This window comes from Rhinatrema bivittatum, chromosome 3 (assembly GCF_901001135.1).
Source record: "Rhinatrema bivittatum chromosome 3, aRhiBiv1.1, whole genome shotgun sequence".
In the NCBI taxonomy this organism is placed as follows: Eukaryota; Metazoa; Chordata; class Amphibia; order Gymnophiona; family Rhinatrematidae; genus Rhinatrema; species Rhinatrema bivittatum.
In genome coordinates, this window is record NC_042617.1 from 401,291,799 (window position 1) to 401,435,977 (window position 144,179).

Sequence of the window (144,179 nt, forward strand, 5' to 3'; positions counted from 1 at the left end):
ACTGCAGTAAATGACACAATTGTTGTAATTCCTACCTATAACCATTGGGAAGAGAGAGAGAGAGAGAGCAAGACTAGCTACAAGGCCATCATAGTAGTTAAGTATTTATACCTCTATATGAGGCCGACCTAGTAAGTGAGATGTACGAACAGAATAGCACACTTTTGTGACGATTTGATGTCCTTCAGAGTGAGGAAACTGAATCAAAGATGAGATTTGTACAATGTTCTCACAACCTAGCTTGATGGACTCTCTACCTGGGTAAGTACTGCTTGGAAATTTTAGAACTTAAATGTTTTGGTGAGAAGTAAACTATTGGGTAGGGGTGTGCATACAATTTTTTTTCGGCCCCGTTTCATTTTCTGGTCTGGGGAGGGCCATTTCGGTCCATTCCCCGGATCTGAAAACCTTTATCATGCTATTTCATGAAAATAAAACAAAAAAACCCCCACCCAACCTTCAGATCTAATTAACTGCAATCCCCCACGCTCCCGACCCCCCCAAATCTTGCCTAAAGTCCCTGGTGGTCCAGCAGGGGTCCCAGGAGCGATCTTACGCTCTTGGGCCGTTGGCTACCAGTAAACAAAATGGTGCCGATGGCCCTTAGCCCTTACCATGTGACAGGGGCTATCGGTGCCATTGGCCGACCTCTGTCACATTGTAGAAGCAATGGACAGCCGGCGCCATCTTTAAAATGTCCCCGCCCCTCCCAGACTGCCCCACCCATGCCCCTCCCCTGAACCGCCCATTTTTTTCAAGCCCCAGGACTTACACATGTCCCAGGGCTTTACACGTGCCGCTGGGCCTTTTGAAAATAGGCCTGCTGTGAGTAAACCCCCCCCCCCCCATGCGCGTAAATCCACCTGGATTTACTTGTGTAGGCTTTTAAAATCTGCCCCTCAGTTTCTTCCAAGATTTTTCTCGTTTTGGACTCTATGCAATGCCAGAAATAAAAAGCCAACCTGCCACCAAGTTGCTCCTCTCTATCATCGCAATATAATTTGTACCTGAAGTAACACTCTCCCATTGGTTATCCTCTTTCTACCATGTTTCTGAGATGCCAATTAAGTTTATGTCACCATTCACTAACTCTCTCATCTTACTTCTTAGACTTCTGGCATTAGCATACAAACCTTTCAAAGTGTGTTTTTTTATTTGTATTAGCATTCTGCTTTTCAGTTAAAAGGGATAAATTGGAATCTTTTAGCTCAGGTAAGTCTTTAATTATAGGCACATGGCTTTCTTTTCTTATTATTGGAACCTCTCTGTTGGTATGCCCTAACTCTAATTAGTATCCTTTGAAAATACCTCCCTCTGAACCATGCACTGATGAGCAACTGTTAACTTTCCCCTTTGATTTAGTTTAAAAAACTGCTCTATCTCCTTTAAAAATAGTGCCAGCAGCCTGGTTCTACTCTAGTTAAGGTGGAGCCCATCCCTTTGTAAAACACTTCTCCTTCCCCAAAAGGTTCCCAAGTTCCTTAAGAAACTGAATCCCTCTTCCTTGCACCATTGTCTCATAGTCTCATTGAGACTCTGGAGCTCTGCCTATCTCTGGGGACCTGCATGTGGAACTGAGAGTTTTTCAGAGAATGCTACCCTGGAGGTTCTATCTATGAGCCTAAATTTGGCTTTCAGAACCTCCCTCCCACATTTTCTTATGTTGTTGGTGAACACATGTAGCAAAACAGCCGGCTCCTCCCAAGTACTGCCTAAAATACTCCCAAGTACTGTCTAAAATACTATTGTCGTAATACATGAAGCCCACCATCTTCACACCAGGCAGGCATGTTACCAGGTTATCCTCGCACAAAGCAGCCACCAGCTGTCTATATTCCTAATAAATCACCAACTATGATGTTTGACCTAACCCTTCCTATTGAGGCAGTAGCCCTGGGAGACACATCTTTGGTGCGAGAAGACAATACATCACCTGGAGAGCAGGTCCTTGCTTCAGGATCATTTCCTGTTGTACCAGTTGATTCTCTCTGACCAAGAGAACTTCCTCCCCCAAGGCAGCACCAGGGCTTCCAGACTGAATTTCGGTCTTGGTTCTTGGCCACTATGAAGGTCTCATCTATATCCCTCTGAGTCCAGGTCTACCACTATAGCCTCTAGATATTGGACTTGTTCTCTGAGAGACAGGGGCTCTTTGCTGTTGAGGGTATTTCAGTGGATCCTTGGGCTGGCCTGACGGAGAGAATGGGTGGAAAAAATGGACGTCTCTGTGAATGGAATTCAGGCCGGGAGGCGGATACTGGACTAGGCAATGTGAAGGATTTTCACCCTTGAAGCCCGCACTCCCCCAGGAGGAGTCTGTAGGAGTCGGGCCGCTGGGCCTTAGGAGATCAGAGAAGACGACTTCACCCTGGAAGCCTGAGGCTCCCCCGGGAGGAGTCCGTAGGAGCCCGGGCCGCTGGGGCTTAGGCGAACAGCGCAGTCCATAGAGACGATCCAGGGTCAAGGCAGGCAGCAGGCAGGAGGCGTCAGGAGCAGGCAGTAGTCAGAACCAAAGGAGCGATCCCAGGACAGGCAGGGAAGATCCGAATTGGAACAAAAGCAGGAACCGGAGTCAGGAATCCAAAGAACCAGGGCTGGAACTGAAGCAGGAACTGGAAGAGAGACCAGCAGTGAAGCAAGCGAGTATCCAGAGCACACAGCAACTAAGCACCCAGAGGAAACCTTGTTGCAAGGCATCTAACAGGAGCAGACGCCGGCCTTAAATATCTGCTGGCGTCTGATGTCATGGAAAGGGGCGGACCGCCGAGAGGCGGGAAAGACCCTTTAAATTCAGCCTCCTTGCGCGTGCGTGTGCCTAAGAAGGGAGGGGCTGACTTCAGCAACTCGGCGGCGTCTCCCTTGTGGGGACGCCGCCGCAGAACAGGCCTTGCCAACTGCCCGGACACCGAGACTGCCGCGGGAAACCAGGCCCGAGGCCCGGTGAGGTATCGTGGAGCTCCCAACCCCGGAACCCGGGAGGACAAGGTAAGGTCCCGGTTGTGAGTGCCGCGACCGGGACCACAACCCTTTGCACTGGGTGCGCACATACAACCTCTAACCAGTGGGTAAAAAATCATGCATGTGATATTCGATGAAAAAGACTGGAAAGCCCCATATTGCTGCTGGACTGCTATCTTCATCTTAATTTTGTTCAGTTCCTAGTTTTTAGGTTGCTATGGGAGTAGGAATGCATACAATTAGGGTCATTTTAATTTATTAGCATTTCACTATTTATCTGGTAGTGACCTACAAGGGGATGATTAAACTCGTTATAAGACGGGAATTTCTGAATTTAAGTTAAAAGGCTGGTTATTATTATTTTTTTAGTGTGAAAGTGTCACTTGCCTATAAATCAAAAAATGATCTAAGGGTGGGTGGGAGATAAAGAGAAGCACACAAACTCCTTTCTTTTTGCCTGCCCTGTGACTAGCTATTTAATACAAAACACACAAACTCCTGGTTTTTGTCTGCCCTCTGACTAGCTATTTAATTCAAAAGACACAAACTCCTGGATTTTGCCTACCCTGTGACTAGCTATTGTGATGGTTATTATATACCTTGGGAGAGGTTGGATGAGGAGGCCAATGGGGGAATCCGCAGGCTTGTCCATGGGACATATTTTTCTGTCCCATCCCATCCCATGTCAATTTATGCCTGTCCCATCCCATCCCATCCCATGGGATTCCCATTACAATATTAATATGGAATACAGTTCAAATAAAATTATTAAATTTATGAAAGTTTACGTTTAGTGTCTACTAAATAGGACTACATGTACAAAGAGACATGCAAAATGACAAAATTTATTAACTTTATTAACTTTAACACTCAAAAGTATAATCTAAGTATGACAATTTATTTTACAATATCAAGTATCGACTACCATGGGAAATACAAATGTGTGCCGTCCCATCCCATCCCATCCCATGGGAAGTGTCCCATGGGATTCCCATGGGAATAACATTCCTATGGACAACACTGGGAATCCGTGCAAGAGAGGAAGCGTGGGTGAAACGTTCAAAACCCTAGAACCCCCAGCTTAGAGGAAAAGCTCTTTATCTGAGAGGCACTGGGGAAGTGGGACGGTTGGAGGAAAAATAAGGAGGAGCTGCACAGTCTTCAGCACAGTCAGGGGGAGGGGCCACTCAGGTGGACTGGAAGGAGAAAGAGAGGTGGCCTGCAGAGAGGGCTGAAAAGGAAGTGGAAAAAGGACTACTAAAGGCAGAGGGAGACATGGAGGAGATAGAGGTGAAGGTTTCAGAGAATCCAGAGCCAGAGCTGGGACCAATACCAATGGAGGTGGGAGATGAATGGTGGAAAACCTGGCAAGCGTAACTTCTGGGATAAAGGTACAGGGGTATTTTTTTTCAGGCTGGGGGGTGGGACAGGTAGGGGAAGGGAGGGTAAGGTGGAGAGAGTGCTGAAAAAAGTTCCCTCTGAGGCTGCTCCAATTTTGGAGCGGCCTTTAAGGGAACTGGGAAAGCCATTGGGGCTCCCCTAGGGCTTGGCGCACGTAAGATGCACTAGTGTGCACCCCCTTGCATGCGCCGATCCCAGATTTTATAACATGCACGTGGCTGCGTGCGCATGTTATAAAACTGGGTGTACATTTGTGCACACTGGGTAGCACGCACAAATGTACCCCACGCGTGTAGGTTTAAAAATCCGGCCCTGAATGCACAACGGAATCATTATGAGTAGAAATCCCTTGTTTTTTGGGAAGGAGTATCACAATAGGAGCATAGTACCATCCACCTGTCCAAAATGATGAGACAGACAGTGAAATGCTAAGAGAAATTAGGGAAAATAACCAAATGGGTAGTGCAGTAACAATGGAAGATTTCATTTACCCCAATATTGACTGGGTAAATGTGACATCAGGACATGCAAGACAGATAATGTTCCTGGATGGAAAAAATAAAGGTTTTATGGAACAATTGGTTAAGGAACAGACAAGAGAGAAATTTTATATCTAATTCTCAGTAGAGCACAGGATTTGTTGAGAGAGGTAACAGTGGTGGGGCTTCTTGGCAATAATGATCATAATATGATCAAATTTGAATTAATGATTGGAAGGGGGACAATAACTAAATCCACAGGTCTAGCACAAACTTTCAAAAAGGAAACTTACATAAAATGAGAAAAATAGTTAAATAGAACTGACAGGTGCAGCTACAAAGGTTGAGAGTGTGCAACAATAAGGCCATCACAGAAAGGCTATTCAGATGAACTGAACCAAATCATGGTGAATCTGGAAGATGTGGTAGGCCAGATTGACAAACTGAAGAGTAGTAAATGACCTAGACCAGATGGTATACATCCATGGGTTCTGAAAGAACTCAAAAATGAAATTTCAGACCTATTACAATTAAAGCTAGATTTTAAAAGACCCATGTGCTCATCCACATGTGCACAGTTCCCAGTGCATACACATGGCTGCAAGTAGTGTATAACATGCGATTCCTACGCCCACATGCATGTCAGATTTTAAAGTCCGTGCGCGCATGTGCGGGCAGATGCCTTCCTGCACTCACAGGGTGGGGGGGGAGGGAGTGGATTTTAAATGAACTGTGAGGTGACTGGATCATGCCTTTGCCCAGTTTCCTCCCAGTCCGCTCCAATAAAGTTAGGAAACTTCTCTAACCCTAACCCTATCCTTCCTCCCTCTTCCCCTCTCCTCCCCATCCCTAGACAGGGCCTAATGGATGCTGTCCCAGCCAGCCTCTGTCCTGCCCCTCCCCACCCTGCCCCTGTTCCCCGGCCCACTCTTTTCTTCAGGTCCAGCACTTCTGCACGTATTGGGAGATACGCGCGTGACTGGGCCTTTTTTAATATGCGCTTCCTGTGCGCAAGGCTCAGCTACACATGCATCTCCCTGATTTTACACGAGCGGGCCTTTTAAATTCTACTTGTTAAATTGTAATCTATGATTGAAATCATCTGTTGTATCTGAAGACTGGAGAGTGTCCAATGGAACCCTAATATTTAAAAACAGCTCCAGGAGTGATCCAGGAAACTATAGACTGGTGAGTCTGACCTCAGAGTCAGGAAACATCATGGAAACTGTTATAAAAAATAAAATCACAAAAAATGTATCTAGACATGGTTTAATGGGACAAAACCACATGGATTTACACAAGGAAAGTCTTGCCTTAAAAATCTCCTACATTTTTTGAAGGGGTGAATAAACATGTAGACAAAGGTCAACCAGTAGATGTGGTCTATTTGGATTTTCAGAAGGCATTTGACAGTCCCTCATGAGAGGATTTTAAGAAAACGAAAAAGTCATGGGATAGGAGGCAATGTCCTTTTGTGGATTACAAACTGGTTAAAATACAGGAAACAGATTTAATGGTCTGTTTTCACAGTGGAAAAAGGTAAACAGTGGAGTACCTCAGGGATCTGTACTTGGACTGGTACTTTTAATATATTTGTAAATGATCTGGAAAGGGATACAGCAAGTGAGGTAATTAAATTTGTGGATGACACAAAATTATGCAGAGCAGTTAAATCTGAAGTGGATTGCGATAAATTGCAGGAGGACCTTGTGAGACTGGAAGATTGGGCTTCTAAAGTGCAGATGAAATTTAATATGGACAAGTGCATGATGATGCATATAGGGAAAAATAACCCTTGCTGTTAGTTTCTATCTTAGGAGTTACAACCCAGGAAAGAAATCTAGGCATCATAGTGGATAATACATTGAAATTGTTGTTTCAGTGTTCTATGGCAGACAAAAAAGCTAATAGAATGTTAGGAAGTATTAGTAAGGGAATGGCAAAAAAAATGGTGGATGTCATAGTGCCTCTGTATTACTCGATGGTGAGACTGCATCTTGAATACTGTGTGCAATTCTGGTCAACACATCTATAAGAATATAATTGCGCAGGAGAAAATGCAGAGAAGGCCAACCAAAATGATAAGGGGCATGGAACGGCTCCCCTTTGAGGAAAGGCTAAAGAGGCTAGTGCTATTCAGTTTAGAGAAGATATGACTGAGGTGGGATATGTTAGAGGTCTACAAAATCATGAAAGGACTTGAACAGGTTAATGTAAATTGGTTATTTACTCTCTCAGATAATAGAAGGACTAGGGGGCACTCCATGAAGTTAGCAAGTAGCTCATTTATAACAAATCAAAGAAAATTATTTTTCACTCAGTGCACAGTTAAGCTCTGGAATTCATTGCCAGATGATATGGTTATGGCATTTAGTGTAAATGGGTTTAAAAAAGGTTTGGATAAGTTTCTGGAGGAAAAATCCACAAACTGCTATTAATCAGTAAGGAATAGTAGCTTGAGATCTATTTAATGTTTGGGTACATGCCAGGTGACTTGGATTGGCTACTGGAAACAGGATGCTGGGCTTGATGGACCCTTGATCTGACCCAGTATGTCATGTTCTTATGTTCTTATCTGTCACAATATTTCTTACAAAAAATAATCAAATAAATGTCATTGCAACTTGAAAGAATCCATGTAGTTTTTTATTATGAAATTATATAAAATTAACACATTATGTGCTATCAGAGATAATTAAATGCAAGAATAGCATTCTTTTTCAATGTATACCTCATATTAACTTTTACAATTAAAAACAAATATATTCAGGCTTTCTTTACATATGAATGTAGATGCTCCCAGTATAGCACTTTACACAGTATATTTTAAAAAATGGTGGTATATTTAACTACTCTTGTCCAAAACATCATCCACTTGCAAATTACAGACCTGACCTAGATTTACGGATGCCTAATTTCAGTCTAATTTTAAATGTCTGTACAGATATTTTCCCAAACCAATAAGAGATACAATTTGCATTCTTCACACTTGCTTGAATTTTATCTGAATGTCTTAAAATAGCTTTTACCAGCCATTATTAAAGTGCAGTAAACAGTCTCAAAATTTCAGAGTAATCATAAAAGCAGAAAATTAAAAATTAAGGTACATAGCAACCTGAAAGCACACTCCAAATGACCTTAGAATATGCATAGACTTATTAGATGCCTATAGTAGTTCAATTCATCAAAATAAAAAGGTGAAAACAGAAATACATTTGAAATATACCTCTGATGCTTAGGACTAACTTTTCAAAATCTTGAGATATGTGTCTGCAGAAATGTATGAATAGTGTTCTTTTTAATAAATGCATAATCAAGGCCAGATTTTAATATTTTATTGATTTCTAGTTCTAATATATTTTATTTTGACTCATTAGTAGTGTGTATACAATATTGTAGATGGCAAGTATAGATATCAGTACAGGGATGCAATGAAAAACCTGTGATTGCATGATGTAATTGGTTATTGCCTACTGTTCATTTTTAATGGGGAATTTTATTGTAATATGTTTATTAGGAGTGTGCATTCATTTGCAACGCATTGGCAATCCGCAATGCATAGTTCCATATTTTTTGTATTTGTGGGTTTGCGAAATGTATTGCAATACCCACGAATACAAACATATCATTAGTTTTATTATTTTGGCTTGCTCACAGTGATTTCTTAGCGGCTGTTTGAAATAGGTGAATGCCATGTGGGTGTATCCATAGCAAAAAACCAGCCCTTTCCTGTGAGTCATAAGTGACCTCACAGCCCTGTCATAGAGTGGATCAGACAGGTTGGCAAGGAGACCAGAATGCAAGCTATCAGCGCTAAGCATTTTTCTAATGCAGCAAATCACCATTCTCACTCAGTGCTCTATGACACTGTTCCTGATGACCCAGAACTATATATACATTAAGCACACAGCATGCCATACACTTTCTTTGCAGGGGTGGTCTGGGGAGGTGGTCTGTGGAAGGTAGTTTCACTCAGAGCTAGTCTGAGTGTTTCAAATCTGTATTCAATTGCTATGTCAATAGAAAAATATATTTGTTCGATTGGGCTGCAGTGCCAGGCACTACTAGCCCTGTTCTTTTTTACTGTACATTTTTTTATTGATCTGAGACGGTCTCTCTGTGCCACTGAGAGAAGCTGCTAGCACTAGCTGTGGCATTTTGCTGCTTATTTTACCCCCTGGGGTAGGTTGCAAGCAGCATTTCGGTGTTGTGGGTGGGAAATATATTCAATTTCTAGCTAGTTTGATAGAATTCCCATTGAAACAGATATTTCATCGATTTTGCTGCTGTGCCAAGCCAGGCTTTTTTGTTAACTGGCATAACTGCAGTTTTTTTTTTAATTAAACTCACTGTCTCTCTGTGCTCTTTAAATCCAAGAAGGCAGATTTTCTATGTCTGGGGCTACAGTGGCACCCATAGCCACTCCTTTTACTTGAAGGTAGAACTTCTCATCAAAGCTAAAGAAATTCTTGAAAAGCACAAGTTCAAGGAGGGATTGCAAAAAACCTGTCGGAACCCTATGGGGACATTCACGAGATTTCAAGATCTGTAACATCAAGTCAAATGCTTCTTGTTGAGCTATATTCGTGTACAAAGATTCAACATGAAGAGTCACTAAGGGCCTCATTTTCCAAGCCGCTCGCACGCGATAAGGGACATTTCACACGCGAAAAGTCCCTTATCGTGTGCGATACCAGGATGGGGGTGGAGTCGGGGCGGAGTTGGGGCAGAGTCGGCCCCAGAAGAGGAGGAGTCGTGGCGTCACCGGGGCCGACTCTGTGCCGATGCCGTGGACAGCAAAAAGGTAAGTGCCTTTTTGCTGCCTATTTCACTCCCAAAAGCTACACCTCCTATGGTGGCGCTATTGGGTGCGAAACCAGCAGCGATCACACCGCAACAGTGCGATCGCTGCCAGCTAGTGCAGGCCCACCCCCGTTTCGGCCCCCCGCCCCTCATCTTCTAAAGTATCGCAGGCCTGCGATACTTTAGAAAATGAGGCCCTAAGATGCAGTCCTGAGGTAACGATATCACCTCTTCAATAAGGGCAAGCATTTGGGTGGTATCCTGAACAAAAGATTTAGTCTGTAAAACAAACAGCTTTAGAAAAAAATCTAAAAAATTTGATAGCGGTTCTAAAATGGAGCCACGGCTTGCCACAATAGGCCATCCAGGTGGATCTTGTAAATTCTTATGTATTTTAGGCAGGGTATACATAACGGGACAAACTGGATTTTCCACTTTCAGAGCCCGCACTTCATGGTTAGATAAAAAACTTTTATCAGCAGCTTGATTAGTGATCCCTTCTATACACTTTTTTATATCATTCATGAGGTCACTGATTAAAGACTTCTTTTTGGATACAAATCTACCAGGGATTTTGAAGGTACAGTGTGTGTTCTTCAGTTCAGCAATAGGGTGCAGGACGTTGTAAACATTATACGTAAACATTGGGCAATAGTAGCCTTACATCAAGGGTTACAGTCTGTTCCCCACATCTCATTTTCTAGACATCGGAATCTACGTGATAAAGTAATTCGAGCATTGATGCCACCTCTAATAAATGACACACCCCAGGAACACCATTTAGGATCTTCACCCTGTGGTGCATGCGATATGTGTGCTTTGTGTTTGAGAGGATCAGTATGGCGGGTCCCTGGTTTGAATCATGAGATTTTTTTGCACCACACTACAAACTGTAATTCATCAAGCGTGATTTATGCTATACAATGTCCTTGTGACAAAATATATGTGGGCCGGATGAAGCGAAAAATTCGAACAAGATTAATGGAACATAAAGCTGTATTAAAACCCAAAAATTGACTGCTCCTTTGGCGGCTCATTGTATCAAAGAAAATCATCAATTTAGTGATTTGCGATGGCTTATTTTGGAACAAGTGAAGTTGTCCCCCCAGGGAGGTGATACATCTGCATTCCTGAATAAGAAAGAACAATTTTGGATTTTTAAGTTGGATGTGATCGCACCTAGAGGCCTTAATGAAATCATTAACTGGTATTCCCTGATTTGAAGACTCTGACATCAATTTGACGTCATAAATGAGAGTGAGACTGACGCCATTTTGTAAGTTTTTCTATATAACTGCTTAAGTTATTCAGGTTAAAACACCGGGGATTGATGGAGATGTCGAAAGTTTGAAAGCATTAACAGGAGCAAGTGGAAATCGGATGAAAAGACCCCCTGATGCAGAATGTGATTGAAACATGGTCATGTGACGTCAGGGTGATGTACAGTGTTTGACATTAAAGTTAAGTACCGGTTACTTGGTTAGCTCCTGGACAGGGGCAAAAAATTGCTTTATAAGATCTCCCAGCCCCATGGACTTTTCATGACTTTTTAGGAAAAATATAAAATAATATTTAAAAAAGTATGTTTGACTCCGAGAAAGCACAATAATAAAATTAAAATAAGTTGGACCAGAGGTCAATACAGCTTGTTGTTATTGGCAAGCTGAAGTCATGAAGGTCTTACAAATTACCTGTTAAAAATCAAAAAGAGTACACTACTGGAGTTGTTTGGTATATATATGTGATTGATTGATATTTCCTCAGATTTCTGAGGTTTGTTGGGCTTACTTTTTGATTTTACCCCTATGAAAACCACAGGAACCTGACTACCTCCTCTCTGCCAGCCTGTTTTGCCCCTATCAACTTTCTGCCACTCTGCCTTACTGCCATACACCAGATGACTCACTCCACTCCTTGTGGTGTTCTTGCCACTATCATGGTTCCTCAGTGTGTTGGTGTTAGTCTTTCTGCTTGCTATGTTCCCCCTTCATTGTGCTGTAGGATGTTGATGCCACTAGTCTTGCCACTTTGCCTGTCATGCTGCCTTTGAGGGTTCATGCATCTGTTATCAGTGCTCTCTTTTGAAGCTGTGGTGTGTTTTTGACACTGTTGCTGCTTTGCGCCTCTGTTAAAGCACTCTTGCTACTCCTGGTACCCCTTTGCCTCTTTAAAGTGCCTTAAGCTATTCATGCCACTTTGGTGCCACTTTGCCACAGTCTAAGTATCTTGGAGCTCTTTTCTCATTCTGATAATAGCTCCCCAGAAGTTTCATCAGAATTGATATGAAAACTCCAATTCTGCAGCAAGAAATAGGCTGCAAATACTTCCCTGATTGACTTTAATGGGAAATCAGAAAACGAATAAAACACATCAACAAATTGGTTTCCTCCCCCTATGAAACAAATGCAATGAATTTATTTCCCAGCAAAATGAATACCGAATAGCAACTAATTTTTTTCTTTCTGCACATCTCTAATGTTTATGTTTTGCTATTTTTGGTTCATCATGTACTTAGATCCATGTATAACCCAGTAAGGGATTGGTACTACCTGAGGAGACAGCTCCTTGGGTTCCTTCGTTGGGTGGCAAGGCTGGATCAAGCAGGAAGCGGCCGAGTCCGCCACTGGAAGTCCATGGTCCCCCCGGGAGGAGCCCATAGAGACACAGCCCGCTGGGACTTAGGTGGACCTTTGGGAGGTCAAAGGTTTGTGGAGACGGAGCAAGGGCCAACTGGATCTCGCCACTGGAAGCCCACAGCCCCCCTGGAGGAGCCTGTAGGGACCTGGACCACTGACTTAGGTGGGCCCTTGGATGGAACATTTGTCGAAGTCTGGTCCGAGGTCGAGTACCTGAGATTCACCGCTTGCCAGTCCAAAGTCGAGTGCCAGAAGTCCATCAAGATCCAAGGCAGGAGGAAGGCTCGAAGAAGAACCAGAAGACTCACACGAGGGAGCAGACTTGTTGCCAAGTCAAGGGTCAGGAAGAAGAAGCCTCCCTAAATACTCCCCAGATAAATAAGGCAGCTGCAGGAAATTAGTGATCAGGCCCCTTTAAGAGTAGGGAGGAGGCTTGGCCATGCGCCTAGGGGAGGGCTGTCCTGCCTGTATCTGGAAGAGAGCTGCATGGTCTGACGGCCGAGAGAGGAGGTCAGCACGTGCGCCTCTGGCGCCGACCTACCCGGGAGGACCCGTTCAGCTCGGCAAGGTCTGGGCTTCACTCCGGGGACATTTTCCCGCCGCTGCCATGGCTCCATCAGCGGTCCTGTCGTGACGCCGAAGGTGAGCTGAGGCCAGCCGCGGGCAACTGTGGCTGGAAATACTAACAATATATCTTCAGCTTACTAAGGACTATATTCATTAAATTGGTAGAAATATAGCAGAAATAGGGCTCATGATAAAAAAATAGGTGTGGTTAGACTAATTTCCTATCTACCACATTTCACAGGCAATTTTTGCGAAGCACGACACGTTATCATGTCACATGTTTCATCAGCGTGTCATGCGTATGTCAGCGCATCCTGTGCTGTTTTATATTTCACACGTTAATTTATGTGTGGTGCATTATTTTTTTGCTTTATATATACCAGCTTCCTGCAGCAGCCTCTTTGAGGGTATGTCAGGCATTGGAGAGAGGAGAGGAGAGTTGGATAGTGAGTGTAGGAGACTTTACAGAATCAGTTACCTGATAGGCAGATTTTTAAATCATTGTTTGCACAAAAATTGCCCTATGCACTCGTTTGTGGGCCATGCATGACTTTTTAGAAGCTAGGAAGTATGTGCATCAAGAGTAAGGAAGCAGAGAATGGGCTTTCCAGGTTGGGGCCAAGACTTATGCGCATAACCCCTGAATTTTGCAAGGATGATGATGGTGGACATTGCCCTGTTACCTACTTAACTTTATTACTGGTCCTGAAAATGAAATAAAGAGAGAGAGAGAGAAGAATCTATTTTAAAGAGACAATCAAGCACTCTATATATCTCTCACTGTGGAAGGGGCACTTTCACATCAGGATGTGATTTGGAGGGGGTGGTGTTACATTGCTCTGCCTAGGGTGGAAGGGGTGTAGACCCTTGCAACACTTCCTCCACCCCCCAAAACCTACCCTGAGTTGAAAGTGCTTCTCTTACAGTGGGAGATATATAGAGTGTCAGATTCTCTCTCTCTCTCTATCTCTCTCTCTCCCTCATCCATTAATTGTGAGTACATGCATAAAGGCTCCAACACATTCACATATGGGACGTGGGTACTTGCACACAATTTTAAAATTGAGCATATTTTTGCTCACATGCCCAACACTTACATTTATAAGTGCACACATGCACCTTTTAAAATATAATTGAGAATGTGTTGTTTGGTATTTTGATGTCATCTGTTTCTTTTTCCTTGGCCTTTTGTCTTCTTTGTTAGAGTGAAAGTTTTTGTTAGTTTGTCCAGATTTGTTGTTGTCTTTTTGTGCATAGGAGTGAGGAAGAGTGGTGGTAGTGGTGTGAAGAAGGAGTGTTGGTGGTGAGGAGGACTGGTGGTGGTTGTGGTGTGGAGGAGTGGTGTTGGTGGTAAGGAGGAGTGGTGGTGTGGAGGAGATGGTGGTGTGGTGCTGGTGTGGAGGGCTGAGGAGTGGAGAGGATGGAGTGTGGGAGGTGAGGGAAGAGAGGAGAGGTATGAGAAGAGAAGAGGGAAGAGCAAAGAGAGGAACATAAGAACATGAGAAATTGACATGCTGGGTCAGACCAAGGGTTCATCAAGCCCAGCATCCTGTATCAACAAAGGCCAAAACAGGCCACAAGAACCTGGTAATTACCCAAACACTAAGAAGATCCCATGCTACTGATGCAATTAATTGCAGTGGCTATTCCCTAAGTAAACTTGATTAATAGCAGTTAATGGACTTCTCCAAGAACTTATCCAAACCTTTTTTTGAACCCAGCTACACTAACCAGGTGGGAGGTTGAGGGCAAGAGTGCAAGGAGGAGGAGGATTTGGAGTAGGTGCAGGGACAAGAGATAGGCAGGAGGGAAGGGATAGGAGGAGGCAGAAGGGGGAAGAAAATAAGCAGGTGAGTATGGAGGGAAGAGGTCAGCAGGCATGGGATAGACAGAGGGCAGAGGGGATGGGAATTGGTAGGGCAGGCTCAGGGGGGGGAGAAGGGAGAGGACAGGGTAGTGGAAAGTGAGAGTGAGAGTGAGAAAAGTGAGTAGAGTTCTCTGGAAGTGGAAGTGGCACCCCTTTCTGGCAGCCAGGCAGCAGGGTACACTAGTCTAAGGGCTTTGAAGTTCAGCATGGAGGGCAATGAAATGTATATATGTGGTGCTAGAGAATTATACAATGCTGATCAGCAACCAAGCAGCCAAAACATCGAGGGAAGCCAAGGGCCAGATCTGGCACATGATTGACCAGGTCATAGCCAGGCACAGCAATATGAAACAACATGCAGAGCAAGTGGGCTACAGATAACGCAACATCATGGCACAACTGAAAAGCAAGGTGGTTAACCACAATAAATGATTACGTCAGACCAGAGGAGGAGCCCCATGTCCCATCATACTAACATCAATGAAGGAACGCCTTGTTCAATGACTGGGACCGGATGTCTTCAAGGGCATGGATGAACGGCTGGACACTTAGCGAGACAGAGTCTTTAAGTTCATGTCACCTGTAATTGCAAGGCTACTACAGTTGTCCACAGAATTTGGCATAAGATACTCACATTGATTAATTGATGCACATCTGATGCCGAATGCTACATGTGTATTTCTTAGCATTGGTACTTGTGTCTTCTTTGTTTCCACAGCTCTCATCCAGGACTCTGCCAGTCCCAGCCATCAAGCCCCAGGAACCAGCAGTCAAGCCGTAGGGACCAGCAGCATTGCAACAGTTTTCTGTGGCCCCTTACTGATGGATGCATAGAATCAATTCAGAGAGGAGGAGCAGCAACACCAGCCTCCTCAATATATGCAGATGCTGGCACCGCTTGGCTCAGCAAGCCCGCTCAATATATAAGTCTCAACATTTCTGGCTTCATGGATGACCAAACAGTAGGAGGCAGTTGATTCAGCAGAACTCACCTTCCGTACACCACGTTACCAGCAGGAGTTAGCAGAACTCAACTCCAGCGCACCATGTCACCAGCAGAATGTAGTAGGCACAAAGCTGGAGCGGTCCACCAGCCCCATTGTGCCACATTTGGAGGCCCAAACAACAGCTCCCACCACACCAATCATAGCATGAGTGCCAACACAAACAGAGCCCTCTATGCACGAGCAGCTGGATCGCCTGGAAAGGAGGCATGGTGTATACCTCCACTACATAAGGCAGAACTAGTGCATCTGAGTAGGGCTGTCAATAGTCAGACCTAGGCCCTGCTTAACTAGATGGCAGCCAACATGCAAGCTCTCACCACAGTGGCAACATTGATTAACAATCTGACCAGTATCTTTACTCTCATTTCTAAAGCATGCCAAATCCTCCACCTGAGCCTTCCCCATCATCCCAGGAATCCACACCCTGCAGCAGTTCCCAGCCTGACAAGCACACCAGGGGAGACTCCCCAAAGATATGTCTCCCCAAAGTGTAAGCAATGGTGTGGCAAAGGATCATGATGCTGCAAAAGTGGTTGCATATACCAGCAAGTAACAAGACTTGTGGAAAGAAGTCTGGCCTGGCCTCACTACAGACTTCCTGTGCAGTTAGATAGAAGAAGCTTTCTGGACACTTCCTCACTACAGAGATTTTGTGCTGGCTAGATGGAGGAAGCCTCCTTGGCCCATCCTCACTACAGTGCTCCTGTGCCGACTTGCTGATGGGATGGTCTACTGGCTGGCAGTGTTTTCCCTGTTGCCTTCTTCTAATACCTACCTCAATACTCTGCCTGTACTCCATCCTCCTTGCTGCAGTCTCCAGTCATGGTCCTGCTGCTGTCTCTTCTCATCAGGTCTTATCTTCTTCTCCTGATTCTGGTGTTTCATCTCATCTCAACTCATTTCATCTCATCCTGATGCTGCCTGCATGCTGGTGTCTCATCTCATCTCATCCTGCGCTGCCTCCATGCTGGTATATAATCTTGTCTCATCCTGCTTCTGCTTCTATGCTGGGGACATGGTCATGTATGTGAGATGGGCAATACTAGCTAGTGTTCATCTTCATTTGGGGGTAGATTTTAAAAGAAGCGCGATCAGCCTACTTTTGCTTGCGCATCAGACTCAAGCAAAAGTACGCTGGATTTTAGTAGATACGCGCGGAGCCGCGCGTATCCACTAAAATCCTGGATCGGCGCGCGCAAGGCTATCGATTTTGTATAGCCTGCGCGCGCCGAGCCGCGCTGCCTCCCCCCGTTCCCTCCAAGGCCGCTCCGAAATCGGAGCGGCCTCGGAGGGAACTTTCCTTTGCCCTCCCCTCACCTTACCCTCCCTTCCCCTACCTAACCCACCCCCCCGGCCCTGTCTACACCCCCTCCTTACCTTTGTCGGGGGATTTTCGCCTCCCGGAGGGAGACGTAAATCCCCGCGCGCCAGCGGGCCTGCTGCGCGCCGGGCCGCGACCTGGGGGCGGGTACGGAGGGTGCGGCCACGCCCCCGGGCCGTAGCCACGCCCCGTACCCGCCCCCAAAACGCTGCCGACACGCCCCCGCAACGCCGCGCGCTCCGGCCCCGCCCCCCGACACGCCCCCCTCCGAGAACCCCGGGACGTACGCGAGTCCCGGGGCTCTGCGCGCGCCGGGAGGCCTATGTAAAATAGGCTTCCCGGCGCGCAGGGCCCTGCTCGCGTAAATCCGCCCGGTTTTGGGCGGATTTACGCGAGCAGGGCTCTGAAAATCCGCCCCTTGCTGTCTGGTTAAATGGGGTAGAGGTGCTGTAGCTATGTCTTCCCTCTGTTGGGGGACCAATAGGCTATATAGCAATGTAAAGCTCATAGTGCTGCTATAACAATCCATTGACCTCTTCCTTTGTACAAATATATCACCTCTGACCAAACAATGGGCCTTCTCTGTGGCTCTAGTAACAAATTTTATCTTGACATGACAGAGCATACTTGATAAGTACATAAAGCCCAAGGTTTGGATCATCTCTAGGGAGCATAAATAGCAGCTGCAGGGTCCAGAGCCAGAGAGTACATAGTGTGCATGTAAATATTGTATGGTGTTAAGCTGAGGTTGCACTAAGCACCTCATAAAACTTTACATTGTGCCCTTTACTTGTGTCCTAACTCAATTTAAAATGCAATCTCTCCAGCACTTAGGGGACCCTAAATGCTAGTATTGCTACATAACCACACTAAAAGTGAACAAGCTGTAATGCCATTGCCTACCACATGATACCTCAGGAAGTAATTAGCCTATACATTTTGCACAGTGCCAAGCTTTGGATAGAGACTGGTTGTGGGTTCATGAGGGCATGGCCTGAAATCCCCTTCCCTAGCCTTAATGCTATGCAGTATGCACAGAGTTGATGATTGAGAGTCTATCATACCCTTGATCTGGGTATGCAAAATGTACAAAATGCTCAAACATTATAGGAGATATATCCCATAGCACATCTACTCTGCTGTAATGGCTACAAGTCATGCCAACCAAGTTGACAAGCAAGGGCCTCAAATCAGAATTTACCTGAAAGATGAAAGACTCTGCTTAGAATATTCACATTCTGAAAGTTTACCTCTCTGGGAGCCTGCAGCCTAGGTGCTTTAAGGTTGGCCATAGATATGATAAGGAGTATAATAGCTACTGCTAATTATAACAAACCAACTGCCTATTTTTTATGTACCAAGAAAGCAGAACAGCATGACTAGCCTTGAGATGCACAGAGTCAGACTAAGCAGACTAAGGCACAGACTACATTTCCCAATGGTGACCTGTGATATGTCAGGTTAGGTCCAGAGCTTAAAACATGGCTTTGCCTTGAGTTGAAGGAGGGAACCTTTTGTTCAGTGACATGAGGATGCTGTTATATTCATCACCCAACTTACTTTGACCTATCCATTTCAGAGATGACTTTGTAAAACATGTGAAAGCATGATAGCATCCTATTCCCAAGGCAGCTTTCAGATACTCAGCCCAGAATCCTTGTCTTGCCTCCACAAGCAGCTAACAGGCCCAACATATCAGCCAAAGGGCAAAGGCCCTCACCATCTGTACATGACAGTTGACATGTTGCTTATCTACTTATAGCTAGGCCCAACAGTGTATGGTTCTGTCCAATCCCAATGACCTTGCTAGCTTGCAATGACCTGTAAGAAGTTAGGCATTGCTATTATCTTTGACATGTGCTTTCCAAAAGGCTTTATGTGAAGGGCTGCTAGGTCAGCACTCTGATGTCAGCACTGACTCTGAAACAGCTGAAGCAGTGCTGCCATCAGTGTGTTTGCTGGCTCATGTGACACAGTGTATATGATGTACAGGTACATATCATCAGATGCACATGGATGTCAGCTGAGGAATAATGGCAAGTCTGTGACTGAAAGCTTAAACCTTGAACCTATAGCTTTAGGCTGTGCTTTCAAGCAGTTCAACTACTTGTGATTTAAATGATTTCTAGGTCAGTTGGGCTCCATGTTCAAGGCTCTGCTAGAGTTCTCTCATACCTATGCCACTATTTTGCCCACAAGTGAGGTCTTGGATATGGTCCAAATTGTGGGGCCACCAAGCAAGACAACACAAGTTAGGACAAGTTATTTACATTGTGTTGCAAGTCCTACATGAAAACTATTGTAAGACATGGCAGTTTTAGACTCATTATCAGTCAGAAAGCATTAGGAATGCCACATGTCTTTGGTGTAATCTTTACTTTCAGTTTACTTTTTGTACTACAGTCTTTTGCTCCTTTGTCAAGATGTAGCCTATCTAGGTCCTATGTGGTTTCTGTGACACAGTGAGCCAAACAAAGAAGCAGTGAGTAAAAGAAGGAGAAAGAGGAGACCAGCCAGAAGCACTCTGCTGGGCTTACTTCCATGGAAGGGGAAGGGGTAGTTGAGGCTTAACCAGCAAAATAGCATTGTATGATGCTTTGGCGAAGCTGGCTGCCAGTCAGCATGGTATCCTTAGCTTTTGCGGGTAGGCATGGGGGATCCTCGAGTAGATCTGGATGCATGTCTATTGGGATACCATGGCGCTGAGTGAGATTATGGAATATACAGCAGAGCAGCACTATCTCAGCTACTCTTGGTGAGGCAAATAGTAAAGTTCCCCCCATTTTGTGCAAACAGCAAAATCTACCTTTGAGTACCCTGAAGGTATATTCTATGATACCATGGGTAGAACTTAAGACCTCATTGTACCTCATCTCCACTGGCATGTTGGGAGTATGTATGGGAATGAGAAGCCAGATCCTGCAACCATATCCTGAATCTCCTACAGCAAATAAAGAAGGGCTGAATCAATCACACCACTTTGAATTTCTGAAATCACTACCAACCCACAGTATTCTATAAGACAATAGAAGCTAAGCTCTAGCTTAGCATGAGCCTTAAAAGCCTTTTTCGCAAACCAATCTATGGCACCTTTTTCTGTGTCACTATATGAAGATTATTGCTCTTGCTAATGCTGTTTAAGATCTTCCAGAATGGGAAACTGCATCTGGGGTTCCTACCAAATGTGTGCATGTCACACTTGGTAGGAATGGGTACCAAGTTATTGCTACCCATTGGAAGCATTCTTCTTACACTGGAGTACCAAGTTATTGCTACCCATTGGAGTACCAAGTTATTGCTACCCATTGGAAGCACTCTTCTTACACTGGAGCTGTATATGACAGCTACCACACATATCACAGCAGAGAAACATCCATCCGGTGGTCTTCTTGTGCAAGTCCCTAGCTGTTCTGCAGTATGTCCTCCAGAGATACACATTTGTCTGACCCGGCACAGTAAATATGCCTGCCCCTAAATGCCCAGGCCACAGCTTCTGTTTTACCAGTGTGATGATCAAGACAAACTATGGCTGACATCCTGGCTGACCGATCACTAACAAGGCACACCTGATCAGGAAGACTCTGCGGTGTAGACACTAAAAGGTTGTGATTAACAAGTGAGATTTCAACTGTGCCAAAATAAAGGATTAGAAAAGCCTATTGTTTAAAGTGAACCTATAAAAAATGTGGCTTGTGGCTGGCCAACCACAAAGCTTTGTGGCAAGTGCATTGTTTGGGCAAGCAACATTGACGGGCCTCTCCAGCATGGAAAGAGAAAGCCTGGCCCTGGCATGCCTGCTTGTAGATTAACTGTACAAGCCGTCATGTACCCAATGCTGTCACATCCCCCACAACCTCCCAGTGTCCATGCAGTTGGCTGGAAAGACATAACTGGAGAGGGAAGAGAGAAAATAGCATGTCTTACCTACAAACCATCCTTCACCATAGAGGCTGTCCTCAAAATTTTCAAGCAGGGCTGATTGCCTAAGTAAAAAGGAATCATGCACAACTCCCGGGTACCTGGCTGGCCACCCTGTCAAGGATGTGCAGTCAAGCATCACAGACCATTTGCACGCTGATGGAGTGGAAAAGCGTTCTTTGCGGTAGATCTCCTCCCTGCGATAGGGTGGGATGATGGCTTCCTGAGTGCAGTTGATAGTTCCCAGAACATTCAGAAAGTTGGCAATGGCATAAAAACCTCTCTTCAATTCCATCAAGTCCTGCCTGTCATGAGGGAATGCTATAGCAATTAATGTTTTCACTTACAGCTGTTATGACCTTGCCCAATCAGTGGGGAAAAAGTGGTTTGGGACATTCCCCTGCCAGCCCATATTATCATTTGGAAGGAGCCAGTTGCTATGAAATGCAGGGTGGATGATAGTTTGATGAGGCCTGTTATAGCATGGGAAATTTGCATGACCAGATCCATTGGCTTCTGATTTTTTTCATTTAATTCCAGGATAGCCTGAGACCTGAAGCGATATCTGCCAATCACATATTTTTCTGGCATGCCAAGCAATGTGGTTCTTGGAGGAAAGATGCATTCCCTTCATCTGTGACATGCCCGCCTGTGAGGCAAGTGCTGCTGTGAGCCCTGACACTCCCCCTGTGAGCCCAGTGGCTGTGGCTCTAGTGCAGGGACTTTCCTAGGAGGGGTTGGAACCTCCCTTGCCTGTTGTTGTGATTGTTGTTGTTCTTGTTGTTGACTGCACCGAATATCCTGAAGCAGCTAATATCCCACTGCAATTAAACTTGCCCCAAACAGACTAGTTTTAGAAAGACAGGACAGGTAAGAAAAGTGGTTTTTAATTGCCCAGGAGAGCTTGGAAGGTATGTCTGATAGGCCTCATTTTATCTCGCACGATAATAGTCGTGAACTACTTTGGATGTTATGATAGATACCTGGCATAATGCCATTTAAGGGGTAATGAGCTAATGAGCTATCAATTTTAAAATTAAAGCAAATTAAGGGAAGAGTTTATGCCCCCTGGTTCATTCATACTCTAATAATCTCTTTGCAGATCAGAGCCTCTTTGACAGAGATCTCCTACTTATGAAAATCTTGCTGCATACGGCCTTAATTTATCTCAATACAGATATGCAGTTAATTCAGCTAAAAAATCATATTATTATAATCGCATTAACATTTCTGGAAACAATACTCGAGAGTTATGCTACCTTATAAAAAAAAATTGTTAGCCTTCGTGTTAGCTCTAGCAATTATCCGACTGCTGGGACTCTGCCAGAACTATGTGAAACCTTTGCTAATTTTTCAACATCCAGAATTGCTAATTGTGTTCAGCTTTTCCTGTTAACAACCCGGTTTCAGGAAATGATGATAATATAGTCAGGTTGGGCTGAATTTGAATATGTGTTTGAGACTAATATACTACAAAAACTAGCCTAAACTCCATCTCCTGTCCCGTTAATCAATGTTCCATCCTCTTCTAAAAATAGTTTGAAATGATATTGCAAAGGCTACTGCAAGAATGGTTAACTTGTCACTCTACTGGCTACCTCCCTCCTTCAATAAACAGTGCCTCTAAGGGCCTCATTTTCCAAAGCTATCGCAGGCTTGCGCTGTTAGCAGGCTTGCGATCGCTGCCGGCTAGCGAAGAAACGCCCCCCCCCCCCCCGCCTGACCCCCCTCCCCAGAGTAGCGCAATTTTCTAAAGTATCGCAGGCCTGCGCGCCGCCGAGCCTATGCAAAATAGGCTCGGCGACACGCAGGGGGGCTTTAAAAGGGTTACGCACGTACCTTATGCTCGAAACCCTTTTAAAATCTGGCCCTTCAAGTATTGCACGATATTTTTTAGCATACAAAATTTCTTTTACAAAATTTCCATTAAATTCATTACATGTAATCACTGTTTATTGCGATCTCTTGCTTATGAATGTTCTTCACGCATATCACTAAATGCATATTTCCTTCATCAGTATAGTATTCATCTACGGTACCAAGTCCAACAAAGATATCTTCATTTCACCCTCTTTCGTAAGGGCTTCCTCAGGGACTGTGCATAAATTCTATCACTGCACCCTTTCTTCAAATTATATCCTACAATCAAAACAATTAGTTTACTCCTATACCGCAAAGAATATAATGACGATTTTCAAAAACTTTTAATCTATAACTCATATTTTACCTAGTAATATCACAATGTGGCTCTCTTAACTCCAGTCAACAATATGGCTTGTTCAATTCCAATCCGTTACACCACATCTTCATACATAACCACTTGCTTACAATAACAAACTTCAAATATCACAGTAATTCATGTTCTTTAATTCAATTGATTGTATCTATAAATGAAATGGATAAATATATCGCATTAAACCTAAACTAAAACAACCAGCCTTTACCTCCACACCATATCCAATTCCAGCTGCCAGATTCCAGCTGCCAGATACTTCCGTACTCACTTCAGGAATGAGGATGCAGGATCGAGTCAGGAATGGAACTGGAACAGAAGGATCTTGGAACGAGACTAGGAACAGACAAGCAGGAACAAACGCAGAGGCAATCTTGCATACAAGCCGACCCGATTGCCAAGGCAAGGAAGTGAAGTCAGGGACTTCCTTATAGTGTAGATCAATCAGGGCGCACCGCGGAACACAGGCCCACCCTCGGCCCTATAAGTATTGGGGCAGGCCGCGTGCACACACATATGGGCGTGGCTACCATGGAGGAAGACGCCGAACCTTGGCATGAGGCCTGGCACACAGTGGAAGGCCCAGCGACCGCCGCTGCGGGACGCCGGGGCCTAGCTGGGCTGGCAACCACCGCGAGGGAGGTCTTCCTGGGCTCGCTGAGGAACTATGCAGGTGAGCAGTCCAGTGCGCGGGACGGCCGCAGGTGGGGAGCGTAACAATTTATTGGCAAAAGATTATTTATGTTAAAATTGTATATCAGCAGAAGATGTTTAATTTTGTTCACTGTTCTTTTTTTGTTTAAGTTTTGTAGTGGGGAAACAGTGTTGGGTTTCTTACTGGTTTTGAGTAGAGAACACTGTTTATACATGGCAATCCAATATGATCAGTCTACAGGCTATATACATGGGTTAGTATAGATTCTCTGAGATTGTTAAATAAAATAAATATTAGAACAATTCTTATCTTTATATACTATTTTCAAAGCCTTGTTCATTCAAAAACATCTATAATGCCATAACAGTGCAGTTTAAAGTTTACTAGTATAAATAGTTCAGTCTGATTTTAGAAATAATGTGTTACTTGTTTACCAGTGCAGAAATTAATAGCAAGTGCACCATTTTTTTCAGGATGTTACATAGCCTAGTTACTGTATTGAAGTATTTCCCTCTTATTTCTTATTCACGGATAGTAAAGTTTGCCCTATGCTACTCTAAAATGGATTTTGTGAAGTATTAATTAACTGCAAAACCTTGAGACTTATTTTGTATTCCTTATCCATGTGTGATTATTATTATTATTATTATTATTATTATTATTTGCTATGGATATTCTGCCATAATGCTCATCTCCCAATCTTATAAGATTCTTTCATGAGAGGTTTTGTACTCTGTCAATAAACAATGCATACCAGTGACCGTCTGTTTATGGTACTACTTTTATAACTGTGGAAATTACTTCCTGCATGTGGGTGTACAGAGGTACTGCTTTCATCAATATTAAGGATAGTATTGACAAAGTAATTGTTTCTGGTGGCCCTTTTTAACTATGAGTTTAAAAGATGCTTTTGTTATGCAGTTATGGTTTTATTGCACTGTTGGTTTATTGACCATAAAATTGTACTGTGTTATAGAAATTGTGGGATGTCTTATTACATTTTATGTTACTAAATTGTTTGATTTACAGTATTTTAATATTTTTGTTGAAGTCCTTGTGTTGACCTCTGATCTGGGAGTAGCAGCCTGTGGCATGAGTAACATATCATAAAACATTATAAGATAGATGAATAGCTTGCTTGCTAAAGGTCTGATTTACTAAGAGTGTTGACCATAAAATTGCACTGTGTTTCAGAAGTGGTGGGATGTCTTTAGTACATTTTATATTCATAATTTATTTAATTTACAGTGTTTTAATACTGTTGTTGAAGTACTAGTGTTATCTTTTGAGTCTTTTCATTTGCACGCTCCAATAACTATCCCAAATCTTTCACTTGTGTAAAGGGGCCTATGGCCCCTTTACCTGGTCTGTGCCCCTCTCAGTAGAGGACATATAGAGGCCAATGTAATAAACTGCAGTAAACCTTCCATGCTGATCTTAAGTGTGCATGTAATAACGCATTCAGTGCAGAAAAAATGTGCGCACAAAACCCTGGCAAGAAACCAGCAGCAGGCTTTGCGTGAGTGCATGCAAATGGCATGTAAAGGAGCCAGTTATCCATTCTTGGGCTCTGCAGGATGCCACACTAGCAGCCTGTCTGGAGACCCCCAGGGCTTGCTGATCGTGATTGCTCCTACCACTTTAGCAACTTTCGGTCCTAGGATTGGTCCCAATGATGCTGTATCTCCGGGCGATGTCAGTGTTTGTCCGTGGTCCTCAGATATCACCAGTCCATCCATCCCAGCTCCTGCTGTCTCCTGACAGGACTGATCCATGCTGAAAGGCCCTGAGCACCTGGCAAGAAAAAGTCTGCACAGATACACAACTGCAGTAATGCCTGCCATAAAGTAAAAGGACCAAAGTGGTAGGAGCTGAAACAATTTATTTTCAAAATAATGGCAACTTGCAATAGCAAAATTCTGCAACATTTTCCATTAGCACCTATTTAATGCTTGTTTTTTTCCCACAGCTTTCTGCATTGGGGCTTATGCAGATATTGGTGCGTGTATTAGGTATTCCACAGGTTTGTTTGTTCATATCTCCATTGCATGGTTCCCTTATTATATCCCATGGAGGCGCCTGCTTTTGCCGCGCACGCTAAAAAAAAATACATGCAGATAAATAGCACAAATTTCAGCGCCGGTCTTATTATATCGATACTGTTGAGAGTAGAAGAATAATTTTTGTACTAAACCATTTGCTACTTTGATCCTGTGTGGCAGGTCAAAGTAGTGTAGGACATCAGCCAGCAGAAGCTCCTTCAAGGGAGCACCTAGGGTGGGCCGGATAGCTGACATCATATGATAGTTTGGCCCACCTCATAGGGTCAAAGTAGCATATGATGTCAGCTGGTGGCATTTTGAAAAGTGGCATGGGCACAGTGGGCATGATGGTAGTGAATAGGGATTGCTGTTGCACACACTAGAAGCAAGGATAATATGGTCAGCCTCAGGGGGTTGGGATTCAGAGATAGGAGCACTAGATCCCAGGGATTTTAATACCAGGCTGGTGGGGGAAGGAGCACTAAACCTCTGATTCTTTTTGTACTAGAGTTGTGGTGGTGTGGTTAGGAGGACATTAGACCTCAGGGACAGTTTTTTTAAGCAGAGATTTGGACTGGGGGCGGGGGGAGGGGGTGTGCTCAGGCCATATAGCCCCCTTTTAAAAATTGTAAACAGTGTACCTATTTGCTAATAGGGTGCACTATTAATAAACAGGTGCACAATTTACCAAAAGCAAATGAACAGAAATAACCAAGACCCCTCAAAGGAAACAAAACAAAATGAATTGGCCTCCCTGAAAATGAACAGAATGAGATTAACCAAACATTTTGAGCTTGTATATCCCTATTTTTTTTCTCTGAATTTGAGTACCTATATCAATACTTCAGTCCCATGCTTTCTCATTGCCCATCATCTCCCTCTCCTGCCCTTCCCTCGTGTTCCCTTCTATCTCAGGGAAAAATGAGAACAGAATCTGTTTTAAAAAGTCTGTTTAACTACTAATAAAGCTAGTCTTTCATTGTCAGAGCCTTCTGAGTTTTGTACACAGTGGGCTAGATGTTAAAAGCCCTGTGTGTGTAAATCTGGGAGGCTGCCGGTGTGCACAAAGCCCCGGGATGTGCGTAAGTCCCGGGGCTTCGTAAAAGGGGTAGGAGGGGTGTGTCCAGGGGCATGTCCAGGGTCTGGGGGTGGGTCCGGGGGCATGGCAATGGTTTGGGGGCGTGTCAACGGTTTGGGGGCGGGCCGGGAGGGCGGTCCCGAGTCCCCTGGCACTGCGGATTGTGCTGGGGGAGGCAAGGCAGCGCACGCAAGTTACGCCTGCTTCAAGTAGGCGTAACTTGCCCAACAAAGGTAGGGAGGGGGATTTAGGTAGGGCCAGGGGGTGGGTTAGCTAGGGGAAAGGAGGGGAAGGTGGGGGGACACGGAAGGAAAGTTCCCTCTAAGGCCGCTCCGATTTTGAAGCAGCCTCTGAGGGAATGGAGGCAGGCTGCGCGGCTCGGCGCACGCAGGCTGCCAATTTTGCGCAGCCTTGCGCATGCCGACCCCGGATTTTATAAGATATGCGTGGCTACGTGCATATCTTATAAAATCCAGCGTACTTTTTAAAGATCTACCTCAGCATGATCTTGTGTCCTAGATGTAGTAGGTGATGCAAGAGAAAAACAAAATTGCCCAAGTAGCATATCAGCATCTGCTACCACTCTTCTTACTTTTCTAGTGCTGATGTTATAGAGGATGATGATATTTCTGCTATCAAAACTAATCCATTAGTGATCTGCATTTTCATTATGGTGATTTTTGTTTGGTTTTTATTATTTGCTATTTTGAAATAGTGTATTAAAGCAAAACAGTGTGAACTAAATTTTGAAATGGCATGTTTTAAAAAGAAATAGCATGCAGTAAAAGTTTAGTGCATGCTATTTCAAAATAGTGTGCACTTAAATGAAACAAAAATCAACAATCATAATAAAAATAAGACCTGAACATTTTCACCTTGCGCATCCAAATATTAGAGATGTGCTTTAGTTTGAAATAAAATAGACAGTTACGTTGGGCCTGGGTCTGGGTCAAGACTCCTGTTTTGGGACCTGGCCTCTGGATCAAGCCGCAGTATATAGCCTGGCCTGGCCCTTGAACTAGGCCAAGGCCCTGCTATCAGGACCCGGCCTCCGGGATGGGCCTTAGCTTCTATCCTGGGTTTGGACTGAGGGTTTGGCATCAGGACCCAGCTTCCAAACTGGGCCCCAGCATCAGGCCTGTGCTTGGGCCATGAGATAAGATCTACAATTGATCATATAAGAGGGGGATTGGAAGTTTTCCAGTCCTGGCAAAATTTTTGGGGTCTTCACTGAGGCTCCAGCATTAAGCCAGGGCCTAGGCTGAGAACTGGCATCACACTTGGACCTAAGATGCAGCCTCTGTATTGTGCCACTGCCTATGTCTCGGGGAGGCCTCAGGCCTAGGCACAGGTCCCGTTGTTGTGTTCAGGAGTAGGACCTTGCTTTGGGCCTCAGTTTCTTCCCTAGGTGAGGCCCTGGCCTTGGGCCTGGGCCAAGCAGATGACTTTTCTGTTTTCAAAACAAAACATGAAAATCAATGACATTTCATTGGATTTTCAATCATTTCATTTTAAAAACAAAATGAAATGAAATAGGAAATTGTGTTGTTATTTCCTATTTTGTTTCTCCCGAATGCATATCTCTAATGATTTTATGGGTAAAGAAAAATAGGCGAAAGGCATGAATGCATTTTGTTTCCTAAAGGATAATATGCTGCATATTGTATTGGAATCTCATGCTCTTTTGTCTATTGAATTACTTTTTTTCTTATTGTATAATCTATTCTTGTGAGATCTGTTCAAAGTAAGAGATGAGCAGGCTAGTTTATGCTGCTCTGGAAAGATAGAATATAATCAAAGTTCTAACTCATTTTGTTTGTGAAAATGTATAATATTTATTGCATTATGTCAGAGTGAGTTCATTACAGTTAATGGAACAAAGATATTAGGTTACAGAGCATGGTTTGTACAAGAGATGCTTCCTCATGGAAATCTAAATGGCCTTAAGGGGTATGACAGATTTCATCACCATAGTAGTGAAAGGAAAGGTGAGGTTTTCATGTCTTCTGATGGAACTAAGTAAGTTATGCAACACATGGGTTAAACAAGAATGATACTAGAAATGTCTGAAAAATATTTCAAAATCAGTTTTGCTCAAAGGTTTGGTGTATTAGAAATAAATAATGCAGTTCCACCTAGTTTCTCACAGGCAATTGGATTTTGTTTTGCATTTTTATAATCTGAAATTAAAATGCAATCCTAGAATATTGACTGTTTCTAGAATCCTTTTCATGTTGACTTGTACCTTTGGATGACATCTCTCTTAAATATATTAAATAGTTTTAATCTTTATGACCTGTAATTTTCATGATGATTGGCCTCATTAATCAAAACAAGTCTTTGCTTACTATTAAAAATAAATACAGCGAGAGAAAGAATGAGTGAGAGATGGAAAAATAATATGCCTATTGCTCTTTATATCATTACTCTTTGTTATTACAAAACTTAAACACAGGGAGGATAACTTTCAAACCTATTTGTGTTACTGGATTTGTGTGCATAAGTGGACGCACAGAGATTTATCCGACTATTTAATAAACTGCAGTGGGTTGCTGCACAGTTTATATAATACAGCATAATTCAGCTCTGAAATTGTGTGCATATGTTTCAGTATACACAAATATTTGTAATGCTTTGACAATTAGTATTATGCCCAGTTTATAAACATGTGCACATATATTTTATGCTTGAAAAAATATAGCATGTACATGTAAAACCCTGATTTATATGCAGTAGAATATTTTAAAATATGCATGCTTACTTGAAATCACCAGTTTGCCAATACCTCCATCTCCAGTTCACCAAGACCCTCCTAGTACTTCATCCTGAACTCCCCCATTTAACTCAGAACACCACCCCAAAATAGTAACAGACAAGTCTGATATCACTTGTTCAAATTAATTGCAAGATAAATGTATGCATGAAATCTAAAATATGTGCATACTTTGATGTTTGTAAAATAGCATTTACATAAATACTTACTAGGGATGTGCATTGGGTGCCCGATTGTTTGCGCTTTCGGGTTCGTGTGGTCATGGGAAAATCTCGTTTTCCCACGGATCGTCATTTTTTTTTTTTTAGTAAAAAATTGTTTTTCGGCTTAGTGCGCGCACAAAAAATAACAAAAAGTAACAAAAAATAACAAAAATAAACATTTTTTGTTAGCACACGCTAACTCCTGTTAGCGCGCACTAAGTCAAAAAATGATTTTTCACGAAAAGTGTTTCACGATTTAACTGATTTATAACTAATTTAACAAATATCGACGATATTTCAATTCATTATAAAAATGATTCACATCCCTAATACTTACATATATTGAAATTTTCCATGTGCAGCTCTTGTAGGTTCACTCCGAGGGTATAGCGAGACACAAAACTAGTATACTCCAGGCAGCTCCCTTGCCAAGACAGACTACCCCAGACATAAGACCAGTGTCCTGCAGGCACCTCCCTGAAAGGATCTGCTATCCAAAACACAAATGAAACCTGTATCCTGCAGCTCCCTTTCTGACAGGATCTGCCACACAAAGTATTTCACATCACACTGAAACTCTGAGTCAGTGCAATTGTAGATGTAGGAATAAACTGTGTTTCATTACTAATGCCAGATTATATTCTAGAAAATACTGCAGCAAGAGTAATATACAAATGTATCAAAGACAGTAGCTGCAAAACTGTATTACAAATACTTTTCTTTAAATTAGTAGGAGGATGGCTGAAGGTTCAGGATTCTCTCTACGTCTGTTCCTCTTCCTTCTGCCTCCCATGCCTCCATTGGTTATACTATATTTGTCTACACATCTGAAAGCATGTTTTGAGAAACACATGCAAATTTCTAAAAATGGTCCTGGGAGCATACTAACGCCCTTGTAATAGAGTCTGTGACTCTGTTGTTTACTTCTTGTAGTAAACATAACAATAGACATGCTGTTATTATTTACATTGTTTTTCACATTGATAGGTCAAATGTAAGTAAAGTGTAACACCATTTATCTATGATCTAGTAACCGTAAACTTACATTATCCAGAACCAGTCCCTGGACTATCATCTATTATTTAGAAAAACCTCAATTATCTGTAAATTGTTTTGCTTCATGAGTTCCATTATCTGGAAAAAAAATAATAACCCTCTCTTATCTGAAAATTGGACAATTTTACATGATGCATTTTCCAGAAAGTATCCTATTATATGAAATTATTATATCAGAAAACTCCCATTATATAGAAAAATTCCTTTATCTGGAATAGTGCTTTATATTTCGTAAAAATGATATATATCATAGTTTGCAATGAAGTAATCATTAATAATAATTAATTTACTTAAGCTTTTCCCCCAGTTTGTTGCAAACAAGCTTATTAAATAAAACCCCTATTGATTTTACTAAATCTGAATTGTATGTAAGGAGGAGGTTGGTAATTATGGGCAGTTAGTCTGACCTCTGTGGAGAGCAAACTAATGGAATCACTGCTAAAACAGAGGATAGTACAATTTTTGGAAATGGATTGCAAGATCCAAAGCAGCATGGTTTTACCAGAGGTAAATCATATCAGAAGAATCTGGACAATTTGTTTCTTTGATTGGGTATCCAGAGAGTTGAATCAAAGGAAAGTGTTAGACGAAGTATATTTGAATATTAACAAGGCCTTTGACACAGTTCTGCACAGAAGAATTATAAATAAATTGTGCACTTTTGTTATGGATCCTGGAGTGACTGAATGGGTTAGAAACTTTCTGAGAGGGAGGCCTCCAAGGGTAGTAGTAAATGGAGTCCTTTGACCAATTATTTTCAACATTTTAGTGAGTGACATAACAGAATGGTTGTTGGGAGAGTTTTGTCTTTTGCCGATGATATCAAAATCTTTTGTCTCTAGTAGCCGTGATGCCTCTCGGGCTCCTTTTGACATCCTGCCGCCTTTCCATCCCCGAAATAATTGCACGTTACACATTAATCTTGGTATGAATTGGCCGCAGCTTTTATTGACATAACAGTTAATATGAACTCAACATTATGACTGTTCACCCACCCGGGCCAATCTTCAGTCTCACCGCTACTGGGACCACGCCCCCCTTTTTGCCACCCACCATGATTCTAGCAAGGCGACCTCACTTCCGGCCCCCCGCCGCGTTTAAAAGCAAGGGGGCCTGACTCTGGGCATGATCCCCACCCCTTTTACAACCCGGCTTTTGTCAGCCCCGCCACTGACCTATGTCTAATAATTCTCTATTGGCCCGGGTACCCGCTCCCAAGCTTTGACATTACCTATGAGCACGTAGGCACCCTGCTATCCCCACACTGACACTTGACACCTTTAATCCCTTCCCTGGGGTGGGTGGGTGGGTTATTGGTTCCTGGGGAGAGGAGAAAGAGGCCGGCTGCGGCGCGGCTCGCACCTTAAGTACGCAGGCCGACGTCATCAGGGCCGGCCGCGGCTGTCCTCGATGATGCCGGCCCGTAGGAACGCCCCCCCCGATAGCATGGCAACATTGCTGATGATATCAGGATGCGCTGGAGCGCTGGCGCGTCCCACTGACGCCGGCCCATGCCTCCCTCAGAGCGCAGGAGCGCTCTGAGGCCATTTAGCCAGCGCCGCTCCATGGCAAGTCGACACCCGACTTTGGCCCATGGCCCCAGGTGAGCCGTGTGCCCTTTGCATGCGCCGCAGGCCCACCTATTGACTCTGGGAGCTGTGATGCCTCTCGGGCTCCTTTCGACATCCTGCCCCCTTTCCATTCCTGAAATAATTGCACGTTACACATTAATCTTGGTATGAATCGGCCGCAGCTTTTATTGACATAACAGTTAATATGAACTCAACATTATAATAGTTCACCCACCCGGGCCAATCTTAGATCTCACCGCTACTGGGACCATGCCCCCCTTTTAGCCACTTGCCATGATTCTAGCAAGGCTACCTCACTTCCGGCTCCCTGCCGCGTTTACAAGTAAGGGGGCCCTGACTCCGGGCGTGGTCCCACCTCTTTTACAACCCGGCTTTTGTCAGCCCCGCGGTTGACCTATGTCTAATAATTCTGTATTGGCACGGGTACCCACAACCATCGCCAGGTAGTGTTTATACTTGCCTGGTGCCACCCCAAACCAAACCTTAGCTGTGGCCCCTTAACACCCATGTGTATTTCCTTTCAAGTGCCTCCTGTATTTCGTTATTGAAAAGGTGTACTATTCTGGTCGCCGCATCTCAAAAAAGATATAGTTGCGATGGAGAAGGTACAGAGAAGGGCAACCAAAATGATAAAGGGGATGGAACAGCTTCCCTATGAGGAAAGGCTGAAAAGGTTAGGGCTGTTCAGCTTGGAGAAGAGACGGCTGAGGGGGGATATGATAGAGGTCTTTAAGATCATGAGAGGTCTTGAACGAGTAGATGTGACTCGGTTATTTACACTTTCGAATAATAGAAGGACTAGGGGGCATTCCATGAAGTTAGCAAGTAACACATTTAAGACTAATCGGAGAAAATTCTTTTTCACTCAACGCACAATAAAGCTCTGGAATTTGTTGCCAGAGAAGGTGGTTAGTGCAGTTGGTGTGGCTGGGTTCAAAAAGGGTTTGGATGGGTTCTTGGAGGAGAAGTTCATTAATGGATATTAATCAATTGTACTTAGGGAATAGCCACTGCTATTGATTGCAGCAGTGGCAAGGGTTCTTCTTGGTGTTTGGGTAATTGCCAGGTTCTTGTGGCCTGGTTTTTGGCCTCTGTTGGAAACAGGATGCTGGGCTTGATGGACCCTTGGTCTGTCCCAGCATGGCAATTTCTTATGTTCTTATGTTCTTATGTCATGCCCTATATCAGATAGGTGTACCCTGTCCTGCCAGTAAAAATCTTTGCACTGTTCATCGGCCCATGTGTGCCATATCTGACAGCCCCCTATGCGCACCAACCATCCTCTGACGTGTCTGTTTAACTTCTTCCGGGCTCTCCCCCATAACTTTTGTTTTGCAAATTTAATGCATGATATTATGTCGGACCAGCAAATAAGCACTCCCGGGAACCCTGATTATACTTCCTTTAGGTCTCTCTTTACCTGCCGTAACAGCTGGCTGCATGACATTGCCCCTAAATTTTTACCACTCAGGTGTATTATTATGATGTCCGGTCTGGCCAACGAATCCCTCTTGACCCATAGTACGGGAAGTCACTGCTCCCCGCGCATTTCACTCTTTCCCATCTAAGTGATGAGCACCCCCGACGTGCCAAGCCCAGATGTTGGCCGTATTTGCGCTGCTGTGCCCTCTGTTCTTCCCAATGCACGAATGAGTGCCCCACGATCCACACCTGTACCGACCTAGGACGCGATTCTGCAATGAAATAAGCAAATTAGTCGACCTGTTGGAATGTGCCAACTCGATCCAGCCTGACATATGAATTTACCGCAGCAGAGCGGCATCTCCCTATCTGTTGTATGGCCTCCGTTGTGAACTCTGGCTGCGCCGCGCTAGTGGCCGCTCCTATTCTGAAAGAGTGTGTCCCAAGATTATCTGCATTCTCTCCTATCTTATTTAAGGTTCGCTTGAGTATCGTTGAAAACTGGTATCATGTTAAGGAGACCCCTTCCTCATGTATAAGTAAATGATCCCCTTTTGTAGGTCTCACGGCTTGATATTTCTCTAAGTTGGCCAATGGGCAAGTGACCTGACTGAGCAATTGTCTTAGTGTCAAGGTAGCTCCTATCCCCAATTGATCTGTTTTGGACCTTGGTATAAACATCCTCATCATGTCCCCCTGCTTTGTGACATTCCGCATCAGCATTTCAGTGTTACCAACATCCTTCTTAGATGTTGCCACCAGCTTGCCAATGCGTAGCACGCCGAAGAAGGCTAGTGTAAAAGCTAATCTAAATACAAGTGTCTCGAATGTTGAATGGCAAATGTCACCCAACCTATGCCATGTTAATATTAATAAATCATGGGTTATGGGATGCTGCCTATCCTTTAGGGCCCCTAATCTCCTTCCCAAACCCTTCAACATTTTTCGAGTCAGAAATCTTTTGGTAGGGTCCCCCCCAACCTTGGGCTTCTATAAAAAATGCCAGCCCAGCTAACTGCTTCACTACCATGCCCCTGGAGAGACCCGCATCCTTGGCCCATGATATATATGCCACAATCTGTTCCTCTGACACTGGTCCTTTTTTCCAACCATGTTGTCTCAGGAAGGAGCACACTCTCCTCTATCCCCTGCAGTAAGCATTCCACGTGGTGGGAGCCACAGATCACCGCAACAGTTCTAACGTGGATGGCGACCAATTGCCCAAACATGCTCCGGTACTGGAGTTGCCTGTTCGTCGGTGTCGGGTACCTGATTGCGGAACAAAAACCATTTAGCATGAGATAGCATATCTGCCACACCATTACAAGCCCCTGGAACATGTCGCACCTTTACAGTGGTATTAATGCGCAAACTACTTAGGACTACCTGCCGAAACAAGTCCGCTACCCGTGGACATTTGGCTGACTGTTAATGACTGAAACTACAGCTTGGTTGTCACACCAGAATATGATGTGTTTGTTCCGCAAGCACTCCCCCCAGATTATCAACCCTACCCATATGGGAAAAAGCTCCAGGAATGTTATATTTGCTGTTATTCCTTCATTCACCCATGTGGCTGGCCATTGCGCGGCGGCCCACACACCCTGACAGTACACGCCGAATCCCCATCCCCCAGAAGCATCTGAATAAATATCCAAGTCACGGCTTGAGACCGGGGGCTCCTGCCAGACAGATATACCGTTGTAACTGCTCAGGAACAAGGCCTATATCACCATGTCCTCACATATAAGTTGTGATATCCTGATGAAATGGTGTGGATGTCGCACTCCAGCTGTCGCCGCGGCTAGTATGCTCAGGAAGGCCCTGCCCATAGGGATTACTCGGCAGATGAAGTTAAATGCTCCCAACATTGCCTGCACCTCCCGGAGTGTCATCTTCTTCACCTTGGATGCATTGTCCAGTAGGTCATGCAATTTTTGGAGTTTGTCCTTTGGCAGTCTGGATATCATCCTCTTAGAATCCAATTCAATGCCGAGGAAGCACTTGGTGGTAGTTGGCCCCTCCATTTTCTTTTGTGCAAGTGGAACTCCAAAATCCTCCGCCACTTCCTGAAAGGTCCGTAACAGGTGAGCTGCCATCTCTGTTTCAGCTGGGCCAACAAACAGGAAGTCGTCTATGTAGTGTATTATATTGTTTGACTGGGCCCTTTTTGCCATCACCCAGTGCAAAAATGAACTGAAGGCCTCAAAATAGACGCAGGACACGGAACAACCCATGGGCATGCACTTGTCGAAGTAAAACATCCCATGAAACTTGAAACCCAGCAAAGGAAAACTAGATGGGTGGACTGGCAGCAGCCGAAATGCCGTTTCCATGTCAGTTTTTGCCATGACTGAGGACTCTCCGCACCTCCGAAGAAGAGTGATTGCACTGTGAAATGATGCATATTGTACGGAACTGTCGCAATGAAAACACCTCAGACGGTCTTCAGGGTGAAGCGTGCTTCCCATTTTGAGAACCTCGCTCTTTTTATTGTAAAATGATTACATAGCATTGCATACGTCACATGTTTACTGCTACAATATTTCCACATAAATGTTTATGCTGACCTTTTACTACGTGGGTGCAGAGAGGTGCAAACGGTCAATCTTCAGGCAGGGAGGGGGGAGGTCATTATGAGGCAGTTGCACTGAGCTGTCTAGGTGTGAAAACCCACATAAATGCAAGCAGGTCATGAATGGTATTTGGAGCTGCAAAAAGCTTGCACTGGATATGTTTGACTTCCTGTTAGCTTGTAACAGGAAGTTCTGTTTATTTGCTAAAGCGTACTGCGGTCAGAGCATGGCATTTTCTTTACACTGAGCGTAGGCCCAGGGAAAAACAGACGTGGGACAGACGGTGGCTCTGTCACGTGGCTTGCCAACAGTCAGAGAGCCAAACTTCTAACCCCTACATCTGGTCTTTCCTTTTTTTTTTCCTTTTTTAAGTTTAAGCAGCATGAAGAACATCTCTGTATCCAGGCCTCGGTTTTAGAATGGATATGAGATGGGGTATGCACTGAAGGCAGCAAGCCAAACAAAGAAGGAAACCTATGATTAGGAATACAATAGGAATGAGTCGTGTGATACCACCAATATTAGGAAGCCAGGACCATAGCCAGTCCCAGGAAGAAATCGGTGTGGTCTTGGAGAGCGGCGCCTCAGCGATCATGGTCTCCATCTGCTCTATGGTATGTGTGAGATTTGCTTTATAATCTGATATGTATACACAGCAATGAGAGCCAATTAAGGCACAGACACCTCCTTTCGAGGCTAGAATCGTGTCCAAGGCATAGCGGTTCTGTAACGCTATCTCTCTAATTTGAGAAACTTCTGTTGTGAGTAGTTTTAATGCTTGAACTGTTTGATTAAATAGAGCAGTTGTCCAATTAGCTAAGATGTGCAAGTCTCTATAATTCATAGCTGTTCCCATTGGGGGAAACAGGCTTCTAGCTACCTGAGTTTCTGCATATTTTTCTATGGGACTCTTGATCGTCTCCCTTTTTTTACGGAGCCGTGCTTTAGGTAAGGTTTTGACTGCATAATATGAGGGGAGGATGTAGCCTAGAGTGCATCTGCCTCTCCAATTTGGGGGAATGTGCATATATGCCCTACGCCCGCATAACATCCAAATGTTCCCTATCTGGTTAGTGAACCATTCACGGGGCTGTTTGACTTGTTGAACCATAGCAGATACATATTCACACAAGCCAAATTGCTCATCTGAGTATGTTTCTCCTCTTTCACACCTTTCTGCGTTTCCTACGGAACATCCTGAGATTAGCCAATTACACATATAATGGGTAAAACTGTGCAAATATTCTGTGATATTTTGTGAGAAGTCTGGGTGTGTTGTTACATTAGAATACGATCTGAACATGATTTCTTTTAATACAATGGTTCGGTTACAATACGGATATTTTCCCACCTGTAGTCCTTCCCCATTTCCAGGATCATACTCCCAACAAAGAGCGGCAGTCTCTTGAATTTGGCCGCTGATGGGTATTATGGTGTTACCAACTGGAGAATTGAGGGGGTAACCTCCTGGCCATGGGAAATTCATCCATCCAGTAAGATTAAATGGTACGGCATGCATCACTAGTCCTCCACTGGTATGAGTTGGCATGTGTGTGCAGATCCAACAGTCTGTTTGATTCAACAGGAGTGAGAGGTTCTGTGCATTAAGGATGTACAGGTTATCCTGCCAAGGTCCTTGTTCAGCTACGGCCATGGCTGGGGAGATAAAGCAAAATATGAGGGTACAGAAAACAATTGTTATGGAGTTGGCATTCAGGCAAGAGAAGACAGCCAGTAAGAAGTGCTCTGGAGTTTTCTCAGAGCCTTGCTGTTCCAGGAGTTGTTCAGATTGAGCAGATAGTGCCTTGATCTGTCCCCAGGTCAGCCGGTGGTGCTTTCTGCGGGGTGTCCGGTCTCTGTCCTCCCGAGGGTTGTGGAGGCTCAGGGAGAAGTTGGGGATCGGATCCTGTAGACCCTGGTGCCATGCCATGTTTCCAAGGTTTCACGCAACGAGCCGGAATCCAAATAGGACCTGTTGGAGAAAGCACAGCAGCATGCCCGCGTCCCCATGTGAGTAGAGGAGCAGGACCATGCCAGACAGGGTTAGGCAATACTCTATACAAAACTGACGGTTGAGGGTGACTGGTCCTTGCCCCATAATGATTATCCACGGCTGTGGTCTGATTGGAACTTGATATGTTTAGATGATTTAACGTGAACAATACTTTGTTTAACCAGTCCTGTTTAGGGGGGAGACCAATGGCGTTCCCTGCTGTTTGCTTGTGTCTATTCAGAGCTGTTTTTAGGGTGAGGTTGGCTCTTTCCACAATTGCTTGTCCTGTGGAATTATATGGTATCCCAAATATGTGTTTAATGTTCCATTGTTGGCAAAATTCAGCAAAGGAATGACTACTATAAGCAGGGCCATTATCAGTTTTTAGAACAGAGGGTATGCCCATTATAGAGAAAGTTTTTATACAGTGATTAATGACATGTCTAGTAGTTTCCCTTTTCTGGGGCGTCGCCCAGAGAAAATGGGAAAAAGTATCAATGGTTACATGTAGAAATTTCCAGGGGGCTAATGAGGGGTATTGGGTGACATCCATCTGCCAGATTTCGTTGGCATGTAATCCCCGTGGGTTCACGCCCATGGAAGGGGCAGAGGTAATCTGTGAACATTGGGGGCATTGCTGTACTATTGCTCGGGCTTGTTCTAATGGAATATTAAATTGTTTTGCAATAGACTTTGCATTTTGATGGAACATACTATGGCTATTCCATGGTGTCACAGTAAGCACAGCCTGTTTTGTGGCTGCATCTGCAATGGCATTGCCTTCAGAAATCCAGCCAGGGAAAGGCTGATGGCTCCTAATATGAGCGATGTGAAGTTGGTGTGTGCGGTGTTGGAGGGTTGACTGCAGTGTCAGAAAGAGGGATAGCAGGTTCTCATCTAATGAAGGAGTGACATATGCTCCAGGAAGAGAAGAAGTAACATTACAAACATACTGGCTATCGGAAATAATGTTTAAATCAGCATTCATAAAGCATTGCAACGCGAGAATGACAGCAGCTAGTTCTGCCCTTTGCGCTGACTGTTGAGGTGGCGTAATTTTAGTTACCCAACGTCCCTGCACTTGCCAGGCAACTGCCCCCCATTTTGAGCCACCGTCAGTAAAAACAGTCTGCGCCTGTGGTAAAGGGGCGGGTGATAGGCCTGGATAAACGGTGAGTGGAACCTGATTGAATGCAAGGATACGGGGGTCTGCTGGAATGTGGTAGGAAACCTTTCCCACATAGTCCGTGAGCGCACCTTGTAGTGCTGCAGATTGGTTTAATATCCGTTCCCAATCTCTTAAAGGTAAAGGGACAATTATATTGGTCACATCAAGTCCCAGTAAGACTCTGCTACGCTCTCGTCCTTTAAAGATTAATTCTGCATGCATATTTGATAATGTACTAATTGTATGTGAAGGGCTGTGTGCTAAGTAGAGCCATTCAATGATTAATGTTTTATTTCCTGTCTGCTTTTCGACTATCTGTGTTAAAATTGCTGTGGGCTGTTTTTCGGTTGGGATCAGAATTAGAGTGAAAGGTACATTTTCAGTACATCTGTCTACCCATATTAATTTTAATGCTTCATTGACCTGTTGAAAAATCTTTTTCTGTTGCGGTGTTAAGGTAATTAATTCTGCTGGACTCGTTCTGTTTCTTAACGCATCAAATAAGGGACTTAACATATATGTGGGCAAACCCACATAAGGACGTAGCCAATTGATTGAACCCAGTAATTGTTGTAATTGTACATATGTAAATGCGTCATTCACTTTTAGCTGTGGGATTTGAGGACTAGAGTAAGTCTGTAACACTTTGTGACCTAAATACAAAAATGGTTCCTGTTTCTGAACCTTTTCGGGGGCAATTTTCAATCCATGTTTGGCTAGTTCAGAGGATAAATGGAGTAGCCAGTCATCTGGAATTTGTGGGGCAGCCACTAAAATATCATCCATATAATGATAAACTAATGCTCGTGGATAGCGCTGTCGAAACCCTTGCAATGCTTTGTCTACGAAGTATTGACATAATGTGGGACTATTCAACATTCCTTGTGGTAAAACAGTCCATTGATAGCGCTTAGTTGGTCTCTGGTTGTTTAAAACAGGGACCGTAAAGGCAAAGAATTGTTTGTCTTTTTCACATAGTGGTATGGTGAAAAAGCAATCTTTCAAATCTACTATTAAAATTTGATAATCCCTAGGAATCATGTTCGGATTTGGAGTGCCACATTGAAGCGGACCCATAGGTTGCAGAATAGCATTAATGGCTCGGAGATCGTGGAGAAGTCTCCATTTCCCAGATTTCTTTTTTATCACAAAAACAGGTGTATTAAACGGACTGACTGTGGGTTCAATGTGACCAGCATCTAATTGATCATGGACCAATTCATGGAGGGCCTGAAGCTTATCATTAGGCAGGGGCCACTGCTCTACCCAGATGGGTGTGGTGGATTTCCAAGTTAATGGAAGAGCAGTGGGTTTACTGTGAAACATACTTAATCTTCTAGTACAATTCGGGCTTGAAACTGACTCAGTAAATCACGTCCCCATAAATTGATATGAATGGGAAGGATTACTGGTTTTAAATGTGCAGTGCCTGAACCGGAGGAACTTGTTACAGTCAGCCAGCAAGCACTACGGCGGGCTACCTGTCTCCCTCCCACCCCCCACACCGAGGGGGAGTCTACTGTCGGCCAGTCAGTGGGCCAATTATCTCTGGTAATGACTGAGATATCAGCTCCTGAATCTAAAATGCCTTCAAAGGGCTTACCGTTTAGCAAGTAGGTTCTCTTTGGTTTCTCTTGTCTGATTGCCTGAGTCACTGCTAAAATGCTAGGATGCAGTGTTGGGGCTCGGATGGATCCGAAACCGCTGGAGCCTCTGACAGTCTGCTGTCCTCCTACGGGCAAGACACAGGGCACCATGACTAGCTGTGCCCAGGAGTCCCCTTTGTGCAGTGTAAGGGAGGATTTAGTTTCAAACTGGATCATAATAGTACCTTCATAATCAGAATCTACAACCCCTGGAATGACATAGATCCCTGCCTTGCCTGCAGTGGACCGGGGTAGAATCAGCCCGACAGTTTGTTCGGGCAGAGGGCCTGTGAGTTGAGAGGGCATCAGAATGACCTGCCCTGGGAATGCTACAAATTTTGTGTCTTGATTAATAAGATCTATGCCAGCACTGCCAATGATATTGGTTGTACTTGATTGTGCTTGGATCTTAGGGACTGCGACAATTGGACTGGGGCTTGTCGCTGGCCCGGAATCTAGTTTCCCTGATTAGTACTTCGGCATTGATTTGCCCAGTGGAACCCTTTCTTACATTTTGGGCACACAGTTTTTGGTCGTGACCTAGAGACCCCTGCAGAATCAGTTCCCTTATACGCCCCGCCACCTGGGGCATGACACTGTTGTTTAAAATGGCCGGGTTTTTTACAGTTAAAACATGTGCCTTTCGGAGTGTGAAATTGACCTTTCTGCAGGGCAACAGCGAGGGCATCCATCTGAAAAGCATGGGTGCCCACATCTGCACAAGCTTTAAGCATGTCTGCTAGGTTGTAATCAGGTCTGGCAACTATGGACTGCAAAACTTTACGACAGTCAGCATTTGCGTTTTCAAAAGCTAGCTTTAATAGGAGTTCTACGCTCGCTTCTGAATTATCTACCTGTTGCCGAATGGCTTCCTGTAAGCGATCAATAAATTGTGTGTAGGGCTCTGTTGCTGTTTGTCGAGTCATTATAAATGACTTTGTGACCTTTCCAGATTCGGGGACCCTTTTAAAGGCTTTATTTACGCAGTGGACAATTGCTGAATAGGCGACTGCTGGTATGCCAAGTGCCTGTTGTTCTATGGTGGCAAATTGACCTGATCCAAATAACTGTTCTGGTAAGTAGGCACCACCTGAAGCGGTTCCTGCTATCAGTGCTTCTCTTTGATATTCAGATTCCCATACCACATACTGAGCTGGGGTGAGGAGCATACGGGACAAGTCTTTCCAATCTTGGGGAACTAATTTATAGCCGTTAGACATTGCCTCAAGTAGCCCTCGGGTATAAGATGAATGAAACCCTGTCTCCTTGATACTTGTGCGGAGTTCTCTGAGAACACTATAAGGAAGGGCAGGCCAATTCATTTCTCTTCCGCCCGTATCATTGATCCTTTCTGTGATGGGAAAGGCTTGAAGTCCTTCTAAAAGTTCTTCTCCTGTAAGGTTACCTTTTTTTTGTTCCTCTTGAAAACCCATACGGACCGCACCACAAGGGTCAAATTGTGCCTCATTTGTGTTTGAGGACTGTTTTTCTGAATAAATTTGGGAAATCTGACTGGGCTGTGTCACAGGTTCTGGCATGGGAAGCTGAGGATACAGGGAAGTTGTTGCTTCTGAAGTAGTTTGCAAGTATGGTGGGGGAAGAGTATATGGATCAGGGGTACTGATAGGTAGCCTGTCTATCTTTTCATCGTCTGTTTTTAAGGACTCATGAGCTGAAGATGGTGTTTTGAGATTTTTGGTCCCTATGTGTTCCAGAGCCTCTGTACATTTTTGCCACAGTAACAATTGCCTTATGGGAGCTCTCGGAGACATATGAAGTCTATTCCCTATGTTAATCCAGTCCTGAATATCCAGAGTTCCAGCCTCCGGATACCAAGGACAACGGGAAACTATTTCTCCTAGCAATTGTCCTACGTCTTTCAATTTAACTTGTACTACTTCTCCCTTGGTGACAAAATAATAATTCCTTATTAGTTTTGTTAGTTCTTCCGCATGACTTTGATGCTGAACTGAACTTTTCCCTCCCATACTCACAAATGTTTGAAAACAGACCCACTGAGAAAAACGTAAAAATACTTACACCTGTGGGAATAGGTCTGCTGATTTACGGTGCGCACCTAGGCTTTCTGTCCAGCCGGATGAGCAGGGAGTTGTCACGTCCCGGGTCCCTCCTTGGAACAAGACTTAGATCACGTCGGGCTCACCACATGTCGCAATGAAAACACCTCAGACGGTCTTCAGGGTGAAGCGTGCTTCCCATTTTGAGAACCCCGCTCTTTTTATTGTAAAATGATTACATAGCATTGCATACGTCACATGTTTACTGCTACAATATTTCCACATAAATGTTTATGCTGACCTTTTACTACGTGGGTGCAGAGAGGTGCAAACGGTCAATCTTCAGGCAGGGAGGGGGGAGGTCATTATGAGGCAGTTGCACTGAGCTGTCTAGGTGTGAAAACCCACATAAATGCAAGCAGGTCATGAACGGTATTTGGAGCTGCAAAAAGCTTGCACTGGATATGGTTGACTTCCTGTTAGCTTGTAACAGGAAGTTCTGTTTATTTGCTAAAGCGTACTGCGGTCAGAGCATGGCATTTTCTTTACACTGAGCGTAGGCCCAGGGAAAAACAGACGTGGGACAGACGGTGGCTCTGTCACGTGGCTTGCCAACAGTCAGAGAGCCAAACTTCTAACCCCTACACGGAACATTCTTCCTGTGGCAGGTGGTCATTGACCGAGTTCCCCGGTGGAAACGATAGGTTTTGGAATAGTCAGTATTTCCCTGGCTCCTTCTTTGGTACTACTGCCAGGGGAGATAATGCCATATTTTGGAATGGGGGTGCCACAAAAGCGCCTGCCATTCTGCCCAATGACAGCTCAATGTTTAACTTGGCTTGTACTCTTTCCGGATGTCTCGTTGTCGACGCTGCATTATTGGCTGTAAACTCCCTGAACTTTCCTTAGTAAGGAATTTGGAATCCTTCACTAAAACCACTGGCAATCCTCCCAGCATCCTCTTTCTTTGGGTACTTCCCAAGCCATTCTAACATTCTGTCCAGTCGAATTGGCAAGGCTGCTTTTGCCATTGCCTCATTTCATTTTCTTGGGGATAAACTCCACGTGGCCATCTTCTTTATACATTTGTTTGCTGGATGAGGTGCCGTGCAAATCAAGCAAATGTGCTTGAACCTGCAATCTTTGAACATGCAAGATGATTTGTTAAATCTCCAGCAGGCGTTATTTTGATTGTTTGCCGATCCGCCGGAGGCTGCTCCCGTGTATGATGTCCTTGTTGCTGCTCTTCCGCACCCTCCTGTGTCAGTGGCCTTGTTTGTCATTTGTTTTAACCATAAGTCGACATCATGGGTCCCCCATGACATCGTTCCGGAGTCCTCCATCTTGTCTCGGAAGCGCTCATCGTAATTTAGCCATGCCCAGCCTCATATGCTCTTTGCGCCTCCAAAATTGTGTCTGCATACCTGGTCTGCATTGGGATGGATCGTCTTTTGTTATGACACTCATCAGTCTGAGATATGCTCTGGTCCAGGTCTATATGTTGTGCGGTGTGGTCTTGCTGTCCTCCGGCAGTGCATCTCTGCCTTTTTTTTTTTTTTTTGTCTCTTGAGCTTCTCCTTCCTTCCATAAGTCGGAAGATGTTGAGGTATTTTCTCTTTTTAATCTTTTTTCACAACTTCCTCGGCAGGCTTAACCATAGAGGGGATACGCTGTTTGCCGGCGTTGAGGTTGCTGCCGCCTCTCCATGTGCCAACTGTGCCCGGGTTAAGCTGTCCTTGTCTGCGCTATCAGAGTCTGAAGATGAGATACTGTCACTGAAACTTGAACTGTACCTTCTCCTCCGCTTTCCGCTTCCTTTCTTTCTTGACGCATGCATTACCGCCGTGTCGGCGAGGGGCTGTGGAATTGAAACATTAGGCTTGGATAACTCACCCAGCTGTTGTTGCTCGAGCCCAGCTTCTGCTGTGACTGCATCCCCCGCACGTACCTCCGGTAGTATCATGTCCTCTCTGTCGCTATCATTCGTTGCACCGGTTGTCTCGCTGAGTTGGGTCTCTCCTTCGGACTGACTATTTGTCGCAGTGTTACTACTATTTTGTCTTCTTGCCGTACATCCAGCATGCCTGCTGCACCCTGCTGCCCGTGAATTCTCATCGTCTCCCCCTTGGGCCTCTTGGTTGTTCTGCATGCCCTGCTGTCCTGGTCAATATCCCCACAGATATTCTGGGTATGACATCCCTCCAGCGTAGGCCGTTTGTGACCATTGCGGGAATGTGTTAGGACCTGGGCTGCTGCTACTGCCGTCAGTGCTGGCTGGCAGCATCCAAGGTCTGCAGGCCCAAGGTGGAGGGAACCCAGGTAAATAATGGAAACCCATAGTCTGTGTCTGGTCCCCCATGCTTGGGTTCGTGCCTGCAGTGTTATTCTTGTGGTTTACTGCCGTCGTATGCCTCGCCCTGATTCGTTGTGGGACCCGTGTCCTCAGTGCGCCACAATCCACATTCCGCCCATTCGTACATTCGGTCCCACGTTGCAGGGGGTTCCTTTCACGACCTCTCCCCTCCACCGTCTTCATTCCCCTTTGGCTCTGCATGCCCTGAGCAGAGGCCCCTCTCTGCCCCACGTAGTGGGTTCTCGGTCCCCTTCCCATTGTGTACTCATTGTTCCGCTGATGTTGTTCTCTTGATCTTTATGCATTCTTCCCTTCGCTCCTGGGTGGGGGCACGGAAGGCTACCCTGCACCATGGTGCCTTCCTTTTCTTCACTTGCTCGGTGCCGCAGTTCTTTTTAATGTTTAAAATAGTTTTTTTTGTTTTTTTTTTAATTTGCCGCTGTGTGAACTCTGTTTTTGAGTCCCACATGGCTGCCGTCCTCCTCGGCTGTTCCCTGGTCATAGGCTGTGGTTCGCCATTTTTTTAATTTAATTATTTTTATTTTTCTGTTCCTGTCAAAATTGCCGCCTCTGCAAGCGATTTTGTCACGTGGTCGGCGATCCGAGTCGTGCCGCAGCCATGCCTGTGTTGTTGGTCCCTGGGAAGAGGAGAAAGAGGCCGGCTGTGGTGCGGCTCACGCCTTAAGTACATGGGCCAACATCATCAGGGCCGGCCGCGGCTGCCCCCGATGCCCCCGATGCCGCCGGCCATAGGAACGTCCCGTTCCCCCCCCCCTATTGCGTGGTGATGTCACCGACATCATCGGAATGCACCGGAGCACCGGTGCACCCCAATGACACCGGCCCAAGGGAAAGGTACAATATAGGAGGTAAATGTATCTGATGATCTTAAAGTAGCCAAATAGGTAGATAAGTTGATGGTAAAAGCCAAAAAGATACTTGGCTGAACAGGGAGAGGAAAGATCAGCAGAAAAAAGGAGGCAATATTGCCCCTGTATAGGACCCTGGTGAGACCTCACTTGGAATACTGTGTACAATTCTAGAGACCACACCTTCAAAAGATTATAAACAGGATGGAGTCAGTCCAATGGGTAGCTGCTAAAATGGTTAGTGATCTTCATTCTAAAGCATATGAGAGATCTAAACATGTTTGCCCTATAGGATAAGTGAGATAGGGGAGATATGACAGAGACATTGAAATATTTCAAAGGTTTCCATGCACAGAAGATGAGCCTTTTTCAGTGGAAAGGAGGCTCTAGAACAAAGGGTCATGAGATTAGGTTGAAAGGAGTAGACTCAGGAGTAATCTTAGCAAATATTTCATTACAGAGAGGGTGGTGAATATGTGGAACAGCCTCCCAGTGGAAGTGGTGGAGACAAAAACAGTATCTGAATTCAAGAAAGTATGGGATAGAAGCAAGGGATCTCAAAGGAAGTGATGAGAATTGTAATGATTAATTAATTGAACAGATGGGCCATACAGTCATTTTCTACCATCATGTTTCTAAGTTTCTATGCAATAATATTTTTCAATTGTCAATTTCAGACCCACACAAAATAACTGTCAAATTGCAATCTATTTTGTTTGACATAACATTTTGAGTTTTGTGGTAAAGACCAATTGATATTCATGTTACAAGAAAATTCTTATCTTTCTTTAAACAATTTACTATATTTGTGTGTGCATGTGGGGGGTCATTCTGAAGCCAACATTCAACCATTACCCACCTGAACAAGTAAAACAGATAAACTTATACCGAGATATTCAGCAATATAGCCGCACCACTAAATATGCTTGGCTATCTTATAGTTAGCCAGATAAGTTTATTTGGCTAACTGTAGGTAATCCAAATGTCCTAGACTTATTCAGGTAACTCAATGAGAATTAGGGATGTGCAATTGTTTTTCCCGAATTAGACAATTTCAATGAAATTTGCCTAATTTGGAATGGTTCGGGAGAACCAAAAAATGATTGAATTTTTTCCAAAATTTCGGAAAAAAATCATTTTCGGGTTAGTGCATGCTAATGTGGCAGAGTTAGTACCCGCTAACCTGAAAATCATGGCCCCCCCACAAAAAAAAAAACGCCGAACCACGGGAAAAACAAAATTCCCAAAGGGGGGGGCCGAAACGAAGCCTGACACGATAAACAAACCCAAAGCACATCTCCAATAAGAATGAATATCAGCACTTATCTGGCTAAGTTCATCCCGGAACGTCTCCATTGTTCCCATCACTTAAGGTCCAATTTTAAAAACACGGCACACGTGAAAACTGGGAGATAACTGTGTGGTGCACACGCAGGGATTTTCAAATGCCTGCGACCACACATATATCTCCTGGTATATGCAGAAGAACGGGTTTCAGAGAAAGGGGTGGCCCAGGGGCAGGGTCTGGGAGGGTCCTGGGTGGGGTATGGGTGGGCCGGGAAAATGCCATTAGGCACTGTCCCGCTGAAGTGTGTGTCGGCAGGTGTCCGACATGCGCAATCTGCACTGCTCCAGAGAGCAGGTAAGTAATAAAAAAAAAAAAGGTTAGTTAGAGGGGTTTTAGGAGTCGGGATTAGTAGGGGAAAAGGGAGGCAGGTTAGGTAGGGGTTTTAGTAAGTTCCAACCCAGTCCGCTCCTTTATTGGAGTGGAATGAGAGGGAACTGGGATTAGGGCCTATCTCGTTACTGCACTCATGTAGTAAAACTTCCCCCCTTACACATGTGATTCAGCATTTGCACACATGTGTATGAGAGTAGCAGATTTTGTAACATGCATGTGTTGACACATGCAAGTTATAAAATCAGCGCATCCAGGTGCACACACCAGGAACCGTGCGCACATGGATGCCCACGCTAGGGTCATAAAATGTACCTTTTATTTAGTGCTTAGCTGAATAAACAGCTGGCTAAGTGGTGGCTGCTGAGAATGGCCTAATAATCAGACAGCACCATTAGCTGGCTTTAGGGTCATTCATCAAAATGCATTATGGCATTAACGCACGCAATAACGCATTAACTCCATAACACATGCAAAAATAATCATAACACACGGTGCAAATGCAAATTTTTTGGGAGGGACCGGAATCGGGGAGGAGTTTGAGGGACAATATTGCATCCTGCAATAGCATAATGAATGCTAATGTTGGAAATAACTATACCTTTTTTCTTGGTGTTAGGCTATGCAATATGCCTAAAATGGCCATAATGAGAGAGAGAGAGAGTGCAAGAGCAAGAGTGAGAGCCTCTGGTTATCCTCACTGTGTGCACCAAAATATATCTCTATAGGAGGGCCATCTAATAGGTCGAGGTGAGGTGTTGGTGGTGGTTTAAAGTTTAAGGACCAGTTTTGCATGTAGAGTGAGATGTACAAACAGCACAGTACACCTTGGTGAACATTTGACATGATTTGGAGTGAGGAAAGTCTCATAAAGATGAAATGTTGTACTATGTTATCTCACCCTAGCTTGATTATACCCTGTTATAGAGTCCATCAAGTGATCCGGGGAACATAAGAACATATGAACATAAGAAATTGCCATGCTGGATCAGACCAAGTGTCCATCAAGCTCAGCATCCTGTTTCCAACAGCGTTATATTTTCCTATATGCAACACTTTGCACTTGTCCACATTAAATTTCATCTGCCATTTGGATGCCCAATCTTCCAGTCTTGCAAGGTCCTCCTGTAATGTATCACAATCTACTAGTGATTTAACTACTCTGAATAATTTTGTATCCACTAATTTGATAACCTCGCTCGTCGTATTCTTTTTCAGATCATTTATAAATATATTGAAAAGCACCAGTCCAAGTACAGATCCCTGATGCACTCCACTGTTTACCCTTTTCCACTGAGAAAATTGACCATTTAATCCTACTTTCTGTTTCCTGTCTTTTAGCCAGTTTGTAATCCATGAAAGGACATCGCCTCCTATCCCATGACTTTCTAGTTTTCTTAGATGCCTCTCATGAGGGACTTTGTCAAATGCCTCCTGAAAATCCAAATATACTACATCTACCGGTTCACCTTTATCCACATGTTTATTAACCCCTTCAAAAAAATGAAGCAGATTTGTTAGGCAAGACATCCCTTGGGTAAATCCATGTTGACAGTGTTCCATTAAGCCATGTCTTTCTATATGCTCTACAATTTTGATCTTTAGAATAATTTCCACTATTTTTCCTGGCACTGAAGTCAGACTCACTGGGGTAATCAAGTTTACTTAGGGAATAGCCACTGCTATTAATTGCATCAGTAGCATGGGATCTTCTTGGTGTTTGGGTACTTGGCAGGTTCTTGTGGCCTGGTTTGGCCTCTTTTGGAAACAGGATGCTGGGCTTGATGGACCCTTGGTCTGACCCAGCATAGCAATTTCTTATGTTCTTATAGTAAACATAGATGGCAATTTGCTGCATGTTTAACAAACATAAAACTATGTAACATAGGCATTCTGATGTTTCCCAAGCCTCTCTGGGTGTAAAAGTACCCAAAGGGACAAGTGTGTGTGCTGACTCATTACACATTAATCTCCCCACTATTAAAAGGCACACGTTTTCAACCGCTGAGCAAAGGAAAACGTCTGGGGATTGGAGGAGATCTGTAGAGTGAAAAGTATACATGTCTTATTTTCCTTCAGTTTTGATGAGCGTTTATACTAGTTTTCATTTTTTTTATGAATGCTTCCTTCACAAATTATTTTCTATTCATAAACTAAATATCCAGAATAAAGACTGAAACCTGGATGTAAATGGTTCACTGAAGTATATTAACTACAATCTCTTCGTTTTACTGGAAGGATGCTATTTAATCAAATGATAGAACCTAATTAAATGCACTAAACTTTTTACATTTCGAGTCTTCTAAAATACATTGATTTGCCTGTAGTTACATGCTAGGATTTACTGGAAAGAACTGTGAGGAAATAATTGACTGCTGCAGACTGCTCAGCATCAACTGTCTGTATGAAGGATTGTGCCTCAGTGTAATTGGAGGATTCAGTGTAAGTAATTTAATATATGGTAAACTAATTCTGTGTTTTCAAATGTAAAAGCCCCGTCCAGCTAGATCTCAAAAAGCATTATTAATCTAGGAGACCAGAGAAGCCCATAATTAGTGTTTGATATTTATTAAAATCTATAATACAAGAAATATTTACGCCATCAATACACATTTTTTGACTGTTGTTCTTCTTGGGTCATGTTTTGCATTGTATCAGGCAAATAGACCAGGCAGAAATTTATTGCAGAAAGGATGTATAGCTAATTGTGAGCCATTGCTACTCACATTCATAGATAAGACTTCTTATGCCACTGCTTTTTAAAAATGTTTGCATAATGCTTAATGGCTTGTAATTGAAGAGAACTATGGTTTTAGCTAAAAGTTTGCATTTTACGTCTTTATTCAGTGCATTGAAAATAAATAAATAAGTGTTGTGGCATTTCTGGCTGGTCCTCAGAAAAGAGTTCTAATCATTGCAAACCAGTGACACTAATGGGTAAGATTCATAATGCGCCCATTCCAGTTTCCAAAGAGAAATGTGATCTGTGGCTCTGCAAGGATTATCCCTGCAATAGCTTAGTTATAAATGGAAGAGGGCGAGGAGATAACAAGTGAGGTAGCTAGAATGAAAAACCATCACAGTGTTTTTCAAATCAATTCTCTAGGACCCTAGATTAGTAAGGTTTTTCAGAATATCAACAAAACTGCATATTTGTAAGGATCACAGGCAGAGCATAAAGAGTGGGGGTGGGGGGTGGGGATCATCACAGTGCTGGTGGCACCCAGAAAAAGCAAGGGCACAATTTAAACAGGTTTGCTCAGCCACAATTAGATGGAGACACCCGGTCAGTTATGACCATGAGTCCCTTAATGTCTCAGGCTACCAATAATAGGGGGAGATCTGGACAGTTAATAGTGCAATATTTGTAATATTTGCTCAGTTACTGATGTGGGTGGTAAGAGGAAGACCATATAAAAGTAAGGAAGAGGCATATAGCATGGAACAGCATTGTTGCAAGGGCTTAGTGGCAGTATTCTTGGACCAGGATGCTGCTGAAAAATTTACTAAATGTGGGATCAACTAAAAATATTCAAGTTGTATGAATTATGTCCCCTTCTCCTTTGCCAATGGGGTGAAAGTATTAGAGCACGTTGTTATGTATTGAATGAATATGTATTCATACAGTATATAGAAAAACAATTCTGCAGGGGCTGATTTCATCCATCGAATACTGTAAAGAATTCTCTGTGTTATATAGCAAGGTTATTGTTTTAAGGGTGCGAGTGGGGTGGGTCAAATATACTCAGTTTGTACAATACATTGAAAAATAGTATTATCCTGTCAATTCTTGAGTAGGTGACAAACACAACATCCATACCATCACACTAGTTTACACATTAAAGAACATACAAAATTGTGCTTGTACTCATATATTCACATAAAGACATACAAACATTTGTAACTGCAAAAAATATAAGTACTTAATGCTGGACTGAAAAACTACAAGACAATGTTGTGCCCCTCTTACATAAGAACATAAGAACATAAGAAAATGCCATACTGGGTCAGACCAAGGGTCCATCAAGCCCAGCATCCTGTTTCCAACAGTGGCCAATCCAGGCCATAAGAACCTGGCAAGTACCCAAAAACTAAGTCTATTCCATGTAACCATTGCTAATGGCAGTGGCTATTCTCTAAGTGAACTTAATAGCAGGTAATGGACTTCTCCTCCAAGAACTTATCCAGTCCTTTTTAAACACAGCTATACTAACTGCACTAACCACATTCTCTGGCAACAAATTCCAGAGTTTAATTGTGCGTTGAGTAAAAAAGAACTTTCTCCGATTAGTTTTAAATGTGCCCCATGCTAACTTAATGGAGTGCCCCCTAGTCTTTCTACTATCCGAAAGAGTAAATAACCGATTCACATCTACCCGTTCTAGACCTCTCATGATTTTAAACACCTCTATCATATCTTCTGGCATGAGGTAACTATATGGATCCTTCCATAGTCAAAATGGCACCCTCCTATCAAAATATTGTATCTGCCTTTAGGACAGAATAAAGGTGCCCATTCAGAGCCCTTTGCCAAAAGCATGGTGCTTGCCCTTCTCTACTCAGTCTGAAAAAAAACTAAAATATAAAATAAATGTCAATTAACAAATAATCCATGTTTCTATTTTTCTATGTACCATATCTTCTGTATAATCACAAATAAAACATTAAGACATAATAGTCATCCTATAGCCCCAAATATACATAATAGGGTGAATTTTCAGAGTTACACATGTAAAAATTAGGATATACACACATAAGAAGCCTGTTCTTGTATAAATGCTATTTTGTAAATTGAAACATATATATATATATATATATATATATATATATATATATATATATATTTATTTTTTGCTTTAGTGTGCAAAAGGGATGTTCTAGAGGTATTCTGGGGCAGGACTTGATTTGTGTGTACAAATTGTTATTTTTAAAAGAGACTTATGTGAGTACATGTGGTAACATGGTCACACAATTTTACACCCTGTTAATTATTTTGCACACTTAATATCAGACAGGTCTGTGGATGGGAGGTCTGGGTGAACTAGGGTGAGTTGAGGCTGAAGAACTAGAAGGGTCTTGATGTCTTGGAGAAGCGCTGGGTGAACTGGTGTAGGAATCAAAAACTAGAAATTTCAATTCCACATGCAAGTTTTAAAATATAATAACCTACTGTTGCGACCGTCGCTGCCCGACGTCTCCACTCTGCCCACCTTTCCTCTTTGGCGGCTCCTTCTTTGGTTGATGGAAGTTTGGCTGCCGAGGCATCATTTTTCCGACCTCCTCCGGCGTCTCCAGACTGGCTAGATGCTGCCTTCTGCCATGTTTCCTGAGGCCTAAGGGTGCGCGCACGGCGCGGCCCCGACTCAAGTACCAGCTGTGGCGCGAACCTCAGGGGCGTCCCCCTGAGATGACGTCATCATTGCCAGATATTTAAGGTCTCTTGTTTTGCTAGCTAATCGCATTAGCAATGGGTTTCCTACCTAGCTGCCTCCAGGTATTGCTGCGGATGGGATTTGCTCTCCGCTTACCTTGCTACTCTGCCTCCTCGGACTTTACCAGGGGTACCTGCTCCTCAGGGGCCTCTCTCTTTCTGTTGCTTTTCAGGTCGCAGTCTAGAACCGGTACTCGCTCCTCGAGGGCCCACGTTCCCGGACCTGCTACTGAATATAACGTCTGCCAGGAAGTCACTGCTGCCTACAACACCAGTAAGTTACCATCTCTCTCTCAGAGCTTTCCCTGGATCCAGGTACTCACTCCTCGAGGGCCTACTTCATTCCAGCTCCTGGGCTATTTCAAGAGACTATTGTGTGAGTGTTACCATCAAGGTTCTGTTCCTGAACTCTGCATACTCTGCCTACTCACTATCTCAGTTTCTCTACAGCTCAGCCATCCTGGGATCACTGTTCCAGTACCTGAGGGACTACAGCCCAGCCAGGCTCTTCCAGCTCACTACTGCCACCTCTGGTGGTTCTCTAAAACAATTTAATAAAAGAACTAGTGTGTGTGTCTGTCTCCCAACTCTGAGCCTGATTGGTGGTCCCTCTCGGGATCTTCCCCCGTGGGCGTGGTCATCTGCCACCGGCCCAAAGATCCACCCACGGACATCACAAATAATAACAGATTGTTAATTCCATGGATCCGGCACAGCTCAATGCCTTGCAGGCCATACCAGGCCTGGCCCTACGCATTTCGGAGCAGCAAGACGCCTTGGAGAAACTTACTTCAGCATTCCATCAGCTACACACACAGAAACTTCAAGGCACAGCTTCCAACCATGAAGGTCAGTTACAGGAGGTAACTTTAAAGACTGCTGTACCACTGGCGGCTCCAATCCGCTTTTCTGGAGAAATCCAGGAGACCCAGGGCTTTTTAAACCAGTGCTGCATGCATTTTACCTTACAGCCATCTTTATTTCCTACGTCTCTCTCCAAGACTACCTATATTCTTTCCTACCTGGATGGTAGGGCCTTGTCTTGGGCATCTACCTTGTGGGAATGCAAGGACCCCATTTTGCAGGTCATAGAAGGATTTATGGACTTATTTAAATCCGTTTTCGATGACCTGCCCGAACTGCTGTCACCGGTTCTGCTTTGGTTGAATTGAAGCAAGGCAACAGATCATTGGCTGAATTTGCCATAGAGTTCAAAACTCTTGTGGCAGAACTCTGCTGGGACCCCAAAAGTCTCAAGTCTCTCTTCTTAAGAGGCCTGTATAACCGTTTAAAGGATGAGCTGGCTACTCGCGAAACACCTGACTTGCTGGACGAATTAGTAGCCTTGGCCACTCGGATTGATCACCAGCTCTGGGACAAGGTGAAGGAACTCCAGCCTAAGGTGTTACCTGGGTTGAAATAGGCTAGTGCTATACCTGCACCTTGGATGGTTCCAGTAATCCCTGCTGCTGATAAAGATGAACTGATACAACTTGGTCATGGACGTTTGACTTCCAAAGAGAGAAGACTTTGGAAGAGGCGTGGCCTTTGCATGTACTGTGGTCAGCCCGGCCATGACGTCTCTACATGCTCCATTCGTCCAGAAAACGGACAGGCCTAAGTCCTGCAGGAGGACTGTTCTTAGGCCTCACTAAGCCCTCTCCTCCGCTCTTTCTCCCAGTCTCCTTGACCTATGGACCAGTCACGGTTCAGACTCCTGCACTGGTGAATTCAGGGGCAGAAGGCAACTTCATTCTCAGACGTCTAGTGGAATATTTGAGGATTCTCCTCATCAAGTTGAAAGATCCACTACTGATATCCTCTATTCATGGAGAGCCCTTACCGGGCGACGTGACTTGCCAAACCATACCAGTTACTCTCCACACCGGAGCTCTCCATATGGAATTGCTCTCCTTCTTTGTACTGGAAAGGGCCATGCACCCTATCGTCCCTGGGTTACCCTGGTTGCAAGTGCACCAACCCCAATTTGACTGGGCATCCTTGGATCTCTCCCGCTGGGGCCCAGAATGTCATGGGAGGTGCCTTAAGGAAATCTCGCCTATCATTTGCATGCCTATGACTCCAGTGATGCCAGGACTGCCGCCCCAATATGCTTCCTTCAGGGATGTATTTTCCAAAGAAGCAGCTGATATTCTTCCTCCACATAGGCCCTATGACTGTGCCATAAGACTGAAGCCCAATGCTGAGACACCGAAAGGACGGGTGTACCCTCTCTCAGCCATTGAGAATAAGGCAATGTCGGAATACATTGAAGAAAATCTCCAGAAGGGCTTTATCCAACCATCAAAGTCGCCAGCCAGTGCAGGCTTTTTCTTTGTGGGGAAGAAGGATGGTACCCTACGTCCATGTATTGATTACCGAGGTCTAAATAAAATCATGATCAAAGACCATTACCCCTTGCCGTTAATCTCGGAGCTGTTTGACCAGCTGCAAGGGCACCAAGATATTTTCAAAGCTTGACCTGAAGGGGGCCTACAACCTCATTCGCATTCAGAGCGGTGATGATTGGAAAGCAGCTTTCAGCACTCGAGACGGCCACTTCGAGTATCTAGTAATGCCGTTCGGGTTGTGCAATGCACCCGCCATTTCCCAAAATATGATGAACAACATATTGTGGGATCTGCTGTACAAGAATGTTGTGGTCTACCTGAATGACATATTAATCTTCTCCCAGGGTTTGGACACCCACATTGCAGATATCAAACAAGTGGTCTACTGTCTTCACGAACACCGTCTATACGCAAAACTCTCTAAATGAGAATTTCACAAAGACTCAGTGCCTTTTCTAGGCTACATAGTGTTGAAAGAAGGCTTCCAAATGGACCATCACACTTGAAAGTATCAAGAATTGGTCCCAATCTACCAGCCTGAAGGCTTTAAGGAGATTCCTGGGGTTCACCAACTATTATCGAAGCTTTATAAAGAACTATTCTTCTTTAACCGTGCCCTTGACTGCGATGACTCGCAAGGGTGCCAACGCTTCAAAATGGTCAGCAGAGGCCATTTCTAGGGATGTGAATCGGGCTTCGCACGAATGAAAATATCATCAATATTTTCAAAATCATCAGAAATCGGGGGCTCCCCCAAAACGATAGGAAAACCCCATGAAATTGATTGTGGGGGTTCCCTTATCGTTTAGGGGGAGGGCGGGAAAAATGGCACACAAAAATAACCCCTAAACCCACCCCAACCCTTTAAAACTAACCCCTTAGCTTCCCCCACCCTCCCGATGCCCCCCAAAACTTTTTACAGGTACCTGGTGGTCCAGTGGGGGTCCCGGGAGTGATCTCCCACTCCTGGTAGCGATCACCCACTCTGGGCCGTCCTCCCGCTCCCGGGCTGTCGGCTGCCACTAATCAAAATGGCACCAATGGCCCTTTGCCCTTACCATGTGACAGGGGCTGACCAATGGCACCGGTAGCCCCTGTGACATAGAAAGGGCAAAGGCTATCGGCACCATTTTGATTACTGGCAGCAGATGGCCCGAGTGCAGGAGATCGCTCCCGGACCCCCGCTGGACCACCAGGGGCTTTTAGCAAGTCTTGGGGGACCCTCCTGACCCCCACAAGACTTGCCAAAAGTCCAGCAGGGGTCCGGAAGTGACCTCCTGCACTCGGACCGTCGGCTGCCAGTATTCAAAATGGCACCGATAGCCTTTGCCCTTACTATGTCACAGGGGCTACCGGTGCCATTGGTCAGCCCCTGTCACATGGTAGGAGCACAAGATGGCGCCGGCCATCCAGTGCTCCTACCATGTGACAAAGTCCGTCCAATGGCATGGATACCCTGTCACATGGTAAGGGCAAAGGGCCATCGGCGCCATTTTGATTAGTGGCAGCTGACGGCCTGGGAGCGGGAGGACGGCCCGGAGCGGGAGATCGCTCCAGGGACCCCTACTGGACCACCAAGTACCTGTAAACAGTTTTTTGGGGGGATCGGGAGGGTGGGGGAAGCTAAGGGGTTTGTTTTATAGGGTCGGGGTGGGTTTTTTGTTTATTGGCTCGGGCGCAGCCGATAAACAAAACCGCGATCAGGCCCGATGCAAAAAAACCCACATGTGAATCGGAACCGGAATCCGAACCGATTCCGGTTCCGATTCACATCTCTAGCCATTTCCACATTCGAGAAATTGAAGACTGCCTTCTCCACAGAACCGTGCTTGTGGCATCCAGACCCCAACAAGCCCTTTATCGTCGAAGTTGATGCTTCAGATGTGGGTATAGGGGCTGTATTGAGCCAAACAGGAGACTCTAAAGCCTTACGTCCCTGTTCCTTCTTCTCACGAAGATTTTCTCCAGCCGAGAAAAACTATGGGATCGGCAATAAAGAGCTCTTGGCAATAAAGCTTGCATTCGAGGAATGGCGGCCTTGGTTCAAAGGCGCTGAACATCAAATAACCAAATTCATGGATCATAAAAATCTAGAGTATCTCCGCCACGCACAGCATCTGAATTACAGACAGACCAGATGGTCCTTATTTTTTAACGTTTCAATTTTGTATTGAAGTACCGCCCTGGAGATAGAAACACCAGAGCAGACGCGCTGTCATGCTCCTTTCATTCAGAGGATGTGCCTGAAGAGCCACAGCACATAATTGACCTGAAGAAGATCCTCTTGGCATACACTCAGTCTGTACCCGCTGGTAAAACTTTCGTTCCTAAAAGACTTAGGAAGAAAGTTCTCTTTTTGGCACATGATTCCAAGCTGGCTGGCCATCCTGGCCAATGCCGTACCCTGCTCAAGATACAGAAGCTGTATTGGTGGCCTACCATCAAAAAGGATACCTATTCCTACGTGGCATCCTGCACCAATTGTGCTAAGAACAAACCTGCTTCTGGACAACCATGGGGTCAGATGCAACCACTGCCAGTTCCGGAACGGCCCTGGTTGCACATTGCTACTGACTTTGTAGTTGATTTACCCACTTCCTGAGGAATGAACACTATCTGGGTGACAGTGAATCGATTTAGCAAGATGGCACACTTCATGGCGCTCCCTGGCATACCTTCAGCCTTGGAGCTTGCAAAGCTCTTCATAACACACCTATTCCGCCTCCACGGACTACCTTCTCTCATCATATCCAACCGTGGGTCCCAATTCATGGCACAATTCTGGAGGGCCTTGTGCAAATTGTTTGACATTTCTCTAGACTGCACATCTGCCTATCATCCACCAGATGGAATGAATGAATTGAAGTTTATTCGAGCTTATGTCACATCCCGACATAATAACTGGGTCGAATTGCTTCCATTGGCTGAATTCACCATCAACTCTCATCCTGCAACCTCTACTGGATTGTCACCTTTTGAAGTGGTTTTTGGACGTTCCCCAACACCGCTACTTCCACTGAAGCTCTCAGTGATGTCCCCAGCAGTTCAATCCACTGCTGATGATATCCATAATCTGTGGGTTCAGACAAAGGACATGCTAATCAAAGTGAGTGACCGTGCTAAGAAGTACTACGATGCGCATCATTCGCAAGCTCCAGTCTTCAAGCCAGGAGCCAAGGTCTGGTTGTCAACCAAGCACCTCAGACTTAAACTACCCTCTTCTCAGTTTGCTCCTTGCTACGTGGGACCATTCCCAGTCCTTCAACGTATTGGCAAAGTCACCTACCGTCTGAAGCTACCACCTGGTCTCAACATCCATAAAGCTTTCCACGTTTCACTTCTGAAACCGCTCATACTCAGCAAATTTACTTCCAAATCTCAAGACCCACCTGACATCAATGCAGAAGACAACTTAGAGTTCAAAGTCAAAGAGATTCTGGATGATCGAAAAAGAGGCAATACTTTTGAATACCTTCTATCATGGGAAGGTTTCAGCCCCAAAGAAAACTCTTGGGAGCTTCAGACCAATATCATGGACAAAGAGATGCTTCATCAGTTCCACATTGTGCATCCTTCAAAACCCAAGCCTGGTACCCGAAGAGGAGATCGCCCTTTGAAGGGGAGTACTATTGCGACCATCGCTGCCCAATGTCTCCACTCCGCCCACCTTACCTCTTTGGTGACTCCCTCTTTGGTTGATGGAATTTGGCTGCTGCGGCGTCATTTTGCCGACCTCCTCCAGCATCCCCGGACTGGCTAGACGCTGCCTTCTGCCATGTTCTCCTGAGGCCTAAGGGCATGCACGTGGCGTGGCCCCGACTCAAGTACCAGCTGTGGCGTGAACCTCAGGGGCATCCCCCTGAAATGACATCATCATCACCAGATATTTAAGGTCTCTTGTTTTGCTAGCTAATTGAGTTTGCAAAGGGTTTCCTACCTAGCTGCCTCCAGGTATCGCTGCGGATGGGATTCACTCTCTGCTTACCTTGCTACTCGGCTTCCTCAGACTTTACCAGGGGTATCCCCTCCTCGGAGGCCTCGCTCTCTCTTTTGCTTTTCAGGTTGCAGTCTGGAACCGGTACTCGCACCTCGAGGGCCCACGTTCCCAGAGCTGCTACTGAATATTTCTGCCAGGAAGTCACGACTGCCTACACCAGTGAGTTACCATCTCTCTCTCAGAGCTTTCCCTGGAACTAGGTAATCGCTCCTCGAGGACCTAGTTCATTCCAGCTCCGGGGCTGTTCCAAGAGACTATTGTGTGAGTGTTACCATCAAGGTTCTGTTCTTGAACTCTGCATACTTTGCCAACTCACCATCTCAGTTTCTCTACTGCTCAGCCATCCTGGGATCGCTGTTCCAGTGCCTGAGGGACTACAGCCCAGCTGGGCTCTTCCAGCTTACCACTTCTAACTCTGGTGGTTCTCTAAAACAGTTTAATAAAAGAACTAGTGTGTGTCTGTCTCCCAACTCTGAGCCTGACCGGTGGTCCCTCTCGGGATCTTCCCCTGTGGGCGTGGTCATCTGCCACCAGCCCAAGGATCCACCCACAATTATCACAAATAATAACACTCGGCCGAGGATCCAGCTTTGGGTGAGGCCTAGGCTCAGGTTTAAGCTTTGGTATAGTACTTGGATGTAGGCCCAGGCTCTTGCTTTGGGCCTCAAGCTACTCCCTAAGCTAGGTCCCAGCCTCAACTCTGGGAACAGGCCCAGCAGATCACTTTTTTTGTTTGTTTTCAAAATTAAAAGTGAAAAGCGACAAATGTTTTTTGATTTTTAATAATTTCATTTGAGAATGAAATGAAATAGGAAATTTAATTGTTACTTCCTATCTAATTTCTCTACTATTTAATCCAGATGGCCACCTTAAGGCATACAATTAAGAGATGTGGTCTAAGTTGTCCACCTTACTTTTGTTTTTCCAATAGTCCTGGATGACTTCAGGTTTTCTTTACTCTCCAATGTATTTTTTAATATGCTTAATGTTCCTGCCTTTCCCAGCCTCATTGTTTGATTAGGCCTGATCCCTACCTGGAAGCACATATCTCCTTTACTAAGATATCTCTTTTTTTTTATTGAGGTTGGAGAACAGTTAATTGATAAACAGTTAAAAAGAAGATTACTCAATGTTGGTGATATCCAGCTGCTGTGCAGCTCGGTAAGTTTGTTGGATAAACTTATCTGACTACCTTAGCCACAATATTCAGTGGTGCGGCCATACTGCTAAATTAACCCAACAATCTTAAACTTAGCCAGATAAGTTTAGCCGGCCAACTTTAGGAAAGATGTATGGGCTGACCAGAATTAGTTGAAATAGTTGTCAAATAATTTAATAATTGAATATTGGAATTTGCCTGTTCATGTATCAGGTTGTCCGCCATTTTGAATGAAGAAGATTGCAGCATTCGTGAGCAGAGATTTGACAAAGCTGTATACATGAAGCTTTCAATATAGCTCCAGGAGAAAACAGAGACATTTTTGATTATTTGGTGAGCTGTTACCCCTGATGAAGGATTAATTTCGAAATCTGGCCACGTCAGGAAATGGTGTTACCAAGTAATTTTTTCAGCGTCTTATCCAGCTAAATTTCATCAGTGTTTATTCAGCTAAGTATCACTTCTTCTACTTTGATTGTTTAAACAACGGGAAAAAGTCTCATGAAGTAATTTTCATCAAGTAATGTTACAGGATCTATTTGGCTATGCATAACCATGGGATTTTTTGGCATTATCAACTATCTCGATAAAAGTAAGCATTGCTAAGCCTATGTAGACACTATAGTGTGGACTATTCCCATTTCTTTATAACAACAATTAAATTTAAGCACATTGAATTAATTTTTACTTTTTGAATTTTGAAAAAATACTTAAAAAAAAATAATAAGGGGGAGGTGGTATGTTCATGATTAGAAAAAGAATATGGGAAACCTGGATGGTACCCATTGATTCAATTTTATGAAACAACCACCACTCTCTTAAAAAGTTTTTTCTTTGACTAAAAGTTACCTTGAATTCATTTTGAATCACTGAAGGGTTGAACAATGAAAAAACATATTTTTTGATAAATTAGAATTTGTATTAATGTGTTTTTTTGAAAATCAATTACTTCTGGTATTACCTGCATCTGTGGTTTTTGTTGTTTGATAATTTATCTGGCTAACTCCTTCCCAATCCACTCATTCCCTGCCCGTTTTATCTGGATAAATATTTAGCTGAATAAGTGGCTTATCTGATGATGTGGTGACTGCTGACCATGAAACTTAGTCAGATAAGTCCAATTTATCTAGGAAATTCCATTTTGAATATCGGGCTCATTGATCCATCAAATCAGCTATGATTTCCCAATATTATCACACCATATTTGAAAATGCTGCAAGCATAAGTGTAAAGTTGTGTTTATTGTTCAAGGTCAGTTGATCAGAAATCTCTCAAATGATGTGAAGATTGTCAGTGATATATTTGTGTACAGCACAGTACATCAATTTTGCTGTGTAAAGAATTCATTAATTGAAGCAATTAGGAAAAAGATTTTGGAAACATTTACTACTATAGTAACACTTTGAATTATTGTTGACAAGTGACATTAAAGGGGAAAAGTCAGATGTTAGATTCATTTTCTTAACAATACTGTCTCAAGTTCTAAATGTTATGTCCACTAATGAGATTTCTCCTGATTTATTTTTTCCTCAGGAGCTTAGGCAACCAGATTATCTCACTTAAATCATGGTTAGGAACACTTAGTTGCTGCAACTGAATCCAAGTTTTTAAAAACTGAGAAATAAACCATTCCCACAATTGACATTCCTAGAAATATTTTAGTCCATTGGATATTGCAGGGTCCCTTTTCACTCTAAGCTTATACAGTATTCTTCTAGATATTTTCTGAAGCTTTATAATTCTAAATAAACTCTAAGAGCCATGTCTATACTTTCTTAATAACCACATTTTTTATTGCAATAGGCAACTCTTGTAGGAAATAGAAGAGTCTGAAAAGAAAATGCATTTTTAACTGTTATCGTGCATTGTAGTTTTGCAGTCATTACTTGTATTGAGGGGTAACGCTGTACCCAAAAACCTTTTAACTCTATTACTACTATCTTGTGGCAATTATGTGCCCAAATCATATGCACTATTTGTATCCAGTTATATGTTTTAAAATTAAATATTCAAGGTCTTTTTTAATAATAGATAAATATGAATAAATTATTTATAAATTAAGATTTAGAAACCAAATTGGAGAACTAAAGGAAAATAAATGATCAATAAAGTATACTTTAAAATGTTAAAACTTGACAATGTAAACTTCTTGTTACGGTCCCGGGCCATGCCCCGGTCCCTCCACCTACCTCGGGGATGGCCTAGGCCATTTCGGAGGTTCCTCAGGCCTGCAGGCCCTCCAGCACGTCTCTCCCTCCTCAGGAGAGACACCGACGGTCCAACGCGGCTGGCCCCGTCCCCTGACACGCGCATGCGTGGGGAGGAGCTCCATTTAAAGGGGCCAGCACGGGAAAAACATCAGTCCTGCCGTAGGTGACGTCAGACGCCCTCAGGGTATAAGTACCCTGCATCCAGACTACTCCAGTGCCTTGCAACGAGGTTCATCAGGTTTCCTGACTGCTAGTTGCTGCGTATTGGTGATTGCTTCCTGTCTTCGACCCGGCTTGCCTCCTGACTCGTCTCCTGCCTCTGTCCCCTGGTTCTGGTATCTACTTCTGATCTTTGGCTTTCGACCCGGCTTCGTCCCATGACTTCGTCTCCAGCTTCAGTCCCTGGCTTGGCTTCACTTCTGACTTCTGGTTCTGACTCCGGCTCCATCCTCGACTCTGTCTCCTTCTTCATCCCTGGCTTTGGTTTGGATCACTGACTCCCGGCCTCCGACCCGGCTTTGTTCCTGGACTCCACCCTCGGCTTCCTCCACACCTCAGGTACTCGGAGCTCCCTGGCCCAGAAGATTCACCTAAGTCACAGCGGCCGGGCCCCTACGGGCTCCTCCCGGGGGGGCTTCGGCTTCCAGGGTGAATCTCCTAAGTCCCAGCGGCTGGGCCCCTACGGGCTCCTCCCGGGGGGGCTTCGGCTTCCAGGGTGAATCTCCTAAGTCCCAGTGGCCGGACTCCTATGGGCTCCTCCTGGGGGAGTACCAGCTTCCCGGGTGAAGACTCTTCAGCCGCCCGGACCCAACCGTCACCCGTCTCTTCAGCTACTGCCTAGGGTCCTTGGTCGCATAGGACTCCACCTAGTCCGAGGGGGCCCTCAGACTTCCAGCGACAAAACCTTCCCTGACTCTCTTCCGAGCCACCTCCCGGCTGGGATGCTTGCTGTGCTCATCCATAGCATACCATCCTCTGTCCCAACCGGCCCAAGGGTCCACAACCGTAACACTTCTGTTGACATCAACAATTGAAGGCAGGGGTGACCAACTCTGGTCTTTGAGATTCACAAACAGGCCAGGTTTTCAACATATCCACAATGAATATGCATGAGATAGATTTGAATACATTAAAGGCAGTGCATGCAAATCTATCTCATGCATATTCATTGTGGACATCCTAAAAACCTGGCCTGTTTGTGGCTATTGAAGACTAAAGTTGGCCACCTGTGGTCTAAGGAATCCCAGCTTTCACAATCCTCATGACTTTTACTTTTCATTGTCAAGTGCAGTCCTTGCAAGGGATGAGGGTGGTTGCATACTGCATGCATTACAAAATACTAATTCTCATTACAAAATCTTCACAATTTTTTATTTGTTGACCTGTGACACATGCTGTCTAATGGGTTTCTGGGGGGATGTGGACTATCATAATTCAGTGCACCATTTCAGCTTTGATGTTCTTGTTCAGTTTCTATGAGGTTTGTATACACATACTTATATAAGCATCAATCAGTTGCTCACCCAGCTCTTTCAAGACCAACTGATATTTTATTAAGCAAATTCTCTCATTCCATTCAGGGTAGGGCCCCAGCCAAATGATCAGACTTGCAATGCCAGCAATATCAATCATGTTGAAGAATGGCCATTGGCCACCTTGATTTTCTTCTAGCAGGTAGTCATCCTTATCAAATGGCTTAATTTGTCCATACCACTTTTGTTTATGTTATAGTCTAGGATAACATCAGATTTTCTTTGCTCTCCTCTTTCTTCTAGGCCATGGTGCATGGTGGAGAGCAGTTGTACAGACTTTCCTTTTAGAGAGAAAGTGAGAAGAAAGAGTCCCTCATCAAATGTGGAATCATCGTGATTGGGCTATCCAGCTTGCTTTTCCTGATGGTTTCCTAATATGTTGCACCCAACTTCACTATTCTCTTGGCCAGTTCAGTGGATGTGAAAAAGCTATCAAGCATAATGTTCTGAACCAATGAAAAACCAATTTTTAAATCACTTGTGACCAAAGCTGTACTTGCTTGGACCTCAGACTTTTTGTCCTGATAAATATCCCACTTTAGAGGAAAGGAATTTTCTGCATCACAGATCAGCACATTTTTATTCAATACTTCATAGGCTTGCTGGGTATGTAGGATCTGAAGGGACATCTCCCACTGAAAACACCAAGCTGTTAATGTACTGTGAAATGAATTCCTGTAATTTACAAGTCTGCAAGGTGTCCTTCAAATAAAAGACATACATTTTGGGAGACTGCAAGTTTATCAGCAGCTCTATTTTGGGTCCAGCTTATCTTATTGTCAAACCTCATGGTTGACATATCCTGAAAATATCTTAGAAACACTGTAGCATAAAAATACAAGTATCTAGCCCATGCCTCCTAAATGTCTTCCTCAGCTTTACTGTTTGTATTGTCATTTCCAACACGAATAAGGAGATCTGTGGTAACTTGGAATTTGTGGTTTTGGAAACAGCCAGTAAGAATAAGGGAGGTAGACTCTGACTATTTCCTTTATGTGCAATTTATTTACAGTGGAAAGCAAATCAAAACAAATAATGCTGTTCACCTTACATTCAGGTAGTATACACATCAAACATAGCAGGTTTTAGCATAATTTGGCTTCCTGTCTGCTCCCCAGGGCCTCTCTAACCCTTTTGAACCCTGTCTTCTTATGCTAGGATTAAGGGATCCTCCCTGGGCCTAGAATCCCTTGCTGGGTTGGGACATAAGGAAGACCAGGCCAGCTAGTTGTGGACAATCCTTTACAATGATCTGAGGGAATTTCCTGTAGACTCCCTCACATAGTCAATATAGGCATTCAGTTCAGTTTTGTCCAATAGTTTCCATTCTCTAAAGGAGTCTGGATTTGATTGGAGTCTGGATTCCAATCTCTGGCCTTTCTTTTTCCTCACTATTAGTCCTTCTGAACAATAGGGTAAGAATGACCTCTGAGAGGATGAAGGATAATGTGACCCTTATGGCCTCCTTCTTGCTATACAGTGTTGTTTCAGCACACTCATGAACAGTGTCTCTGACTGCTTGGCAATGTATGCCTGATGAATTCTTCTGATACACTCTACCATTCTTCTAGTGCATCTCTAGTGTCCTCTGTGGCTGTTGACACTGGTTCAAGTGCTGGAGTTTGGTTCTGCTACATCTTCCTCAATTAACATGCACTGTCTGTCTTCCTTGTGCTGATTTCCATGCAGGAAAAGCTGGAATCTCTTCTGGCACACACTCTTTCATCAGAAGTGGAGATGCTCTCTTCTGACATATAAATCCCATCCTCAAATGGATATCCTCCAATTCCTCACTATCAGTGTTAAGCAGTGTGGAAAATTTAGTGGCAGTGAAGGTATGTCTCTTTGTCTCCAGATAATGAGGACAAAAATAAAATAGTGGTTAGTTTTGAATGCATTCAAATTAATCTAACATGCCACTGACCTCAGGCCACTGTTCCACTTTCATTGTACAATATTTCTTGGTCCCTGGCTCGGTCCGGTATCCTGCAATTCTCCGAGGTCAACCAGCATGGTTTAGTATCCTACCCCTCCACGTTACTAGCTGCTCTGAGTAGGCCCCACAGTAACTCCCCAGTTTTATAGACCCAGTAGTCCTACCTCCTGGTAGAGTGGGCTGATGATGATATCACCACTGCTACAACATAAATGAAAGCCGTCTTCTGGGCCAGTGCCTGAGTAATAGTTTTCCTTCCCATGTTCCTGAGCTAGTAATTGTTCCAAATGCTGTTCCTGGTATTGAATCTGATTCTGCTTGCTGCCTGCCCTGACTCCTTGGCTCACTTCGATTCTGCTTCTGCATGACATCTGCCCTAATTCTTGTTTGAACCTCCGCTTCTGCATGAACTCCACCTACCTCAATCTTGCCTGCTCAATCACTTCTATGCCTCACAATTTGTCAATTTGATACAGCCCATTGGTCCAACCTCTCAAGACCATGACAGTAAAAAAAAAAAAACAACTGTTTACCATTCCTGTCACAAGTACTAGTATACAGCATCTACTCCCATTGGCATGGAAGATAACTAAACTGAGCAGCAACCTCTGCACTGGCTGCTTCAGGCCAGGCAGCACAAATGTCCCCTTACTGCTGCAGGCTTAGGAGCACAGATATCCCCAATAATGGTGCTGCATGAAATAAAAAAAACAAAAACCTCCTTGCAGTTTGAAAAACACAGAGTTAGGAGGTTTATTGAAACTAAGTAAAGAGCATTTCTTAACCCAGAAGCAACAGCTTCCATGCTTTTTTTCTGTTCTCGCCTCCTTCACAATCCTTACATTTTCTCTTTCTCTAGCAAATGATATAGGGGTAGATTTTCAAAGGGTTACGTGCGTAAGATATGCCTGTAACCCCTGAAAACCTACTCCTACGTGCACCGAGCCTATTTTGCATAGGCCTGGCGGTGTGTGCAAGCCCTGGGACGCCCGTATGTCCCGGGGCTTTAAAAAATGTGCAGTCTGGGGGCGGGGCCTGGGCAGGGATGCGGTCCGGGGGTGGTCCAGGGATAGGGTTGGGGGCGTGGCGGCAGTTTGGGGGCGGTCTCGAGTCCTCCGGCACAGTGTCTGTGCCGGGGGCTGGCGCACTGGCAGTCGACCGGCGCGCGCAAGTTACGCCTGCCTTGGGCAGGCGTACCTCCTGCAACAAAGGTAGGGGGGGATTTAGTTAGGGCTGGGGGGTGGGGGTGGGGGTGGGTTAGAAGGGGAAGGGAGGGGAAGGTGGGGGATCGAAAAAAAATTTCCCTTCAAGGCCGCTCTGATTTCAGAGTGGCCTTGGAGGGAACGGGGAAAGCCATCGGGGCTCCCCTTGGGCTCGGCATGCGCAAGGTGCACAAGTGTGCACCCCTTTGTGCGCGCCGACCCCGGATTTAATAACATGCGTGCGGCAGCGCGCGCATGTTATTAAATCGGGTGTACATTTGTGCATGCTGGGTAGCGCACACAAATGTACCCCGCGTGCATAGCATTTACAATCTGCCGCATAGTGTAGGAGTATGCTTTTACTTCTTCTTCTTTTACGTCCACATTAAAAAATACAATTTCTCAAGAACACAAAGGGATGAGAGGAACCTTGAGGTCTGGCAAGTAAAATGGTTATTTGTAATTTTATTGTATATGTTAGGTGCAGTCCTAGTCCATCAAAGGGGATTTCAACTGTAACCTATAGAAGTGTGAATGCACCATATAGCACAAACCACTGGTGGTGTTACAATTCTAATTAATGCAAATTCACATCCACCAACCAATGTATATATATATATTTTTTTTTTTATTTAAGTGAAACTAGTAAATAAATTCTGTGAAATGTAACATGAGGTGTCACCCCTTACAAGAAACCTCTTGCAAGCAGCAGTAAGTGCCAGGGCCAGTGTTCTAAAATTACACAATTATAAGTACTAGTTATTCCTGGTTTGAATGGGATTTTCCTGTCTGGGCACCATGGAACTGGAACATTTTTCATCCTTTCTATATATTTAATATTGAAATATCAGTGCCAAAAGTCCTATAATAACATTAAATATTAACCCCCTCCCTTTTTGTATATGTATATAGGGTGTATTAAGGAACCACCATATACTATATGAGAATTAAACTAGTTATTCACCCAAAACATGTTATATATATTTAGGCCACGTACCACGATCATTTTTAATAGCTTGGATTAACTTTGGGTAATTATAACATTATAATCCAATACCCAATTGGTTCTGCCTCATATACATTCTCAATAGTCAAAGAAAGAAATAATTTCTGGCTAAATAGTAGAGATGTGAATTAGGGATGTGAATCGTTTTTTAACGATTTAAATTATCGTCCAATAATTTTAAAATCATCATTAATTGGTAAGGGACTCGATACAATAGGAATTCCCTCGATTTATTGTGAAAAATCGTTAAATCGAGTACGGGAATTACTTGGGGGGAGTGCGGGAAAACCGGCACACCAAAACAACCCCTAAACCCACCCGACCCTTTAAAAGCAATCCTTTACCCTCCCCCACCCTCCTGAACCCCCCCAAAATGTTAAATTACCTGGTGGTCCAGTGGGGGGGGGGGGGGGGGGTCCCGGCATGATCTCCTGCTCTCGGGCCATCGGCGCCATTTTGGCTACCACTGATAAAATGGCGCCGATGGCCCAATAAAAAAAACCCCACCCCGACCCTTTACAAATTACCCCTTTACTTCTCCCACCCTCCCGACCCCCCAAAAAACCTTTTACATGTACCTGGTGGTCTAGCGGGGGGTCTGGGAGCCATCCCTTCAATCATACCCTCGGTGCCGGTGCCGGAGCTGGACTGGTTTCAAAATGGCGCCGATCGCCTTTGCCCTCACTTTGTCACAGGGAGCGACGGTCGCTCCCTGTGACAAAGTGAGGGCAAAGGCGATTGACTGCCAGTATGGCACCGATTGCCTTTGCCCTCACTTTGTCACAGGGAGCGACGGTCGCTCCCTGTGACAAAGTGAGGGCAAAGGCGATTGACTGCCAGTATGGCACCGATTGCCTTTGCCCTCACTTTGTCACAGGGAGCGACCGTCGCTCCCTGTGACAAAGTGAGGGCAAAGGCGATCGGCACCATTTTGAAACCAGTCCAGCACCAGCACCGAGGCTATGATTGAAGGGATGGCTCCCGGACCCCCCGCTAGACCACCAGGTACATGTAAAAGGTTTTTTGGGGGGTCGGGAGGGTGGGAGAAGCAAAGGGGTAATTTGTAAAGGGTCGGTGTGGGTTTTTTTTATCGGGCCATCGGCACCATTTTTATCAGTGGTAGCCAAAATGGCGCCGATGGCCCAAGAGCAGGAGATCGCGCCGGGACCCCCCCCCCCCCCCCACTGGACCACCAGGTAATTTAACATTTTTTTGGGGGGTAAAGGATTGGTTTTAAAGGGTCGGGGTGGGTTTAGGGGTTGTTTTGGTGTGCCGGTTTTCCCGCCCTCCCCCCAAATAATTCCCGTACTCGATTTAACGATTTTTCACGATAAATCGAGGGAATTCCTATTGTATCGAGTCCCTTACCGATTAATGACGATTTTAAAATTATCGGACGATAATTTAAATCGTTAAAAAATGAGTCACATCCCTACTAAATAGAGGGAAATCCTCATGCATGGAATCACTATCTTGCAAATCAGCATTTTCTGTCGTTATCCCAATATAATCATTGGGCTCTCATTGTAAATTTCCCATTTACCAATATTTTAAAAAGTTTTTATAATGCAGTTAAAACAAGTATGTATGTATTTTATGCTGACTCCTCCAGTGTAATATTCAAACTTATCCTACATGATCTAACTGGATACAAACCCATGTTTTGAAATACCGTCTGCCTCAGAGGTGTGTTGTCAACTGCTGTTTGGAAAGAAATCTGAACCAGAAAGCCACTATTTTAAAAAGTGTTCACACACCAAATGAACCAATAAACATCAGACAACAATTTCTCATCAACAGAAAATGGCAACTGTTCTCTCATATTCAATTCACTGAATCTACTCATTCATGCCATATTGATCCACAGTATTCAAAATTGTTCATTTGTGTAAGAAAAATTCCCTTTTTCCCCACCTGTACAGTTTTTTTTCCAAACAATCCAATGTAAATCGCAGAATAAAGGCCTTGCTGTCAATGGGAGACAATAGGAACACAAGTTTTATCTGTAGTAAGACAACTGTGATGTTTTATTAAACTGGTCTGTATCATTATTTTCATCCACCCAACATAAACACCTGGACATTGACATTGAATAGTAATGGTGTGCAATGTTTTTATTTTTCTTGTGTCACTTTCATTTTATGGGTTTTTTTTTGTTTGTTTGATTTTGTTTTTAAAATGTTTAGTCAGGGGGTTTCTAAGTTTCTTTTCTAATTTCATGGCTAGTGCATACTCAAAGGTAGATTTTAAAAGCCCTCGCACACTAAAGCTGTGAGATATGCATGTGTCTCTGGCCACGCATGTTGTGCGGATTTTAAAAAGTGTTTGAGTACACATGTATTTGCCAGTATGTGCACAAATCAATAAGTTTAAAAAAGGGTCATGGCATGAGTGTGGTGTGTGCAGAGCATGAGCAGGACCTGGGCCTTCTGAAAGTTGCCTTGAAATGTGCGCATAAGTATTTATGCGGACAAGCACATGCTGGGGTCTCCTACCATGAGACTTTACTTCTGCTATAGACGGCATGTAAATATTAAAATAAAAAAAAACTAGGCAACACAATGAAGGTTTTAAGGGTCGTGTTTAAAAGAGTAAAAGGCAGACTAAAGAATAGGGGGTGTTAGGAAATCCAATCCGTTAATTGGGCGAACTGGGAGTGAAATGGGAAAAAGGGCTAATACATCGGTGTGTGTTGTTTTTAAAATCCTCCCCCACTTACTTGATAGAGCTGGCATTTGCACACAAATGTGTGCATCTATATTAGATTATGGGGCAGATTTTCAAAGGGTACGCGCATAACCCCTGAAAAGCTGCCCCTGCATGCCCCTGCGCGCCGAGCCTATCTTGCATAGGCTCGGCAGCGCGTACAAGCCCCGGGATGGGCGTATGCCCCGGGGCTTGCAAAAAGGGGCGGGGCATGGTCTGAGCCTCCAGGCACAGCGGCCATTTGCCGCTGTGCCCGGGATCGCGGGCCCGCTGTCATCCGGCGCCCGTAACTTCTTCAACAAAGGTAAAGGGGGGGTTCTAGGTAGGGGTGGGGAGCGGGTTAGGGAGGGGAAGGTGCGGGGGGGGCACGGAGGGAATGGAGGCAGGCTGTGCAGATTGGCGTGCGCAAGTTGCACAATTGTGCACCCCCTTGCACGCGCCGACCCTGGATTTTATAACTTGCACGCGGCTGCGCACACATGTTATAAAATCAGGCGTAGATTTGTTCGCGCCGGGTTGCGCAAACAAATCTGCGCCCGCACGCAGGTTTTAAAATCTGCCCCTATGCATACATGTACGCGCGGAACAGCCAAGTTCATATCATATGTGCTTAGATTCATGAATGTTATATATAGGCCACATCTCTTGGTGCAAGCCAGCATTTGTGCATACATGTTTGCCCATGAGGCTGTTTAAAAGTTACCATCCCTGTTCTGCTAGATTGCACTAACTGGACTTATTGTGCATTAAAGCCAAGTTAGTGTGCACTAATGGAACTTAGTGCGCACTAACAAAACTAAAAAAAATATATTTCAATTTTTTTTTTTCATTTTGTAGTTCATTTTAAACAAATGCACATACCTTTTGAGCAGCATATATTACAAAATCAGATATGCAATTGGTCTAATATTTGTGATATACATGATATTTGTTTATGTTTTATTATTGTAATTTTATTTTAACTGTTTTACATTTTTTAATTACAATCTGTAATCTGCCTAGCAATGTATTTCATAATAAGTTGAATATAAATGTTTTAATTAAACAAATAAATACATAAATAAATACTGGATCTGAAGATTCATCCATTTATAACCTTTCAAAGTCATCTCCCATAAGTCGCAATTACCATATGCATGGTATGGTCTGGGCATGCAAATATGCAATGATGGTATCCTCAGCAAACATTAAATGAAGGATAAAATGTGCTGATACTTGCATACTATCCAAGAGGTTGCAGCTGATTTGCTAGAATATGGTAACACACATACCAGTGTTAGAATTTCTCTTCAATATGCAAAATTGCAATAAAATCTCTTTATCTGCATAACATGCTCTCTTACATGCAGCACTAACCACTACTGCAAGATGACCCTGCTCCAAAACCACTGGGCCAGTGGTCTTGCTTGAACATTTAATTCACTTAAATCTGAACATAGGTGTCAAACTCTGAAGAACTGACCGACAGGTAGTCCCATTTTTAGCGCACATAGATGATAGCTCTCATATCAAAATTGATTATTGTGTTCAAATGGTTTCCAGTAAAACACAATGGTAATATGACCCATAGGCCACCTGCTTATAAATTAAAATGTCCCAAAAGATATTTGTTAAGGTTGATACTGGATGGTGAATTTCAAAATATCATTAAGTGAATTTATCCATGGATGAAAGACCAATAAATCTGTCTCAACCAATGCCCAAATAAAAAATACTGTTTCATGGATTGTAGCACTTCCATGCTGAAATCCATAAAGCCACTCATAGGTATAAAACAATTGGTCTTTAAACCGAGACATATACAGATTCACAGCATTGGGTGTCATTGATGAGCCCATGGCTATACCATGATTCTGCAGATAAAATTGTTGTTGGAAGCTCAAAAAAATTGTAGGTTTTGCATTTGGCTGTGATTACATATAGGAGTGAATTTTCAAAGTCATTAAGAGTGTAAAAGTAGAATATATCATAGCAATTTTCAAAAGCACATTTACACACTTAGAAACATAGAAACATAACGGCATAAAAAGACCATATGGCTCATCCAGTCTGCCCATCCGTCCAATTAATTTAGCATTATAATTCTCATCACTCCCTTAGAGATCCCCTGTATTTATCCCATGCTTTCTTGAATTCAGAGCCATGCCAGGCAGCCTCAACAATCACCATCCTGGCTTGGATATTAATTTATAAATTGAAGAAAACTTTTTGTTTTAAACACCAAGTAGACTCTAAACTTTGTTCTTTTTTTTATGGACAGGATCAGTAAGAAAAGAAAGAGAGTGTTGTGATGTGTGTGCTTGTTTATGTATTTATTCTGTGTCCTTTTGCCCTTCCAACCTCACCTCTTGGCATCAAGACAGTAGCAGAGCAGTGAGTATTTGAAGGACTGTTAATGACCACTGACCATGTCTATGCCAAGGACCAAGGAAATCCAGCTTCCTGTTCTGTCTGAGGAACCCCAGCACTGTAGCTGCCCGAGTGCAGCCAACCAGCCATCGGAGGGTCCCGCTACACTGGATTATGAACTTTTTTTTTTTTTTTTTTTTTTTTTAGTTTATTTGTATTTTATTGAGAAACCAATAAATACATGACATGTAGACATTGAACAATGGTATGTGCATAACAGTTATTTCTTCATACGTTGCTACAAAAGGCATAACATCCCCATTGGTAAAAGGATTCGTCAACGACGCCCTCCAGTTGAACTATATAGGCATCGTTATACCTCCTATAACAGTAATACAACCAATTGGAAATACATCATAGTAAAGCCCACAAAACGAAACATGGAATATGAACTCAGTGGTTCCCCAACTTTTCCCCCACCTCCCCCCCCCTACCCTCATTCAAGCCGCTGGTGATGGTAAGAACTCAGCATTAAATTCCCAACGTCCCAAAATGGGGAAGTATTCATCCCAACCACGTCAAACCTTACCACACCGGCCATCTACAGAATATCGTCTCCCACCTTCCCCCCTTCCCATCCCTCCCCACCCAAGGAAATACAACACATCCATGCATTCCAGCCTTAAACAAAAAAAAACCGTCCCACCACGTCCACATTTAACAGACACAGACATCTAGGGATGGGGCGTCATCCCTCTCGGATTTACCAACTAAAGAACTATTTTTATAGACTATACCTTTCATTCAGGAAAAAATGATCACTAATTTTGCATCATTGATAATAACTCACAGAAACTGCATATACCAAGAAAGAAATCAAGAAAGTAAAGTAACAAAGTCTCATTCATTTTTGTTTTATCTTTATTAACACTCATAATTTGCCTACTCTAAATATGTTTACCTGGAAAGAAAAGCCAAACATTTTGGCACTTTCATCTTTTCTGAAATAAAGCTAAGCTCAAGGGGATAGATGATTTATCAAATGGTTTGTGATACGGCAAATCCTCCCTCCATCATTGCAACCATCCCTAACCACACCACACATGTTCACCTGTGCAATGATTTAGAGTCTCATAAATTTCTGAAGTAAGGCCATAAGCACAGTAGATATTCTTTAATAGCATGTCTCACCTGAAGGAAACAGCTGGCCCCTTGTACATGGAGCAGGATGCTTCAGGGAACAACTCTGATCTATTTTATGCTCTGTTGGGATGATAAATCCCATCATTTTATACTTTGCCTTAAGTTTGCTTAGTGTTATGAACACCAGATGTTATTAAGCATGATGAAAGGTAAACAGGGCTGTATTTCCCGCACTACTTCAGTTCAAGACTCATTTAAAGAATTAGCAAAACATGCATCAAAAAATGCCAAGTTTCACAAGATTTTTTTATTTCTTTATTTTTGGTAGACAAAGATACATAAGTTGACAATTAATAACTCTTATCCTATATGGTAAAGAATCACGTTAAGCATGAAACAGTAATGCCACTTAGGGGTCTCCTGTATATATTAATGGGAGTTAGTGGTTACGCCTGCATAAAATGCATGCTAATACAGCTATTAGGTAACATCCACGTACTAAGTTCATTAGTGCGCTCTATTTTCATGCAAATTAGCATTATCACTGTTTCCCTCTGTTAATTCAGGACTTTAGTGACCATTCTTACCCCTCTGCCCCCATCCCACTGAAATCCAAATGTAGCTGGTTCCCCGTTTGTGCAGTTAGTATCACCCATGAATATTATGGGTCTGGGATCAAGTACGGTAGGGAGAAAGAAAATCTTTCTGGGCCCCTGGCATGGACAGTGACTAGCTAATACCAGGGGTTCACACTTCAGCTGAGTGAGGTTCCAAAAATTCAGCAAGACCCAGAATTCGAAACAGGGATGGAAGAATCAGTAAAAATGGTTAAGTAGCATTCACCCCAAAGTCCATACATTCAGACAGGGCTCTGGAAAATAATCACACAGGTTCCATGATGCTGTTCAAATTAAACTATTTACTGTAAGTTAAATCTGAGTATACAAGCCAAAACTGAGAACATAAAGAATAGCATTAAAAATATCAGAATGAGGAAAGCCATTGTCTCTTTGTCCATCTTAGGACTTTTTAATAATCTCCTTCCTCTTGCATCTTCATCCATGTCAAATATATTCTCCTCAGTGAGGGTAGGACAACTGGAGGAGTTTTCCTGTATACACTGGTCTAGTTAACTCTGGAAAAGTGTAATAACATGTAATAAGGTGTAATAAGGAATGAAAGAAAGGACAAAAAAGGTGAAGGAGTAGCACTTTATGTCAAAAATAATATCCAAGCAACTGAACTGCAAGGAAAGTGGGGTAGAGCTGTCACTCCTTGTAACCTTGGGCTAATCACTTTTCCCTCCATTGCCTCAGGTACAAACTTAGGCCTGGATTTATCAAAATGCACTAAATATTGCATGTGATAGAAAAAGGGATATGTTTTATGGTAATAGGCAGTTTATTGCAATTTGTGCAAATACCTATGTGAAGTGCTAAGTTAAGAGAGAGCACCTAACCATAGTACCCTCACACTAGATAGGTATTTATATCTCTAAGGGAGGCCCACCTAGAAACTCGAGGTGAGGTTCAGGTATTAGTGTAGGGATTAGGGGCCACTTTGACATGCAAAGTGAGATGTACGAACAGAACAGTGCTCTCTTGTGAAGATTTGATGACCTTCGGAGTGAGGAAACTCATTCCAAGATGAGATTTGTGCAATGTTCTCTCAGCCTAGCTTGATGGACTCTCTACCTGGGTAACATCAAGCTAGATTGAGAGAACATTGCACAAATCTCATCTTGGAGTGAGTTTCCTCACTCTGAAGGTCATCAAATCTTCACAAGAGAGCACTGTTCTGAGTCTACGTCTCACTTTGAATGTCAAAGTGGCCCCTAACCCCTACACTAACCTCATCACAAGTTACTAGGTGGGCCTCCCATAGAGATATAAATACCTATCTAGTATGAAGTACCATGGCTAGTGGCTCTCTTACTCTCAGTAAATATGGTCCACCCAGTGGTTGTATGTAGGAAATACTACAATTCTGACACTTACCAAATTTGCAGTAACTTAGCGCTTCACAGGTATTAGTGCAAATTGCGATAAACTTCCAATTACCATAAAACATGCCCCTTTTTCTATCGCATGCGATATTTAGTGCATTTTGATAAATCCAGGCCAAAGTGAGGTGACAAAACATTTTTCAGATATATCAGAGAAAGGAGAAAGTTCCATAGTGGTATAGTGAAATTGAAAGGGGATAAGGATCAATGGGTTGAGAGAGATGAAGAATTAGCAGAAATATTAAACAAATAATTCAGTTCAGGGTTCACTAAGGAAGACCCTGGAGAAGGACTGTCACTTATTATCAAGACTGTAGAAGGGGGTGGAGTAGCAAAACTCCATTTACAGAAGATAATGTAAGGGAAGAGGTAAGAAAACTGAAGTGGACAAAGTCATGGGGCCTGATGAGGTTCACCCCAGTACTGAGGGAACTCAGAGATGTGCTAGTGGTTCCACTGTGTGACCTGTTCAATATATCCCTGGAAAAGGGTATAGTGCCTAGTAGGGATGTGAATCGTTTTTTGACGATTTAAAATATCGTCCGATATATTTTAAATCGTCAAAAATCGTTAGGGCCACGATACAATACCAATTCCCCCGATTTATCGTCAAAAAATCGTAAATCGGGGGAAGGGGGAGGGCAGGAAAACCGGCACACTAAAACCCCCTAAAACCCACCCCCGACCATTTAAATTAAATCCCCCCCCCTCCCGAACCCCCCCCCCCCAAATGCATTAAATTACCTGGGAGTCCTCCGTAGCGGCGGTCCGTGGCTAAATCGGGGGAAGGGGGAGAGCATGAAAACCAGCACACTAGATCGTGAGGTCTTCAGCCGGCGCCATTTTTCAAAATGGCCGCCGCAAATTGGCAGCGGCCATAGACGAAAACGATTCGACGCAAGAGGTCGTTCCGGACCCCCGCTGGACTTTTGGCAAGTCTTGTGGGGGTCAGGAGGCCCCCCCAAGCTGGGGGTCCAGCGGGGGTCAAGGAGCGATTTCCTGCCGTGAATCGTTTTCCGTACGGAAAATGGCGCCGGCAGGAGATCGACTGCAGGAGGTCATTCAGCGAGGTCCGGAAAACGATTTGCGGCAGGAAATCGCTCCTTGACCCCCGCTGGACCCCCAGGAACTTTTGGCCAGCTTGGGGGGGCCTCCTGACCCCCACAAGACTTGCCAAAAGTCCAGTGGGGGTCCGGAATGACCTCTTGCGTCGAATCGTTTTCGTCTATGGCCGCCGCTATTTTGCGGCGGCCATTTTGAAAAATGGCGCCGGCTGAAGACCTCACGATCTAGTGTGCCGGTTTTCGTGCTCTCCCCCTTCCCCCGATTTAGCCACGGACCGCCGCTACGGAGGACTCCCAGGTAATTTAATGCATTTGGGGGGAGGGGATTTAATTTAAAGGGTCGGGGGGTGGGTTTTAGGGGGTTTTAGTGTGCCGGCTCACGATTTTAACGATTATGACGATACTTTACACACACAAACGGCAACAATACGATTCCCTCCCCCTCCCAGCCGAAATCGATCGTTAAGACGATCGAGGACACGATTCACATCTCTAGTGCCTAGTGACTGGAGAAGAGCGGTGGTGGTCCCGCTTCACAAGAGTGGGAGCAGAGACGAGGCTGAAAACTATAGTCCAGTTAGCATCACCTCGGTAGTGGGAAAATTAATGGAGACTCTGCTGAAGGAAAGGATAGTGAACTATCTACAATCCAGTAGGTTGCTCAATCAGAAGCAGTATGGATTCATCTGGGAAAAATCCTGTCAGATAAATCTATTTGATTTCTTTGATTGGGTGACTAGAGAACTGGATCAGGGAAGAGCGCTCGATGTAATTTACTTGGATTTTAGTAAAGCTTTTGATATAGTCCCACATAGAAGACTCATCAACAAAATGAGAAGCTTTGGAGTCAGCTCCAAGGTGATGGCATGGATTACAAACTGGTTGACGGATAGAAGACAACTAGTGATGGTAAATGGAATCTACTCTGAAGAGAGAATGGTGTTAAGTGGAGTGCCACATGGATTGGTCTTGGGATAAGTTCTGTTCAACATCTTCGTGAGAGACATTACAGAAGGGATAGAAGGTAAAGTTTGACTATTTACGGATGATACTAAGATCTGCAACAAGTGTCTAATGACCTGAAGTTGACGAAGCAATGTGACATGGCGATAGCCAAAGCCAGAAGAATGCTAGGCTGCATAGATTGAGGATTATCTAGTAAGAAAAGGGAAGTGATAATCCCCTTATACAGGTCCTTAATATGGCTTCACCTGGAGTACTGTGTTCAGTTCTGGAGACCATATCTCAAAGGAGACAGAGACAGGATGGAGGCAGTCCAGAGAAGGGCAACCAAAATGGTGGGTTGTCTCCATCAAATGACTTATATGGAGAGGTTGAAGAACCTGAATATGTATACCCTGGAGGAAAGGAGGAGCAGGGGTGATATGATACAGACCTTCAGGTACTTGAAAGGTTTTAATGATCCATGGTCATCAACAAACCTTTTCCATTGGAAACAATTTAGTAGATCTAAGGGTCATGATTTGAAACTCCAGGGAGGAAGTCTTAGAACCAATGTCAGGAAATATTTCTTCACTGAGAGGAAGTGATGAAGACTAAAACTGTGAAGGATTTCAAAGGGGCATGGGATAAACACTGTAGATCCCTAAAGGCTAGAGGATGGGAATAAATAAAAAAGCTTGGGGGTAAACTGCACAGAGCTACAGTTACTATGCTTAATAGAAGCGTGGGGGTAACCTGCAGAGTGGCAGTTACTACTTTGGGAAGATTGCTGGGCAGACTAGATGAAACATTTTGGTCTTTTTCTGCCATCATTACTATGTTACTATGTTACTAACATTTCAAGGAAGCAACTATAGGTGCAATTTTCAAACTGCTCACATTTCACTAAAGTATACAGTTACTTTTTACCTGTGGTCTTTGCACCCATTTTCAAAGGAAGAGTATGTGCACAATTTTAATTTGAAAATTTCCTAAGGAAAATGTTACCAACTTAGATGTTCTCCTCCTTTTACTGTGGATCCTTTGTATGACCAAAAGTAAGTGCTAGTTTTGAAAATCCAAAACTATGCACATTATTATTCTCTCCTGACCTAATCCTGCTCCAGTGAATGCCTCCATTACAATGAGTAAATGTCTTATGGAACTGTGCTTGCATTTTTACCAGAATATAGGGTGGGCAGTTTTCAAACAGTGTTTTATATGGGTAACATGTTTTGTTTTCAAAGACATCCCTTTAAAAAATGCCCTATATATCTTTATGAATCCAGATCTACGTGTGGCCTTTTAAAAGGAAATTATAATGCACAGTTGTTTCTGCATCTTCTCTAGCTCCTAGTTCTTAGGTCTGCTGTATCACAGATTATATGATTGGAATTAATATCTGATCAATAGATTTGCATTTAGTATATTGCTTACTAGGGATGTGCAGAGCAAAATTTTATGTTCATATTTTTTATGTCCGAAAGGGGGTCCCACTTGCGGCCAATATGGACATAAAAAAAATCCAATGAGTTGGGTATATGTACATATGTGCAAAAAAAAAATTTAAACCCCCTCACCCTCCTTAATCCCCCCCCCAGACTTACCACAACTCCCTGGTGATCGAGCGAGGAGTGAGGACGTCATTTCTGCAATCCTTGGCGAGAAGCATGTGACGTCGGTGGCACGTCGAGTGACGCGGCGTCACGTGATTCCCGGCTCGTTCACGCCGGATGGCTCGTTCGGCCCAAAAAGAACTTTTGGCCAGCTTGGGGGGGCCTCCTGACCCCCCCCAAGCTGGCCAAAAGTTCTTTTTGGGCCGAACGAGCCGTCCGGCGCGAACGAGCCGGGAATCACGTGACGCCGGCGTCACTCGACGTGCCGCCGATGTCACATGCTTCTCGCCAAGGATTGCAGAAATGGCGTCCTCACTCCTCGCTCCATCACCAGGGAGTTGTGGTAAGTCGGGGGGGGGGATTAAGGAGGGTGAGGGGGTTTATATTTTTATTTTGGCTCAACAATCGCGATTTCCCACATATCGAACATATCTATGTTCGATATGTGGGAAATCCGATCGTTTATGTCGAATCAATTTTTTAAGTAAAAAAAAAATATGAGTTGCGTTTTACTAATGCGGTCAATCCGAATGCACACCCCTATTGCTTACTCGCAGATAAATTTTCCTTGTACAAAGGTTAAGAACATATTATGAATCAGGCCAATGATCCATTGAGCCCAGTGTCCCATCTCCAACACTTGGAAGATCATCTCCCTGATGTTCCTTTCCAGTTGCAGGAGATGGTGATCCCTTTACTTGCCTGCCTAGTTTATACCAGATATGTCATCCAGAAACTTGACTAAACCATTTTTAAATCCAGCTATACTATTAACTTGGACGACATGCTCAGACAACAAATTCCACAGCTTAATGGTGACTGAAAAAATACTTCCTCAAATGTATTTTGAATCTGCTACCAGTTTCTTGGTTTCCTTTTAAATTAACATTTGCTGGACTGTCTCCTTTCCAATCTGAAAGCTGAATTTAACTGTGCTTCATTTTTTATTTCTTAAGCTTATATGGATTTATTGCCTTTTCTGTTCTTAGAATGCATCAGTGTCTTTATCTTTACAAATGATAATGGATTTAGTTTGTGAAATTCTAAACTGAAATACAAAAGAGACATAGAGGCTGATGTATTAAAGTGCAGCAAGCTCTGCAAATTACCACCACTGATGTAACAAAATAACTGAATTAAAAAAGCCTATTTTGCCGGTCATGCTGAGGGATAAATTTGCAGTAAGCTGTTCAGCAGCCAGAAAAATTGTAGTCAGCGAAGTTTAGGATAATTTTCAGATCCCAGACCCCAAAGCCCTCCAGCATGTATAAGGCTGAGCTGTAAGGAGGCAAATTTCCTATCTCCTCTTTGCTTGGCTTCCAGTAACAATCTGGTGCCAACTAGAAGCAAGGCAAATCTAGGATCCCAGGTCCTGAGATATGAGGTAGATTACTGTAGGGTCACAATATGTGGCTTGCTGAGAGGTACAATTAGGGGAATTGCTGGGAGTGTGCAAGCAGGGGAAGGTCCAGTGTCCCACTTAGCTTGTATGGATTAAAAATTCCAGCCTAGTTTATCTGCTGAATAAGTTTTGAAAATATTGAGGAAAGTATTGTCCTGACCTTTGTAACTCTTTTGCTTCAATGTTGGACAATGAAAGATCATTAATGTGGAGGCTCTGGGGCTGGAACTGGGGCTGGAACGGAGGCAGGCCATCAAAGAGCGAGTGCCTGGTTCCAGGGAACAGCTCTGAGGTAAAGATGGTAGTACTCACTGATGTTGAAGATTAGCGAATCCTTCCAGGAAGAAGAGAAGGTAGGAGTAGGCAGTGAGTCAGGGAACATGGACCCTCGAGGAGCGAGTACCGGTTTCCTGATAGTGACCTGGAAAGCAAGTGAGGCCCCCGAGGAGCGGGTACCCCGTTAGCCTTAGAGAGTCCAATAGAGATTGGAGAGGCAGAGTAGCTGGGTACGGAGAGTGAATCCCATCCATGGGATTCCCGTAGGATAATCCTTGCTAACTCAAAGGCTAGCAAACAATGTAGGCTTTAAATATCCGGGCATCATGACGTCATCATGGAGGGATGCCCCGGAGGTTCGCGCCAAGTAGGAAATAAGAAGGGCTGTGCGGCATGCGCGCCGTATGGTACAAGCGGAGCATGGCGGGAGGCAGCACCCAAGCCGGTCCGGGGACTCTGGAGAGGATGGCAGGCAGACGCCGCAGTAGCCAGGCGTCCATCCACAGCATGAGGAGGAACAAACAAAGATAGGTAGGCAGAGTGAAGCCGTCAGAAAGGGATGGTTGCAACAGCTTTAAGGTTGTTTAATTTATGAGGCTTGAAAAGCTCTACTTAGCCAGTATAGTAAGAGAGCTGGATAAGACTTCAAATGCTAGTTATCCAACTATCTTACTTCTCTGACTAAGTGACACTTTTCTTTTACTTATCTGGATATCTTACTTAACACCTGATTCACTTACAGGTAAATTTTAAAAGGAGTGCATGTGCACCCATAAATGTGCGTATTGGGCATGTGAGCAAAGAAAAGTGTATATGTGCAGCCTTTACCTGCATATTTTAACATGCTTGCATAAGTGACCATGGAGGAGGAGGAGGAAGCGGGGAGGGGGAGAGAGAGAGAGAATCTGACATTCTATAAAGCTCCCACTGTAAAAGGGGCACTTTCAACTCAGGTTGGGTTTGGGGTTTTTTGGGGGTAGGCAGTGTTACAGACCCGGCAGACCAATATATATAAAGTGTTTCTCTCTTTTTTTCTCTCTGGTTCAAAATAACCTGTTTTTGCGTGAACATTACTTTTAAAAATTAGCTCTTTGGGTTTTTCCCATAGACATAAAATGGGAAAAAAGCCATAATGAATCTGGCCCTTAGGCAGATAAGTCACCACAACAATACTTACTGTATTTGGATATTTATTCTCACTTAGCCAGATAAGTCAAAACTCATGTGGCTATGTTTAAAATACATGCTGCATGTTAGGCATTTTTACACATATTGTATGTACTGTGTGCACGTTTGCATGCATGGTATATAATTTGTGTGCATGTGTGTTCATATAGATGTATTTTTATAGCTGCACTCATGCATTTTTTAAAGTTAACCTCTCATGGGCAGACTGAATGGACCAAATGAGTCTTTTACTGCTGACATTTTCACTGTTACTTTTTTAGTGAGTGTTGGAATCACTGCACAAAATTACCCAATTTGATATTCCCAGCATTCTATCATCTTTAAAAACTTTCTACTAATGAACTTTGAGTCAACAATTTATTTTCTAACATCATCTGAAAAAATATGCTTGCCATCTGTAACTGCATTTCATAATAACCTCAGTGCAATTTTATCTGGAGTTTCAGATGTCTGTCAGTTCAACTTTCTGACAATCTAGTAATCTACCAGCTGATTCTATTGTTCTCACAGATGCAAAAGTTGCTTTTATGTTATCCTGCATCAAATTAAGTCTGCGGCTCATCAATGAATATGCCAATCTCAAAGCTACCTGTGGAAATTCCAATTAATTTGCAGGGATGCCTCAAGTATTGTAACTGCTGACCTTTAGGCCACTCATGAAAAAAAACCCAGAATAAACCATGTCTATAAATAAATAATCTACCAATCCTGAAGCATCTGGAGCAGAAACGACCTCTGATCACAGCATCATAACATAGAGAAAAGTAAAGAAACACCAATGCAACCATTCTCACATACAACAGCAAGTCCACTTCAAACTTCCAGTACCACACTTCAGGCTTCAAATTGGCATAAGAAAAGCATCCATAGGCTCAGTTAGCAGAGGAATAGGTTTAAGTCTTACATTTGTGCTTTTCTATATTTAATCTATTGATTTCAAAAAATGTCACAGGAAACACGTGTGTCAACCTCAAGTAGTAATATGATAGAAAAAAAGTTACCAAAATGCAAAGGCACCTGACTGGGACAGCAACACCCAAATATATCTATCTTACTGGTCTCTATCTTGTCCTTCTCCTCATCCCATCCCTCCACCTCCTCATCCACAAAACATTGTCCATCTAAATTATTTAATAGTGATTTCCTTCCTTGTACCCATGGATACATAGTACATATCCCAATGAGACAGAATAATGGGTTTTTCATACTTTCTGGACCATCATGTTATCTTGCCATAGAAGACAAGTAGTCTCGTTCCTTTCAACGTTTTCCAGTAATTCTGTGACTGCTGCACATAATTTAAAAGAGAGCACAATGATATAGTTGTATTTAAACCCATTCAAATATAAGGGACACTTTTAGTCACTATCCTCTGATCTTGAAAGCGAAAAAACTGAGAAACAAAGAAAGCTTGAAGAAAGGTTGGGATAGTCACTTGAGTGACAGCCAAAAGTTATGAATCATAGTTGTAATGTCAGAACAGTGTGCTATAGTGATTTATGACTTTCTGAAACAAGAAAAAAATTGATTTATGACTTTTTGGCTTGGTCCTAGCTTTAGCTGTAGAGCATACACATTCATTATATGTAAAACTATTACATAAACTCCTCTATTCCTCAAGCTATAATATAAACTTCAAAGCATTACATTATAAATTGGCAGGGGATTACATTTGTACATGTCACATTTTTCAGTAATAAATTAATTCTCTCTTGTGCTCTTGCTGTATAGCTTCCTAAAGGCCAGCAGGTCTTCATGTTTGGTATTTGGCAAATAATGATCACCCATGACTTTAATTAGGCTCCACAAATCTTATTTTCACATTTAATTTAATTTTTTTTAATTTCAATAGGAAAAAAATAAGAGAAAAATATAGAAAGTAAACATTATTATTCATGTCTCTGTTAATTTATTTGAGTATGATGCAAATAGTGGATGAACCAACTTATAACAATGGCCTTTTTTTGGCTCTGCAGAAATTTTAGAGGTGGGAGAATTAAGGATAGAGTAGATCGATGAGGTAGGGTGGTCAGATCACAGATTGATTCATTTTTCCTTTTATTTTTCAGAGGGTAAAATTGCAGTTAATTGTAAAAGGATGCGGTGATCAAGAGGGAAAATAGACTCTCATAGGTTTCATCAAGAATGGAGTGAATTACAGATTGTTTCTGGCATAGAGGATCTGGTTGAGCTAGTAGATTGGTGGAATGCTAGTATCCAAGAACATTTAGATAAAGTGACTCCAGAGAAGACTAGAAGCAGAAGGAATAGGTCTTCTGCACCTTGGTTTTTCCCAGTATTATGTGATTACAGGAGGGAGGTTAGGAGAATGGAAAAGAAATGGGTAAAATCACGTTGATTGATAATCTTTTATGGCATAAAGCAGCAAATAAGTATTATGAGAAGGTTGTATGTGCTAAAAGCAGTTTTTGGAGAACAAAATTTTAGCCACTGCAAATAAATCAAAGGAAATTTTTGCAAAAGTATGTTCTGCATTGGGCAGTGATTGTAGCAGGGGAGGTTATTCTGTAGGAACATTGTGGAGATAGTTTTATGAAATTCTGGAGTTAAAAGGTTCTAGAGTATAGTGTTTATCAGTTAAGGAAGGAGGGTGTCAATAATCATTTGGAGGGAATACGTGGGAGTAGTAAGGCTTCACATTTGAGAAAAAATAGTTGGAGCTTGGAAGAGTTTGCCTCAGTGGGAGTGAAGGAGTTACGGAGATGTTATCTACTTGTAAACTTTTCAGTGTCCTTTAGACCCTTGTCCTTCCTTTTTGATAAAGACTAGGGGTGTGCATTCATTTCCTACGTATTGGTAATCCGCAACATATAGGGCCATATTCGTTGTATTCGTGGGGAAGTGAAACATATCACAATTCCCCACGAATACAACAAATCTTCACTGAATTATTCGGCCGTCTAAAGGAACAAATTTAAACAAACCCACCACCCTCCTGACCCCCCCCCCCAACACTTACCAAAACTTCCTGGTGGTCCAGCGGGGGGTCTGAGAGCGATCTCCTGCACTTGGGCTGGCCATCCATTGCTCCTACCATGTGACAGTGGCCGACCAATGGCACTGGTAGCCCCTGTGACATAGTAAGGTCAAAGGCTATCGGCGCCTTTTTGAATTCCGGCAGCCGAGGGTGTGATAGGAGATGGCTCCCGGACCCCCTGCTGGACCACCAGGGAGTTTTGGAAGTCTTGGGGGGGGGGGGGTGTCAGGAGGGTGGGGGTTGTAGTTAATTCAATTTATAGTTGGGAAACGTATAAGAATTAATGCATGAACATATCGGGGGCCCCCCTTGCCGAATGCAACGTATCTGCCCCCGATGAATACGAATCCCGAATGCAACGTATGGCATCCCTCTGCACATCCCTAATAAAGACTATGCCAAACAACATGTTATTGGTTTTACAACAAATTGTTAACTCCTCATTGGATAGTGGTAGTTTACCAGTTCGGTTGAAGCAATTGGTGGTGATTCCAGTGTTGAAAAAGGCATCTCTGAATAGGGGGTGTTGTGGTAACTATTGCCTGTTGGTAAACAGCCTGTTGTTGGCTAAGGTTATTGAGAGTACTTTATGGTCTCAGTTGTCTTCATATTTGGAGTTGAATAATGGGTTAGATTTGTGTCATTTGGGTTTTAGATGTGGCTACAGTTCAGGGACAGTACTCTTGGCAGTTCAGAAAGAGGTCTTGTGTTGTAGGTAGAAAGCAGAATTAGTGTTCTTGATTTTTTTTTTTTTTTTAGATTTATCTAGCACTTTTGACCTTGTGCATCACACTCTTCTGTTTGAGAGGTGTGTGGAACAAGGTCTGAAAGGTCAGGTTTTATTGTGGTTGAATTAATTTTTGAAGGAGAGAACAACAGTGGTACAGGTGTGAGGGGAGCAATCTAAGCAATGTGGCTTTGAGTATGGGGATTCCACATGGTTCCCCCTTATCTTCTTTGTTATTAATATTTTTATGCAGACATTGGGGAAATTGGTTAGAGAATTTGGGTTTAAGGGTTTTCTATTTGTTGATGATGTGCAATTGATTTTCCCAGCAGGATGTAATCTTGAGGAGGCTATGATGAAGATTAATGGGAATTTGGATTTGCTTTCTAAGTGGTTTTATAAAAACCACTTAATGTTGAGTAGTGGGAAAACAGAATGGAAAGGCGGATGTTTTACAAATATCATTGAAATTAAGAATAAAAGGGATAGATTTGGCATTTAGTCCTAAAGTGAAGAACTTGGGGGTGATTTGTGATGATCAGTGGGATTTTGAGTCTCACATATCAGTATTAGTCCAACAGATATTTTAAACCTTTGGTTATTCAGGAAACTATGGGCATTTCTCTCTTTGGTTCCTTTTTGGTTGGTCATACAGGCATTCGCTTTGCCCCAGACTGATTACTGGAATGGGTTGCTGGTAGGATTACCTGATAAAAGTATCCATATTTGTTAAATGTAACTGTACCTTCTGTCACCACAGTTCTAGTTCTTTGTTCTTAAGTTCTATGTATTTTATTGCACCCCCATTCTATGTAAACCAGCAAGATATGTTTTCATGATTGCCGGTATATAAAAACTTTAAATAAATAAATAAATAAATAAATAAATATTTATTTAATTTTATTTATTTAAAGGCTTTTATATACCGAAGTTTAGCTAGCTGCCTTCACTCCGGTTTACAGGTAAAACAACATGTTACAGATTTAGAGGAGATTAACAGCAACATCTCCATATAAATTATTGAATAAGAAACAATATAACTTTGACAAATTATGGAACGAGATAATATGAGTTATGAAACACAAAGTTGCGGAACAGTAACATAGTATTGGTTATGGGGCATTGAGGGAGGATGGTAAAGCTGTGTGACATTTTAGGTAACTGACATGGTTGTGATATGACACCGATGCTGTCTGCCAGTTTTATGACTGTCTTCGATCATCGGCGCAATCTAAAACTTACGATTAAATGTTAAAATTGTAAGTAGTAATAAAGGATAACTGTCATCCATCAAGTGATTGTAAGAGTTGTTATTTAACTGTCTGTGGTTGATTCTGCATATGCTGCAAGTCATGAAAAATATACTGGCAAAGTTGTTGCACTTGGAGGTGGACCCTTGTCCTGGAGCAATGGAGAATGGCTCCTTGGTAGGGACCAGGAAGCACCTGCCCCAGGGGGTGGAGCACAGGATGAGACAGAGGCTAGGATGAGCTTCACTACTGAAAGCCCACGGTCCCCCCAGGTGTAGCCCGTAGGGACCTGGGCTGCTTGGACTTAGGTGGGCATTGCAGGGTTTCCTGGAGAGGTAGTAGAGAGGCATGCCCACAAGCAGCAAGGGAGTGCGGTCAGACTATAGGCTATAGGTAAGGAGGAGTAAGGAAGGCCAGTACAGTGTAGGCGATGACAAGGCAAGGGACAAAGCCAGAATCAGGAGATGTGGTCAATGGCAGCTGGGGTCATAATCCGAGGATCAGTCCGGGGAATAGTCAACGAAGCAGGAGTCAGGTTCCAGAGGTCAGATGAGGTCACAAGGCAGGCAGAGGTCAGGATCCAGGCCGCGAACAGAATGGTCAAGCAGCAAGCCGAGGTTAGTACCAGAGAGACAGTCCAAGGGTACTACCTGGGGAGAAAGGACAGACAGACGCTGGAACAGAAGGACGCTGGACAAGGCTGGAACAGTAGGATACTGGAACAATAGGATCCTGGAACAGTAGGATGCTGGAAAAAGGCTGGAACAAGACTGTGAATGCGGATGCAAACTAGTACACTTACAGTGCCGACCCGATTGCCAAGGCAAGGAAGTGCAGGCAGGAACTTCCTTATAGTGTATGTTCAATCAGGGCATGCCGCAGAGCTAGGACCTGCCCCATGCCCTACAGGAGGCCGGTCAATCCGCGCGCATGCATAGGGCAATGGCCAATGTCACTGGGGATGCCGAACTCTTGCATGAGGCCTGGTGTGCAGTGGAAGGCATGGTGACCGCCGCTGCGCGACGCCGAGGCCTGGAGGAGCTCGCGGCTGCCACTGGGGAGGCTGACCCGTGACCTGCAGAGGAGCTAGCGAGGTGAGCAGGCCCGTGTGCAGGCAGGGCATGGAAGGGGCACGCAACAGTACCCACCCCCCCCCCCCCCTTCTAGGCCTCTCTCTACGCAGCCGTGGCTTTTCAAGATAGGTCCTATGGAAGGTCCTGAGGAGCTCTTTATCAAGAATGTCGTGGGAAGGTTCCCATGAGTTCTTCTCGGCCCCATAACCCTCCCAGGCTAAGAGGTATTCCCATCTGCCTCGACGCTGACAGACATCAAGGACCTCTCTTACCTGGAGTGATGAATCTGGTTCGGTAGAACATAAGAATATAAGAACATAAGAAATTACCATGCTGGGTCAGACCAAGGGTCCATCAAGCCCAGCATCCTGTTTCCAACAGAGGCCAAAACTAGGCCACAAGAACCTGGCAATTACCCAAACACTAAGAAGAATCCATGCTACTGATACAATTAATAGCAGTGGCTATTCCCTAAGTATAATTGATTAATAGACAGTAATGGACTTCTCCTCCAAGAATTTATCCAAACCATTTTTGAACCCAGCTACACTAACTGCACTAACCACATCCTCTGGCAATAAATTCCAGAGCTTTGTTGTGCATTGAGTGAAAAAGAATTTTCTCCGATTAGTCTTAAATGTGCTACTTGCTAACTTCATGGAATGCCCCCTAGTCCTTCTATTATTCGAAAGTGTAAATAATCAAGTCACTTCTACTCATTCAAGACCTCTCATGATCTTAAAGACCTCTATCATATTCCCCCTCAACCATCTCTTCTCCAAGCTGAACAGCCCTAACATCTTCAGCCTTTCCTCATATGGGAGCTGTTCCACCCCCTTTATCATTTTGGTTGCCCTTCTCTGTACCTTCTCCATCGCAACTATATCTTTTTTAAGATGCGGCGACCAGAATTGTACACAGTATTCAAGGTGTGGTCTCACCATGGAGCGATACAGAGGCATTATGACATTTTCCATTCTAGTAACCATTCCCTTCCTAATAATTCCTATCATTCTATTTGCTTTTTTGACTGCTGCAGCACACTGAGCCGACAATTTTAAAGTATTATCCACTATGATGCCTAGATATTATTCCTGGGTGGTAGCTCCTAATATGGAAACTAACATTGTGTAACTACAGCAAGGGTTATTTTTCCCTATATGCAACACCTTGCACTTGTCAACATTAAATTTCATCTGCCATTTGGATGCCCAATCTTCTAGTCTCACAAGGTCCTCCTGCAATGTATCACAGGCTGCTTGTGATTTAACTACTCTGAATAATTTTGTATCATCCGCAAATTTGATAACCTCACTCGTCGTTTTCCTTTCCAGATCATTTATATATATATATATATATATATATATATATATATATATATATATATATATATATATTGAAAAGCACCGGTCCAAGTACAGATCCCTGAGGCACTCCACTGTTTACCCTTTTCCACTGAGAAAATTGACCATTTAATCCTACTCTCTGATTCCTGTCTTTTAACCAGTTTGTAATCCACAAAAGGACATCGCCTCCTATCCCATGACTTTTTAGTTTTCGTAGAAGCCTCTCATGAGGGACTTTGTCAAATGCCTTCTGAAAATCCAAATACACTACATCTACTGGTTCACCATTATCCACATATTTATTAACCCCTTCAAAATAATGAAGCAGATTTGTTAGGCAAGACTTCGCTTGGGTAAATCCATGTTGACTGTGTCCCATTAAATCATGTCTTTCTATATTCTCTACAATTTTGATCTTGAGAATAGTTTCCACTATTTTTCCTGGCACTGAAGTCAGGCTCACTGGTCTATAGTTACCTGGATCGCCCCTGGAGCCTTTTTTAAATATTGGGGTTACATTGGCCACCCTCCAGTCTTCAGGAACAATGGATGATTTTAATGATAGGTTACAAATTTTAACTAATAGATCAGAAATTTCATTTTTTAGTTCCTTCAGAACTCTAGGATCCACAGAGGTGAAGTATCTCTACGAGAAGGCCAGGAGAGGGCCAAAGGCTTCAACAGAGAGAAATGGAATGTGTAGTGGATGCCCATGTCACAAGGTAGCTGAAGTTGATAAGACACTGCTCCCACTCTTCGAAGCACTGGAAACGGGCCGATATACTTACAGCCAGGCGATGAGAAGGGAGTCTCAACTTTATGTGTCGGATGCTTAACCACACCTTCTGACCAGGACAGAAAAGTGGAGTGGGACATCTTTGGGCATCAGAATTGCGCTTGGAGCACTCAGCACCCTGGGTAAGGTGTTCTTTGACTTGATTCCACACCTGGCGAATGGTGTGGGCCATGAATTTCGCAGCTGGAGAAGAAACAGTCAGAGGAACTAGAAGTGGCAGCCGAGGTTGTCGTCCAAATACCACGGAGAATGGAGATACATCGGTGGCAGCAGTGACGTGGGTATTATGTGACAGCTCAGCCCAGGGTAACAAATCATACCAGTTGTCCTGCTGGTAATTCATGTAGGAATGAAGGAATGTTTTCATGGTCTGGTTGGTCCTTTCAGCTTGATAAGCCGACGTGAAATTCAAGGCAATGTTGAACTTTTTGCATAGAGAGCTCCAGTACCTGGCAGCAGACTGTAGTCCTTGGTAAGATATAATTTCCTTTGGGAGTTCATAAAGATGGAAAATGTATTTCAGGAACAACTTGGCTAGTTTTGGAGCCATTGGAAGGCCCAGCAGGGTAATGAAGTGACCCATTTTCGAAAAACGGTTGATGTTGACCCAGATTAAGGTATTGTTCTGGGATGGAGGCAGGTCTGTGATGAAGTCTGTTGAGATGCTGGACCATGGCTCGGTAGGTGCTGGAAGCAGTTGGAGTAGGCCCCAAGGATGTCCGGTAGGTGGCTGCTGTTAAGCGCAGATGGGACATGAATCTACATAGTTACGAGAGTCTTGCACCATGTTGGACCACCTGTAATATCTCCACAAAATTTCTAGGGTCCTGGTATGACCCGGAAATCCTGCCAACTTAGAATCTTGGGCCCATTTCAGAACTCATTCACGTAATCTACGTGGAACAATGGTTTTCCCAATTGGAACTGTAGTGGTCACGGCAAGGGATACACAGGCAGGATCTATGATGTGTCTGGCAACATCAGGAACATCCTTTTGTTCAAAGGATCTTGATAGTGCATCAAAACAGAGGTTCTTGGAAGCTGGGCAATTACATAGAACGAAATTGGACCATTCAAAGAAGAGCACCCATTGGGTTTGTCTAGGATTCAAGAGTTGAGCATATTTAAGGTGCTCAAGATTCTTATGGTCGGTGAAAATAGTAAATTTATGTTGCACCCCTTCCAACCCCTTCCAACCCCTTGGAGTGCCAACTTGATGGCTAGAAGTTCTCAGTCACCCACGGTGTGGTGCTGCTCTGTAGGAGAGAACTTGTGTGAGTAGAATGAACAAGGTATCAATTTACCTTTGGTGAAAACTGATTTAAGACGGCTCCTGCTCCAATTGCAGAGGCATCGACTTTGACAACGAATGGGCATCTTGGGTCTGGATGCTGAAGACAAAGACTGGAACAGAAAGCTTCTTTTAGCGTCTGAAAGACAGCTTATGCTTTGGGTGTCCACACACGAGTGTTAGCCCCTTTTGTGGTCATGGCTGTGAGTGGAGCAGCTGGGGTAGAATAATTGGCAATGAAGCTCCTATAATAATTAGTAAAGCCAAGGAAACATTGTAAGGCCCATATGCCTACTGGCTGGGGCCAGTCTTGGATCCCCTGGACTTTATCTGGATCCATGGAGAAACCTCAATCAGATATGATGTACCCTAGGAAGGGTAAGTGATTTCACTCAAAGAGGCACTTTTCTAACTTGGCATAAAGATGATATTCTCTTAGATGTTGGAGGATGATCAGAACATGATCTCGATGGAATTCAAGGTCTTTGGAGAAGACCAGATTGTTATCAAGATATATGACTACGAATGAATACAAGAGGTCTCAGAGTATTTCATTCATAAGGAGTTGAAAGACCGCTGGGGCATTGCATAGCCCAAAAGGCATCACGGTACATTCATAGTTACCATCCCTCATGTTGAATGTGGTTTTCCAGATATCTTCCGGTTGAATGCGTATCAGATTGTACGCACCCCTCATATCCAACTTGGTGAAGATCCATGCCCCTTGAAGGTGGTCAAACAGCTCACTGATAAGGGGCATGGTGTACCAGTCTGCGGGTTATGGCGTTGAGCCCTCTGTAGTCACTACAAAGGTGTAAACTGCTGTCCTTTTTCTTAACAAAGAAAAATCCCTCTCCAGTGGAGAATCAGAGTGACGAATGAACCCTTTTTCTAAGTTCTCTTTGATATACTCAGATATGACTAGGGTTTCTGGATGAGACAATGGATAAGTTCTGCCATTGCCATTTCTTGGGAGGCATTGTGCCCTGCAGAAGTTCTATGGAGCAACTGAACTTGTGTAACGGAGGCAAGGTATACACCTTCTGCTTCGAGAAGTCGTCTTCGAACTCAACATAATGGGTAGGCAAACCAAATAGAGTGGTAGACTTCAAGACAGAGACTACTGGAGATACTTGACATAGACATGTCTTCTGGCATTTGGAAACCCATGTCACCAACTGCAGGGAATGCCAGTTGAACTAGGGTTCGTGGATCTGGATCCAGGGCAGCCCCATGATGACTGGATGTGTAGAACATTTTAACACATAGAAGCACATGGTAAGACGGACAGCCATTGTACGATGGGTGATAAGCCCTGGAAAATGTTCTCCTTGAATGGAGGTGATGTGGAGGCTCACATCTAATGGCTGAATAGAAATGTTCAGAAGCTTGACAATGTCATCCATGATGAAGCTGCCACTTGCTCCTGTATCAACAAGAACAGTGGTGGCTAAGGAGTGGGCCTTGATGCCCAGAGAGACTGGAAGCAGGAGTTGGGGGCTGGTGACAGTAGCGCCTAAGCTCGGGACCCCCAACGGGCTAAGGCATTGCAGTTTTCTGGATGGACCGGACAGGACTGCCGAAGATGTCTGGAAGCACCAGAGTAAAGGCAAAGACCCTACTTTCTCCAACAAAGACATTTGGTCAGAGACAGTCGCCCATGGTTCACCTCCATAGGTTCCACCATGGGAGGAGGTGGTGGTGATGGAGTCTTGACTGGAGGACTCTGGGCACATGTGGGTCACGGTGTAGGTGAGTGGGAAGCCTTTACTTCTAGGCACCTTTGCCGGAGATGATGGTCGATCTTCTTGGTGAGGGAAATCAGGTCCCCCCGGGTGGAGCCTGTAGGGACCCGGGCCTCTTGGACTTAGGTGGGCCTCGCGGGGTCTCCCAGAGAGGTAGTAGAGAAGTGTGCCTATGAACAGCAAGGGAGTGCAGTCAGGCTGTAGGTCTGGAGGAGCAAGGAAGGCCAGAACAGCGTAGGCGATAACAAGGCAAGGGACAGAGCCAGAATCAGGAGACAAAGTCAATGGCAGTCGGGGGAGAATCCGAGGATCAGTCTGAGTAGTCAATGAAGCAGGGGCCAGGTTCCAAAGGTCAGATGAGGTCACAAGGCAGGCAGAGGTCAGGATCCAGGCAGCAAACAGAATGGTCAAGAAGCAGGACAAGGTCAGTACCAGAGCGACAGTCCGAGGGTACTACCTGGGGAGTCAGGACAGACTGACGCTGGAACAGAAGAACGCTGGACAAGGCTGGGACAGCAGGACACTGGAACAGTAGGATGCTGGAACAGTAGGACGATAGAACAGTAGAATGCTGTAACAAGGCTGGAACAAGACTGGAACAAGACTGTGAACGCGGAGGCAAACTAATACACTTACAGTGCCAACCTGATTGCCAAGGCAAGGAAGTACAGGCAGGGACTTCCTTATATCGTACATTCAATCAGGGTACACCGCGGAACTAGGACCTGCCCCTGGCCCTACAAGAGGCCGGGCGGTCCATGTGCACACGCATAGGGGCGTGGCCAACAGACGCTGAACTCCGGCATGAGGCCTGGTGACCAGTGAAAAGCCCAACGACCACCGCCGCCGGACGCCGAGGCCTGGAAGAGCTAGCGGCTGCTGCTGGGGAGGCCGACCCGTGACTGGCAGAGGAGCTAGCGAAGTGAGCAGGGCACAGACGGGGGGCACAACATGGTATGCCTGATTGACAAGCTGAAGAGCAGTAAATCACCTGGACCGGATGGTATACACCCCAGGGTTCTGAAGGAACTCAAAAATGAAATTTCAGACCTATTAGTAAAAATTTGGAACCTATCATTAAAATCATCCATTGTGCCTGAAGTCCGGAGGGTGGCTAATATAACCCCAATATTTATAAAGGGCTCCAGGGGTGATCTGGGAAACTATAGACCAGTTAGCCTGATTTCAGTGCCAGGAAAAATAGTGGAAAGTGTTCTAAATATCAAAATCACAGAACATATAGAAAGACATGGTTTAATGGAACAAAGTCAGCATGGCTTTACCCAAGGAAAGTCTTGCCTCACAAATCTGCTTTACTTTTTTGAAGGAGTTAATAAACATGTAGATAAAGGTGAACCAGTAGATGTAGTATATTTGGATTTTCAGAAGGCGTTTGACAAATTTCCTCATGAGAGGCTTCTAGGAAAAATAAAAAGTTAGGGGATAGGTGGCGGTGTCCTTTCGTGGATTACAAACTGGCTAAAAGACAGGAAACAGAGAGTAGGATTAAATGGACAATTTTCTCAGTGGAAGGGAGAGGGCAGCAGAGTGCCTCAGGGATCTGTATTGGAACCCGTACTTTTCAATATATTTATAAACTAGCAGTACCCGGCCAAGCGTTGCAGTGGCAGAGTCAGGTTCTTTGCCCTCCCTCCCCCTTCCCCTTGCTCATTTACCTCAGTCACTCATCCTCTTCCCCCTTGGTCACTCACCCCCCCTTCCCTCCCCTGTCCCCACTCTAACTCTCTCCCCTCACGCTCACCTCTCCCTTCATTATCCCTCCCCTGACACTCACCTCCCCCCTCATTCTCCCTCCCCTCACTGTCACCTCCCCCCACCTACTGCCTACCCTTCAGATCAGAAAACCTTTGTCTATTTATTTCTGTGGGAACCCACCCCAACCCTCCCCCAATCCCAACCCTTTAAATCAAATAATAACCCCCCACCCTCCTGTGGTCTGGGGAGGGCTATTTTGCTGTGTTCCCGAGATCGTGCATGTTTAGTGTATGTATTTGTGTGTGAACCTCCCCCTTCCCCCAAAAAACAACCCTATGAGAAAAGTTCTCTTAAACTAACCACCCCACACTGTCCTGCCTCCCCCTCCCCCAGCCATGCGAAAAATAGTAGCCCCCCCTGCCCCCCCAGAGTTGCTGAATGAATGAAACCTGCCCCCCCCCCTCGTGACTCCTCCCCAAGATTTTCGCAATAAATTCATTACCACCCCCCACCCTCCAGACCCCCCGAGACCTGATAAAAATGTCAGTTGGTGGAGCGGGCGTTCAGGAGCGGTCCGGGAGCGATGTATTGGCGTTGGTCCATCAGCTGCGAGCACTGAAACGGGTTCCGACGGCCCTTTGCCCTTACTATGTCAGTGGGGTGGAGCAATGGCAGCGGTAGGTCCTCTGACATAGTAAGGGCAAAAGTCCACTGGCTGCCAGTCCTGAAAATGGCGCCGAAGGGCCCTCGCCCTTACTATGTCACATGGGCTACTGCCGCCATTGGTGTCGCCGAGTGGCATAGTAAGGGAAAGGGCCATCGGCGCCATGTTGATTGCTGGCAGCCAATGGCCGTAGTGCAGGAGATGTGTCCCAGACCGGTCCTGGACCCCCCACTGGAGCCTCCTGGACGTCTGTCAGGTTTTGTGTGTGTTATGAGGGCCTGGGAAGTAAATAAATTTGGCATGTGTGTGGGGGGTGTGAGGAGGGTGGTTTTGTGTGTGTTGGGAGGCTGTGGGAAGTAAATCAATTTGGCATGTGTGTGTGGGGTGTGAAGAGGGTGGTGGGTGTATTTTATCTGTAAAGGAAATAGTTATCTTCCGGCGAATAAAGTGCACAAATATGTTAAATTGGAAGTGAAACGTAGACCTGGACTGGCGAAATGATTAGTGTAGCGTGTGTTCGTGTAAGGTGTAACAGATGGCGCTTACGTCCAGCAGATGTCACTGTTTTCTCAAAAAAATGTTTAAACCTATTTCACCTGTCACAGGTGTGACATATCTGTAATGTAAGTACAGAAGAACCTTCCTGTATGCGAAATGAAGGTTGTGTCCAAATTTGAAAGCAATCGGTTCAGTGGTTTCTGAGATTAGCGATTTTGTCCAAACTATTTAACATTTTTATTTATATAGATGATCTGGAAAGAAATACAACAAGTGAGGTAATCAAATTTGCAGATGATACAAATTGTTCAGAGTAGTTAAATCACAAGCAGATTGTGATAAATTGCAGAAAGACCTTGTGAGACTAGAAAATTGGGCATCCAAATGGCAGATGAAATGTAATGTGGATAAGTGCAAGGTGATGCACATAGGGAAAAATAACCCATGCTATAGTTACACAATGTTAGGTTCCATATTAGGAGCTACCCCTCTACGAAGTGATCTAGGCATCATAGTGGATAACACATTGAAATCATCGGTTCAGTGTGCTGAGGCAGTCAAAAAAGCAAACAGAATGTTGGAGTAATTAGAAAGGGAATGGTGAATAAAACAGAAAATGTCAAAATGCCTCTGTATTGCTCCATGGTGAGACCACACCTTGAATACCATGTTCAATTCTGGTCGCCGCATCTCAAAAAAGATATAGTTGCGATAGAGAAGGTACCGAGAAGTGTGACCAAAATGATAAAGATAATGGAACAGCTTCCCTATGAGGAAAGACTAAAGGTTAGGACTTTTCAGCTTGGAGAAGAGACAGCTGAGGGGGTATATGATAGAGGTGTTTAAAATTATGAGAGGTCTAGAACGGGTTAATGTGAATCAGTTATTTACTCTTTTGGAAAATTGAAAAACTAGAGGGAACTCCATGAAGTTAGCATGTAGCACATTTAAAAATAATCAAAGGTCTTTTTCACTCAACGCACAATTAAACTCTGGAATTTGTTGCCAGAGGATGTGGTTAGTGCAATTAGTATAGCTGTATTTAAAAAAGGATTGGAGAAGTTCTTGGAGGAGAAGTCCATTACCTGCTATTAATTAAGTTGACTTAGAAAATATCCACTGCTATTACTAGCAACGGTAACATGGAATAGACTTAGTTTTTGGGTGCTTGCCAGGTTCTTATGGCCTGGATTGGCCACTGTTGGAAACAGGATCCTGGTCTTGATGGACCCTTGGTCTGACCCAGTATGTCAAGTTCTTATGTGTTGTTTGATCTTTAGATCTCAGCCTAGTTCTCCTACCCTGTTTATTTGTTGGTTGTACTAGGGTGTTTTGTCCTTAGAAAAATAAATTGAAAAAAGAACATGCAAGTTTCTCCTCCCACCCAATCTATTTTCTGGTTCTCTATCTTAATGTTTAGTTCTACATTTCTAGAATCCTGGCCTAGTTCTCCTACCTTTCTTCTTTCTTGATTAAAATGGGGTGTGTTGTACCAAAAAACATGAGTCAGAAGGAAGAAATGCAGGCACATCAAACAAATGTGCACAGGAAAGCTCTTTTACATGTATTAATTGTGATAAATGTTTCAGTACAGAGAAAATCAACAAAGGGAGGAAATTGCTTTAATCGTGGGAAAAAACTTTCATAATAAAGCAAACCTCACAAATTACTAGGAAGGTTACATTGATGAGAGACCATTATAAAGTTCTGATTGTGATGTTTCAAATTTAACAAGAAACCCAAAAATTTCATTCAGCAGAAAGATCGATTTCAGGTAGATAATGTATCAAAAGCTTATGTCACAGAAGTGATACTGATGACAGATCATTCTCTTGTGCTAAATCTAACAAGTAGCAAGTACATCTGAAGGAAGACAGACATCTTTAATTCAAACCTACTGCATCTAGGCCTATATAAGGTTGGACCTAGGTGTTGAGAGCAATCGTAGGCTTTGGCCTGGGCCTAGGCCTCATCTGTGGATCCCCTCTAGATCAGGTAAGGGGTGGATTGAGAGGATCCTAGCCCTGGTATTTTTCTGGGTGACAGGGATGGAAGAAGGCACAGGAGGTTTTAGACGGGCCTGCTTCTTTTGTTTTTCCTTTTTTTTTTCTAATATTCCTTTTTTAAAATGAAGAAATGAAATAAACATTACACGAAACAATATTCAAGGAAAAAAAAAAACACTCCCAATGATGAAACAAAAAACAAAACAAATGTTTTACTGCTTCCCACCCCTTCTTTCTGCCACTCTTCCTTGCTGCCATTCCTTAGACTTCACACCTTGGGCTTCTTTCCACTTCTCATGGTCCCTTGATGTGCTGATACCACACTTTCTGCTGTTTGTAGTTTTCCTGCCACCTTTTTCTTCTTCTTTATCCTTTCATGGTGTCTTAGGGTGTTGATGCCTGTGCTGTTTTTGAAACATGCGACTATTCTTCTCAGTCTTTCTGCTTCTTTGTTACTCTCACAGTGATCTGGAGAACTCCTACCACTGTTGGTACCCCTTTTCTCCTTGACTGTATCTTAGGCTATTTATGCTACTTTTGGTGCCAAGTTGACATAGTCTTAATGCATTTGCATATCTTCAGTCTTCTGATAATGTCTATCCTCAGGTTTCACTAAAAATTATTATAAAATCCCAATTTTTGAGCCCAGAAATGACTGGTGTGCTTTCTCCTTTGAATTTAATGGTAAAGAAATGAACACATAAAATGAACATTTTTTTTTTCATTTGAAATTAATGAACCAAATGGAGATGCTGTATGAAATGAATGAACAAACTGAAATATGTTTTTTTCCTTTGCATGGCCCTGACACTCATTCTTTTCTCTCTTTTACTGTCAATCTCATAGGCACATATTCTCATTCTCATCTCTCTCTCTCTTTCTTTCTCTCACACACATACACTTATATGATCTCAATCACACAGGCTCCCTCTTACTTACACACTAGTGATCTGCATCATTTTTTTGACAAATTAAAATATTGTACGATATTTCTTAATTCGTCAAGTATCAGTCCAACCGATAAACGATCAAATTTTCAACAATTTTTTGGGAAAAATTGTTTTTCGGTTTTAGTGCACACTAACGGGAGTTAGGGCACACTAACTCCATTTTAGTGCACGCTAACATAAGAACATAAGAAATCACCATACTGGGTCAGACCAAGGGTCCATCAAGCCCAGCATCCTGTTTCCAACAGAGGCCAAACCAGGCCAGAAGAACCTGGCAATTACCCAAACACTAAGAAGATCCCAAGCTACTGATGCAATTAATAGCAGTGGCTATTCCCTAAGTAAACTTGATTAATAGTTGTTAATGGACTTCTCCTCCAAGAACTTATCCAAACTTTTTTTGAACCCAGCTACACTAACTGCACTAACCACATCCTCTGACAACAAATTCCAGAGCTTTATTGTGTGTTGAGTGAAAAAGTATTTTCTACAATTAGTCTTAAATGTGCAACTTGCTAACTTCATGGAATGCCCCCTAGTCCTTTTATTATTTGAAAGTGTAAATAACCGATTCACATCTACTCGTTAAAGACCTCTCATGAACTTAAAGACCTCGATCATATCCCCCCTCAGCCGTCTCTTCTCAAAGCTGAACAGCCCTAACCTCTTCAGCCTTTCCTCATAGAGGAGCTGTTCCATCCCCTTTATCATTTTGGTTGCCCTTCTCTGTACCTTCTCCATCGCAACTATATCTTTTTTTTTATTTGAGTTATTTATTTATCATTTTATAAATACAAAACATAATAAATGTTGCATTTAAGGAAAAGTCATATATCATCAAAAGGACATAAGTGTATATTCGTAATCAGTATAGTTTATATAAAACGTATGTATCATTCATTTACAAACATGAAAAACAGATATCTTATTAATACATAAATATTTTTTATTATTATTTAACATGTATTACTTTCACTAACCAAGTTTAAATATAACATCAAAACATGATAATTAATTTAAAAATTACAAATACAGTATCTCTTAATGTATGTAGATACCTCAACTCCCCAATTTCCCATTTCCTACAACAACAGCAATTTTCCCAACTTAAAATATACTATCATTCACTCACTCATACACACATTTACCTAAAATTCCCCATGATATTGCACTTATCCCAAAAAATGTGATTTACAACCTAATGTTACAAATATAAATTTAGAATACAGGAATATTGAGATTTTTTTTATATATATACCCTATTGTTAATTTAAACTTAAAAGTATCCTCCAACATTTTAAATGGAAAATATTTATTAAATTCTCATATATTTAATTTGCACAATAAATAATCCCCTTTTGACAAGGACCTTGTTTCACACACTAGCTTCTTCAGGGGTTATCCTTCACGCTGTTATTAATATATCTTGCAATTCTCACGAGGCAGTCTCAATATCCCATTGTCCCAGATCTTCCAAATGTGAAGCATCTCCACCTAGCTTGTTGCCCAGGTAGAGTGTCCATCAAGCTAGGTGGAGAGAACATTGCCCAAATCTCATCTTGGAGTGAGTTTCCCCACTCCGAAGGCCATCAAATCTTCACAAGAGACCACTGTTCTGTTCGTACATCTCACGTTGAATGTGAAAGTGGCCCCCAACCCCCTACACTAATACCTAATCCCCACCTCAAGTTACTAGGTTGGCCTCTCATAGGGATACAAATACCTGTCTAGGGAAGAGACACTATAGCAAGGTTCTCTCTCTCTCTCTCTCTCTCTCACACTCTCTCTCTCTCTCTCTCTCTCTCTCTCTCTCTCTCTCTCTCTCTCTCTCTTGTAAGCCATGGACCACGATAAACCTTTACTGGCCTCTAGCACACAATGTAACATGAATGAAAGGGTTGTAGCTATTAGCCGTGCTAACACTGCGGCTGTTTCGCGGCACACGATAACTGTTTCCCACTTTACATATGCTCCGCCCCCTGAATACCAAATTTGCATTCGCACATCATGTTAGCGCAAATTTATCTCCCACGGTAACTCCTTGGAAAATGACCCCCTATGTTTGCTTTTAATGGAACCTCTCTGTTGGGATGCCCTAACTCTCCTGTTTCATTAGTATCCTTCAAGGATACATTTCTCCGAACAATGCACTACTGAGTGACTGTCGGCTTTCCCTCTTGTTCTAGTTTAAAAGCTGCTCTATCTCCTTTTTGAAATGGGTTTATGTTAGCGCGCAATAAAGGGAGCTAGTGTGCACTAACAGGAGTTAGTGCGCGCTAACACCCGTTAGTGCGTGCTAACCGAAAAAGATTTGATACAAAAAAAAAAAAGCCAATCTGCGGGAATACAAACTTTTCAAGCGGCTGCACGAAAAGCAAAGCGGAAACAATCGGGCAGCTGATGCACATCTCTATTACACAAACACACACACCAGCTCCCACTCTCTCAAGTTCCTACATTTACATGAATTCTTACAGTCTTTCAACTCCAAAGGATCTGTCTAACCTCACAGTCTCTCTCTCTCACACACACATTCACACACACCCACAGGCTCTCAACCCCAGAGGCTACCTCTCTCTATCTCGCAGACATGTATACAATGTTGTTAACCCTGCAGGCTTTCTCTCTCTCTCTCACAACCCCACATTCTCCCTCACATACACACACATATGCACATGTACATACACACACACACACACACACACACACACATTATCTCTACCAAATAGACTCCCTCACACACAAATTAAGAACCATACATATGATCTCAATCCCACTGATTCCCTCTCTCTCTCCCAGACCAACACACAGGCTCTCAACCTCATAGGCTTCTCTCTCGCACTCTGCTCTCAAGCCCATAGCTGCCCTATGCCTGTCTCACTTTCACATACAAACACAGGACCATTCACACACATGGGCTATCATTCTCATGGGCTCCTATTTTGACATATACATTACCTGTCACACATATACACACCTCATGCTCTCTACCCCATGGGCTTCTTCACTTTCACGTGCCCTCACATACGCTCTTAACATCACAGACTCCTCTCACATACCCACATGCTGAAACATTTACACACACGAACATATTCCTACAGGTTCCCTCTCTTTGCCTCTCTCCCACACACACAAACACACACACAATTACAGGCTCTCAAATGCACAGGCTTTCACTCTCTTGCACACACACACACACATACACTCAGTCTGAACCCCGCAGGTTCCCTCTCTCTCTCTCACACACATACACACTCATACACTTTCAACTCCATTTGCTCTATCTCTCTTTCTCACTCATTCACACTCACACACACACACACACACTATCATCCCCACAGGCTCTCTCTCTTTTTGACACATACCTACAGGTTCCTTCTTACACACACACATACACACAATTTTCACGGGCTCCCTCTCACACACACACAGACACAACATCACAATTTTCTTCTGTCTCTCAAACATACATAGACACATACACTGTCTCTCAATTCTATGGCTCCGTTTAACATATACACATGGGCACACACACACACAGAGGCTCCCTCTTTCTCTCTCTTATACTCACATACTTACAAGTTCTCTCCGTCTCTTTCGCTCTCTCTCTCTTTTTCTCTCTCTCTCTCAAACACTCATACACAACCACAGGCTTTCAACCACACAGAATCCCTCTCTGTCTCTTTCACTGTCATACACAAACAAATATATACTCATATACACACACACTCTCACAGTGACTGTTCTGATATACACATTCTCTCTCACATACACTCTGTCACACACATACATTTATACTCTCAATCCCACAGGCTTCCAACCTTTCACACACATCAGTGCTTTTAAACCCACAGGCTCCCTGTCATTCACCCACATGCTGACACACATTCGCACACACACACACACACACACACACATGCTTCAATTCTCACAGGCTTTCTCTCACACACAGACAAACTCTCTCTCACATGTGCACTCTCTCTCTTGCTGTTTTTCACACACACATACAGTCACAAAGGTTCTCACTATGGGCTTCCCCTCTCTTCTGGACTGCTTCCTTAGTACTGCAGGATGGGGTCCATGGCTACTTGGCTGGGCCTCTCCTTTCTTCATGGCCCAAAAACTGCTGAAGAAAATTTGGGCCACAGGACCCATGTGCTAACATTGCCCCTGGTAGGGCGCAATATATTAGAATGACAACATACAGCAACATAAATGTTTAATCAGAATAAGGTATATAGTAAGCAATAAACTGAAAAGAGAAACATAGTGACATGATGGCAAAAAAAAGACCATATGGCCCATCTAGTCTGCCCATCATCCCAATTAATGTAGCTTTATAATTCCTATTACTCCTTTATATTGAAGGTGTGGTCTCCTATAAAGGGGTGATATCATCTCCCTTTTTTTGCTGACTATTCCTTTCTCTATGCAACCAAGCATCTTTATGAGTTTTGTTTTCACTTTATCCATTTATTTGTCCACCTTTATATCATCAGATACAATCACCTCCAGATCCTGCTCTTCTTTCAGGCTTAGATGAATTTCACCTCCAATACTGTACCTCTCCTTTGGGTTTTTGCATCCTAAATGAATTGCTCTACATGTTTTAGCATTAAATCTTATCTGCTAGGCCCTAGATCATTCATCTAGCTTTGTTGGATCCCTCCTGTTTTTCACACCTTCCTGGCTATCCACCATGTTGCAGATTTCACCATCATTCATAAAAAGACAAACCTTTCCACACTAGTCCAACTACTGATCCCTGAGGCACACCACTAGTAACACCCCAAGCCTCATAAAAAACTCTATTTGCCACTACACTCTGTCACCTTCCACTTAGCCATTTTCTAGCCTAGTTAGTCTCTCAATGTCCCATACCAAGGGCATTCAGTTTTTTTATGTCACCTATGCAGGTGTCAAAGACCTTAGTGAAAACAAAGTGCACCCCTATCCAATGCTCTTCCTTGATCCAACTTTCTGGTCATCCAATCAAAAAATTGATTAGCTTCATCTGACAAGGTTTACCTCTGGTAAAAACCATGATGCCTTGGATTGTGCAATCCATTGGATTCCAAAAACCACTATTCTCCTTTTTTAGCAGTGAATCCATTAATTTCCTCACCATTAAGTTCAAACTAACCGCTCTGTAATTCCCAGCCTCCTTCTTACTTCAATTTTTATGAACATGAACCACATCTGCTGATCTCCAGTCCTCCACATCTACTCCAGACTCTAAAGATGCATTGAAATGGTCAGCCAGTGGAGCTGCCAGGTCAGCATTAAGTTCCCTTAGTGTTCTTGGATATATCATATCTGGCCCCATCACCTTTTCTACTTTAAGTTTAGTTAACTCCTCATAAATATACTGTTATGAAAATCAATTGAAGTTTGCCTTACTTCCAATCTTATTTATATAGGTTTTATGTGGTCATGTTCCAGGCCCTTCCACATGGACACCAAACAGAAATATTTTCTTTTTCTTCATATCCTTTACAAATGCCTCCCCTTCAACTCTGACTCTCACAATGTCACTTTTATACTTCCATTTAACACTACCAAATACAAACCCTCCCATTTTAGAATATTTGCTATTTTTCTTCTATTTTTGGCATTCCTGACTAATTCCCAACCTCTTTTTTTTAATGTTTCCAAATATTGCAACCTCTCTTCTTCTTTCTACATTCTCTTGTAGTTTATGAATATTGACCTTTTCTCCCTTATTTTTCTCAGCTGCTACTTTGGAAAACACCTTAGCAGTCTCTTTTTCCTCCTTCTGTTTTCCTTTATTTATTTACTTTCCTAACAAATAGGTTAGTTGCTTTTAATATCTCCTTTTAGTTCTGTCCATTTCTTTTCTACTTCCCCTAGATTTTCCCAACAGATATTCTCCCATATTAGGAAAGTTAGTTTTCACTGAAGTCTAGGACACTTGCCTTTAAATGAACTTTCATCTCTTGTGCCTTAATACTAGAGATGTGAATCGTGTGCCCGATCGTCTTAAAGATCGGGTTCGGCTAGAGGGGGGAAAAAAATCTGATCGTGGGTGATGTGGGTGATGTGAATCGGAATTGGTTCCGATTCACATCGTTATTTTTTTTTTAGTGAGGCCCGACCATTTAAAATTAACCCCTTACCTTCCCCCACCCTCCCGAACCCCCCCAAACCTTTTTACGATTACCTGGTGGTCCAATGGGGGATCGATCTCCCGCTCTCGAGCCATCGGCGCTATTTTGGCTGCCACTCAAAAATGGCGCCGATGGCCCGATAAAAAAAAAAAAAACCACCCGACCCTTAAAAAACGACCCCTTAGCTTCCCCAACCCTCCCGAGCCCCCCAAAACATTTTTAAAATTACCTGGTGGTCTAGTGGTGGTCCCGGGAGCGATCTCCCGTTCTCAGGCCGTCGGCTGCCACTCATAAAGATGGCGCCGATGGCCCTTTGCCCTTTCCATGTGACAGGGTATCCGTGCCATTGGCCGGCTCCTGTCACATGGTAGGAGCACTGGATGTCCGGCGGCATCTTTAAAGATGGCGGTGGCCATCTTTACGACGGCGGTGGCCATCTTTAAATACGGCGGCAGCCATCTTTAAAGATGGCGGCGGACATCTTTACGATGACAGCAGCAATCTTTAAAGATGGCGCCGGCCAGCCAGTGCTCCTACCATGTGACAGGGGCCGGCCAATGGCACGGATACCCTGTCATATTGTAAGGGCAAAGGGCTCTCTCTCTCTCCCTCCCTCCCCTTGGCTGGTGTAAATGAAAAAGGTGTAGTTAAAGCCATGTGATATGGCTTTGCAAAACTGTGAGTCTACCCCAATATCTTCTCATTTGCCTCACACCAAGCATTATGGTGCTTTTGCATGTGTTAATGGCATTTTCGCATGCATTAAAGGTGTTTTTGCATGCGAAAATGCCTTAATGCATGCACAAACGCCATAACACTTTGATCAATGGGAGCCTGTGTTGGTGGTGAGAGGGGCTCACAGGTCACCGCCATACCTGAGACCCGGGATATCGAGGGTCCAGCCCCGGAACAACAGGTCCCAACCAGCGAGACCCAGAGTGAGGCTAGTGTGACGTCAGCGGGCGTCCGCTGCTACAAATTGAACAGCGGACGTGAAAATCCCTGGAGCCTGTGTTGGTGGTGAGAGGGGCTCACAGGTCGCCGCCATACCTGAGACCTGGGATATCGAGGGTCCAGCCCCGGAACAACAGGTCCCGACCAGCGAGACCTAGAGTGAGGCTAGTGTGACGTCAGCGGGCGTCCGCTGCTACAAATTGAACAGCGGACGGCGCACCTTCGCCGACGGCGCACCCTAAGCCACGCGCTCCAAAGGGGCGCGCTCGGCTTGTGCCGGCTTAGGCCGGAGAAGGCTGGGAGGCTGTTACAGATTATGGCTGCGGACCGGGATCTCCCCTGACCTCAACAATCCTGTTTGTTGGTTACAGAAGCGTGAGTAAAATAAGGAAAGGGTTTCAGTGTTGTTGTTTTACGTAACATTTATGCCCCATACAAAAAGAAAGGGCAGAGTCTGGCAGGATGCCTCTACCCCTACCAGACCGGGCCCTATACAAACTACTTTAACCGGATTCTACTCACCTGCAACAATTTCGACCCTGGAGTGTCCCATTACATCGAGGGATATTGAGCAAATATCCACTATGTCGGGAGAAATAAGTCTAAGTCCCAGGGTCTTAACAACTCCCCCACCACCAATGAGCGCTGCAGAAACCCACAGTCTGGACTCACCTCTTTTGCGGAAGGCATTTTTAGGGGAGAGTCCGATAGAGGAAGTCTTTGGGGGAAAAGAAGCAGCGCAGGGGAAAGAAGGGGAGGTGTCCCAAGAATTGGATCAAAGAACTGGGGCAATAGGAGGAAGTGGGGTTACACCCTCCGTTGGATCTGCATCACAGCAGGAACTTTTGGATATATTAATGAATCCATCTGCCTCAAGTGTTAAGTTTGAAAAAAATCAAAAAGTTTCTTTAGAAATGCTATGGTCTGCAATAATGTTATTACATCATAATGTAGAAAAAATGAGTAGTAATATTAGAGATGTACAATTTACATTGCAAAATTTAAGCCCTTTAGTGACAAATAATGGTTCGACTCTTAAAAGGGTGGAAACAGATATTATTCAAATAAAAGATGTTCAAACTACTATAATAAAGGGGGAAAAAATCCTATCAAGAAAAGTTGAAAATTTAGAAAATTTGTCACGCTATTCTAACTTTAGGTTTGTCAACTTCCCCAAATGTAGGATGGTCTCCCCTGTGGAACAGTTACGAAATTACTTTAGTGAAGTATTGTCTATAGCTTCAGATAACTTTCCAGTGATTAAGTCTGCATATTTTTTGAATTTGAATGTGAGAGAACAAAATCAAAATCTGAACCTGCCATTACAGGAGTCTCCATTGAATGTCACTGACCTGATAGAGTCGTCATTTAGTACCCATATAGAGATGAGGGGAACCTTAATTGTAAAGTTTGCCCTGACTTTGGATAGGGACAAGATATTAAATAAGTTTATGGAAAAAAGAACCTCTCTCTATCTGGGTCAAAAAATATGGGTCTACCCAGATGTGACAAAAGACACTCAGGCAAGAAGGAAAAAATTTATTGCTTTAGCTGGATTGGCCAGAACATTTGGTATACAAATAAATATAAAATTTCCCTGTAAGTGTTTTATGAAGGTAGATGGAACGAAATACGTTTATTATGACCCTCTTGATTTAGAAAGATTCTTGCAGGAACGCAGATCCCAGGATGGGGTACCAGATCCTCAAATTGATGAGAATTTATTTATTTATTTATTTATTTTTAATTTTTATAGACCGAAGTTCTTGTAGGAACTACAAATCAATCCGGTTTACATACAACTTTTAAATGCCCAAAAAGAGTAGTGGGCTTTACATAGAACAGTTGAACAATAAAACAAGTAACAATAGAACTAACAATATTGATGGAACAAATAGAATAGATAACCAATTAAACATAGTAATATAGTAATAAATATTATATAGAAAATAAATATAAAAGAGATAGAGTAAATGGAGTGTGAGTACAGTATAAATACAAAAGATGAAAGAGCTCAAAAATTAAGGTACAGTTGAGAAAAATTGTAATAGGAAAAACAGTGAGATAACCCATGATTTGGGTTAAAAGACTTGATTAGGTAGCATTGGATGTCTGGGAGAATGTTTGATTTATATAAGTGTTGCAATACTTCTGTTTATAATGTATAACTAGTAAGACCATTAGTGGTAATTATGTGTAAAGGGATTTGCTCAACAGGTTTCCCAACTTTTTTGGTCTGTAAGGAAACTAAGAAACTAGGAATGTGAAAAAAGTTTGAATTGTTTTTTTTTTTTTGTAATAAGAGTTTTTAAGCCTAGTGTTTCCATAAAAAATTCAATGCTGTAAATGTAATTGAATACAAATTGTTTTGTCGTTTTCTGTAAAAAATGGAAACTGATAAATAAAGAATTAAAAAAAAAAAAACACTGATCAATGACCCCCCTTAGCCAGTTATAATGTATGTGGCTAATACCAAATATCGCTACTTAACTGCTTAAGTTATGCAGCTAAGTCTCTCTACCATGATCCGCCAAATGCCCAGCCACAACTCATGTGGCTAAAAATTTATCCACATAAGTGATTTATGCGGGTAAGTGGCACCGTTGAACATAGGTGCATATTCAGCTGCCTGCCATTTAGCTGCATGAGTTATACTTATGCAACTACTGATCGTGCTTTCAATATTGACCTCAGCATATTTAGGCACTTATATATGTTGCAAGGCAGTTTATAGCATTTCAGTTTTATACTAATACATGGAGGAGGACAGTTATCCACTGATTTTCAGAATGGATCTAGTTATGAGATTGATATTAAAGGCCTAATAAAGGAGCTAGGCTTTAGCTTGCATTGAGAAGAGGGAGTATCCCATAGGTGCTATCAGAAGAGGTATCAGCTGTGGTGGTGATCTTTTTGACATGGGTACTTGTATTGACATTTCTTTGCTCTTTGATTAAAATCAGCAGTTGTCACTTTGGCTACTGAAACCCTGTTCTAAAAATGTAAATGAATAATAACAGAAAATAAATGTATACATAGAAAGGATCCATTTGATCCTTTTTTATAGTTGTGGAAATTGTGAAAAGATTTCCATATACCACTAATATCAACTCTAACGATGTCCAAAACACTAAAATCAAACTTTAACTAAACAACTTAAAAAGAAATACCAAATACTCAGACTTTCAGCAATATAACCAAATTTTGCAGCAGTGTCTACTTAAACTCCCATTTCTGTAATCCATATGCTCTTGGTTTTCTTTCCATGGAGATGATTAAAGGGATAAAAGGAATGAGAATGGGAGGAAGGAAGGAGAGGGGTAATGGCATGAGAGTAGAATATTCTGAAGTAAAGGAAATGTGGATATTAATATCATATTATCTTATTTCTACTATTATTATTGTAACATGGAAACAAGTTGAGAAAATCAGAACATATTGGATATCTTTGAAATACTGATATCATATAATGCCATACTTCTTTCAAAGCATACCATATAAATAAAGCATATTGTGTGACCATTTTGGAACACTTTTCTTTTTTTTTAAGAGAATGAAGGAATGCTATGTCACGGCAATAGTGGAAATGATGGTGCAAAAAATGCACTCAATTAAAAAGAAAATGTACCTCATTAAAAGAGCATACTGAGTAGGCCATCTGTTGCAATGAAAGATTTCAGAAAAGTGTGCAATAGAAATCATTCATTCTATGATACATTGGATGTTTGGATCACATACCTTTGTTTCACAGCTCCAAGTTTATTTTAGCCTTGTCATTTGCTAAACATATGATTAAAGCTGAACTTTTAAATCAAAGCTAGCATGTTTTCCTGTTGTGCAGTTTGTTTTAGCAGCAGCATATTTTAATTAAGTTTTTTTTTCTATCAATTAAATAAAGTGACTAACATGCCTAGTCAATTCCTGCCAATACTACTGCTGTACACAGAATGATAGTAATTAATTAAAGGAAACACTGTCAAGGGCAATTGCTCTTTTTTTTGTAAAACCTGAGAGGGAGCTAGCATACGGCATTTCTTCTCAGTGCCATTATCTATGTTGATTATATATGTCAATAAAGAAAAAAAAAAGATTATTTGTCAGTATGTGAAAGTAAATATTAAACAAAGTGACAAAATGAGACACAAAATATGAAACATTAGAGAAAACATTAAAGATATATTAGTTTAATCTAAGCATACCTCTCTTGGAAATATCTCATAACTATTCTAACCAGGCCACTATGACACCTCATGTCTCACATATACAGATATGCCAAATCTTATACATTAAGACTGAGATTCATTCAAAAGGATGCAGTCTCACACACTCATGCTGTAAACCCCTCCTCTCATGTAGTTCAAAACCTTTCATGCAGTTCAAAACCAATGGGAGAGGCACACAGAGGAAGTGCACATGGAGAGCAAGAGGAAATGATAACAGTACCTAGAGCTGTAAAGGCAGAGAGAGGAAACCAAGAGCAGGTGACTTATATGATTGTCAGACATTATAATCTTGTCCTCCAGTTTCAGCTTCTCTCATATAGAGGCAAACACTCATAATAAAATCTTTTTAAAATATATCCGAAGCAAGAAACCTGTGAGGGAGCTGGTTGGACCATTAGATGACCGAGGGGTTAAAGGGGTTCTTAGGGAAGATAAGGCCATTGCAGAAAGACTAAATGAATTATTTGCTTCCGTGTTTACTAAAGAGGATGTTGGGGAGTACCAGCTCCAGAGATGGTTTATTTTATTTATTTATTTATTTTTATTTAAAAACTTTTCTATACCGTTGCTAAGTTATATACCATTGCAACGGTTTACAAATAGGCACATAGACTAAGGTAAGTAAATGTAGGATATCGTACATTCTAACAGGGGGTTTTCAGGGGTAGGATATCGTACATTCTAACAGGGGGTTTTCAGGGGTGATAATCAGACGAACTGAACCAAATCACTGTGAACCTGGAAGATGTAGTAGGCCAGATTGACAAACTAAAGAGTAGCAAATCACCTGGACTGGATGGTATGTATTCTAGGGTACTGAAGGAACTCAAAAATGAAATTTCTGATTTATTAGTTAAAATTTGTAACCTATCATTAAAACCAACCATTGTATCTGAACAGTGGAGGGTGGCCAATGTAATCCCAATATTTAAAAAAAGATCCAGGGGCAATCTGGGTAACTATAAACCAGTGAGCCTGACTTCAGTGCCAAGATAAATAGTGGAAACTATTCTCAAGATCAAAATCGTAGAGAATATAGGGCCTCATTTTCTAAAGTATCGCAGGCCTGCGATACTTTAGAAAATTGCGCTAATGGGGGGCGGGGGGTCGAAACGGGGGGGGGGGGCGGTCCTGCACTAGCCAGCAGCGATCGCTCCGCCGCGGTATGACCGCTGCCGGTTTCACACCCAATAGCTCCACCGTGAAAGGTGGTGCTATTGGGCGTGAAATAGGACGCGAAAAGGCTCCTTACCTTTTCGACGTCCGCGCCTTCTTTGCAGAGTCGACCCTGGTGATGCCCCGACTCCTCCTCTTCCGGGGCCGACTCCACCCCAATATTGCTAGCACACGCTTGCGCTGATAACGCAAGACTGCGCTGCTAGTGCAAGCGTGAACTAGCTTTGGAAAATGAGGCCCATAGAAAGACATGGTTTAATGGAACACAGTCAACATGGATTTACCCAAGGGAAGTCTTGCCTAACAAATGTGCTTCATTTTTTTTGAGAATTTTTCCTTTACTCTTTCTAAACCTATTAAGAGTTTGGGTTTCTTGATTGATTCAACATTGTCATTTAAAGCAAAGATCAGATCTGTAATTAAACTAGTTTTTTTTAAGTTGAGGCTTTTGGCTGGTTTACAACACATATTGTATGAATCTGATTTCCTGATGGTCGTACAGGCCATTATTTTCCCGCATATTGATTATTGTAACAGTCTCTATGTCGGATTAGCTAAGAACTCAATTCGTTCACTTCAACTTTTGTAGAATGCAGCGGCTAGATTTGTTTTTTTTTCTAAGCGTTTTGATCGAATTACTCCTGTTTTATGTCGACTTCAGTGGTTGCCTGTGATTGAGCATATATTCTTTAAGATAGGAATGACAGTTTTTAGCTCCGTGTTTTGCCTTTTGATTTTTGGTTCAATGCATTACTTCGGATCCATAAGCCAGCCAGAACACTTAGGTCTTCACAATTAAACTTACTTGAGGTTCCTTCTGTGAGATTAGCTCATCTATACGGCACAAGGGAAACATCTTTCTCCATAGCGGCGCCTAATCATTGGAACATGATTCCGTTTGACATTCGATCGATTGAAGATGTCAAGAAATTTAAAATTTCCTTCAAGCAATTTTTGCTCAATTGTGCGTACAACTGTTAATTGAACTATTTGAATAAGATAATGAGTTTGGTAATAAACATTAAATGGGATTTTATGTGATCTCTTTTTAGACAATAAGTTTTGATGATTTAAATATCATTCTGTCATTTAGTTTCTATGAAACTATCTTGTATGTTTATGTATTTTGTTTGTTTTGTTTTTATTATGTGTGTGCATTTTGTATATCGCCTAGGCCTAACAGTGTTAGGCGATTAATAAATTTTATTAAATGAAAAATGAAAAAAATGAAAATGGATACAGGTGAATCGGTAGATGTAGTGTATTTGGATTTTCAGAAGGCATTTGACAAAGACCCTCATGAGAGGCTTCTAAGAAAACTAAAAAGTTAAGAGAAAGGAGGCGATGTCATTTCGTGGATTAAAAACTGGTTAAAAGACAGGAAACAGAGAGTAGGATTAAATGGTCAATTTTCTCAGTGAAAAAGGGTAAACAGTGGACAGCCTCAGGGATCTGTACTTGGACCGGTGCTTTTCTATATATATATAAATGATCTGGAAAGGAATAGGATGAGTGAGGTTATCAAATTTGCGGATGATACAAAATGAATCAGAATACTTAAATCTCAAGTGGATTGTGATACATTACAGGAGGACCTTGCAAGACTGGAAGATGGGCATCCAAATGGCAGATGAAATTTAATGTGGACAAGTGCAAGGTGTTGCATATAGGGAAAAATAATCCTTTCTGTTAGGTTCATATTAGGAGCTACCATCCAGGAAAAATATCAAGGCATCATAGTGGATAATACTTTAAAATCTTCGGCTCAGTGTTCTGCAGCAGTCAAAAAATCAAACAGAATGTTAGGAATTATTAGGAAGGGAATGGTTAATAAAACAGAAAATGTCATAATGCCTCTATATCGCTCCATGGTGAGACCGCACCTTGACTACTGTGTACAATTCTGGTCGCCGCAACTCAAAAAAGATATAGTTGCAATGGAGAAGGTACAGAGAAGGGCAACTAAAATGATAAAGGGGATGGAACAGCTCCCCTATGAGGAAAGGCTGAAGAGGTTAGGGTAGGGGTGTGCATTTGTTTTCGCCGTACTGGCGATCCGCAACGTATCCTGCACTATTCGTAGTATTCGTGGGGAAGCAAAACGTATAGCGATTCCCCACGAATACACAAATATTTGCCGAATTATACGGCCACCTAAATAACAATTTAAACAAACCCCCCACCCTCCTGAACCCCCCCAAGACTTACCAAAACTCACTGGTGGTCCAGCGGGGGGTCCGGGACCCATCCCCTGCACTCACACCCTCGGTGCCATTTTCTTCATGGGCCGATATCCTTTGTCACAGGGGCTACCGGTGCCATTGGTCAGCCCCTGACACATGGCCATCGGTGCCATCTTGTGCTCCTACCATGTGACAGGGGCTGACCAATGGCACCAGTAGCCCCTGTGACATAGTAAGGGCAAGGCTATCGGCATCATTTTGATTCCTGGCACCCGAAGGCAAGAGTGCAGGAGATCGCTCCCGGACCCCCGCTGCACCCCCAGGGACTTTTGGCCAGCTTGGGGGGGGGGCTCCTGACCCCCACAAGACTTGCTAAAAGTCCAGCGGGTGTCCGGGAGCGACCTCCTGCAATCGGGCCATTTTGCCAGTATTCAAAATGGCGCCGGCGCTACCTTTGCCCTCACTATGTCACAGGGGCCAACGGTTGGCCCCTGTGACATAGTAAGGGCAAAGGCTAGCACTGGTAGGAGCACTGGTAGGAGCACAAGATGGCACCGAAGGCCATGTGTCAGGGGCTGACCAATGGCACCGGTAGTCCCTGTGACAAAGGCTATAGGCCCATGAAGAAAATGGCACCGAGGGTGTGAGTGCAGGGGATGGGTCCCGGACCCCCCGCTGGACCACCAGTGAGTTTTGGTAAGTCTTGGGGGGGATTCAGGAGGGTGGGGGGTTTGTTTAAATTGTTATTTAGGTGGCCGTATAATTCGGCAAATATTTGTGTATTCGTGGGGAATCGCTATACGTTTCGCTTCCCCACGAATACTACGAATAGTGCAGGATACGTTGCGGATCGCCAATACGGCGAAAACAAATAATGGTCATTAATAAACATGTGGATAAAGGTGAACTGGTAGATGTAGTGTATTTGGATTTTCAGAAGGCGTTTGACAAAGTCCCTCATGAGAGGCTTCTATGAAAACTAAAAAGTCATGGGATAGGAGGCGATGTCCTTTCATGGATTACAAACTAGTTAAAAGACAGGAAACAGAGAGTAGGATTAAATGGTCAATTTTCTCAGTGGAAAAGGGTAAACAGTGGAGTGCCTCAGGGATCTGTACTTGGACCAGTGCTTTTCAATATATATAAATGATCTGGAAAGGAATACGACGAGTGAGGTTATCAAATTTGCGGATGATAAAAAAATTATTCAGAGTAGTTAAATCACAAGCAGACTGTGATACATTACAGGAGGACCTTGCAAGACTGGAAGATTGGGCATCCAAATGGCAGATGAAATTTAATGTGGACAAGTGCAGGGTGTTGCATAGAGTGAAAAATAACCCTTGCTGTTGTTACACAATGTTAGGTTCCATATTAGGAGCTACCACCCAGGAAAAAGATCTAGGCATCATAGTGGATAATACTTTAAAATTGTCAGCTCAGTGTGCTGCAGCAGTCAAAAAAGCAAACAGAATGTTAGGAATTATTAGGAAGGGAATGGTTAATAGAACGGAAAATGTCTTAATGCCTCTATATCGCTCGATGGTGAGACCGCACCTTGAATACTGTGTATAATTCTGGTCGCCACATCTAAAAAAAGATATAGGTGCGATGGAGAAGGTACAGAGAAGGGCAACCAAAATGATAAAGTGGATGGAACAGCTCCCCTATGAGGAAAGGCTGAAGAGGTTAGGGCTGTTAAGCTTGGAGAAGAGACAGCTGAGGGGGGGATATGATACAGGTCTTTAAGATGATGAGAGGTCTTGAACGAGTAGATGTGACTCGGTTATTTACACTTTCGAATAATAGAAGGACTAGGGGGCATTCCATGAAGTTAGCAAGTAGCACATTTAAGACTAATCGGAGAAAATTATTTTTCACTCAACGTACAATAAAGCTCTGGAATTTGTTGCCAGAGGATGTGGTTAGTGCAGTTAGTGTAGCTGGGTTCAAAAAGGTTTTGGATAAGTTCTTAGAGGAGAAGTCTATTAACAGCTATTAATCAAGTTTACTTAGGGAATAGCCACTGTTATTAATTGCATCAGTAGCATGGGATCTTCTTAGTGTTTGGGTAATTGCCAGGTTAAGAACATAAGAACATAAGAACATAAGAAATTGCCATGCTGGGTCAGACCAAGGGTCCATCAAGCCCAGCATCCTGTTTCCAACAGAGGCCAAACCAGGCCACAAGAACCTGGCAACCACCCAAACACCAAGAAGATCCTTTGCCACTGATGCAATCAATAGCAGTGGATATTCCCTAAGTAAACTTGATTAATAGCTGTTAATGGACTTCTCCTCCAAGAACTTATCCAAACCTTTTTTGAACTCAGCTACACTAACTGCACTAACCACATCCTCTGGCAACAAATTCTTGTGGCCTGGTTTGGCCTCTGTTGGAAACAGGATGCTGGGCTTGATGGACCCTTGGTCTGACCCAGCATGGCAATTTCTTATGTTTTTAAGTCCTTTTTTGCCTTCTTTATTAGTTGCTTGCATGACAATGAGGCCAGGTCATTGCCCCCCCCCCCCCCAAATGTATTATTATGACATCTGCAACAGCCCTCAAATCCCTTAGGCACCATAGAAGGGGCAATAACTGGTCCCAGGTATGCCTGGTTTTCCCATCCATGTGACCACCCATCCATGAGTTGCCAAATCCAAATGTGGTCTGTACGGATTTTTCTGTGCTCTCTTAGCTGCCCAATGCACTTAAAAGTGACCAAAAATCCAAGCTGTTCTTTGTACCTGTGGCAATTCTGTCAAATAGAATTAAGACCTGTGGTTATGGTTAGTGGTTCTTGCTCCATCCAATCAATTGTGTGAATTTACTGCCTCTGATCGCCATCATCCTATTCCCTGTATAGTAGTGGTTTGAAGTTCTGCTTGTGTGGCGGCGCACCAGTTCTAAAGGAATTGGTGCGGTAGCCACACCAATTCTAAAGGAATGTATGGAATATTTTTTTGAGTCAGTCCCATTTTTGCCACTGCCATTCTAGCACTGTGGCAAATGGATATCTGGTTAACGAGGCTCTGTCAGCATGCATCAGTAGGTGCACGCCCCCACTGGGCTGAACCACTAAGTATTTTTTTGTATTGCAGATCAGGCAGGTGTCGAATGCCTCGAGCCACTTTCATGACAGTGTGGCCCCTTTTACAGTCTTATCAGTTTTTGACTTCTGTATCATGATGTTGAGGATTTCTGGGGTCCAGGAGACATTCCATAGAAGTATGCCACTGGTGCCTAGGTCGCTCTTATTGGCAGCGACCAACTCGCTCACCCATAAGGATGTGTAGAATGTGAGTGAAACTGCAAGTCAAAATAAGTATGTTTCAAATTCAGATGGACAAATGGATGCTAACAGGACCCACATGGTCCTCAACACATCATAAATGATAGGATGTTGTTTATCAGAGATTAGCCCTGCCTTCCTTGACCATCTGGCCAGCATCCTCTTCAGAAAAATGGGGTGGGATCACCCCATCCACGCACCTTCAGAAAGAATGCCAGGCCTGCCAGGTGCTTAACCATAGAGCTTCGGGATGCCCCATTCTCTTTTGCCGTAGAGACAAACTTCACAATCAGGTCATCTGTGACCAGGCCTTGACTCCACCCTTGTTTCTTTAGGAATTTGGTCATGTGATCGTAGCTTCAACAGTATGCCGACCTTGTGGCGGGGGCGACAGAACGCTGGATTAATTCAAAGGTGGTTTAGATCAATCCTCCATGGGTGTGCTGGCATGGGTGTCCCCACTTCATCCGCCAAGGGTACCTGCTTGTGAAACAAATCCCACTTAGCATGAGATAGGGCATCAGCAACACTGTTACATACCTCAGGAAAATGCCTAGCTCTTACCGTCGTATTGCTGCACAATGTGGCTAATACCACTTCCCTAAGGAGATCAACAACCTTTGGGCACTTTGCCGATTGCAAGTTCAATACTTGGATGAATGCTTGGTTGTCACACCAAAATATTATGTGCTTGTTTTTGAGTCTGTCATGCCATAATACTAAGGCTACCCATGTAGGGAAAAGTTCCAGGAATGTTATGTTCTTTGTCAGTCCGATGTCGATCCACTCCACCAGCCACGGCTTGGCATACTGCGCACCTTTGCAAAATACGCCAAAACCACAACCCCCTGACACATTTGTGTAGATGTCCAAATCTTTGCTAGATAGCAGGGGTCCTTGCAGAATGGAGATGCCATTGAATTTCTTCAGGAATGATTCCCAAATGGCTAAATCTGCACGTATCGCCCTTGGCACTCTTAAGAAGTGATGCAGTCATTGTATACCCAAAGTGGCTGCTGCTAGTCTTCTCATAAAAGCTCTTCCCATGGTATTTACCCATCATGCAAAATTCAATGTTCCAAAGATGGACTGCGCTGCTCGTAACATGACCTTCTTCACCATTGCTGCCTGCTGGATCATAGAGCATAATTTTTCCACTTTTTTTCTTGGGACTCTAGAGACCATTTTGATTGAATCCAGCTTGATACCGAGGAAGGAGATGATCATAGTCAGACCTTCTGTTTTGCTGTGGGCCAAAGGAATGCCAAATTCTTCAGCAATGGCTTGGAAATCGCAGAGCAAACGTGCATAGGCATCCGAACCTCTTGAACCAATGAAGAAAAAGTCATCCAGATAATGAATGTTACTTGAGTTTGCCTTCTGTGCCATCGCCCAATGTAGGAAGGAGCTAAATAATTTGAAATATGCACATGAGACCAAGCATCCTATTGGGATGCCTTTGTCAAAGTAATATTTATTTCTGAAGGTGAAACCCAATAATGGGAAGCTCTTAGGATGGATTGGAAGTAGTCTGAAGGCTACTTATTTTGCCATTAGGATGCCCGAGCTACATGTCCTGAGTAGTGCAACTGCCAAGTCGAAGGAAGCAAACTGAATGGAACAGTCCTCTAGGGGAAGCTGGTCATTGCCGGATGCTCCCGGCAGGTATGAGAGATTCTGGATGAGGTGGATTTTGCCCTTCTCTTTCTTGAGGATCACTGCCAGTGGTGAGAGGTACATTTTTGGAAAAGGTTGCTGTGGGAATGGACCTGCCATCCTTCTGAGTGCCAGCTTGATATCCAGTTTTGCCTGCATGGTGTCAGCATGTCATACTGCAGATGTTGCATTTATTTGTTCCTTCCAGCTGACCTTGGAATGCAATGGTAAATTCATCATAAAAGCCTTGTAAGATCCTTTGTGCATTCTTGCAAATGGGGTAAGGTTCGAGCCATGGGATCATCGCCTCCAAGGTGATGGGTGATGGTGACATGCCAAATTGCTGAGTCTTATCATTACTCCTGGTCGCTGGTTTCTTGGAACATTTCATTACCAGATATGGGGCTACGCATGCTGAACAAATGTGTTTGAACTTGCAGTCCTGGAATGTGCACGTTGCCTTGTTGTTCTGGGAGCATGTGTTATTCTGGGCCTGCACTGTCCTAGCTGACTGCCTGGTGGGAGACGACCTCCTCAGTCCTTGAACATGCTCCTGCATCACTGGCTTTTTCCATCATCTGTTTTACCCACAGGCTGACCTCCTGAGTTCCCAATGACATGAAACAATTTTGCTCCATCTTGACATGGAATTTTTCATCGTAATTTAACCAGACCCAACCTTCATGTCCTTGATAAGCTTCAAGAATATTCTCTGCATAGCTTAACATGGGGCCATATTGGGAAGGGTCCTAAAGTCCCACTACGCTTGTCATGTCTAGGAAAGCTCAAATCCAATTCACAATATTTCTGGGCACTCTCCTTTCATTCTCTTGTGGTGCTGACCCATCCTTCGATTTCTATTTTATTGTCCGTCCTTTGCCGTCCTTGTACAATGATAAATATGTCAATGTAGACCCGCTTTCGTATCTTCCTGCATAACGTTCTGGGCATGCTTTCCCTCAGTTCAGATAAGGTGGTGAGAACTGGGGGGCCTCTGGACTCCTTGTCTGCTGCCATTGCCATGGGACGCAGGTCACTGTCATTTGAGGAGTCCAAATCTGATGAAGCAGAAGAGGAACTATTCAAGCTGGAACTTGCTCTATGCTTGCGCTTAGCCTTGTGCTTTTTCCCAACAATCGGGTTACTGGCTTCGAACTTGTGCCCCCCTGTATTCCACCCCTTACCCCCTCCTCATCTTGAAACTCACCCTAAGTGCTGCCTCCCATCTGTGCTGGTTGCTCCATGTGGCTGGTTCTTGCCATTTCTTCTGTGTTCCTCTTGTCCGGCCGTGTTCCTGTGTCCATTTGGGTTACCACTTCGGCCTGTCCGGTTTTCATTGATGGGGATACGACTTGAAAGCTGTGACCGTCCGCTGCTCTGTCATCATCTGGCCTCGGATGTGGTACAATCTTCTGTGCCTGCCCTCCTTCCTGCAGAGAGAAGGTCCGTTGTTTAACTGCCGGCCACTGCACCAAGGCCAAGGGTAAGGGCATGAACTATTCATCCCACCATATGGACTATAATCCCATGGGTGCCCTGTTTGGCTCCATCCTGGGACTGGGCCAGGTGTATTGTTACCCCATACCAGTCTTTGATGCCACGTTGCATTATCAAAGTTTGAGTATGAAGAGTGGAGGACAGTGAATCCCTGGCTTCCATATCCAGGGATTCCATCTGAAGAAGGGGGGGGGGGGCTCAATGTTTGGTGGATACTGAGATGCCTTACCACCCAGATGCCTTTGTTGGAACCTGGTCCAGCTATCTTGAGGCTGTGGACCTCTGTGGCAGCTCTAGTATGATATGGATGGAACCATCACCCTCTTGGAGGTGTGCTGCTGCGGTTCTATATCCATGGACCCTTCTGTGTCCTCATTACCACAGGATGGCTGGTGGGTGAAATCATGATGTTCTGCTGGGGGTCGTCTACTGCAATAAAGTCTGGGTACCCTTTAGCACCCGCATGTGTGCATATTGGCCCTTTGCATATTCCTTGCCCACATCTGCTTCTTTTCTTACTTTTCACTGCTTCTGCATGCTTTCCTCACCAAGACATGACTTGTTTCCTTGGGGCTAAGGTCACTGTATTGTTCACTTCTTTTGAGGCTCCAGAACACAACCTGTGTCCAGGCTCCTCCATTGCCGCTTGTGGGCCTAAGGGGGTGGTGGTTGCTGTGTCGGAGGCCATTGTTGTCTGGATAGTTTTGAATTTACAAGCCTTCCTTATTCTGACCCCAATTCTTGCCCTTATGCCCGGGAAGAAGGATTTAGTTCAAAACTTGCACAAGTTGGGTTTGATGAAGCAGTGGACAAACATCTCAATCCAACTAAGTTTCAGTTCTGGCGGTCTGTATATAGATACAGAAAAGCTTTTTGGGCAGTTTCAAAAATTTAAAAAAACAATTTATGGCATGTTATAAGTGCAAATAAACAAAAAAATGTTGTTTTTTTTCATTTGAAACAAACCTAACAAATGACTGTAGTCTATCAAATAAATGAACAAACCAAAGCAAATGTTTTGTCTCTGCACACTCCTAGTGTAGAACTTTCACAATGCTATAAATGGAAAGGTATATGAAACCATGTTTTTTGTTGGATATTTTATTTGTTTTTATTGGTTTAAGCCTACTTGTCATATTTCTGCTAGAGGTTTTTTTTTTTACTCTATCTTTTAATTGTCTTATTTTATGGGGACTCTATTGTTTAAAAGTTGCCTTTCTACCAGTATCCTTAGTTTTCATGACTTATTAGATCTGCAGTTTTAGAGATTTTATTTTATGCTTTAATTGTCTTTTTTTGACCTGCAATCTACTTTATGTTTTACAATTTTTTTTATTTAATTAGTTATGTGTATCCACTCATGCAGCTCTAACAATTGTATATGTTTGGCTGTTAGCCACATAGGGCTTTTGCTTAGGTGGGTTATAAATAAAGATAACCATAACCATAACCAAATCATGGGAAAGAGGAAATGCAAGTATTTGGTGGGATTTCTTTTTTTGTTTTGTGCAAGGAATAAGATGTTTATATCTATCTATATATATATATATATATATATATATAACATTTTTAGCATCAGGCCTCATCCAGAGATTTCCTCCCACTCTTACGTGCCTAGAGCTTTCTATCAATTTGTTTGGTGCTCTATGCCCTCATTTGAAGCTTTGGAGTTTTCTTATCAATTCATATATATATTTATGTAAGATGCCAAAAAAAGACTTGCTTTCAGACTGTTTTCTATACATCAAATGCCATGAAGTGTATAAAGAAACAAATTCTAAATATCTAGTATATCTAACCAGTTTATTTTAATTTCATGTTGTATTCTATGTCTGCATAAGGTTATATCAGCAGTTGAGGCATACTCCTCATGTCCATTTAGGGTGAATTTTAAGAGCCTAGTACATCAAAACTAGGAGATATACACACAATTCAGGCCAGTGCATGCCAAGCGGATTTTAAAAGCCATCTATGTACATACATACGTGCTGCTATGTACACAAATGAACAGCTCAAAACAAGAGGTGGGGCATAGGTGTTCCTGAATTTCACATTGAAATCTGCATGTATATACTTACGTGCACAGACACGTGCCAGTGTCCCCTGCCATTTAACTTTACTTCTGCTGTGGATGATCTGCAAGTAATAGAATAAAGACAAAGCGACAGATGGGTGGGTTTTAAGGGTTGGGTCTAACAGGGGAGAAGGGAGGCTATTAAGCTACGGGAGGGGGTTGAAAGTCCAATTCTTTGCTTGGGCAAACTGGGAACAAACTGGTAAAACTAGTAATGGTGTCAGTGTGTGGGTTTTTTCAAATCCCCTCACTTACCTGGTAGAAATGGCATTTGTGCACAAGGGCGCATGTCCACTTAAAATTGCACGTACATGTGCACATGGTCAGGCTATTTTATAATATGCATAGGGAACAGCTCCTCTATGAGGAAAGGCTAAAGAGGTTCGGGCTGTTCAGCTTGGAGAAGAGACGGCTGAAGGGGGATAAGATAGAGGTCTTCAAAATCATGAAAGGACTAGAATGGGTAAACGTGAATCAGTTATTTACTCTTTCGGATAATAGAAGGACTAGGGGGCACTCCATGAAGTTAGCAAGTAGGACATTTAAAACTAATCGGAGAAAATTAATTTTCACTCAACACACAATTAAGCTCTGGAATTTGTTGCCAGAGGATATGGTTAGTACAGTTAGTGTAGCTATGTTTCAAAAAGGTTTGAATAAGTTCATGGAGGAGAAGTCCATTAACTGCTATTAATCAAGTTGTCTTAGAGAATAACCACTGCAATTACTGGCATCAGTAGCATGGGATCTTCTTAGTGTTTGGGTAATTGCCAGGTACTTGTGGCCTGGCTTGGCCACTGTTGAAAACAGGATACTGGGCTTGGTGGACCCTTGGTCTGACCCAGTATGGCAATTTCTTATGTTATAAAATGGCCACATCCCTGGGTGCAGGCTGATGAACATGCACAAATATGTGCCCGTGCACCAGTCTAAAAATTACTATCCCTGCACTATTCCTGATACTCATATCAAAACTCATGCTGAATAAGCATCCAGAAAGAGAAAAATGAGGGAGAGAGAATAAAATATGGCCATCAGTTTATTCCATAGACAAAACTGAGCTCATATTAAAACAAATAAAATCTTACTTTTTCTGAGATCTATAACAGCTCTTTGGGCTACATATAAACTAAAAATGCGAATTATTTATTGTTGCTTATTGCCCACCCTTGCTGTGCATTGCTTCAGAATTGCAATGTGCAGAATATGTAGGAGTTATTGTTTTTATAAAAGTTATTGTTTTTATAAAACTTTTATAAAACTATTGTTTTTATAAAACTGATCTTAATGTACATAAAACTCAAGTTAAATAAAGCCAAGGATGCCCAAAGTGTTAAAAACACAAATACATTTTAATAAGAATATATGGATATGTTTTTCTATCATTATCAACAGCATCCACGTTAAAGCTTTAATATAATTATATGCATGGAGTGCTGAGGAAGAATATTTATATACATTATAAGAAGTCACACAAAACTGTTTGAACTGCTATGAGCTGTTACTTTTATAATTGATGTTTGTTTGCTTTTCTGCTATTACATCTTATGTTTTAAGTTAATCAGGTGCCATATCACATTTGATTTTAAAAAGTCCCAGCAAGCCATTACTTTGGTGTCCATTTGAGTCAAAGAGCCAGCAGCAATATCATTTATACTTTATCTCTTTCAAAGAAGATCAATTCCTCAGAGAATGAAATGAGCAGAAGCTATGAAACTCACTTTGAAATTGAACCCTAAGGTGTCAGAACAGTGAACCTGATTACCACAGAGCATGATGCACAGCTGGTTAACCAATATCATTAACACCTGATGACCTGCATGCCCATACAAGAAACTTTATTAAATGTTTGTGTTTTGACCTGCTATGAATGGAATATAGAATCTGGTTTTGCTTTCAATAGTATACCATTTGTCAACATTGTGTAAATAAAATTCACAGAGAAGGTAAAATGATGTTATTGCAAAACTTAAACTCACAGCTCAACCTCTTTTTTAAATTATTTTGATATAAGAAAATTGAGATTAACAAATGCATATGTGCATGTATACCCAACAGTAACAATGTCATTAATAGTATAGCATAAATATACTAAAGTAGTAGTAATAATAAAGTTTTTTCTGATAGGATATTTGGATAGCAAAGCTGCAAATCATAATTCCATGAGTCGCATGCAACTTATTGCAAAATGCAAGTGTTCCTTTCTAAACTATACTCTGAATCAGAAAAATCATGACTGCAAGTAGCACAGGGAAAAGCAGTCATTTGTAAATTATAAAGTTAAAGAAAAGAAAATGAACAATGATTTTTGTTTTAATTTTGTTTCATATATTTTGTTATTTGTCATTATTTTACTGCTTGAATTGACTTTTATGTTGTAATCTGTGGTTCTGTTTCTGGACTCACAGCATATAAAATATACAAAGAAATAAAATAAAATAAATAAAATCTGCGTGATGAGGTTTACAAAAGAAATGAAATTAACTATGAACAGACACAGAGTCTAACATAATGTCAGTACAGTTAGAAATGAGGCCTGGGAGAAGACACAGAGATCCTAGGGCAGAATATCAGGAGAGGGGAGCACAAGCTTCACCCACTTCCCTGCCTACAATCATACCAAGAATCTTGCAAGAGAAGAGCAGGGGTAAGTAAGAAAAGGGTAGGGGGCAAAGTTGAGGAGACACAAAGATGCACAACTCCATGAGCAAAGAGATGAAGGACAAGAACAGTGAGAGACATCTAGAGGGATAATTTACTAGGCTGCAGTGAAAACTGCCTGAAACGTTTTATTAATGACTGTTAAATAGCTGGTATTAACATGCTTAATTTAAACTTATTAGGGCCTATTTAATATTTACTTTCTTTTTGATTGCATGCCCATAATCAAAGACCTTAAAACAAATGACAGTAACACACATATATGATAAAATAAATTAGCATGCTATCCACACAAAAATAATCCCTCCCACCCCCAATACATCAGTTCATTCCAACAACCTCCATCCTCAATGCTACCTACCCTCACCAACATGCATACACATCTCTACTATACCCAAAAATACCCAACTCCACTAAAACTTCAAACTACCAAATAAATCCCTACACTGCTTCACAAAACAGACCTCACCCTATTTGAAGCATATAAACAGTTTTTTCCTCAAACCTCCCTAAACAACTGCAAAATAACCAGGATTTCACCTGTTTGTGAAACCATAAATAATTAAGCCCCTCACTAGCCTCTAGAGGGGTTGCATTCCTCAATTTAAGATCAAACATGCAAAAGCACTCTGCTTACTTAAAGCAAGTCTAACCAAAAGATACTGTGGAATTTCCAATAAGGCCTTACCGTGATGAATTCAAACTCTCTGGTGGCAAAACTGATGCAACAAGAGTTACAAGATAGTTTGGAGAGCATGTTAGCATTTTAAGGCCCTTTAGCAAATAGGCTCCTAAACCAGGAGACAAACAAGGTGCATGAGAGAGAAAGAAAGAAGATATAACCATCCAGACTGTTTGTGGAAAAGGATACAGAAACACAGCCAGAAGATTACTTTTCATAATGAGTTATTTTAAATTTACAATACTGCATAACTATATAATAGTTGAATATATAGAAACAGACAAACATGACGGAAGAAAAAGATAACATGTCCTATCTAGTCTGCCCATTCACACCAACTACTCAGTTCCACAATCCCTACTACTCCTTCAGAGATCCTCTGTGACAATCATAAGCTTTCTTTAATTCAGATATTGTCCTTGTTTCCACTACCTCCATGAGAAGGATGTTTATTGGCACGTGCACATGGACGCATCCATTTTATAACATACACACGTATTTGCACACATTTTACTATGTTACTATATATGTTATAAAATTGGCAGGACGTATGTACATGTGAGCACAATTTTATATGGCTGCACTGTGTCTACCATGTAAGTGGGGGGATTTTGTAAGATATGCGTTCCGATGGCTATACCCATTTCCCCAATTCTTTCCCAGTTCATCCACTTAAACGATAAGACTTCCTTATCCTCCCAGCTAACCTGCTTTTCTTTTATCCTACCTGCCCTGACACTTGAAACCCTGCTCAGTAGCCCAGTTTTTTTATTGTTGTTGTTGTTGGTTTTCTACTTATACCTCCTCCAGAGCAGAAGTAAAGTTACGCAGTAGGACACCCTGGTATGCGCTTGCGCACGTAGGTAATTACACGATTTTTACTTAGGGATTAAAACTGTCCATTTCCTGCCCAGTCAACGCCCATGCCCTGCCGATTTTTTTTAATCTTTTGCATTTGCGAGTGAAGCAGAAGATACATGTATATGTGGCCACTTTTTTAAAGATCTGCATGGTGCGTGCTGGCCGTAGACAAGCCAATAACTTCCAGCTTTGGTGTGCATAGTCCTTTTAAAATCTACTAGTTAGGGTTTAAAAACATGGTGATTTAGGTAGGGGGAGGCAGGAGAGGCTCCCTATACATTTCTATAACCCCAAGTGCACCTTGAAAAAACTGATTTAAAAAACATTAAAATCTCCTTTAAAATTAAGAGTGGCTCTGGTTCTCCGGTGGTGAGAAGGAGGTCTGGTGACCTGACCAGAACTGGAGATTAAGTTAAACCTTGATTTTTGGAGGAAATATTTACTTAATCTGAAAGAGAGGATCCTGGAAACAATAAAAGTGATCAAAACACTCAGAAGGGTTTATTTGTTTGTTGGGGACATTTAAGAAAGTATCACAGGTACTTATGTAAGAGATAATTTGGCACACCATATTTCAATTTTTAAACCAGGTTAAAAAATAAAGGAGGTTTTTTTGGGGGGAAGAATTTCCAGGGGGATTTGGATAGAGTGAGTAGTCTGGGAGGCAAGTGTGAGATTAAATGATTTGGGGGTAATTGTGAATATTTTAAGTGGGATTTTATATTTGAATTTATGATTTCTATTATATTTATTTTCAATTTTGATGCTGTGTCCAGTAATAAAACAAAGCTCCACAGCTGGTGGGACAAAGTGACAAGAATCTAGGGAATCAGTTTCCTGGGAGTCACTCTAGCAATGGAACACTGGTCGCCTGCTCACCTGTAAAGTGGTCCTGAGTATTTATTCTAATTTCAGACAAAGCACAATTTTGATTTGATAATTTTATATATTAGAAGAACATTTAAACTTGTTAATAATGTTTTCCTTCCCTATTTAATTGGGTCAAGGGGTTTTTCATTTGGGTTCATGAAGGGCTTATAAGGTGTTCTAAGTGAGATAAGAAAAATTCCCTACAGTGATATCGGGAAGGTAGCAATATTCTTCAAAACATTCCTCTCAGTGACAGTTGAGTTGAGAGCAGTGTTGTGCAGGGGAAATTACAGAGAAGACCCATACTGCTGATTTCTGTCATAGAGGCCCCATTTAAGTTAAAAATCAAACACTAAAAACTGTTAGCAAACACTAAATAAGAGTGAATGAGTGTGAATGAGCATCGTTTATTAAAGTTTTAAGACTGGCCAAGTTTAAAAAAAAATACAAATTAGTCAGCTTAAATGCAATGACCAGTTGAACTTTGGAAATTCTTCAACTTTTTCACTTCGCTGGGTGTCAGAAAATCAGAATGTGTGAGATTTGGTGATGCTAAGGGAGATGTTTGCTAAATAAAATTCAGACACACCTATGCTAAGAGAAATATTAATAACCATTTTAAGCCTGAGAAACATATATCTACAGGTAAACCTGAAAAAGCTTTATCTGTAGATAAAGGTTGAACTTCTGGAGGGAGGTAATAGACCTAGAATAAAAGCCAAAGGAATATAAAACAAAGAAAAAGTGTGAAAAAACTGGTCTTTAAAAGGATAAATTTATCTCAAACACTTAATTTCCTAAGAAATATATTGAATGGTGCCTATTCTGACTATAAATACCTGAGATGTGCAAGTCTGAGAAAGTTGAGAGAGTTTGAAAGAAAGGAGAATATTGATCTGCACTCAGATTTTTAGTTAGGGTTATTTGCTACTGTGTATGCTCATTCTTAATCAATCTCTGTGAACTTAGGCCAGGATTCATCAAACTATTGCATGTGATAGAAAAAAGGGTGTGTTTTAAGGTAATAGCCTACTTATTGCAACGTGCACTATTGTAATGCTTTGAATAGATATTACTGCAGAGTGCAATAATTTTTTTGCAATTTGTGGTAAACACCACGGGGCTGATTTTAAAAGGCGCATGCGTGTAAATACTTCCGGATTTACGCGCACAGGGCCCTCGCGAGCCGGTGCGCGTAAAGTCCTGGGACACGCGTAAGTCCCGGGGCTTTCGATAAGGGGCGGGAGAGGGAGTGTCCGGGGGCGTTCCCAAAACGACGTGGCGTTTCGGGGGCGTGCCGCGGTGTTTTCGGGGGCGGGCCTGGGGGCGTGGTCGAGGCCTCCGGACTAGCCCCCGGGACCGGAGGACGGAGCGGGGCTGCCGGCCGACGCGCGCAAAGTTACGCCTGCTGAAAGCAGGCGTAACTTTGCCGACAAAGGTAGGGGGGGTTTAGATAGGGCCGGGGGGGTGGGTTAGGTAGGGGAAGGGAGGGGAAGGTGGTGGGAGGGCGAAGGAAAGTTCCCTCCGAGGCCGCTCCGAAATCGGAATGGCCTCGGAGGGAACAGGCAGCTCGCGCTGGGCTCGGCGCACGCAGGTTGCACAAATGTGCACCCCCTTGTGCGCGCCGACCCAGGATTTTATAAGATACGTGCGGCTACACGCGTATCTTATAAAATCCAGCATACTTTTGTTCACGCCTGGTGCGCGAACAAAAGTACGTGATCGCGCAAGTATTTAAAATCTACCCCCACAATTTTTACAATTCCTACCTACAGCCACTGAGAGAAAGAGAGAGAACCTAGCTATAAAGTCCTTATATTAGTTAGGTATTTATAACTCTATATGAGGCCCACCTAGTTACTTGAGGTGAGGTTTAAGTAATAGTGTAGGAGTTAGGGGCCACTTTGACATTCAAAGTGAGACATACACTCTTGTGAAGATTTGATGTCCTTCGAAGTGAGGAAACTCACACAATGCTGAGATTTGTACAATGTTCTCTCAACATAGCTTGAAGTTACCCAGGAAAGAGTCCATCAAGCTAGCTTGAGAGAACATTGTACAAATCTCAGCTTTGTGTGAGTTTCCTCACTCCAAAGGACATCAAATCTTCACAAGAGTGCACTGTTTTGTTCTTATGTCTCATTCTGCATGTCAAAGTGTCCCCTAACCCCTACACTACTACCTAAACCTCAACTTGAGTTACTTTTTGCATGCTTTAAGGTGTTTTTTGAATGCAAAAAGCCCATAATGTGGCTTGGAAAAAAACCCCCTTAGTTTCGGAGGAAATGATTATCTTTTATTTTTAAAACTAGTTAGAATAAAAGTACCTTAAGTTGGTGAAGACCACATGGAGGGCAATACATTAGTCAGAAGAAGCTTGGCAGTCCTAGGAACATAAGAAATTGCCATGCTGGGTCAGACCAAGGGTCCATCAAGCCCAGCATCCTGTTTCCAACAGAGACCAAACCAGGCCACAAGAACCTGGAAAATACCCAAACACCAAGAAGATCCCATGTTACTGATGCAATTAATAGCAGTGGCTATTCTCTAAGTTAATTTGATTAATAGCAGTTAATGAACTTCTCTTCTAAGAAGTATCCAAACCTTTTTTGAACCCAGATTCACTATGTGCACTAACAACATCCTCTGGCAACAAATTCCAGAGCTTAATTGTGTGTCGAGTGAAAAATAATTTTCTCAGATTAATCTTAAATGTGCTACTTGCTAACTCATGGAGTGACCCCTAGTCCTACTATTATCCGAAAGTGTAAATAACTGATTTACATCTACTCGTTCAAGGCCTCTCATGATTTTAAAGACCTCTATCATATCCCCCCCTCAGCCATCTCTTCTGTAAGCTGAACAGCCCTAACCTCTTCAGCCTTTCCTCTTAGGGGAGCTATTCCATCCCCTTTATCATTTTGGTTGCCCTTCTTTGTACTACCTTCTTCATTACAACTATATCTTTTTAGAGATGCAGTGACTGGAATTGTACACAGTATTCAAGGTGCGATCTCACCATGGAGCAATACAGAGGCATTATAATATTTTCCATTTTATTAACCATTCCCTTCTTAATAATTTCTAACAGTCTGTTTGCTTTTTTTTACTGTTGCAGTACACAAAGCCAACAATTTCAAAGTATTATCTAGTATGATGCCTAGATCTTCTTCCTGGGTGTTATCTCCTAATATGGATCCTAACATTGTGTAACTACAGCAAAGATTATTTTTCCCTATATGCAACACCTTGCACTTGTCCGTATTCAATTTCATCTGCCACTTGGATACCCAATCGTCCAGTCTCGTAAGTGGCAATTGACCCCAACAGTTTTAGGGACAAATAGTTACATTTTGCTACCTTATCCCTTGAAGAGTCAGCATCTTCTTTTGCCGACTCTATGATCCTAGTCGAATGTGCAGCCATCTGAGATTGTTTTCCCTATACTATGATCTAAATCTATTAGTTTTAAGGAAACACCAGATGAGAAAGAACATAACTGAGTAATAGAGTTCAACAATACTTTTTCAGTCCTTATTACCACCCTCCATGCATCCCTTAATGATACCTTTGTGGGTTCAGATGTTGTATTACATTCAGCCCCAGCTCTAAGAGTCTGGGGAAGTTGGACTGAATCAGGAATAGGCAGATAAGTAGAACCCAACTCAAGATAAAAAAAAAAAAAAAAAATTACTCCTTGATGTCCCGCCTCCAAAACTTGGGGAGGATCACTAGGGTCAGATATAGTCTGCGTACAACAAATGTTAGAGTCATATTGGGTTAAAACTTGATCACCTGATATAACAGAAGGCATAAGTGGTTGACAGTGCTCTTCAAAACTAAGAGAGGTGTCCTCTACATCATTACTCAGTGTTACCTGCAGTATTGATTAGGGATGGAAGATATGGGAATTAATTGGCCATTTTAATGGTGTAGACACTTTGGGGGATGACATGATCTTCCCTTTTTTCTTCTTGCGCATAACATATAAAAAGAAGAAGAAAAAAATACCAAGGGCATGTCCCTTTGGTGAATGGCTTAAGAATGCCAGTAGTGGTGTGCCACAGGGCAGAAGAATTTTAAGGCCCAGGTCGTCTGTGACATCAGCACCAAGCTGCCTCTCACACTGCCTAATGGCGATTTCCCAGAAGAGTAGCCAGTAGCACTGAAGAGCCAGGCCAAATGATCACCACACGGTTTATAATCAGTTGGCAAGCCTCTCTCTGGACCTCCACACCTTGGTTGGAATTAGCTGGCTCAACTCCTCGCTGTGCACCACAGGGCAGAAGAATTTAAAGGCCCAGGATCTCGATGATATCAGTGCTGAGCTGCCTCTCATACTGCCTGATGGCAACTTCCCGGGAGAGTATATTATTAATGCTGCCAAGCCATGCCAAATGATCACTCTAAGGTCTACAATCAGCCGGCAAGTTTCCTTCCGATCCTCCATACCTCAGCTGGAATTAGGTGACTCAACTCCTTTATAATTAAATATTTCACTGGGTCACAGTCATCCTGATGCCTTAATAGGGCTCTCCAATTGCCTTATAGAGTCTTAGTAAAGCATCAAGGTGACCATGACCCAATAAAATATACAATTATGCACTTATACTGGGTTAATCTTCCATTTCTGGATATCCTCATTACTAAGAATTAGCAGACTCTGCAGAATACTCTAATTCAGAAATCCATTGAACAAAATAATGTGCTTAAATTTGAGAACCGTCATTTGAGGGGGCCTCAAGATAAGGTTGTTGGTGAAATAGTTCCTTTATTTGTGGCATTTTTAGAAACATAGAAACATATCAGCAGAAGAAAATCCTATCTAGTTTTCCCATCCACATCAACTTTCAACTTTAAAACCCTATTACTAACTCAGAGATTCTCTGTTTTTTCCCATAATTTCTTGAGTTCAATTACTTTCCTTGTCTCCATCATGTCCACAGAGAGGCTATTCCATGTATTCATTAACCTCTCTGTAAAGAAATGTTTCCTTAAGAGTTAATTTTCAAACAGTCTAAAATTAGCATATATGAACATAAGCAGCTTGTACTCACGTATATGCCATTTTACATACATCAGAAGTACATGCTCACTTTCAGTTTTGCATACACATTTACACATGTAAATAAGGGGTGGTCTAGGGGTGTTTCAGGGTGGACAAAAGCTACACACATAAGTTGCTATTTTATAAGACATTTTCATGAGGACATTTGCAACTTATTTGTGCAATTCTCTACCAGCTAATAAACTAGTGCACTTGATATCTTATTGGTTGTTTTCTATTTTTGGGTGGGAGGTCTGGGTGAACTGGGGGGAGCTCAGTGTGAAAAACTAGAAGGATCTCAATGATATGGAGAAGAACTGGGTGAACTCATGTATCTATCAGCAGACTGGCCCCTTATATGACCACATGGTGATCTACTACAGTATTTTACAACCTGTATGTATCAGGTGTGCACATAATATAAAATACATGTATGTCTACCCCTCAGCATGGTCATGGGATGAAGTTGAAAGGAAGTAGACTCAGAAGTAATCATAGAGAGTAATTTTCAAAACCCTCTATGAGTACTCCTGAATCTATTCCTTTCACCCTCATCCCATGACCTCTCGTTCTAGAGCCTCCTTTACTTTGATAGAGGCTTGCCTCCTCTGAATGGAAACCTTAGATGTATTTAAATGTCTCTATCATATCTCTCCATCCCACATTTCTTCAATGGTATACATGTTTACAGTAGATATTTAATTCTGTTTCCAGATGATTTAAAATGAAGATTACTGATCATTTTAGTAGCCATCCTCTGGACAAACTCCAACTGGTTTACATTATTTTGAAGATGCGCTCTCCAGAACTGTATACAGTATTCTAAATAAGGTCTCACTAGGGACTTATGCAGGGGCATTATCTCCTCTTTTTGTTCTCTCTCTATTTACCCAAGCATCTTTCTGGCTTTTGTTGTCACCTTATCAACCTGTTTGGCCACCTTAAGATCATCAGATATAATCACCCCCAGATCCCACTCTTCTTTTGAGCTTAGAAAAATTTCAACCCCTAAAATGTACTGCATCCTTGGGTTTTTGCATCCCATATGCATACCTGCTTTTTCAGTAACACATTTTAATTGCCAGACCCAAGACTATTATTCCTTGATCTTCTCTAGATCTCTTCTCATATTTTCCATACCTTCCTGGCTGTCTACCCTGTTGCACATTTTGGTATCATTGGCAAAAAGACAATACCTTTCCTGATAATCCTTCCACAATGTCGCTCATAAAAATGTTGAAACCAATCACTTCAAAAATTGATCCTTGTGTGGCTATAAATGTCCCTCTCCTCAGAGTTAACTTTGTTTATCACTACCTTTTTTTGCCTCCTTGTTTCTAACCCTGTCAGTCACTTAAGCGAACATACCAAAGGCATTCTATTATAAGTTACCTATGCAGAACTATGTCAGATGCCTCACTGAAATCTAATGCTCAAGCTTTCAGTCATATTGTAAGGAGGAATTCCTTTGAGTGTGGATAAGGCATGGATAGGGGCAGGGAAATAAAGTACATAAACTGCATCTTCACCTCTATGTTAGGATCGTGGACACTTGAGCTGGCTGAGACAGATGAAGACTCACTGTGGGGAGGCCCACTCTGGGTGTCGAAGCCAGGAGGTGGCACAGAGCAGGAGACCAAAGGGACCTTCATCACTGGAAGCCCAAAGTCCCCCCAGGAGGAGCCCGTGAGGACCCGAGCCGCTTGGACTTACATGCGGTCTCCTGATGGCTGAAGAGGAGTTCCTGAAGGTTGAGAAGAATGGGCCAGAGCCAGGAGGCCAGCTGGAACTTCACCACTGGAAGCCCACAGTCCCCCCGAGAGGAGCTCATGAGGACTCGAGCTGCTTGGACTTAGGAGGGCCTCCTGGACGGGAGCCGGAGTCAGGAACCAGAGGATCAAAGCCGGAATCAGAAGCCGTGGACAAGCCAAGGTCAGAAGCCAGTAGTCAGAAGCTGAAGACAGAAGCCAGTAGTCAGAAGCTGGAATCAGAAGCCAGTAGTCAAAGCCAAGGTCAGGAGCCAGAAGTCAGAAGCTGAAGACAGAAGCCAGTAGTTAGAAGCCGGAATCAGAAGCCAGTAGTCAAAGCCTAGGTCAAAAGTCCAGGGTCAATAGCCAGAAGACAAAAGCAGCAACTAGTAGTTCTCAAGGAGAGTGAACCTTGTTGCAAGGCAACATCTGGGCCAAGCTGCAGGGTTTAAATATCCCTGCAGCATCTGATGTCATCCAGGGCTGCTCCTATTCCTCCCGCGCTGGCCCCTATAAATCTGGAGCCCCCCGCGCGTGCGCCTAGGGGGCAGTGCCAAGCGCATCGGGTCGATGGTGTCTCCCTCGCAGAGGGAGCCCCGTGGCAGAGGCCAGGATCAGGCGTCGATGGCGTTTCAGCGACCCGGGCCGGCCGAAGGTAAGTGAAGGTACCGGGTCACGGCCTGGGACCGTAACACTCTACCCATGTTATTTTCTATGATAAAAATTATATACAGAAAAAGCAGATGCAAATATCTATTGGTGCTTTGTATTTGTGGCAAGTTTCAAAGAGAAAGTACATGCATACCTTCCCTTTTGAAAACTGGTGCAAAGTTTACAGTTCAAAAGTAGCCTTGGACTTTGTCCTAATGTAGAAAGTTTGAAAATAGCCCTCTGAAAGGGTTTAATTTCCAATGTTCCATGCTACATTTGAATTTGCTGTCTTTTGATTATAGCAGTATATGTTCATGGTCATACCTGTTTAAATTCAAGATGTGAAAAAAGTCATATGTTTAACCTTGGACTGGAGAGAGATCACCCAAAAATAAAATTAGTGAATTTAACAAATGACTCATGAAACATATTCTGCTTTAAAGCAGCTGCACAGACATGATAATCTATGTTTAAAATAAGCAATAAATTATTTTATTGACAGCTGTAAAATAAAAATGCATGGTAAGGGATCATCAATAGTTTTACAAAGGAGCAATCAATATTTATTTTACCACTAAATCCATTGGTCTCATACTCTCCAATGAATATCAATTATAAGTGAGAAATACTTTGTGCCTCAAAGATTGAAATTGTAAATTGCTCAGCATCTGGTGAATTTTTTGCATTTTTATGATTTAAAGTGCCATGCTGAGTGCAAATTTACTGTACATGGCATAAAGCTATAATGATGCAATAATCATTATAGCCGTTTAGAATAGGAAGTGATGATGTGCTAAGGATGCTGATGGGAGCCACTAAAACATTTGATCGTAATATTTGCTTAAAAGCCCTCAGACATGTCTAATTTATTCAAACAAACATTACATAGGGCACCATAAATTTATGAAGACAGTGTGAGAAAATGAATTTGTCTAACTACTGTCTGGTGAACTATTACATTTTATAAAATGAATGCAAAATGTGGATTATGTATCTTTCGTATGATTTTTAAATATTTGCATTAACCAAAAAAGACATAATAATTTATCTATTATTTTATTCAGATTAATTTGTACTTTCCTACCCTAGCACAGCTACCAGTTTTGCATGGATCAATTCATTAGTATTCATTTTATTTATGAATACATACAGTATAAATGTTAAATCCCTTGATATGTTTACTTTCTAATGTTTTATTTCTAAATGGCAGTCTTTAAAAATTGATTGCTATTCTGAGTGTTAGCAATGAAGGATATTGAAAACTAGCATGAAGCCATTACCGGGATACATTTAATCAAAATACGTATTCATCTTTTTGCTGACTCTATTATGTGATTTGTTGCTGTTTTCTGAAGCATCCAACCATAACCTTGTGTTAACCTATCCTTTAATATTACTGTTTTAATAGGCATTTTTCATTGCTTGAACTTTCTTTATCTTGGAATATTGAACTACACAGGTCAGAATTATAAATTAGCACAACATCCAATCACAATTAATACAGCTTTAATCCAATCTTTGCTACCATGTAGAGGTTAGAATTTTCTTCTCAAGTCATCCTTAGCTGTAGTTTCTATAAAAGATAGCTTACAGCCCAGAGATGGAAGGATTTTTACTCATGCATTGATCTTTGGCTGTCTGATGATTTGGGTCTTAAGGCCTCATTTTCAAAGGAGTTACCGTGTGTGATAATTCCGCAAACAGCGCTAACACGATTTGCATATTCAGGGGGTGGAGTAAATGTAAAGTAGGGAGGATTTATCATGGCCAATAACTATGCCTCTTTCATTGTGTCTTCTGACAGGCCTGTTTCAGTATATGAGAGAGAGAGAGAGAGAGAGAGAGAGAGAGAGAGAGAGAGAGAGAGAGAGAGAGAGAGAGACACTTGCCATAGTGCCTCTGCCCTAGAAAGGTATTTGTATCCCTATGGGAGGCCCACCTAGTAACTCGAGGTGAGGTTTAAGTATTAGTGTAGGGGGTTAGGGACCACTTTCACATTCAACGTGAGACGTACGGACAGAACAGTGGTCTCTTGTGAAGATTTGATGACCTACGGAGTGAGGAAGCTCACTCCAAGATGAGATTTGTGCAATGTTCTCTCAACCTAGCTTGATGGACTCTCTACCTGGGTAACAACTAATCAGAGAAAATTCTTTTTCACTCAATGTACAATTAAACTCAAATGTGTTGCCAGGGGATATAGTTAGTGCAGTTAGGGGCGGATTTTAAATGCCCTGCGCGCGTAAATCCGGCCATCCAGTGCTCCTACCATGTGACAGGGGCCGGCCAATGGCACGGATACCCTGTCACATGGTAAGGGGAAAGGGCCATCGGTGCCATCTTTATGAGTGGCAGCCGATGGCCCGAGAATGGGAGATCGCTCCTAGGACCACCACTAGACCACCAGGTAATTTTAAAATGTTTTGGGGGGATCGGGAGGGTGGGAGAAGCTAAGGGGTCATCTTTAAAGGGTCGGGTGGGGTTTTTTTTAATCGGGCCATCGGCGTCATTTTTGAGTGGCAGTCAAAATTGCACCGATGGCCCGAGAGTGGGAGATCGGTCCCTGCGCCCCCACTGGACCACCAGGTACTCCTAAAATGTTTTTTTGGGGGGGGTTCAGGGGGGTGGGGGAAGGTAAGGGGTCAATTTTAAAGGGTCGGGCCTCACTAAAAAAAAATTAACGATGTGAATCGGAACCGATTCCGATTCACATCTCCAGCAATCAGATTTTTTTCTCCCTCCAGCCGAACCCAATCGTTAAGATGATCGGGCACATGATTCACATCTCTATCCAAAACTGTTATCTAGAATTCCATATAGTCTCCAAAGTGCCTCCACAATTTGAAGGCGAAAGTTGGTCAATAATAATGCACCATCGTAGATCCTCAAAAGTGTGAGATAACTCCAAATAATGCATCACTATTGATGCTGAGAGTCTTTGATTTTGAATGCAACTCTTATGTTCTATGAGCTGAGGTTTTTTTTATATAGTTTATTAAATTTCTATTACATTTACAATGAAAGAAATCAAGTAATTTTGGAATACATGTCAAATTCAAAGAAAATCTAACAAGAAAACTTTAGACATAGTTATTAGGGATGTGAATCGTTTTTGAATGATTAAAATTATCGTCAGATAATTTTAAAATCATCCTAAATCGTTAGAGTGCACGATACAATACAAATGCCCCCGATTTATCATCAGGGGCATTTGTATTGTATCGTTAAATAGGGCACGGGAATTATTTGGGGGAGGGCGGGAAAACCGGCACACCAAAACAACCCCTAAACCAACTCCAACCCTTTAAAATCAATTCCTTACCCTTCCCCACCCTCCCGACCCCCCCAAAATGTTAAACTACCTGGTGGTCCAGTGGGGGGAGGGGGGGTCCCGGCGCGATCTCCTGCTCTCGGGCCATCGGCACCATTTTGGCTGCCACTAATTAAAATGGCATCGATGGCCCGATAAAAAAAAACAACCCACCCGACCCTTTAAATCGACCCCCCTTAGCCTCCCCCACCCTCCTGACCCTTTTTTTTTAGGGAGGCCCGCGCCGCTAAAAAAAACAACCCACCCAACCCTTTAAATCGACCCCCCCCCCCAAAACCTTTTAAAATTAGCTGGTGGTCCAGGGGGGCCTCGGGGAGAGATTTCCCATTCCCAGGCATCAGCTGTTCTAAAAAAAATGGCGCCGATGCCCCTTTGCCCTTACCATGTGACAGGGTATCCGTGCCATTGGCCGGCCCCTGTCACATGGTAGGAGCACTGGATGGCCGGCGCCGGCAGTATGGCCATATTGCCGTATTGAAAAATGGTGCCGGCTGTATGGCCGTATGGCCGGCGCCATTTTGCAAAAGGCAACACAATTCGAGTGCAGGAGGTCGTTCCCGGACCCCCGCTGGACTTTCGGCAAGTCTTGTGGGGGTCAGGAGGCCCCCCCAAGCTGGCCAAAAGTCCCTGGGGGTCCAGCGGGGGTCCAGGAGCGATCTCCTACGCTCGTGACGTCGGGGGACAGGAACCAAAATGGTGCCGCGCTACCTTTGCCCTGTCATATGACAGGGCAAAGGTAGCGCCGGCGCCATTTCTATCAACGCACCCGTGGCCCTAGAGTGGAAGATCACACCGGGACCCCCCCCCCCCACTGGACCCCAGGTAATTTAAGACATTTTGGGAGGGTTCGGGAGGGTGGGGGATTTATTTTAAAGGGTCGGGGTGGGTTTTAGGGTTGTTTTAGTGTGCCGGTTTTCCCACCCTCCCCCTTCCCCTGATTTACGATTTTTGACGATAAATCGGGGGAATTCCTATTATATATCACCTCTAACGATTTTTGACGATTTAAAATATATCGGACAATATTTTAAATCGTCAAAAAACGATTCACATCCCTAGTGTGTAGTGTAACTAGTGGGAATATCCTTGTGGAGTACAAGAACCCTGCAACTGTTCTTAATCTATGCCTTCTAAATGCTTGGCTATCCTATAGTCAGTGCTTCTCAAACCAGTTACTGGGGCACACCAAGGCAGTCAGGTTTTCAGGAGATCATCCAGGAGTATTCATGATATAGATTTGAAGAAAATGGCAGCAGTGCATGTCAGACTGTCTCATGTATATTCATTGTGGTAATCCTGAAAACCTGACTGCCTAGATGTCTTCTGAAGACTGGGTTGAGAGGTATTACTGTAGATATCAGTATTAAAAAGTTTTCGTATCCTTGAGAAAGTAAGTAACATCAATTCCTTACAGCATTATTAGACTTGCGCCTATAAGGTTTCAATCATTCCATGTAAATCTGGCCTATTATATATCTGTTACCTGGTATGGCATAGTCAACAAATGTACAATTAACTAACCCCAATAATAGAGGAACCTATCATTTATTCCAAGATTAAATATTTTTACAACTACTTTGGGAAATTGTATCAGAAAAATAGTGTACTCTTACAGTCATCTGGCTCTTGCCCGCAAAGGGCTGCAACCAGTTTCGTGTATGTGGCACTCACAATTACCTCATTTACTCTTTCCCATCAATTTCATTTATTTCATTTCATTTACATTGAGAGGATTTATAAACCTAAAGATTATTAGTATAGTCAACAAATGACATCCATGCTATTAATGTCAGGTTAAACCATTACAATCTCCATACAAACCTATTTACTATGGAGCGGGGGCCACTGAAGGCTCCACTCTATACATAACCATACTTTGACAAACCCAGCGCCTCCCTTATCCACTAGCTTAGCTAATCACAGAAACCACATTATTTTTACCCCTCATTGGTAAGGTACCTGCTGATTGAAGGTCACATGAAGGCCCCTCCAGGCCCTTCACATAAGCCACAGGTTCCTCCTCTGCCCAGGTACAGGAAAGAATTCTCCCAGGTTGGCCACCACCAGGGATACAAAATGTGCAATGTCCCTTGCAGTGAAATTGGGTTGCCTGGCTTATGCTGGCATCTTAAGCCTATACACCCATGCACTGGAAGTACAACCTTGCGTTTTCATGTGTACGCATTTAGATCAACATGCATGGATCGGCGTTCATATACACATGTATATTTCCACAAAAACATATGCATATTTCCCAATATGAGAGTATACTTCTAGGCATAATATAAAATACTTTTACCTTGGTGTGCACGCACACAAACACACATTTATTGGTGCATGTGTACTTTTAAAATTAACTGGATTGTGCACACTAAATGGGCATATTGTACACTAAATGGTAATAAATCATACAAAAATGAAAAATAAAAAATAAAAACATTTTGCAAAAATCTGTCATTTCAGTTTAAAACATGAAAGCACACCCCTACTTATTTTCATTTTACAGTACAGCATACATTCAGTATTGCTATAAAATACGTTTTTGTATTATTATTAATAAAACCGCTCCTTACTAGTATAGCATCAGTATCTCAACAAACCCTGCATATGGTGAGGGTTATCAGAGCAGAGGTGAAAGTGTTAGAAGGTGCTTGATAATCCCCAGTGGAAATTGTCATGGCACAGGGTTCTTTAGAGGTACCTCTTTTAAGATAGAAGTACTAGTAAAGGAGAGGATTGTCAATCCTGCTTCCTATCCTGGTAAGGTAGCTGGGCCTCAAGGCTGGGGTGTCCTGGCTTCCAGGACTGGGAAGGTTGTGACTTCAGGTCCCAGAATGATTCCTGGGATTTTTGCTGAAGATTTCTAAGTTTCCAAAGATCAATTTATTTATTTTATGTATTTAAAATTTTTATAGACCGTCATTCGGAATAGACCATCACAACGGTTTACATAATTAATTAATTAAAAAATAGGAACACAGTTCTGAGAGAACTTTTTTAGAGCTTGAAAGAAAGGTTTGCCTTTTTTGGAGTTAAGAGGGAAATTGCTTAACAAGAGAAGGTCCTGGGAGTTACTGATTGAAAAATAGAAACAGACATTCATTTAATTTTTTAATATAAGAAGAGAGAGTGAGAAGCAAATAGAGAGAGAAAGAAAGAAAGCTGTACTCAGAAAAATAGGTACCAGGGCTATTGTCCAGATAGGAGGTTTCCTTCCTGACAGAACTTACTTGCAAGGGTGTATATGCTACTGTGAAAAACTGTGGGGTAATTTAATTTTCAAAAGGATTTACATGTTATAACTGGGTATTATACATGTAAATTGTTGTGATAGTGGATGCTTGAGCCTAGGCAATATTGGCACAACCTGCAGAGAGGAACCCTGCAGGTTCCCACCATTGGCAGGATGAAGCAGAGGCCCAGCTGGAGCTTTGCCAATAGCAGTCCTCATTCCCCTCGGGTTGAGACTTTGGGTATCAGGGCCGTTAGGTCTTAGGTGGGAGCCTCTGCTGATGGCGGAGGTGGATGTCCTGGGGTAGCTGGGATGAAATAGATGGAGGTCAGATGGAGCCACGGTTGGGATGATAGTTAGGGCAGGCAGCAGTCAAGCATATCTGATGGCAGGCAGTGATCACTGGCAGGCAGTTGTCAAGTATATCCGGGATTAAGCTGAGGTCAAAACCGCATATCCATTTGAATGGGAATGATGTGATTCTGCCCTCATGGGCAGCCTCTTACCTTCTCCCTGCCTGTCCCGTGGCCTGGAGGCCACAGTCCCCAGTCTTCCTTGAGACTGGATCCACTCCTCAGTCTGCCCTCTGCAGCTTGAGAGCTGCCAACAACACTGGGCCTGTTCCTCAGCCCCACCCTGCTCTTCGGTGTTAGCAGCAGCATGGTCACTGGCCATGGTCCTGCACAACTTCCTGCTTCCTGTTCCTAAGGTGCAGGCCGCGTCTCTTCACAAGATTTAAAGGGCCTACGGCCGGATATGCCCTGGGCCCCACCTGATGACTGTTTCCTGTCTCAGCCCTATAAAAGGGCTTTTCCAACACTTCTGCCTTGCCTTGCATTGGAGTTACTTGCTCCTGGAAGTCTTGTCTTCCAGTGCTCCATCAGCTCTTCGTTGGAGCTCCATGTCTCGTCTTGTTTCCTGGGTCTTCGTTGCTTCCTGTGGTTTTCTGATGTTCCATGTCTTCATGTTCCGATGTTCCTAGTCCAGATTTTCTGATGTTCTACTTCCTGATGTTCCGAGGTTCC

The 144,179-nt window shown here is 43.0% G+C and overlaps 1 protein-coding gene across 1 annotated transcript; it reads right to left on the minus strand.

The window, feature by feature from the left end:
• Nucleotides 1-41,849: 41,849 nt before the first annotated feature.
• LOC115088606 (endogenous retrovirus group K member 113 Gag polyprotein-like) lies at nt 41,850-43,382 on the minus strand. The gene has a single exon (XM_029596865.1). It carries the CDS (start codon nt 43,380-43,382, stop codon nt 41,850-41,852), a length of 1,533 nt encoding a protein of 510 aa, XP_029452725.1.
• Between the last annotated feature and the right edge of the window lie 100,797 nt (nt 43,383-144,179).

Excerpts from the sequence above, each read along its gene's own strand:
- LOC115088606 (XM_029596865.1), bottom strand. The coding sequence starts at position 43,382 with ATGGGAGGGAAAAGTTCAGTTCAGCATCAAAGTCATGCGGAAGAACTA.